At 39.0% G+C, this 144179-nt stretch overlaps 6 protein-coding genes and 6 long non-coding RNA genes across 16 annotated transcripts; 6 read left to right on the forward strand and 6 right to left on the reverse strand.

The window, feature by feature from the left end:
• The first annotated feature begins 6226 nt into the window (after positions 1-6226).
• On the forward strand, positions 6227-13204 carry rsad1 (radical S-adenosyl methionine domain containing 1). The gene is made up of 9 exons (XM_084407581.1): positions 6227-6469; positions 6557-6690; positions 8784-8988; positions 9088-9453; positions 9677-9740; positions 10404-10551; positions 10651-10705; positions 12415-12518; positions 12627-13204. The coding sequence occupies exons 1-9, from the start codon at positions 6299-6301 to the stop codon at positions 12817-12819; spliced, it is 1440 nt and encodes a 479-aa protein (XP_084263707.1). The 5' UTR covers positions 6227-6298; the 3' UTR covers positions 12820-13204.
• Positions 13205-16672: 3468 nt separating this feature from the next.
• rasd2a (RASD family member 2a) lies at positions 16673-18627 on the reverse strand. Its single transcript, XM_084385014.1, has 2 exons — positions 18063-18627; positions 16673-17972 (listed from the first exon to the last, which is right to left on the reverse strand). The coding sequence occupies exons 1-2, from the start codon at positions 18592-18594 to the stop codon at positions 17464-17466; spliced, it is 1041 nt and encodes a 346-aa protein (XP_084241140.1). The 5' UTR covers positions 18595-18627; the 3' UTR covers positions 16673-17463.
• Positions 18628-30486: 11859 nt separating this feature from the next.
• epn3a (epsin 3a) lies at positions 30487-51054 on the forward strand. Of its 3 annotated transcripts, XM_084391721.1 has the most exons (11): positions 30487-30775; positions 35547-36256; positions 38911-39029; positions 41920-41994; positions 42114-42224; positions 43662-43748; positions 44191-44329; positions 46172-46339; positions 46686-46781; positions 47571-47798; positions 47889-51054. In XM_084391721.1, the coding sequence occupies exons 2-11, from the start codon at positions 35659-35661 to the stop codon at positions 48176-48178; spliced, it is 1911 nt and encodes a 636-aa protein (XP_084247847.1). In that variant the 5' UTR covers positions 30487-30775; positions 35547-35658; the 3' UTR covers positions 48179-51054. The 3 variants fall into 3 exon arrangements, with proteins under 3 accessions (XP_084247847.1, XP_084247848.1, XP_084247849.1); XM_084391722.1 differs by lacking the exon at positions 46686-46781 and having other exon boundaries at positions 30504-30775; XM_084391723.1 differs by lacking the exon at positions 46686-46781 and having other exon boundaries at positions 30543-30775; positions 47667-47798.
• A 2000-nt stretch (positions 51055-53054) lies between these two features.
• Positions 53055-57667, reverse strand: arl16 (ADP-ribosylation factor-like 16). Its single transcript, XM_084391998.1, has 5 exons — positions 57501-57667; positions 57329-57386; positions 56803-56919; positions 55495-55607; positions 53055-54798 (listed from the first exon to the last, which is right to left on the reverse strand). The coding sequence occupies exons 1-5, from the start codon at positions 57560-57562 to the stop codon at positions 54630-54632; spliced, it is 519 nt and encodes a 172-aa protein (XP_084248124.1). The 5' UTR covers positions 57563-57667; the 3' UTR covers positions 53055-54629.
• A 1539-nt stretch (positions 57668-59206) lies between these two features.
• Positions 59207-108085, forward strand: LOC311290028 (immunoglobulin lambda-1 light chain-like). The gene is made up of 4 exons (XM_084408315.1): positions 59207-59355; positions 59439-59764; positions 62222-62255; positions 107705-108085. Exons 1-4 carry the CDS (start codon positions 59247-59249, stop codon positions 108028-108030), a joined length of 795 nt encoding a protein of 264 aa, XP_084264441.1. The 5' UTR covers positions 59207-59246; the 3' UTR covers positions 108031-108085.
• LOC311290078 lies at positions 66838-69902 on the reverse strand. Its single transcript, XR_014627306.1, has 4 exons — positions 69883-69902; positions 67893-67983; positions 67656-67773; positions 66838-66922 (listed from the first exon to the last, which is right to left on the reverse strand). It is a non-coding gene; the product is annotated as an uncharacterized lncRNA (long non-coding RNA).
• Positions 82911-85223, reverse strand: LOC311298759 (uncharacterized protein; the record flags this gene model as incomplete). The annotated part of the gene is made up of 2 exons (XM_084421977.1): positions 82911-84507; positions 85136-85223. 2 exons carry the CDS (start codon positions 85221-85223, stop codon positions 83024-83026), a joined length of 1572 nt encoding a protein of 523 aa, XP_084278103.1. The 3' UTR covers positions 82911-83023.
• On the reverse strand, positions 97288-99380 carry LOC311290063. The gene is made up of 3 exons (XR_014627299.1): positions 99337-99380; positions 98778-98888; positions 97288-98216 (listed from the first exon to the last, which is right to left on the reverse strand). It is a non-coding gene; the product is annotated as an uncharacterized lncRNA (long non-coding RNA).
• LOC311290071 lies at positions 101031-103154 on the reverse strand. The gene is made up of 2 exons (XR_014627303.1): positions 102984-103154; positions 101031-101332 (listed from the first exon to the last, which is right to left on the reverse strand). It is a non-coding gene; the product is annotated as an uncharacterized lncRNA (long non-coding RNA).
• A 6597-nt stretch (positions 108086-114682) lies between the features above and the next one.
• LOC311305676 lies at positions 114683-118235 on the forward strand. Of its 3 annotated transcripts, XR_014630045.1 has the most exons (7): positions 114683-114730; positions 115111-115146; positions 115328-115392; positions 115694-115749; positions 116140-116180; positions 116608-116718; positions 117262-118235. It is a non-coding gene; the product is annotated as an uncharacterized lncRNA (long non-coding RNA). The 3 variants fall into 3 exon arrangements; XR_014630046.1 differs by lacking the exon at positions 114683-114730 and having other exon boundaries at positions 114803-115146; positions 116100-116180; XR_014630047.1 differs by lacking the exon at positions 114683-114730 and having other exon boundaries at positions 114806-115146.
• Positions 118236-120864: 2629 nt separating this feature from the next.
• Positions 120865-122011, forward strand: LOC311299561. Its single transcript, XR_014629159.1, has 3 exons — positions 120865-121049; positions 121553-121608; positions 121886-122011. It is a non-coding gene; the product is annotated as an uncharacterized lncRNA (long non-coding RNA).
• Positions 122012-123587: 1576 nt separating this feature from the next.
• LOC311306890 lies at positions 123588-125613 on the forward strand. Its single transcript, XR_014630230.1, has 3 exons — positions 123588-123976; positions 124705-124806; positions 125510-125613. It is a non-coding gene; the product is annotated as an uncharacterized lncRNA (long non-coding RNA).
• Positions 125614-144179: the final 18566 nt, after the last annotated feature.

Raw genomic sequence — 144179 nt, forward strand, 5'->3', positions numbered from 1 at the left:
TATGCCAGAGTAATTACAAAACTAAAGGTTATATATATATATATATATATATATATATATATATATATATATATATATATATATATATATATATATATATATATATATATATATATATATATATATATATATATATATATATATATATATATATATATATATATTATTTATTTTTTTATTTTATTTTTTGTAGTTTTTTGTTTGTTTTTTGGTTGGTTGGTTGGTTGGTTGTATGCTAAATGCTGGGCTGTAAATGAAATCTGTGTTTTTAATTGTCTGTCCTGATGTCTGACACTCAGGGTTCGTGTTCCTTTATCTTTCATATGACCTACTAATACTAACAATGTTTATCGATCAAAATAGCCTCCACAACTGAACAGAACTGACCATGGCTATAGACGCATGTACAGCTTATTACAGCATTTTTAAAAGTGCAATCTAAATAAATGTAAAAGTGGATTCACAGACATGGAAAAATAAATAAATGAATGGAATAAACAAATAAACAAACAAACAAACAAATAAATAAATAAGACATTGTGGGTGATGATTTTTTTCACCCACAAATCCCCGTTGTTAATAATTGTATCCCTTAAAACTCATCTTTGATCACCAAACTTGCAATATTTAAACGTTTTTGCTTTAAAAAAAAAAAGCATTCATGCCTTAAAATAGCTCTACACGTTTGCCTCATTTAGTATATGCGGTTCTATGAATATGCAAATTAGCCCCGCCTCCACTCACTCACCAGATCAGAGATCCACTCGGCGAGTGCACACAGGAACTTATACCTGACGGCGACGTGGCGACGGCGTATATTAGACATGTATGAAAAATATGTATGTCTAAATAGGCACATCACCTTAAAAGACGCCATGTAGGTTATATCGCCTTTAAAAGCATGTAAAAGTTTGCATTAGTAGATGTATTTGAGTCATTCCACGAAACCGGTATGATTTGAATCCCTCTGACCTTTTTAAGTGTATTTTACCTATTGGGTCACCAAAATCTATTTTTAAAAGCTTTTTGTATCAATTGAAATGTCTCCTTTAATAAAGTTGAAAAATAATGGCATACATTTTATCTTTATATTGGAAATGATCTTCTTTTTTTCAGTTGACACCACCTATTCTGTCATGTCCCTCATGGCCTTCTATGAAAGTGTACTTGGGATATGAATAATAAAATCAGAAAAAAGTCCATACATTTTGCCATTCCCATGAATATCTGTCATATCTGTCATCATTTTTTGCTGGTAATGTTTTTGGTAAGTAAATTCATGATTATTCATTAATGTTATAGGCTATTGCTTTTACGGTAACCTAATTAGTAAACTTATTTCCCAACAAGTGGCAATACTGTTTCATATTTTTTATATATTACTTTTGTTATATATAAGCTGTTACTTTTGTGTTGAAGTGAAGTACAACAAATTAAACATGGCATCCTGGACGCTATAGCCCTAAGAGCCCATGCACAATTTTTTCTTTCTTCCTTGTTTTCTCATGATCTCGCCTTAATTTTCTTTGTCATTCAACATTTTCTTCAACATTAAATGAAGTGGAGAACAAGTTATTCTAAGCAACCATGCTTAGTTTCATGTAATAAATAAGAGGTTACAACAAGTATTAACAGTACAAAAAAAAAGGTGATGGTAGAAATGATAGTTTCTTTAATTTGTTACAACAAAGGAATACTAACATCATGGTAACCTCAGACCAAAAAGAGGGGCAATTATAACAGATGTATGAATTTCTGATGCTCAGGAGGAGAACAGCAAATTCTAAACCAGGGGTTGCCAGCTCTGGTCCTCAAGGTCCACTTTCCTGGAGAGTTTAGCTCCAACCCTAATCAGTTCAGAACCCCTGGTTTAGAATTTGATGTTCTCCTCCTGAGCATCAGAAATACATACATCTATTATAACTTTATAACCCCTAAACCATCAGCCATTTCAACTAAAAGATGATGGCTGTGATATTAACGTTGACCAGCAGAGGGAGCCATAGGATAAGGAATCATTTATACCTAATGTTATTGATTTGGTTTCCATCCCTTTGCATGGAAATAAATGCATTGATTGGTCTAATTCATTTGTGTAACTATTGTGTACTGACAGTATAGTTTTATATAATTAATTTACATATACATTTGTGAAATGGGAATCGCTAATATTTCGATGGTGGGAAAATATTTTGCCTACATCATTTGTGTAAACCCTCATTCACAATTCTCTACGTTATTCCACTAATGCTGTTGTAGGAGTGAATAAAAAGGAGAGAGTGAATTCGAACAGCTGTTGAGCGTAGCCTACATATCGACTATACACACGTTATAGCGGTGCAATGTGGAATAGTGTGAATGAGTGTATTCGCCCATTGTATGGTCAAGTTTAAGTGAAATTCCATCAATATATACCGAAGATATCAAAAGTAAAACTCAGAAATGTCACATTCCAGAATATTATGTTGACAGATAATGACTGAATTTATGTGTTCATCTTTAAAGTTTTTGTTAATAATGGTGAAAATGACATAACATAGCAACTCTGATGGTGTATAATTTGCACAAACCGTTAGTCTTTAATCTCTAGGAGAAAAGTGAGGAATTTTTAAATGTTTTATTATTATGCTTGTTAACAGTCTAGAGATTACATTAATAACATACAACTTTTTATACAATATGAAGAAATTTTGAAGGAATTTTAGGCTTATTTGGCTGTTGCTACCAGAATGGTGCCCATTAAAACTCATTCAGTCATCTGTCTTTTTTTCTCCGTTTATTTAACATGTAGGAGTAGACATTTCTCATTGATGACAAGTGATGGTAATTGATGGTAATTGATGGTTAATTATTATATTATTATTATAAAACACAAAACAAACTTTATTATTATTATTATTATTATTATTATTATTTTTATTGCAGACAGAACAAGTAACAAACATAGCATAGCATACAATATTACAAAACAAAGAGTGACATTAATTGGTAGCAGGGGATCCAAAAATAATATCAAATTATTTTAAAAACGTTAATGACTTTTCTTTTTTCTTTTTTTTTTACAATTTCAGTGCTACATGAAACAATCAAATTCTAATTTAAATATTGGGGATGAATTTAAATATTTTTGTTTATGAATATAAAATGTTGCCAACGGTATAAATAAATGAATGTTTTCAAGACCTTTGTTAACTTTGTTTTCATAATACACAATTATATATTTTAATGTAAAATAGTATTTAATCTTTGCTAAATTAAAGATAAATTCTGCCAATTCCTTCCAGAAATTTTGCATTCGAAAAACAAATGTGTCAACACCTCTTTCCCACTTTTACAAAAAGAACATAAATTGTCAATATCAGAGTATCTTGCAATTAATGATTTAACAGGGTAAATGGTATGCAAAATTTTATAATGTATTTCTGTGGTTTTATTATTAATGCAATATTTAAAGGGGATTAGCCAATCAATAATAGAGTTCCAAAAAAAAAAAAAAATCCTCTATGTGCTATTTTATTTTGTATTTGAAATATTGTACAAATATGTTTATTATTGCATTTTTTATCAACCAATTCAATGCCGTTTAATATTAATTTTGGATTTGTCATTAATGTGGAGTTATATTGAATATGACTTTTGATAAGATGAATCAGAGTAGGGGAAATAGCTTTAATGACAGAATTAAATTCCTTAAAATGCACAGGGAAACTATGGATTCGCATGAATTCTTCGTATGTTCAAAGCTTTCCATAATTATCAAACATATTCATGAGATGATTAATATCCCTGTTAAACCAATTCCTTAAAAATAAGGATTTATTGGCAACCAATATATTGGCAATATTCAAAATAAAGGAATTGTGAAAAACACAAAACAAACTTTTTTTTTTTTTTTTTTTTTTTTTTTTATTATTATCAACAAAAAGTATTTTACAAACATTTGTATATACATTGAAATACAATATAGATACACACTAGGGGGCTATTGCTAATTTACATGAAGATATTAAAGCATTTACAAATTTTCAATGTTTTAATTGCTTTTTGCTTCATAGAAAATCGGAGTGAATCAATATAAAGCTCAATTTCTTTCCTGAATGAAATAAAACAGGGTTTTTTGCAGGAGAATTTACATTTGTGAACATAAAATTTTGCCATTAAAAGAATAAAATTAATTATATAAACCTGATTATGCTTGATTCTACTGTTCTCCCAAAGACCAAATAAAATATGTTTCCAAAACAACATAAATTGGTCATCAATGTTTCTTGTGATAAAATCACAGACATTTTGCCAAAATGGTCTTACAAATGGGCAGTGCCAAAATAAATGAACCACAGTTTCAGGGCAACTGTCACAGAAGGTGCAATTAACATCAATATCACTTTTAAATTTTAGAAAGTAATGTTTTACAGGGTATATTCTATGTATCAATTTGAACGATACCTCCTTAACTTTGTTTGTAATTAAATATTGATTAGGTACAAGCCAAACCTTTTTCCACACAATATCTTCTGCAAAACGATTCCAATATGAGTAAATATAAGGCAAAGACACAGAATTTCTTTGAAATAACTCTCTTATAGATCTGTTCTTTGCGTTAAGGGAAAAACATATATTACCTACATAAGTACTTACTATTGTAGGTGGGGACAATTGTTGAGTATTAATTCTTTTTTGATGTCTAAACAGCATACAGATTTCAGGAGAAATTGCACCAAAAACTTTTGCATATTCCCCTGGTGTTACAGGAATCTTATAATGCGCCAAAAACTCATTGTAAGTGAAAAGAAAACCCTTTGAATTAAATAACTGATCCACCAATATGATTCCATTATCAAACCAATGTTTCAAAAACAATGATTTGCGCTTATATAATATATCCCTATTGTTCCATATATAATACTTATGTGGTGAAAAATTATGCTTGTAAATCAGTGACCATGATAAAAAGGCCTGGCGATGAAATTCCGAAAGTTTCACTGGTACTTTATCAATATTATAACTACAACTAAGAAGAAAATGTATATTACCAAGGTTAGAAATAATATGGGAGGGTATAAAGTTCCAGATCGAGTAAGGCTTTCTGACAATCTGACGAAGCCAATTAACTTTAAATGTATTATTTAACATTTCAAAATCCAAAACATTTAGGCCACCATTTTCATATGCATTAATTATAATTGTTTTCTTTATGTAATGTATTTTGTTTTTCCATATAAAGTTAAACAGTATTTTATCTATTTCTTTGCATATTTTTTTATTAAGATGCAAAGCCATTGCTGCATAAGTCAGTCTAGAAATTCCCTCTGCCTTTGTAAGTAAAACTCTGCCCCTTAAAGAAAGATCTCTCATAAGCCAGTGATTTAATTTCCTTTTAGTTTTTTCAACAATAGGATTAAAATTTAATAAACACCTTCTGTGCTGATCTTTAGTAATGCTTATTCCCAAATACTGAACCTCAGTTTTTAAGGGAATACCATTATAAGATGCTTCAGAACATTCCTTGATGGCCATAAGCTCACATTTAGCCAAATTTAAGTATACACCAGATGCCCTTGAAAATTCGCATATTAATTCAGTAGCCACTGAGATCTGGTCTTCGTTTTGAATGAAGAGCGTAGTGTCATCTGCTAATTGGGTTATTTTGATCTCTCTATCAAAGATAGTGATGCCTTTCATTGGACTTGATTTAATATGAGAAGAGAGAAGCTGACTCACTAATAGAAAGAGGTATGGAGAGACAGGGCACCCTTGCCTAATTCCTCTAGTAATATCGAATCTAGGGGAAGTACCATTTAATAATTTAATAGAACAGTTGCCTTTTTTATAAAGGGTTTTAATTGCTGCAGAAAAAAAAATACCAAAATCAAATTTCTTAAGCGTGTCAAAGATGAACTGATGCTCAACCGAGTCGAATGCTTTATAAAAATCTAAAAATAATATAAACCCATTATCACTGATCAATTCTGAATAGTCCAGGACATCCAACACTAATCTTATATTATTCGTTATATGTCGATTTTTCATGAATCCTGATTGTGATTCATCTATTACGGAATCCAAAACTTTTTTCAATCTTCTAGCTAAAATTAGGGCCAGCAATTTATAATCATTGTTTAATAAACAGATAGGGCGCCAATTATCAATATATAGTTTGTCTTTTTTAAAACACAAAACAAACAAAAGCCTGAAGTTGAGCTTTGTGACGCAATGTGTGTTGCAGGGAAATAGCGCCGTGTAGAAAACATGGCAGAAGCAAGCAGCACACATGTAAGCATAACTTGACTAGTACAGTATGTCATTTATGTATGACATATTTTTTTACAGTCTATGGCCGAGACGAGCTTTACTCAGACAACATCACGCTCTGCAGTGTTTGGGAAGGGCGGTCGCTTCTGTACGGTTGAGATCTATCGCCACTCACAGGCTGCCTCCTCACGCAGATGAAGCGTCACTTTATGTCCATGTGAGTGTCTAAAAGCCCGTCACTGGCAAAATGTAAAGAAGGGAAATGTAGCCTATTATAACTGTCTGTATTTCTCCTTTTCTACAGTGGCCATATTGCCTGAAAAGATGCTCCTATTGCAACTTCAACAAGTATATTCCTCGGAGTCAAAACCATGGGGTCATGACAGAATGTCTGCAGACAGAGACACAAACGTTACTGCAACTCAGTCAAGTCTCCCGGTCAGTGTACAGAGATACCTCTAGTGAATTAGCACATTTATAAAAGGAGAACTTATTATTACGGAAATAATCTACTTTTAAAAGAATATACATAGCCTAAGTGCATGTTATTTGCAATTAAATGAAAGTGTATTCTAGTTTAAATGTATATTAAATGCTAGAAGCTGATCTTTAGAGTGCTTTTGTGACCTACAGTAAGGGATAGTTAAAATACAAATTGTGCCATCAATTTCTATGAGTTTCTTGCTTCTGTTGGACACCGACACAAAATAAGATATTTTGAAGAATGTTTATGTCCTCGCCGGAGCAACAGCAGTATTCAAATAAGAAATGTATTCTTAGTAAAGCTACTAAAGTTATTCAATCAAGAGCAAATTTTTTATTGTTTGATTCATGTTAACAGCATAGCAGTAGGTACTGTATATCACACTCCTTTCACTTTAATACACACTATACACTTGCAACTTCTTTAGTTTGCTGTTTACGTTCACATACATAACTGACTGTGTGTTGTGAACTTTGTGTGTTGTGGACATAACCTTGTGTGTATTTGACAGTTTAACCTTTTTTTAATATATATTGCGCTATGGGAATTAAAAGGGCAGGCCTTACGGTAGCCAATGATGTGCTGTTTTTAAGTCAAATTACATTTGAATGTCCCTCCAAAACTCTCTTTCCCACTGTCACCCTCACACAGAAGACATCTGTACAAGTGCTCCAGAAACTGCTCTATTAACCTCATTTCTAAACATCTCTTCTCAAGGGGGATTTTTTTTGCAGCATCTTTGATAAGTAAATTAGATATTTTTATTCACAAATCAACTTTGTCTAACATAGTTTTACTGTAAATTGAGAAAATATAAACGTTTTCAAATAGCAACGCTGTACCACTGTGGAAAAATAGGTATAAATACAGTGGAATTGCAGTAATGTATTTAATCCCCTTTGGGATTTTTTATGGATAGTAGCATCAACAATATGATTGCAGTTATTTATTTGTTTGAAGTTTTTATTTTAGTATAGTTGTATTTATGTATAGATAACATGAAAATGAATTCAGCAATATTTTACGGAGAGGGCAATAGGAAGAGTGCTGAGCTAGCTCTTCCATGTGATGAGAGTGAGGATGAGTTAACCAAATTATAGGGAATTATAGGGATTAAATGATAGGGATCTACTTATTTTTGGTTTGCATGAGCTCCAAGTATATTTATCTTATCAATTTTAAGAGAAATGTGCATTTAAATAAAAAAGAAAATCTTAATTTTATAGAAAAACTACTTTTTTGACCATATTCCATTGTGGTACAGAGTTGCCATATAGCAACGTTTCCCTAAGTACAAGAATCATTGGTAACACTTTATTTTACAGTGTCCTTGTTACATATGTTACATGTACTTACCGTAGTAATAAGAGTAAATTATGCATAATTACATGCAATTAATCCTAAACCAAAACCTAATCCTACCCTAACCCTATAGTAAGTACATGTAGTTAATTATTATTACTCAGTACTTAAATATATAATTACACTGTAACAATGACAGCTTAAAATAAAGTGTAACCGAATCATTATTATTACTTTTTTAATCTTTTTTGATTTGTATGATTGAAGCTATTTCATGTAATAAAAACTTAATTGAAAAATTATTTCATGGTTAGAACATAATTCATACCATAGAGGGTTAAGCACAATAACACATGAAAGAGAACTTAGTTTAATACTCACGGGACGCTCAGTCTGGCATCCAGCTCTCTGATATATTGCTTTAAAACGCATGTAGATAATAAACTTTCATGATGATGAAGAACTGCAATGTCACGTTAGCTTGACCACAATAGAGATGATAATCAAAACCAAACAGCTGTTTTAGTTTTTGGCGGAGTATCCGAGGCACAAGCTGTAAAGGCACAGCCCTCTTCTGGAAAGCGGTGCGGGGAGCAGTAGCTCATTTGCATTTAAAGATACATGCACAAAAACAGCATGTTTTTCCTTCCACTCAAAAATAGAGTGGAGTTAAAAAGGGGCATAATAGGTCCCCTTTCATTTTTGGGTGAACTATCCCTTTAATTTGTGCTGTACTGTTCCCTAGGATCAGCTCAGTGTTTTTTGGAGGAGGAACCCCTAGTTTGGCTCAGCCTTCCACGATCGCTGCTGTCTTGGAGACTGTTTCCAAAAACGCCCATCTCTCAGATGATGCAGAGGTCACCCTGGAAGTGAACCCTACACCTGCCGGAAAAGCTAGTCTGAAGGACTTCATGTTGGCAGGAGTTAACCGCTTTTCTATTGGAATTCAGGTACGCTGCTCGCACACATGCCACAATCTGTCAGATGTTATGTAGCTGTGGTCAAAAACGTACTTAGAGTCTCCATAGATCTAATGATATTTTCCACAGTCACTGAATGAGGATCACCTGAGGACACTAGGGAGGGATCACAACTCCCAGCATGCTCTCCAGACAGTGTCAGAGGCCAGGACGCTCTGCCCGGGACGTGTGTCAGTGGATGTCATGTTTTCTCTTCCAGGTCAAAGCGTAAAGTCATGGGAGAGTGAGCTGGAGAAATTGCTGCCGGTTTGTGACGATCACGTTTCACTGTATCAGCTGACTTTGGAAAGGGGTACCCAGCTTTTTAAACAGGTTGAAACCGGGGAACTAAGCGTGCCTGGTGACGATGCCACTGCTGACATGTACAAATCAGCACGCAGAGTCTTAGAGAATGCTGGGTTTTGCCAGTATGAGGTGTCCAGCTTTGCCAAAAATGTAAGTTATAATTTCTTATGTTCTTATACCTATAAGCTGTAAAAAGTATCAAAATGAGAAGTAGTCCTAGCAACACCAAGGTCATGTGTTTGATTCCCAGGCATAAAATGCACTGCAATTTGCTTTAGATAAAAGTGTCTGCTCAATGAATAAATGCTATATTATATCATTATTTGAAATGTTTAAGTGTAATCTTGGTTTATTGATTATGTGCTCACTGTAGAACGCTGTCAGTGAACACAATATCGGGTACTGGAGGTCCCATCAGTACATCGGTGTAGGCCCAGGTACATTCATGCACATGTACTACTCTTCAAATTAATACTTTTATTTAGCAAGGATGCACAAAATTGATTTACACCTGGTATTAAGATGCGTTTTGGTTGATCAGATCACAAGTAGACGAGAGAAACAGATTCCCGTTTACACCTGGTGTTTCAATCCGTCTCTTTTGTCCACTTTCAACCACTTCTGTCCTGATTTCTTCGAGGGGAGGGTCTATGGGTTGGTAAATCTATGGGCTTTTTCGGATCTTTCGATAGAGTGGACAAAATTATATCGCGCAATTTACATATGAACACGACAGGAAAACACCAATCATTTTGATATGATGATTTGATGCTCAGGAAACACTAATTATTATTATCAATGTTGAAAACAGTTTTTGCTATATACTTAAAGGTATAGCGGAGGATTTTCTTTTTCCGGGTGGATCATCAAGACTATTGGTCCTCCTAAGTGTCAATCATTCTGGTGATATGTTTACGGATAAAATCCTCCGCTATACCTTTAACATTTTCGTGGAATCAGTGAAGCCATTCAAATATTTGTGGTAAGATTTGTAGAAGACTATATATATATATATATAACCAACCTCAAACTTTTGAATGTTAGTGTATGATAAACTGATCTTACAGAAACACACAGTAAGATTTGTCATGATCTGTTAGGGGCTCATGGGCGCTTTGTGCCGCGTGCAGTGGGAGGAGCTCAGAGAGAAGCACGAACCCAGACTTTAGAGCCAGATGTTTGGATCCGGGAGGTTCAGCGTCACGGTCACGGGACACGCCGTCGAATACAGCTTGACCATCGTGGCCTGTAAGTGCATCTGACATGTAGTCCACACACAACTAGCTGTGTAAGCAATCGCACAATCTGTTGCTGAGTTATTGAATCAGCTCATAATTGTATCTGCAGGCTGGAGGAGGTTTTGGTCATGGGTCTGCGTATGAATGAAGGAATCACCCAGCAGGTAAAATGGACCGCTTCTTAACACAGCATAGTTCAGGTCACATTTTGAACCAATTATGTTTTGCTTTTTACAAAATACATTATTTATACAACATGGTCATATTTAACGGTAGTTTGAAATGCTAATGCTCTTTATACAGCGGGGAAAATAAGTATTGAACACGTCATCATTTTTCTCAGTAAATATATTTCCAAAGGTGCTATTGACATGAAATTTTCACCAGATGTTGGTAACAACCCAAGTAAGCCATACATACAAAGAAACAAACAAAAATAAGTTCAGAAATTAAGTTATGTGTAATAATGTGAAATGACACAGGGAAAAAGTATTGAACACATGAAGAAAGGGAGGCGGAAAAAGGCATGGAAAGCCAAGACAACTGCTGAAAACTTACAGTAATTAAAAAGCAATCCAGCCCCCTGTCAGTGGAAATTAATAACAGCTGGTTCAGTCCCAAATGATGGCCTACAAAAAGGTCTCATTGCCAAGGTGTCATACAAGACACATCTCATGATGGGTAAAAGCAAAGAGCTGTCTCAAGACCTTCGCAACCTAATTGTTGCAAAACATAATGATGGCATTGGTTATAGGCGCCATTCTAAGCTTCTGAATGGTCCAGTGAGCACTGTTGGGGCCATAATACGGAAGTGGAAAGACAATCATTTCACCATAAATTTGCCTCGACCAGTGCTCCTCGCAAGATTTCTGATAGAGGAGTGAAAAGAATAATCAGAAGAATTGTCCAAGAGCCAACACCAAGTTGTATGGTGTTTTTAGGGTAATGTGCACTGCCATTTCTCCTCCAAATATGGTGTGTATTATGGCATCCAAACAGTTCAATTTTGCTCTCATGTGACCACACTATATTCTCCCAGTATTTCACTGGCTTTTCCAGATGTTGTGCAGCAAACTTTAAATGAGCTTCAACATGCTTTTTTCTTCAGTAATGGAGTCTTGCGTGGTGAGCGTGCATACAGGCCATGACGGTGGAGTGCATTACTTACTGTTTTCTTTGAGACAACAGTACCTGCTATCTGCAGGTCTTTTTTAAGCGCTCCACAAGTGATCCTTGGCACTTGGACAACTCTTCTGATTATTCTTTTCACTCCTCTATCAGAAATCTTGCGAGGAGCACTGGTCGAGGCAAATTTATGGTGAAATGATTGTCTTTCCACTTCCGTATTATGGCCCCAACAGTGCTCACTGGACCATTCAGAAGCTTAGAATGGCGCCTATAACCAATGCCATCATTATGTGTTGGAACAATTAGGTTGCGAAGGTCTTGAGACAGCTCTTTGCTTTTACCCATCATGAGATGTGTCTTGTGTGACACCTTGGCAATGAGACCTTTTTGTAGGCCATCATTTGGGACTGAACCAGCTGTTATTAATTTGCACGGATAGGGGGCTGGATTGCTTTTTAATTACTGTAAGTTTTCAGCAGTTGTCTTGGCTTTCCATGCCTTTTTGCGCCTCCCTTTCTTCATGTGTTCAATACTTTTTCCCTGTGTCATTTCACATTATTACACATAACTTGTTTCTTTGTATGTATGGCTTACTTGGGTTGTTACCAACATCTGGTGAAAATTTCATGTCAATAGCACCTTTGGAAATATATTTACTGAGAAAAATGATGACGTGTTCAATACTTATTTTCCCCGCTGTATATGAACCAATGCCTTTGATATTTTTGTTTATGAAATGGTGTAGGACTGGGAGTTATTCAGCCCAGACGCTGACCTCCAACAAATTTTTGGGATGTCAGAAAACATTCAGGAATTGCTAGCAGGCGGGCTTCTAATACTTAATGACAGGTAATGTTTATGGCTACAAAACTTTTTTTTACTTTTAAAGTAACCCAAGTGTGATAGTTCATTTTTACTTATACATCAGTCCCCCCCTGATGCTTACCTTTATTTTAGGGGTTTGCGGTGTTCCTGGGAAGGATTAGCGTTACTGGACAGCATCTTGCCCACAATGCTGCTAGAATTAGAGACGTTTTTCCAAAGCAGGGTTTCTGTACATCAGCAGAAACACAGACATTCAGAGAAACATGAGACAGAGATAATGGGTAATAAGGTAAACATGAAACAAATGCATCCATGTGGAGATTGAAGAAGTGTTTACTCTTGAAGAAGGAATGTGGGTCAGTGACGTGACACGTTTTTTCCCCCCTATCTATCAATTTATTCACAAATACAGAACATTAAAAAAAGCATTGCATACATGACTTGAATGCACCTCGTCAATATAAACATGCTTTTAATTTCTGTATTCAAATTCTGTGTAATTTGTGTAGGGGGTTCAGGGTGCATAAAGTAAAAAGTCAGAATGATATGATCTTTATACATTTAAGAAGAATTCAATTCTATATTTTCTCATTGTAAACCATTCATCCTTGCTTACGTTTAATTTTTTTGACCTTGTGATGTTTAATCAAGATGTCATAACTGTCATATCTTCCTTTGAAAATTACAGACTTCTCTCTGGTGACATATGCAGGACTTGTCCAATCATTTATTCTGCCTAAACTCCACCCACATCTCAAAATCCAATCAACCACCAATGCATAAAACCAAGTTCCCATCCTACTTTTTTTTCTTAGGCGATAATCCGTATGTACATCTCAATTCGGAAGAAAATATCTGTCGCTGCTTCCGTTTCATAAAATATTTAAAGAAAAAAAAATAGTTTTTAATGTTGCTTGTGTCTATATGGTGTTTTTTTATTAATTTTTGTATATGCTTTAAGACAAACCATGTGCAAATTCATCAGTCAACACCATTGCTGAGTATTCTCTCCTTAAAACAGCAGTGAACCAAAGACAGTCTCAAAAACGCGGTTTGAAACTGCCCCTAATTTCTACTCCACAAACTCATAACCAATCCCATCAACGTTCAGGGCGGGGCTTTTCCTATCATTATTTTTAAGGATGCTGATTTTTAGAAGGCTACTTTGACTCTGAGATGGAGAATGTGAAAATGGTTTGTGTAAATTTAGCAACATATTCAATTGCTATTATGTGTCCGACGTAGAGTGATACATAAAACGCATTACCTTTCTGATACATTGACTTGTACACAAACCTGTATAATTCACTCTTCCACTTCTTCTGAATCAATTTCTGGTTCAAACATATATGTCTGAATTAAACTAGTAATTCCACTTGCCATTGTGCAGCATTTACTACAGTAAAGTTGAGCGAGTGGATCTCTGAGCTGGTGTGAGTGGAGGCGGGGCTAATTTGCATATTCATAGAACCAGGTATACTAAAAGACACAAGGGTGTGGAGTAACATTTAAATATGCAATTTTTATGATCAAAGATGAGTTGTAAGGGATACAATCATTGACTGCAGGGGGACTTTAAGTAAATCATGTTTTACTTTAAAAAATAATGATTAAGATGTGTATTCAAGGTTGAAGGAAAATGTGTTATTTTTACATGACGGTTCACACCAAGAACAATAACTATAACTATATTTGCCTCTATACCAACGGACGTTATCATTCTGTTAATTATAAGTGTGTGTGCTGCAGTTTTGTTGTCTGTCGCTTAAAATGATGGATTCCGATTGGCTGTCAGTGTTTTTATCGTTCATTAGCTGGAAAAAAAAACGTTCTGAAAGTGAATCCAACTATATGGTTTCACTGTGCCGTTATCGCTATTATTGTGGCGTGGACTTATTTTAGTATGGAAGCATATGGTTAGCAATTTTCAATTTGAAATGTTATGTACACTGAACAAAATTATAAACGCAACACTTTTGTTTTTGCCCCCATTTTTCATGAGCTGAACTCAAAGATCTAAGACTTTCTATGTACACAAAAGGCCATTTCTCTCAAATATTGTTCACAAATCTGTCTAAGTCTGTGTTAGTGAGCACTTCTCCTTTGCTGAGATAATCCATCCCCCTCACAGGTGTGTTATATCAAGATGCTGATTAGACAGCATGATTATTGCACAGGTGTGGCTTAGGCTGTCCACAATAAAAGGCCACTCTAAAATGTGTAGTTTTACTGTAAAAAAAAGGTTGTGTATTGTGGCCTGTGGAATGTTGGTCCACTCCTCTTCAATGGCTGTGCAAAGTTGATGGATATGGGCAGGACCTGGAACACGCTGTCGTATACGCCGATCCAGAGCATCCTAAACATGCTCAATGGGTGACATGTCCGGTGAGTATGCTGGCCATGCAAGAACTTCTAAAACTTCAAAAGAAATGAAACCACAAATAATAATATTTTAAAAATCTTGCTTCACCTCAATGACCCAGAATACAAACCTAGGTTTAATTTATAAACAAAACATAAAAATATCAAACACTCATAATCAGATTGCATCGTACAAATACACAGGGCAGAATCACGCTAAAAAACACTCGGTAGATTAGAGGTTAAAAAACAGCGGCATCCACAGGCGTCTAAAACAGTCAGCCGTGTGAACAAGGCTGTGAAACAGCAGCACAAAACGGGCATAGGAAACAGCAGCTAGCGCTCTCAGGCCGCACCTAAAATACAAAAAGGTGATACGAGCACAAATTAACGTTCATAAATTGTCCAGATTACAAAAACCCACAATGAACTTCTTACCTCCTAGATGAAATCTTACTCTATAGTAGGCGTTTTGACAAGTCCCTAATAATACTTGAACGATGAATCGCGTCTATAGGAGAGCAATAAACCCGGCGACTCACCAGGGAAATAAAACGCCAATAGAACTTTACGGCCCACAGAACATGAATATACGTAGAGGGAAAATGTCACGACCACACTTAAACCTCAGTAATTGCGCCGCACAGGTGTGCTCAATGTCCATTTGAGAGGTACAACCATTAGGGTGAAAAAAATGTATTCTAATGAACCAAGAGCCAGAGAAAATATTAAAAACACTGTCACACATGCATGCTGTTGTCTGCAATTGTTACACTTAAAATATTATATAATTCAGGAATGTGAAACGATGAACACAGTGAACTTGATTGCTTGTCTGATCTATGAAATGTGAAGTGATTGTATCCTGGGGGATTTATCATCTTTAGTGGTATTTGATTCGACTTCATATTTGCCATTTAAAGTGACTCCTCTTCAAACCACCCACATGCTCAGTCAGAGAAGGTCACTGAAGAATCATGAATTATTCTACTTATTTCATGTAGAAACCCAATTACAATATATTTCATCAATGTAGTTGAGACATTATCGTATCAAAGGGCTGTTGTTATACGGTCCCTAATATAAATGTCTAGAATTTAAGGGACACATAACATAAGAGATACATAGCGTGATCCAAATAAAGTATTTATTACAACACAAACAATGACAGACTAACAGTCCGCTGTCCATGGTGCTGATCGAGCGCCTTCTGCATTTACAAATCATTATGCAAATATCCGTGGATGCGCTAAAACGTCTATATGCTTCTTTGTCTTACTATTGATGCAGGTTGTCATTTCTTTGCAGGCATATGAATCACTGCATTCATGAATATTCCAAATCTAACGGGATTCAGTTTCTTTCTGCATCGTGTTGTGTAACTTCTATTATGCAAAGCGTGATTGTATTGTCAGGGATTCACACATATGAATGCGTGGGCGCATTTTCTTACTAATGCGAGAGAATTTACCCCTATGATGACTCAAGCCACTGCAGACGATGAGAAGCAAGGCTTCACCGCCCACAACTTTCTTCCCGTTGTTCATCCAAAAATTATTGTGAGGTTTGTTCTAGAAATAGACGCGTAGAGGCTGCTGCAAAAAGTGAGGTGAGGTGAGGTGGGGGGTACACGTTATAAATATGTACAGTATCATGACTCATGATGAAGTGGTGTTACGTTCTCTCGTTTGTCATACCCGATTTGCTGAAAAGAAACTTTTAAGCGGATGCATTGTTTGCAATGACTCTGAACAAACTCATGCATAAATAATGAGGGAAAACACGACGCATTATTTCTTAAGGACACATTTATTGTTGTCTGTTATACATGACAAAGTGGAAACAAATTTGAGGTAATGGAGGTTTATTCATTTTCAAGAAAAAAAGCAACAACAGCGCAATGAAACAATCTTTCATTGTTGTCTTAAGTAGCCTAGCCTAAGAAACGTGCAAACAAATGTGAGGTATAATACACTCAATATAAAGAAAACATGCATACTTCTCCCTTACATTTTCCAGTTGGAAATACATGCGTCAGTATCTGCGTTTTGAAACTGGTCCAAACTTGTCATGAACTGCACTGAAAAATTGGTAACATATGGTTTTATTCATATAAGTCATGATTTAACAGCACTGAATCAACGAAAATACATTAACTCATGCGGCAAAACCCATTTTATTTGTTAAATTGCCTAGAAATGGCTATAAGGTAATTGGTTACCACACTTTACTGCATGGTTGTATATTCACTCTTAAAAAGTTTATAAGAGCATTTTTTGCAGAAATGCCATAGAATAACCATTTTTGGTTCCCCAAAGAACAGTTCTTAAAATAACATAGAACCACAGATTCCAATAAAGAACCTTAAAGTTTAGCTGGTTTGTTGCTGGTCTTCCAGTTGGTCTACCAGTCTACACCAGCTAATGACCAGTTTAGACCAATAACACCATCTAAAGCCTGCTTTTCCTGCAGGGTTTTAAAGACATTGCACAAATACTTTGAAATCTGTCCTCTGGTCCAGCCAGGGACTTATAGAATTTAATAATTCTTACGTAGCTGAATAATTATTATTCATAGGTTTAATACAGAGTCCCTATAGCGTTACTCTTTACTGTATTTGGCACCTCTCAATGGGTGTACTTCTTTTAGGGGTGCTCGGCCCCATCACGCGCCGCAGATCGCTACTGAAACTCGGTCTGCGCGCGAGCGGTTGCACCGCCCCACACGGCTCATTGGCGGCTCTTTTGTTTCTCTTTCTGCTGCTCAGCGCTTGATACGTGTGAATGGAGATGTCTCGATGGAGAGAGGGTCTGGTTTCTGTGGGGAGCCCTCCCAGCACCGCCAGGGCTTCGAACATCTCCTCCAGGTTGGTGCGGTCTTTAGCAGACACCTCAAAAGAGACCCTGTCCTCTCCGAGAAACCGGGAGATATCTGAGTGTCGCACAGCTCTCGAAGAGTTTAAGTCAGTTTTATTGCCACAGATTATGATTGGAAGCTGTCTGTTTTCTTTGGACTTGGTCAGCTTGGATTTGGCCGTGACAATCTCCTCGCGTAAAGAGCAGACCTCAGTGAAAGACTCTCGGTCAGTCACGCTGAACACCAGCAGGAATATGTCACCTGTTGAGGATATAACAAGAAATTAGAACTTAGTAAATCATAGATATTGTTAATCGAATAAAAAACGGTACATAGGCTATATATACTGACCGGTCAGAATAGTCAGTCTTCGCTTGGCAGGGAAGTCTCTCTCTTTGGACGCGTCCAGGATATCTAGCTGGTATCTCTCTCCTCGGATGTGGAACAGTTTGCTGTGAAAGTCTTCGGTCGTGGGCTCATAATGTTCCTCGAATCCATCATCGCCGAGGAAACGGCGTATAACCGCCGTTTTTCCCACTCGGGGCGCGCCGAGCACGACTATGCGCCTGTAATGACTGGGTTTCACGCTGACCAGATCGTCGTTTTTACTCTCATATCTCATATGCTTTGTTTTATGGAGCTGAGAAGCGGAGAAGGGGTCCACAGATCTCCGTGGTTTGCGTTCAGAGGACGATGGTCTCTTTCCAGTGCTGGAGGAGCGCACCACTCCTGGATGTCTCCAGTGCGTTGCGCACTTCAAATGCTTTTCAACTGTTGCGGTGCCTTCGGAATGATAGCTGCAACAGGAGAGCGTCGCGGTGCCATCAACTGAAAGAAGAGCTTTATCAGTTGTGTTCACCTCCATGCTCCTTGCTGGTATCATCCAGAAAGACTAGTTCTGTGCTCTCGGTGCAGTGAGTTGTAGAGTACGCGCTTCCCGCAGTGCTTTTTATATGCTGAGGGTGGATGGGTGGTGTCGTGTGCGGTGCGTCATTCAACGCTTATAGATTTGGTTTCTTCTGGTGAATCTGAACAATGCTGCTGCCTATTTAAGGTATTAACCACCGCAGTGTTACTTGGATCTGGGCCATTCTTATGCAGAGCTACAGATTTTCAGTACTACTTAAAACAAGAAGACTGAAGAAGTCAAACGTTTTCCAGCTTAAGTTTGACTGAAAAAATGCCCGAAAAGCTTAAGGCTTGCCATAAATACGCATTTGTAAAAAGTTAGCAACATGATTTTTAGATATTGTCTTTATAATTAAAAAATAACCATTAAAAAATTTGGGTCGATTTTTTGTATGTTTTTGAAAGACGTTTCATATGCCCACGACTGCATTTATATGAACTAAAAGAGTCTTCTGCTCACTAAGCTTGCATTTATTTGATCGAAATACAGTAAAAACAGTAACATCTGAAACAATTACAATTTAAAATAACTGTTTTCTATTTTAATATATTTTAAAATGTAATTTATTCCTGTGATCAAAGCTGAATTTTCAGCATCATTACTCCAGTCTTCAGTATCACATAATCCTTCAAAAATCATTCTAATATGATGATTTGATGCTCAAGAAACTATTATTAATATTATTATCAATGCTGAAAAGCAGGTGTGCTGCTTTATATTTTTGTATAACTGAAAACATGTTTTTCAGGACTATCTGATGAATAGAAAGTGCAGCATTTACTGGGAATTGAAATCTTTTGTAACATGCTGTGTTGGGGTAATCCATTGCAAGTAACATGTAATCAGATTACTTTTTTCAAGTAACTAGTAAAGTTACATATTACTTTTAAATGTACAACAAAATATCTGAGTTACTTCTTCAAATAAAGAAATGCAAGAAATGTAACTTTTTTTTTTTTTTTTTTTTGTTATTAAAAAACACACAAGCCAGCCCAGCTCAGGTGAGAAAAAAGTAATGCAAAAGTAATGTAACACATTACTTTCAATAAAAAGTAACTAACGCAAGTAGTTTCTTTTTTAGGGAGTAACACAATGTTGTAATACATTATATTTAAAAAAAAAAAGTAACTTTCCCCAACACTTTCTCCCTGAATAAAAGTAGCTCCCAAACTTTTGACTGGTAGTTTATACTTCATTGAAAAAAATGGCAGTTTAGTTCCTCTCTGCCAATCAAAGAAGTATCGATAGTTCCAGAGAAACCAAGCTTTGCATGTCAGAGAGAAACACAGTCTAAAAGCTCACAGACTCTGGTCTGGAATGTCATGAACAGATAAGCAGACAGTTTAAAGTCCCAGTACTGTTATGCTAAATATAATCACTCTTATAACACTGCTCAACCAATCAAACACACAGACCTGAACCAAATGTTGTATAACGATGTCTTTGGCTTCAGTTTTGATGTGATGTATAGCTGCGTGATAGCATGTAGGTGGAAACATTTTAGTTTATTTCCCTCAGTCGTCTGGATAATTGTGGGGTTGCTAATGACTGACTTTCCGGAAAAAAGCTACGAATATTGAACACAAGCTTTATTTTTCAATTACCGGATGATTTTTAGATGAAAAGCTTGTGTTATTTGTGTGTGGGCGCACGGAAACATTTGGTCAAAGAGGTGCAGGTTTACCCGCATCTGTTTTTTTGTGTGTCTAGATGAGACGGGTCCCTCGGGAATTGCATCTATATGAATGATTTCACATTCCATTAATCCCTGTCTGCGTAATGATGTTGATGGCTCTCTTTTAATAGAAATAGAATAACAGCTGACATTAATAGCGCGATGAAACTGATCGAAGCATCACGACAATGATAACAATAATCTATATAGATATGATCACGACCACGGTTCTCTCTTGCAGCTGAAACTCGAGCAAACTTCTGAAGAGTACTTATAATGGAAATGACATACTTTGAAGGAATATGTAATATTTTCGGACTTAATTGCATGCTATTTACAGTTAAATGAAGATTCATATTAAAGGCAATTAGTTGAATTTTAGAGTGCTTTTTGACCCACTTAAGTAATTTCTTTATGTAATTTCATAATTGCTTCATTACTGTCTTTGAAATATGTGGTTAAAGTGCACTGCTGAATGTGCGGACAAACATTTATGGTAAAAACTAAAATATACTTTAATGTCATTTCTACTGAAACTTGTATGTCATATATTTAAATATAAAAAATTTATATAAAATAACACACATACAGTTATTATTATAATAAAGTACTTTACACATGCTTTAGTTGGTTAGCCACATCAAATAAGTTCATCAAAATAAGTGCACTTTAAAGGAAATCTTTTAGGTTGACATCAAAAGTGCTCTTTTTAAAAGTGTACTTAAGTGTGTTAAGAAACATAGTCATGAAAGTGGCCTTTCATTTCATCAATACTAATTTATCTGCAAGTGCAGTTAAAAAAAAACACACACACACTTTAAGATTTGAAGTACACTAAAAGTGCACATTCAATACAATTAAGTGCACTTCTTTTACACAAGCATAGTCAGTTATCTTCACAAAAATAGAGTAATAATGCAAAACATGGTCCAAAAATATGAATATCATAATTTTCAAGAAATATCAAGAACATTCTGGCTATATGAGAGCATGTCTGCACATCTGTACGAATTTGGCAAGGCATTATTAACAGAGGACAAATCCTCACCTTATTCAGCGTGAACACCTACATCTCAGCTCAACTTCTGTCAAGGCCACACTGAATGGACTGAATTGGTGAATGTGCTTTGCCTTTCTTTTACAATGCTTACCTTGAAGTGCTTGAGACTAAATGTTCTCTGCTGAGAATGAAATATACATCACCATGGCAACTGTGCACTTTATAACACTGGTTTCCAGAGTCTATTTAACTCTAAAAAGCTGAGGCTATCTCTATTGTGAGCCATCACAATATCACTCCTATAAGGCCTTTTATTGAAATTGTATGTCCTATGCTTTACATTGCTGTGAGACGTTCTTACTTACAAAAGCTGAAGGCACGTATGTCACGAATGTTTTTTGTTTTGTTGAATTCACCGGAAAGCAGTAAATGTATTCACAGAACGTAACATGTAAAGTTGCTATAGCCTAAAATTTAAATTAAGTCTTAAAATAACTTAACTTGTGTCAGCTCGAGAATGTGAAAAAAGAGAACGCGACAGAGCTCGTAAAACAAGATTCAACATCAGCTTGGTTTTTCAGAGATGGCGAGAACTGAGGGATTTGAAATGTTTTTATTACTCAACAACAGGTGAGTTATTTTATTGAACAGATAAATTGCCATGTAGCTCTCTGATATAGTTCATTGTAAAGCATTATCTAGTGTGAATGGTCGTTTCATTATGGTTATTATAGCGCTGTGCTGGAATTTGCAACTGCCTAGCAACACTATAGCAACCACTCAGAACACCCTAGCAACCGCCTAGCAACGCCCTAGCAACCACCCATGATACCTTAGCAACCGCCAAGCAAACGATCAGACCACCATAGCAACCACCTAGTAACACCCTAGCAACCACCCAGAATACCTTAGCAACTGCCTAGAAACTACCCAGAACACCTTAGCAACCGCCTTGCAACACTATAGCAACCACCCAGAACATCCTAGCAACCACCCAGAATACCTTAGAAACCGCCTAGCAACACCATAGCAACCACCCAGAATACCATAGCAACTACCTAGCAACACCATAGCAACCACCCATGATACCTTAGCAACTGCCAAGCAAACGCCCAGAGCACCATAGCAACCACCTAGCAACACCCTAGCAACCACCCATAATACCCTAGCAACTGCCTAGCAACACCATAGCAGCACTTTTCAGTTTGTATGTAAAATGTGAAAATAAAAAAATTAATCAAATCAAAAATCAGAGGAGCGTCATAATAGTGCACACAACATGGATAATTGTGTCATGAATATTGCATTTTATGACAGCTGTGGCACAGTTTCGATTTGTAAAAGTGCTTTAGTAAATGGGGAGCTAAAACAATGCAGACAACGTATGCAAATAATCAACAATTTTGGAGGACGCAATTCACTCTTAATAACCCCCCCCACCCAAACTCTGACGCAAATATGAATCTTTAAATATGCAATGTCTTAATAACCTGTCAGTAAACTGGCATGTTTCACTAAACTTACACATTTGCATTTGTAACATTGCTTTAAAAAAACTTTCCGTAATGCAGTAAATGTTCTCGTCTCGTTCTGGATTTATTCGTCTCAAATAATCTCAGCCTTTGGTGAGAAACTGAGCTGTCTGCCCGATTCAGTAGCACAGAAGTTTTTAAGCATGTTTATAACAATTGCCTATGATTATGGCTATGGTTTAGTCAAGTAAAAGTGTAAAAGGTATTTCTTGAAGGTTATGGTGGTCTCAGCAGATTAGGAGGAGGTTTTAAAAGGAGGTTTTTGTTTCACAAAACAATGATCACAAAACAAACTTTATAATTGTTTATGGTTTGTCTAATATTATGTTTATTTTTTATTATTATTTAAACTCACTGGGTGCTTTAATTATTAATAACAGTAGGATCCAGGGTCCCATATATAGAATGCATACCAAAAATCTAAATAAAATGTTAATAAAATTATGGGAATAATTGACAGTGATGACTTCGAGAAATTTGAACGTTACATCGTACCTCTATAAATATAGCCTGTGACTACTATAGCCCTGAAGATTTAAAACAGAAGGATGATTTTTCATTCTCTGTTTAATGCATCTAAATATTAGAAGTCTCAAAAAACACCATGATGAGCTGGTTTCATTACTTGCAAGCACAGGCAATAGTTTTGATATTATAGCTTGTAGTGAAACTTGGATGAATGAACAAACATTTAGAGGGCTACTCATTATATTTCAAAAATAGACTTCACAAAATTGGAGGAGGGGTGTGTCTATATGTACGATCAAATTACTTAGTCAAGGAGCTAAACGAGATGACTATAGATGATGATTGCTCTGATTCATTATTCCTTGAATTAAAAACAGCAAATGGGACAAGTTTCATCATTGGAGTAATATACCGACCACCTGACTCTGATTATGAAACCTTTAAAGATCGCTTTGAAAATCTTTTACTTGACATAAATCAGATGAAAAAGAAGAGTATCATCATGGGTGATTTTAATATCGATATATCAAAAGGAGACAAAATAGGAGCTGATTTTCTAAATACCCTCTATTCCTCATGTTTTTACCCAACTATCGATAAATATACACGGGTTACAGAGAAAAGCAAGTCAGTTATTGACAATATAATAACAAATGTACTGAGTACGGGGAGCAAATCAGGTGTTGTATATTCCGATATCTCAGATCATTACCCAATTATATTTTTTTACAAAATGGATCCAAAGAGCAGCTGATCCATGTATAAGGAGAAAAATAAAAATTCTTAATAACAAAACCCTTACAAACCTACCTCAACATCTCCTTACTAAAAACTGGAATGAATTTTATAGCACTACTGATCCCAATAAGGCATATAACAACTTAATCCATGAAATAACTCAATCAATTAATGAAACTATCCCAGAACGGACAATAAAACAAAATGGTAAAAAAAAAAAAAAAAGGATTACAAAAGGAATTCTGAAGTCTATTCAAAAGAAAAATAAACTTTACAACCAATATCAGAAAACCCCAAATAGCATAAATGAAGCCACATACAAAATATATAAAAATAAATTAACTAGTTTAATACGAAACAAAACTATTACACTGACCGATTTAAAAAAGCTTCTGGGGATCAAAAAAAAATCATGGAATGTGTTAAATGAGATACTAGGCCGGAATACGAAGTCGTCAGTTACCCCAGATACCGCAGTGCAAACCAAAGTAAATAATATGACAAAGAGCGTTGAGCTTCCAGATAAGTTCAATAGTTTCTTTGCATATTGGTAAAAATTTGTCTCAACAAATAAATCCATCAGGGGCTGAAAATGATAGTTTCTTTCTTAAAAATAGTTATCCCAGCTCATGCTTTTTTAAACCTACCTGTAAAATGGAAGTAACCAACATCATAAATAAAATGAAATGTTCCTATACAGCCGGTGCTGACGGAATCTGCAGTAAGATTCTCAAAGCCATAGTAGATGTGATAGCTGAGCCACTTGCCTATATAATAAATAAATCTCTACAGTATGGTATTGTACCAAAACTGACTAAAGTGGCAAAAATAATACCAATATATAAGTCTGGGGATAAAAATGATGTTCAAAATTACCGACCTATATCGATCTTACCAACCTTGTCTAAAGTTCTTGAAAGAGTGGTTTGTTCAAGATTGATGGAATATCTGGAAAAACACAATATTTTGGTACCTTCACGATATGGCTTTCGGAAACACAGTAGTACATATATGGCCATTTTAGATCTGGTTGAAAAAATTAATGATGCTTTTGATAGAGGAGAATTTAGTATCGGAGTATTTCTTGATCTCTCAAAGGCTTTTGAAACAATCGATCATAAAATTTTACTTGGAAAGTTATGTCATTATGGTGTCAGGGGCATAGCACTTCATTGGTTCAAGGACTATGTTTACGGTAGACAACAATATGTGAACATAAATGGGTCAAAAATATAGACTTTGGGGTCCCTCAGGGATCAATTTTGGGCCCTCTTTTGTTTCTTGTGTATATTAATGATTTTGTTCAAGCGACATTCATAAAATACTTTTTGCTGATGATACAAGTTTGTTTGTTTCACATAAACACATGGATCAGCTTGAAAAGCATTTAAATGAACAACTATCTAAAGTCAATTCTTGGTTTAAATGTAACAAATTATCCTTGAATATTACCAAAACCTGCTATATTGTCTTCTGTACAAATAGACATATATGCAATGACCGTAATATAAATATAACCATAGATGGCAGATCAATCAATAAAGTTGATTACACTAAATTCCTGGGAATCTACATTGACAAATCTATGAATTTTAGGAAGCATATTGATGAGTTGACAAAAAAATTATCCATTATTATGTGCTTCCACTAGAAGCATTGTTACCATTATATAGATCACTGGTTGAGCCTCATTTGTGCTACTGTAATATTATCTGGAATAATACATACCCTACCTATACTGAAAAATTACTTATATTAAAAAAAAAAGCTATAAGAGCGATTTCTTGGTCCAAGCAAATTTCTCCTACAAATCCTCTCTTCCACAGATATGGTCTCCTTAAGCTTCCTGAATATAATCTTTATCAAAATTCATGTGTTATGTATCAGGTTAAATACTCACTTATGTGAACTCATTCCATTATATTCATCCTTTCACCAACAAAACACAAGGAATAAATTGCTTCTAAAAGGAAAATACAGGAAATTAAATTGTACTCGTTTTAGCATAGGTTTTAGAGGACCACAAATATGGAATGAGTTGGAAAACAACATAAAACAATCTACTACATTTTCTATATTTAAAAGAAATTTAAAGCACTGTCTACTGGGGAGTTATGCGTCCGATGGTTTCGAGGTTTGACATTCATAAGGTCGAAACTTTTTTATCTGTATATGAGGGAGGTGATGTGTAGCTATGTATCGTTTATGATTATATTGAAATGATTGTATTGCACTGTATTTGCTGAATTGAAGGATTTATGAACCATGATTGAGAGACGGGATTTTTGTTTTGGGCATGCAAATAGGGATTTCTCCTTGTATATGGATTAGAGGGAGGTTACGAGTATATATATACTTTATCATTGTATTGAAATTGTTATTGAAGGTTCTATGGACTGTGACTGATAGATGGGATCTTACTTTTGGCGTGTGTTAACACAGCGTTGTGTTAGGTCATGCTGTATGTCGGGTGGTGGTGTCTAGGATCCCTGTTTTATAAGCTTGTAGCTTCAGAGGGAGTCCTTTTTTCACAATGTATTATTGTTATTGGCAAATTGCTTTTCAGTTTGTATGTAAAATTGTGGAAAAAAAAGAAAAAAAATCATAAATCAACCACCCAGAACACCCTAGCAACCACCCAGAATACTTTAGAAACCGCCTAGCAACACCATAGCAACAATCTAGCAATACCATAGCAACCACCCAGAACACCCTAACAACCGCATAGCAACACCATAGCAACCACCCAGAACACCTTAGCAACTGCCTAGCAACGCCCTAGCAACCAGTCAGGATACCCTAGCAACCACCTAGCAACACCATACCAACCACCCAGAACACCCTAGCAACCGTTTAGAGCTACCTAGCAACCATATTACAAAATGTAGAAGCCATATTTCAGACCCACAATATCATACAGACATGTTTGTTGGCTGGTATGCAATCGTGCTGAACACCCTAGCAACCGAGTGGTGAGTTTTGCCACTGCAAGCACCCGTCACATTTTCTTCAGGAAATGTACATTCTAGTTATGGTTGTTGTAGCTCTGTGCTGGAATTTATTTTCAAAGAAGTACTGTGTCTATTAATGGTTAAAGCTACAGTAACGTCTTTAGTTAGTCAGCTTGAGATCCTTTCTAAATCTAAGCTGGTTGTATCTCTTAAGCCTACTGAATGTTTTATGAGCAGTATGATAATCATATTCATCCGCACAGTCACGCAGAACCGAAGCAACATTCATGCAGTTTTGTTTTTGCACCACTAGAGGGACAAAAGTTACATCGCACCTTTATATACAAACATACCTTGACAGTTGACACCAATAATTTTACTAAATAAATTAAAAGTAATTTACAAGATTAAACAGAATTAAAAACAAAAGTGTAAACTGACAAATGGTCACAATGCAACCATAATAATAAAACTGAGGGGAGAGAACAAATGGAACTATACCATAGAAAAAAGAAAAAAAAAATCAGTGTAGGCCTAATAGAAGTAAAAAAAATAAAAAAATAAAAAGGCCTTAATCCAAATCACCTGCATTTTTGTTGCTTTGACTTCAAAAATCATAGTATAATGTAACAGAAAATCAGAAAATCTTCTTGGAGATTTACTTTTGTTACTGTAAATAAAATGCATTGCTTGATAATTTAAGAAATGATATTCACACTAAAATTAATTTTTAACAGAATATTATGTCCTCTACTAATGTAAGAACGTTGTTCTATTTTGGAACTATTTGATCATAATAAATAAACACGCAAAAAATCTTGTACAAACCAAGTGTTGCCATGTGAGGGCAGCAAAGGCGTGATGGCCAACTTTCTTTTCCATATTTCCTCTCATGTTTGTCACAGGCAAAAACATAGATGTACATTGACTGTTTGTAGATATTTCAATCAGTGACTCGTAAAAACACGTGGACTGTCATTAGTTTGTGCGTGTCAGACGAAAGGAAACAAAGAGTTTGGCCAGGACTGTGTGTAATGATTGACAGGAGGGTCATGTTAGCTATGTTAAATGCAAAAATACGCCATCAAGCAACAATGTAAAAACAAAACGTGAAAAGAAGTTCTCCACGTGGAATGTGTATTCTGCTATGGAGATAATACAGTTTTACTCAATTGGAAATGTTTTAATGACACGCCTAGATTTGCAGCATTCCTGCTCTCATGACACATATTGTCTAAAAAGTATGGCTTGAAACTCGTTAGGCCTATGTATAGGCTACTCGCAATGGTTAGTGAAGGGATGTTTTCGTACTTGTCAACCACATGAGGTCAAACTAATATTATGTGCTGTTTTATTGGACATTTACGCTCTTCTGTGCACCAAGGCATGCATTTATATGATCAAAAATACAGTAAAAACAGTAGCATTGTGACAAATTATTAAAATTTAATATAACTGTTTGCTAGTGTGATATATTGTTTATTCCTGTGATCGAAGCTGAATTTTCAGCATCATTACTCCAGTCTTCAGTGTCACATGATCCTTCAGAAATCATTTTAATATGATGATTTGCTGCTCAAGAAACATTTTTTATAATTTCTTTTATTGTTCTGAACTTCTGCCTAATATTTGTGTGGAAACCATGATCATTTTTTTCAAGATTCTTTGATGAATGCTAAAAGAAATCGTGTAAAATTATAAATGTTTTAACGGATAACAAGTAGCGCAAGTTGCATAATCACATTACTTTTTAAAGTAAAATGTTTCCCCATGTATTGACTGACAGCTCTTCTGTCCCCATGTTGAGAGAAATCATAAGTTCAGAGGCATAAATCATTTTTTTCCTACTATGGAAGTCAATGGCTACCGTCAACTGTTTCATTACCAACATTCGGCAGAAGAAAGAAACTCATGCAGGTTTGAAACAACATGAGGGTGAGTAAATGATGACAGAATTTTCATTTTTGGGTGAACTATCCCTTTAAGATTAATTTCCGTTTGTCTTCTGTCAATTTTGAGGAGAAGAAATGATAAGTATTCTACTTTGGCAATCGTTCAGACTGTCTATGTTGATTCACTAAACAGAGTATCAGTTTGGCAAGATCAGAGCTGGTATTTCCAGAAACACTCGCTTGGCCAAAAACACTTGTCACAAGGAAGCTTTGAATAGGAATTCTCTTCAATAGTCTTTCTCATGCTTTCGTTCCTTCTCACTGTTTGTGCATTTATGATAAAGAGTGTTGTAGTGATGCCCAACCAAGTATGCACTTGGAAAGAGTTTTGTTTTCCTTCATTAAACCCATTAAATGCACACGCACACACACACACACACACACACACACACACACACACACACACACACACACACACTCACACAATGATTTAAAATGGATTAGTTTAGTTTTCAATTCTTTGTATTTAATTAAAAAATAAAATAGCATAGGCCTAATATATGTGCAGTATATAGTGCACGCACAGTATCATTTTCTTGATGACTGTAATAATAGCCTGTCAATTATAATGCTACTTTAGATTGCACATTGCAGTTTGATATCGATGAGTGTTTCTGATGGGGCTGCAGGGGTACAGAAGACATAAGAGGAAACACTTTTCTACAGAGCAATCACACCCTACCCCTCTCTAGAAAATAATGAATAAATAATGAACATAAATGGTAGGTAGGTTTGTGGGAAGAGTCATAAGTAATTTAACAACCCCATCCCCCCCCCCCCCCCCCCCCCACCCCCACCCCACCCCACCCCACCCCATCCCATCATTTCCAATAGAGCACATTAGACAATTTCACATTCCCAGAATGGTGTTTTTTTTTGCTAACGAAATACAGCCACAAATCACATGCTTGTTTTGAGACCTATTAGATATTTTAGATAAACTATTAGAACTATTATAAAATGAAGCTAATATGAAAAGTAGCTATTTTATACACATTAACCCCTTAACCCTTAACCCCCCCTTGCTTTTCACATTTCCAGGTTTCCAAGAAGCGGAAGTCGTCATAGTTGGGTAAACTTCTATAGCTATGAATGAGAGAATACATATATATAGCTAATAATACGAAGTAGGCTAGCTATAGTGTAGCCTACATTTAAAAAATAAAATAATAATAATAATAATAATTTTATATATATATATATATATATATATATATATATATATATATATTTATAAACATAATAATAAAATAATAATAATAATAAAAAACACCTTCTCAGCATTTACGATGCTGATGACCGTTAAATCGCGTCATCACCGTCTGTGAAAAGCCTATTTTTTTTACAGTCTATGGTGAAAAGTGTCTATTAGTGGAAAGTGCCATTTTCCATTTTAAGAGCACATTCCCAGCCCAGGCAGAGCTGCATATCTGGTCTGTCAGGTTCGTGTCTGTGTCTCGTTTCAGAGCAGAACGGGTTAAAGACCGACTCTGACTCTGACTGTGCAGTCCTCCCTCCCTCTCTCCCTCCATCAGCCTCTTCCCTCGGTTCACTTTACTAGCCTTTAACAAGGGGGGGGCTCTGTTGCCAGCGAGGTTGGCGCCCGGGACTTTTTCGGGATATGTACCAACAACTCCTAACCGGATAAGGCCTCCTCCACAAAGCGAAACAACACAAACACAGAGGCAAAACTTTGAGGCGCTTGACTGAGTGGACCGTCTGGTGTTTTTGAACCAGATTCCAGAAACTAGCAACACTGGAAATATGCGGAGATGTCGAGGGGAGGACAACTACCGCTAGGATCCCACAGTTGGGACTTTTATGTCAAGCAATGAGAGGTAAGGACACAAAGGACGTTCAGATGACTACGATTTTGTCACTCGCGAGTCAAAATAAGATTTCCAAATCTTACTCTATTATTCCAGCTGAGTCACGCAACCAAATGCATTATGCCGCCTTTCAACAATTCACCATCTCTCTCTCTCTCTCTCTCTCTCTCTCTCTCTCTCTCTCTCTCCCTCTCTCCTGCCGCAATACCGCATTATGAAGATGCGAACGTTGCGAAAGGGGCTCTTTATTCTTGTCCCACAACATTGAAAAGCATTTGAATGGGTTTAAGGGTCTGATTTACCTTCTCAATATTAAAACTATGAGAGGGAAATGAAATGTGGGAGAGCTGGTTCTCCCCACTGATTGAAAGTTGATCTGTATCTTGTGAAGTGGACTAATAAGAAAACATTTGGTTAATAAGGCCAGCTATTGCCATATGATTTATCTGAAATATATAACGTGAATGTACGCTACACTATTTTACATTTAGACAAAAGCATAGTACAACTTTTCATGTGGAAATTCTGTAGGTTACAGGCAGCATCCTTTTCATTTTAAGATTATTAGTTTCATTTAAAGATTATTTCTTTGTTTGTGCCCTTTCAGTCTACATTTTAATACAGTATGCATTAAAATTATGATCAAAATCAATGCTTATATAGGCTAGGCTATCTACAAACTTAAACAACAACAACAACAACAACAACACATAGGCCATACAATAAAAAACCTTGGTAACTGGTAAACCCTACATATCACCCTATATCAAGTGATAAAAACGAGATATTCCTGAAAGTGTGATGTCAAATCACAAACCTTTTCAAATGAATATAGTTCATAGTTCATCATAGTTACATAATTCATAAAGGCCTATATATATTTGTATGTGTGTGTGTAAATAAATGTATGAAAATGTAGGTATATTTCTTTTATAAATATGCCCATATAATATCACATAGTAAAAGTGGTCAAAAATGACAGCATTTTGTTCAACGCCCCATTTTTGTACTAGCCTTCATTAACCCCCTGACGGGTTGGATATGCAGACCTGATTTTAAGAGAAAGGCTTGCAGAGACAGATTCATGAGGTAACTCATTGTGTATTGTGCCCATGTGCCAGCAGGGCTTGTTTTTGAAATTCCTCCCTCTTAGCGCAGCGCTGTGTGATCCAACAGACTCTCAGCAGAAATGTGATGTTAAGCAAACTGCTGTTATTGATTGTCGTCTAAAGCCAGTTCAGCGAGAGCTGAATGTGTCACCGCCACGTCAAGGTCATGGCCCGTGCACTAAATATATGAGATCAGGTTCTCATTGCTGTATGATGCATATGGCTTTGATGTGTGCGTGTGTCTTTTTTATTCAGGGTGTGGACTTGTGTTTATATAAAGTTATTAATAATTTTTCAGAGGAAACTAACAGTGACTCTATGGCTTTGCCATTCCAACTACAGTGTAGACTTCTGCAATTACGTGTAATCAAGCAGTAATATTTCCAGTCTAATAAAAGATCAAGATTCTTCTATGATCACAAAATTAAGACTAGACCCAGTGACATTTTTCACCATATCTTCTTTTGTTTTGCACCGACATGAGGGTGAGCAAATTATGAGAGACTTATAATTGTTGGATAAACTAGGCTATCCCTTTAAGCTTTCAAGCAAGGCTTTGTCAATCTAACATTTGAGTTTGTCTCGACAGACTTTCATTAGAGTGTAACTGAAGCTGTGTTGTTTTTTTCCATCAGTGAGTAATGGATTTCCTATTGCCAGATAATGACTTTATATACGATTAAACACACTGAGGCCCGGTTTCACAGACAGGGCTTAGACTAAACCAGGATTAGACCATAGATCAATTAGGACATTTAAGTAATTTTTATAAACATGCTTAGAAAAAAAACATTACCGATGTGCATCTTAAAACTAAAAAGGCACTGATATATTTTTAAGATCAGTCAGTGCAAGTTTATTTCAGTGGAAACAGCTCAGACTTACATTTTAGTCTAGGACTAGTCTTAAGCCCTGTCTGTGAAACCAGGTGCTAGAGTTTAATCCCTAACAGTATGCTTTTAAAATTATATAAGCTCATGATGTTTTTTTTTTCTTATAGTTTATCAACACTGTGGATATTGTGTATTTTCAAGATAATACCATTATTTGCTTTTCTTAAGACTACAAACGAAAGCACAAAAATGGTAGACTGGCCATTACACCAACAGTATCTGTTCAAAAATCCATAACATTTTTTTTTTATGGCCCTCACTCATGAAACACCAGCAGAATTAGTGTGTAAATTGTTCAACCATTGTCTGACCGAAAACCTTCATATATATTCATGAAAAAAAGAATTAGAATGTGTGAAATGGTCTTAAAAACATTCTTCTAAATACAAAAAAAGAAAAGAAAAAAAAGATATAGCCTATATTTTCAATATATAATTTTTTTTTTTAGAAGAAGAAGAATGTTTTGAAGACCATTTCACACATTCTAATTATTTTTTTCATGAACAAGACCCATTGATTCTTGTACAATAGGAATGGTTTGCAAGTCTTTGTTTTTCAAATGAAAGCATGTCATTTTCCTCTTGTTAAATACATTTAGTAAGTCCTGCAGCACGTTTGGTTGACTTGGGATGTGTTGTTTGTACATTTTTGGGTTAGGTTTGTGTTTGATTAAATGTGTCAGTGACCAGGAGGATGTTCCAAATAGCACTTTTAGATTTTAGTTATAGTTTGTTCGTGGTTACAGACGTGTTCACATTTTTCTCTTTCTCATTTGAAGTGACATAGCTGACGTTATCTCAGGTCATGTGTTGTGATGTAAGTCCACGTGGCTTTAACACTGATGTAGGCCTATAATGTGAATTTCAAGTTGTGCTGGTTCTAAGCTAGATTTACCAGTGAAGTTGGGTGTCAAAAGTTCTGCAGCCATTTTTTTCCCCCTGCAACTTTACACTCTTAAAAATAAAGGTTCTTTATTAGAATCAATGGTTCCATGAAGAATCTTTAACGTCCATGGAATCTTTCCATTCAACAAAAGATTCTTTATAGTGGAAAAAGGTTCTTTAGATTATTAAAATGTTCTTCACAGTTCACACTAAGAAAAACTGTTCACTGAAGGGTTCTTTGGGGAACCAAAATGGTTCTTCTATATGGCGTCACTGTGAAAAACCTTTTGGCATCAAGCAGTTTTTCAAACAGACTCCTCTGTCTTCTTCGGGACAGACAGGTAGTAAGACCAAAGTCCCTTTAAGACAAGTCATTTCATGGCGGCCATCTTTGAAACGCCTCTCGGGGCATGCAAGTGCAGCTCCCATCTCTTTGACTGGGGAAACATAAAATTCTCCAAACCTGCAATTGACGCCTCTCGTGGTTCAAGCAAACAGGACTGGGCAACCGTGTTCGTCATTACGTTGTGCGTCAAGTTCAAGGGTTACACTTGGCGTAAATCGATGCATACGTCTGTCTGCCGGAGGCTAGTTATTTTAGTCAATGAAGTTTTAAATATGGATATTTTTCTTACACGAACACATCGCTTCACTTCAGAAGGCCTTTATTAACCCCCGCAGATCCGTGTCGAGCACTTTGATCATGAATAGATGCGCTTTAATAATGTACTTCCAAATGACATACAGCCATTCACTGCCATTATCAAGCTTGGAAGAGCCAGGACATTTTTTAATATAACTCCGATTGTATTCGTCTGAAAGAAGAATGTCATATACACCTAGGATGGCTTCAGGGTGAGTAAAACATGGGCTAATTTTCATTTTTGGGTGAACTATCCCTTTAAGCGTTGCATTTTTCCCCATTCAAAACAATACGAGTGACGTGGCTTGTGTTATTCTGTAGTCTTTGGTAGGACTCACCCCACACCGGCATCCGCTGGGCACTGAAATAAACAGATAGTGGTGGAGACACAACACACTTCAGCTGTTTTGACTGAATGCCACATCTTTGATACCCAAGATTATTGGCACAAATAGCCGGGATTATTTGAGTTTTTGTGTAAACGATTTTTCAGGATGTTTCTTTCAAGTCCGCTTTCCTCAGCTGGTGCTCATTTCTTTGAAGACATGTTGGATGCAGATGATTTGTGTTCTTTTGATTCCATATCAAAAGAACTTGTCAGCTGTCAAACGGTACCCTTGTGAAAAAGTGTGATTAATTGTACTGAATGTGGACTTGTAATGCACTTCAAATCTAGATATATAATAAAGTCCTATACTGAAGTGGGTCTAAAAGCACTCTAAGGTTCAGATTTGCATTTAATATACATTTAAACTATAATACACTTTAATTTAATTGTAAATAACATGCAATTAAATGTCTGAAAACATTGCATTCAGTTCACTTCACACTTAAGTACATTCTTCCACGAGTTTACACTTACATGTAATCGAATAGAGTAAAGAGTAGGCCTATGTGTAGCCTATTTGGCATGCAACCTGAACCTAGAGTACAAAATCCCCTACAATTCCTGGCTGGGATAGGAACTGGGGTATATAGACCTCTGGCTGATTGGGTAGATTATCTGAACGTGCTCCTCCTGAACTTTTTTTGTCCTGAAGTGTTTTTTTTTCTGTAATAAGTTTGCTAAAATCTACTTTTTTCACAACACAAGGGTAGGTATTGCCAAAAAAGCTACTGAATCCATTGAAATATCAGTTAGGTATTTTTCCAAAAAAATCCAGGGAATCTCATCTAAAGTATGTTTCATTGAGATGAGGCATGTTTCTTGTATGAAATATAAAACCTTATTTTCACCTCTCTTTTCTTCAGGATAACAAAGCTGTAGCAGGAGTTTGCTGAACATTTCGTCTTTGTGGCGAACACCATACTCATTATAAACAAAAGTGCATCCATCGTCATCACCCCCACACCCAAAGTCATCATGACGACCTCTTCTTTACGGCGTCAGATGAAGAACATTGTGAACAACTACACGGACGCAGAGATTAAGGTCAGGGAGGCGACGTCCAATGATCCGTGGGGTCCTCCAACCTCGCTCTTGATGGAAATCGCAGACCTGACGTTCAACGTGGTGGCGCTCACCGAGGTCATGGGCATTATCTGGAAGAGGCTTAACGACCATGGCAAGAACTGGCGGCACGTGTACAAGGCCCTCACTCTGTTGGACTATCTGATCAAGTCCGGATCAGATCGAGTGGCCCAGCAGTGCAAGGAGAACATCTACGCCATCCAGACTTTGCGGGATTTCCAGTACATTGACCGGGACGGGCAGGACCAGGGAATGAGCGTCCGGGAAAAGTCCAAGCAGCTGGTGGCTCTGCTCAAGGACGAGGAGAAGCTAAAGCAGGAGCGATCACAGTCAATCAAGACCCGTGAGCGTGTGGCGGGAAACACCGGTGCCATTGGTTATGGATCTTTACCGCCTCCCTACCCAGGACGCACCACCAGTCAACCCAGCATGGAAGCAGTGTATGTTGAGGAGCATAGCAGGCCGAGAGGCTCACCTTCCTCCTTCAACTGTGAGTATGACTGTAACTTCATACTGTTCATGAATGCAGAGTCACACACTCATGGGGCGTCACTTTGTTTCTAAAAAGTCCTGGAGACAGTTGAATATTAGGTTATGTTTGTCTTTTCATGTAGTTTGTAATACAGCTGTTTCTGAATACGAAGGTCTGCATTTTTATTGTTATTGTCTTCCAAAAGAAAGAACTGATTCTGATGTGCCTGAAACGAGTCGTCAGTGATTTACTGTCTTAATTCCTGCACAAACCTACGTAGGTTTGTAAAACATTTGCATAATGGCAGTCTCTGGTCTTCATTGGCTGCTTACAAAAAATGTCTACTTAGACACTCAAACACTGTATGGCCGAGACTGGAAAGGTGATGATACATGGGACAACTTTTTAAATGATGTTGCTGGGCAACGGGACCAATTTAACCATTAAAATGAAGTACAAAAAAATTAAAACGGAAAACAAATGGAATCCAGAAAAAGTTTTAACGGAATTCGGGGAAAAAATTCAATCGATTTCTTAGGGCCCTATATTAACGATGAATATTCATCTTAACAGTGTTGTAATTACTTGTACTAGTAGTGTTATTACTACTGTTACAAGTGTTTTCAACTTTAAGTGAGTGTTAGATGACGTCAAAGGCAATCCAGTGTTTTTGGGACGCTCAATTCTTTTTAAGCTTCAAAGTTTTGGTGTAATGGACTTTCAATGGAGGGGCATAAATATCTCAGGTTTCATGAAAAATATCTTATTTGTGCTCTGAAAGTACAAAAGTCTTAGTGACACATTTGTTTTTCAATTGATTTCACTGGAATGAACAGTTCCTGCTTTGTCTAGGGATTTGAAAATCAATCACCTACTGAAGGTAACTTAACCAATGATTAATCTATGTCAATATTGGGAAGAAATGTGCACACACTGTTTACATAGAGATGTATATCATACACGGCCTTGTGCTTTTAACCCAAATCAGACATGCTTCTTTCTTTTGGAAGTTCTACTTCCTCATTTTTGTGAGCGTGTGATTTCTATAGTTTTAATTTGAAGTGCCTCATGAAAGTGTGGATGACTCCATATAGACTTCATCACATGATGCATGTGTAACTGTGGACCTGATACGCATCTACATTCTTCCCATATTCATTCATTTACTCACTAGTTTTTGGAGGCTTCAGGTTGATTTTTGTCGTAAACAGCAATGGTAGTGATAATTCGTCCCAAAAAATGGCAGTCCTGTCTTTTACTCACCCTTAGCCTATGTCTTTTCAAACTGTATCTTTCACCTGTTGGACATAAAATGCCACCTGGCTTCTTTTGTTTGGCCCACTGTTCTGAAACTGACATTGATGAGTTGCGCTGCATGTCAAAACTCTTGAAAACGCATTGCGGTGATCAAAGATGTCCTTCTCCTGCATGTTTACAGAGAAACAGGAAACATATTCTGTTGTATTTTCTGACTCATTGAATTCCTCACATATTTATGGAGCTGTAACTCCAGAATATGCATCTGGGGAATGTGTCTCTACAGCACTACTAGATCAGCTGAAACTGTCAAACAGCTTTCTTTGCTGATGTATAAGCATGACAATTTAGGGAGAAAAATCTATTTAAACTATTTAAAAGATTACTTTCTAATGTGAGTTAATCAGCTCATCATGTAGGCCTAGTTGATTTGATTAAAATTTGTAATTGACTGACCATTCTAAATTTAATATAATTTTATAGTCACATTTTTTTCTAGACTTCAGGCCCTCTCTCATATGGCACGATCGACCACGTATTCAGTCTCCACAAGGAACTATTTTATAATGTTTAATCCACTGTAATCAAGCCTTTGGGTATGACATAAGGTGCAATGCGGTTTCACTTTTACTGACAATAGACCAACATGTTTGTCACGACGCCAGGTATTTTGGGAAAGTACAGAAATTTCCCTGTGTTTCCGTGGACACTGTTTGGTGTTTACAGGGTCAGATGGTCATGATCCTGAGTAGATGATGTAAAAGGTTGCGATTTGGGCCACAGAGGTGTCCATGGTAATGTTGAGGTATCCGTATCTCTTCACCAGTGCATTCCAGGCCAGACGCCGCCATTCAGAAGCACTGTAGTGGAAGTGATCGCAACTGGAAAACCTCAATGCCAGTTTCCAGTTCTTTCGCCTCTTCTGGTCCTGGGATGTTTTCTCTGCGGGCACACTGACTCTTTCAAACAATTCAGATGAGCAAATAATTCACAGTGCAGAAAATAAAACAACAATTATGTAAGGGTTAATGTAGAGACATTAAAGTAGCATCAGCATATGTTGTCATGTACAACAGTGAAATAATATGAATCATTATACATATACCACTACTAAGACTAATACAAATAATTAGTGATGCATTAGAATGACATGCCACAGATGGGTGAAACGCCAGATAAAACCTGTATGGGGGGTTATTATAATGTAAGACCCATCGCCTCGTCCCTCTTCTCCTGCCCCACACAGACACCCCATTGTTTCGACAGCAGAGTTAAACAGGCACAGGAAAGCGATTCCAGCCCGGGCATGGAACAACAGTGATTTGGGTGCTTGTTTAACATTCAGTGGTGGTGCCAGTCCTTTCTCTTCCAAACCAAGAGGTTGAATGAGGCATTTTCTCTTTTCTTCCTCCCAGCCTCCTCTTCCTCGCCTCATCTGGCCCCAGATCTGGAACGGGCCCGGCCGCAGACGAGCGGGGAGGAGGAACTTCAGCTGCAGCTGGCCTTGGCCATGAGCCGAGAGGAGAGTGAGAAGGTGAGGTTTACACACACACACACACACACACACACACACACACACACACACACACACACACACACACACACTGGGTCATCTGACCAGTCAGAGCAGAGTAGACCAATTACAACAGACTGGACCATCTGACCAATCAGAGCAGAGTAGACCAATCACAACAGACTGAGCCATCTGACCAATCAGAGCAGAGTAGACCAATCACAACAGACTGGACCATCTGACCAATCAGAGCAGAATAGACCAATCACAACAGACTGGGCCATCTGACCTGAGCCATCTGACCAATCAGAGCAGAGTAGACCAATCACAGACTGGACCATCTGACCTGAGCCATCTGACCAATCACAGCAGAGTAGACCAATCACAAAAGACTGAGCCATCTGACCAATCAGAGCAGAGTAGACCAATCACAACAGACTGGGTCATCTGACCAATCAAAGCAGAGTAGACCAATCACAACAGACTGGACCATCTGACCTGAGCCATCTGACCAATCAGAGCAGAGTAGACCAATCACAACAGACTGGACCATCTGACCTGAGCCATCTGACCAATCAGAGCAGAGTAGACCAATCACAGACTGGACCATCTGACCTGAGCCATCTGACCAATCACAGCAGAGTAGACCAATCACAAAAGACTGAGCCATCTGACCAATCAGAGCAGAATAGACCAATCACAACAGACTGGGCCATCTGACCTGAGCCATCTGACCAATCAGAGCAGAGTAGACCAATCACAGACTGGACCATCTGACCTGAGCCATCTGACCAATCAGAGCAGAGTAGACCAATCACAAAAGACTGAGCCATCTGACCAATCAGAGCAGAGTAGACCAATCACAACAGACTGGACCATCTGACCTGAGCCATCTGACCAATCAGAGCAGAGTAGACCAATCACAACAGACTGGACCATCTGACCTGAGCCATCTGACCAATCAGAGCAGAGTAGAGAGTAGACCAATCACAACAGACTGAGCCATCTGACCAACCAGAAAATTAAAGTGTCTTTTAACATTAGTAAATCGTAACATCGTAACGAACAAAATATATTGATGATCTTGCACTTACAGGCATATTCAAATCTTTTTTCATTACTAATAAAAACAGAATTTTTTAAGGTTAGTTCGTATAAAATCAGGGTTTTTTTCTTGTATCACGTACATAGACCTAAATAGAAAATCTAAATTAAATTGGCTATTGACTATGCAACAAACAAGGTTGAACAGTATCAATAGGAAATATGTCATCACAGAAAAGAAGTGCAGCACTTTCATGGGGGAGAGGCTGTATGAAACTATCATCTAATCTGAGACATGTGTTTTAGTGTATTAAAATGGCCTTCATGGAGGTAATTTGTCTTCAATTAGAAGTTTGTTGCAACTCATTATTTGCCTGGAGGCTTTAGTACAGCACCACATTTCCAGTTAGCATGTGGGCTAATGGTTAGTTTCTGGAGTGCACTGAAGGTGAGAGCGACATGTTGCGGTCTCCCATCAGCATTGTCCAGAAAGAGCTCAGTCGTGATCTGACAGTGTTGTCAGTGTGTGAGGAGAGCACATTAGCATTCACACTCACTGATAATGCAGGTCTAAGTGAAGCTACTATGACTCTCAATGTGTTGCTAGACTGTAGCATTGATCCAATGCTCATAAATCAGGCTGAGTGGAGCTGCTAAGTAGCAAATACTTCAGTCAAAGACCCATCAGCTTAGTGTTTTTAAAACACTACCATTCAGAAGTTTGGGGTCTAGAAGATTTTTTAATGTCTCTAATGAGTCTCTTATGCTCACCAAAACTGCATTTATTTGCATCATCTTCAATGTCTGATGATCCTTCAGAAATCATTCTAATACAGTATGATGATTTGATCTTCAAGAAACATTTCTGATTATTATCCATGTTGAAAACAGTTGTGCTGCTTCATATTTTTGTGGAAACTGTGACACATTGTTTTTATCTTCAGGATTCTTTGTTCATAGAAAGTTTAAAAGAACAGCATTTATTTGAAATATAAATATTTTGTAACATTATAATGTCTTTACTGACACTTTTGATCGATTTAATTCATCCTTGCTGAATAAAAGTATTCATTTCTTTAAAAAAAAAAAGCATACTGATTTATGAACAGTAGTGTACATACATACAAATCAAATTTAAAAGATGAACTTATTGTGTTTTTAAAATTGTAAACATCCATAAGTGTGTAAGTACGGAGACCCTAAAGGGACATGGTGCATTCCCCCAAGAAACTTTGCAATCTATTAATTTATAGGGAAAAAACACATACCACAATCCTTTAAAAAAAACAAAAAAAAAAAACATGTTAAGTATATTTGCAGCCACACTAATTATCAGGATACTTCAAGTGTGTTAATGATTAGTTAACTTGAGGTGTGCTATTTTGGAACAACTAATTTTGTACTAAGTATATTTTAGTTGTAATTAATTTGTAGTAAAACATAATTTTAAGTGCATTAAGTGCTAAATTGGAACAACTTCAAGTATACTTGGTACACTTTAAGTATATGCTTGTTTGGGACTGATTACATGTTTGATTAGAGATATTAAAGTGTCCTTTATTTGTTATAAGTACATTTGTAAAACCTGAAAAAGCACCTTATTTAATTTGCATGTTTGTTCTGTTGTGTTTATTTGTGCTATTGCTTGTAGTTGAATTATTTGTTCTTATATGACAGATTGTTTACTTGACTTTAATAGTGTTTGATATTTATATTTTATATTATATGTATGTAGATTTTTTTCATTTGCATTATTGCATTTTATGTAAAAAAAAAAAATTCTATGAAATTCTGCTTCTTGATCATTTTGAAGGAGTCATTGCACTCTGATTTGCTCTTCACTAACCCCAATCCTCTTCTCCTCCAGCCCGCTCCTGTTGTGGATATTGATGAACAGACACAGCTTCAGATCGCAATAAGTCTCAGTAAGGAGACGCAGAAGGTACAGCATTACCAGGAGTCACAGCTACACCTGTCCTTCATTCATTAGTTGCACTGTAGTTTCAGTAACGCGCATGTAAAGTGACGCTGCTTGTATATTGTCTGATTGTAAATCTCTAGCCAGTTCCTCTTCCTCCTCCTCCTCCTCCTGTTGCTGCTGTTGCCATGGACATGGATGAAGAGGCTCAACTTCAGCTGGCTCTGAGTCTCAGTAAAGAGGAACATCAGCAGGTAGGCATCTGGAGCACGGGTTGCATAAGTTATTGTATATTAAACTTTACAAGAAATAGTTTCCCACATCTAAAACTAATTCAGCCGTTGGAAGACCGACATGGGGTAGACGTGACATTGAAAATGTTTTTAAACTTCTACCCCTAATTCTAAGTATGTTAATATCATCTTGGAAAAGCACCAATAGTTATTAATTGAGCTTAGTTATTTACTGAGCTTTTTTAAATCGTTAAACCCCAGTAAAAAGCATATACACATAAAAAAACATACTTAAAGGTACAATATCCAAAAATCACTTGCACAGTGTGATATATGTCCTGCAGTTGTGTACTTACAATATCCCAAAAGTTCCCAAAGATTTTTAATTTCAGAGAAATTCCAATTTGAAATAATGGCTCGTCCCTGGTCATTGTCACCTGTCAATGACGTGATATCCGCGTTATCCCTGGTTTCCGCTCGTACTGCCATAGTAACCATGGCGACTTGTGGGTAGCTCGGTAGAATTAAATGTCCTTATTCCTTTATATCCACGGGACTCGCATGTGGCGCTGATATCTGTCTCTTATTAGCAATCGTGCCCTGCTTCATACCTCATTCATGTTAAAAACATCAATGGATTCACTCATCCATAAACATAATTAGATCCATCAGCATGACGACAAGTTCCATAATTCCGCTTACGCGTCATCAATCTACGCCTTTGTTATTATAGGTTAGTGACTCCTTGCGGCGAAAAAAATTACATATTGTAGCTAAAAAGAATACAAAGTTCTGTCATGAAACTCTAAATGGCGCAGGCTGATTGGTCTTTAATTAAATTAGCTTGCAATCACATCATTCTCTATTGGGCACAGCTGATTGGTTCCTGCTGTATCAGTAGCCAATGAGCTCGCTGTATACTTGTATACTCAGCCCTCAAATTCTTGGTCAGCAGTTGCAGTGTGCTTTCAGAAACCCTTCACCTTCCCCAGCTCCAATTCATGTTTGCTATATTGTACAGCAGCAGCACGTCTTACATGCTCACAGCAGCAATATATAAAAAAATATAAATAACTTTTGTTTTGACTGTATTTTTCTTTGTATATTTCAAGCATCAACGCGAAGAGTGAGCTTGTTGTGTCTGGTTCAGGATTTTTTTCTGCTGGCACGTATCTGTTCTCCTCTTTGCGTCCGTCTTCAACCAGTCCCGTCTCTGGCCTGCGTTAACGTCCTGTTTACAGACTTCATTATATTTCAACACAAATCACATTTTGGGAAATAATTGCAATACAGTTTGTGCGCAAGTCCGGAATAGAGATCGGCCAAAATACAACTTAAAAACGATTTATGCATCTCTAGGAAAAAGTATGATAGGATGACTGTGCATACATGTCTTTTGTAGACTTTCTCTGTAAAGTTGTGCTCTTAAGGCTGTCTTCTGTGTCTGTTGTTTGCTAGGAGCAGCGAAGTCGCCAGGGAGACGAGTCGTTGCTCCAGAAAGCACTCGAGGAGAGCAAACGAGAAATGGAGGCCAAAGCTGGAGGAGTATGAGACAACTCTTTTAACCTGTTGGCTGTTTAGAAGCTCTTCTAAATGACTCCTGTGATGCATTTATTTGGAAGAGATAAACAGATTCAAATCTAGAGTTACTATGACGAATCATTCCTTCTGTAAACAAGAAGTCAAAGTTACAAAATATACATTGACACAAACGGGTACAGTCAGGTGTGGGTATTGTTGTAATTGTAGGAAGGATTATGTATTAGTGGTCAAGCAATTTTGGCACACTTACTGGAGAGATGGAAATTTTAGGGTCGGCCTTATTGTTCTTCGGGCTTTTAGAAACTTCGAGGTACTGTACTGCATTTAGATGTCCCCATTGCAGGCTTTTTGTGAACGCTTGGCTTGTGTATAGAAACATACCGTATTGACCTAAAAACTCATTCTGAATGTGCTGAAAGTGCTTTTCTGTCCTTTCCTTTGGCAGTCTGCCATGTTGGATCTTGCAGATATTTTTGCTCCAGCTCCTGATGTGCCCTCTGCTGCCAAACTTTGGGATTCATCCGGAGGCCATAGCGGTTTAGCCCAGGCTGGTCCTCTGAGGTCCGACCCCTGGGATAGTCTGGGTAAGATCTGTGATTGAATATAACTGTATCTCAGCTATTTAAACTCTTACACAGTAAAGGCACACCCAGTATTTTTTGACAGATATGTTTAAATAATAAGGTGTGTTTATTCTATGTAAGGTGTGAGTGCCCATGTTGAGATCACATTGTCAAAATTATGTTTTAGCCACATGAGCCAATGGCTGTTAGTTCAAGAAAATGTTTTGACCATAAATGTTTCCTAACAGTACGAAATTGTATTTTGCATTTATTATATTTTCAGTGGAATTTAAAAAAAAAATTCTTGACAGAGCAATATGTATTATATGTGTCAGGAAATAGGAAAATTATAGGGAGATTGATTTGACCTTAGTTGCCCACACACTCGCAAATCAAGCAAGATAATGCAAAAAAATTGCCGCCCAACTGGAGTAAGGATTTATTTACTCACCATAGCCTGTTTTTACTCGTATTTGGTGCAGATGGACTCTTTCAGGTTGCGAAATAAATGAGTCATGGCTGACAAATATGCCTGTGAATAGCGATTAGAATAGGCGTTACTCCGTGACAGTGGTAACCAAAAATGTTTGCTGCATCTTTTTGACTCCAAGGACTCCAAGGAAGATATTTCTGATACTTATGTTAGAATGACAAAGCTGCTCATTTTCAGACTTTCTGTGTACAGAAACTAGAAGTGGCAGTCAGGGTTATTATAAAAACATTTTCATTGTTAGAAGTAAAAGAAACATTAGCTGAAATAAAATTATATATATATTATAATATCTTTTTTTTTTTTTTTTTTTTTTTTTTTTTATTATTATTATTATTATTATTATTATTGTTATTATTTTTACTAGTTGCCAGGGCAACATTTCTCATTTTTATTTATTTTATTTATTTATTTATAACTTTACTTAATTTGAAGTAGGCTACTAAATTAACTAAAACTGAAATAAAAAGGAACAAGAACTCTGCAACAAAATTTTTAAAACTTTAAATAAAACTAAAATGAAAGAAAATATACAAATAAAAACTAATTTAACATATTAATAAAAACTAGTCTAGTATCTTAATGATACTAAAATAAAACTGGTGATTAATATATTAAAATAATTAATTAATATTATAAATAATAAAAAAAAAACATAATTCCATTACCTGAATGTTTTTCATGGTTTATACTTTTCATTACCAATTAATTTACATAACTTTCACTAGTTTGTGTTTACAGTAAAAAAAAAAAAAAAAAAAAATATATATATATATATATATATATATATATATATATATATATATATATATATATATATATATATTACTTCCAAATAGCAATTTCTATTCAATAACATTATAGAGCTTGACAAAAATGTATATAAATTGATTCATGGGTGACAAATACGCCTGTGAATAGCAATTAGAATTGGCGTTACTCAATAATAATAATGAAAAACATAATATTTTATCACACTTCTAAAATTCCCTCATATAGTATATCCAAGTTGTTCAGGATGATGAGAACTCTTGTTCTTAAATAAAAACAGCAGTTGTTAAAGGAACAAATTAAAATACGAAACATGATTTCAGCTTACATCTTGATTCTTGTCTGTTCTAGCTTATCGTAAAGCTTGTTTTGTCTTATTTTAAATCATTTTAAGCCATCATGCGGCCCCTTTGGAAGTGAGGCCCCCTGGTTGAGAACCACTGATTTCCCCTTATATCTGTCCAAGACCACTGTTGGTTCGCCCAATGAAATGTAAATCAAAAAATTACATGGTGCACCTTTAGGCAAAATGAACGTTAACGTCCAGCAATACTGCCTTAATAATGTGAACACCGCACACCTTTTGGATTGTGTTCAATCAGAGCCCAGTGGCCTAGCAGCCCGTGGCCATGGAAGCTCATGGATGGCACCGCCGGCATTAAGTGTTCGTTCCCAGCCTTGGCCACAGACACATCCTGACCCATGGGACGCCCCCCAGAACTCCTCAAGCCCTGTGTCCATCAATCAGACCTGGATCTCGCCTGCACATGGTACACGCTTAACCACGTCATACCTTACGCAAATAATACATGGTGATACATTGAGTAAATAAAATAACACATACAAGCTATGGCTGGAACACATGCTTGCTAAATATACTAAATATACTAACTGAAGATGCTATTAATTATTTATTTTTTTACTTTTCTAATAATTGCTCCTGTTTTTACTGTGCACAATAATCTGGGTTTGTTTTCCCTGAAGTGGAAGACTGTGAATTTGAAATGTGTGTAACTGCTCAATGTTTATGTGTAGCATAGAGATGACCTCGAGTTAGACGTGAACTAAAGGTCACAAAACTCCAGTCAGTGTTTCATGGGTCTTTAAATTCTCTAGGAACTGGAGTGGATCCCTTTTCTCCCTCAGTTTCTGACAAACAAGGATCTATTGGGCCTCTCAAAACTCCATCGCCTCGTGCAGGAAGTCCCTCAGGCAATCACTGTTCTTCTTGAACTGAATTCTTATTTTTTTTGTTCATATATTAATATATTATTAATATTAACAATTACTACTTTGTATTATAATACATTTCATTTGCTCATTCCATTTTTGTATTTGTTTTTTCTTCTTTTTTTTTGTGTGTCTGTGAATAGTTTGATTTTACGTTATTTGTCATATTTACACTACCTTTCAAAATTTTGGGCTTTTTGAAAGAAATGAATGCTTTAATTCAGCTAGGATTCGTTAAATTGATCAAAAATGACATAAAAGACATTTATAATGCTATAAAAGATGTACTCAAATAAATGCTGTTCTTTTGAACTTTCTATTCATCAAAGAATTTAGAAAAAATTTGAAAAAACTGTTTTTAACATTGATAATCAGAAATGTTTCTTGAGCATCAAATCATATTACAATGATTTCTGTAGGATTTCTGTAGGACACTGAAAACTGGAGTAATGATACGGAAAATCCAGCTTTGATCACAGGAATATATTACATACAATTACATGTATTCACATAGAAAACACTTATTTTAAATTGTAATAATTTTTCAAAATATTACTGTATTTTTGATCAAACAAATGTAGCCTTGGTGAACATAAGAAGCTTCTTTCAAAAACATGAAAGAAATCGTACCAACCCCAAATTTGTGAATGGTAGTGTACACACACACACACACACACACACACACACACACACACACATATAATATATATATATATATATATATATATATATAAATCTCAATTTTTGTTATTTTTATTTATACTTGCATAGATGACGATCTTTTTGATGAGGCTATGGATGGAGGTCAGGCAAATGTAAATGGCCACGGTAGTCTTGAGACTTTCGATATGTCTTCCCTTGGCCAAGGTCTACCAAAACAGGCTCAAACCGGCAGTACTCCAGAGGCGTTTCTGGGTCCCACCGGAGCTTCACTCGTCAACTTGGATTCACTGATAACCTCCAACCCTCCTTCCAAGAACTTCAACCCATTTTTATCAGGTTAGAATGAACCACTAGACCAAACTACTACTTGTCACGTGTGTCAAAATCCATATTATTTGAATTGATTTCGGACTTTATCCCATCTAGGGCTGAGTGCTCCATCGGCGTCTAATCCATTCCAACACGAACCACAACCCCGCCTCACACTTAATCAGATGCGTCCCAGCTCCACATCCCCTGTACCCACATCCCTCCCATTTAATGCCTCTCTGCCCATGGCTGCCAGCAACCAGCCCAGCTCCCTTCCCAGTACATTCACACAGTCTGCGCAGGTCCCGCCGCTGATCCCTGGACACCTGCCTCAACCGCTGCTACCCCTGTCAACCACATCCACGCTTGGAGATCCAGACCAACACAGTCAGAATCCGTTCCTATGAAAGACAGTGTGAGCAGATCCAAACAAGCTTTTGAAATGACAATTTAACCACCGACTTGACTTAAAACTGGAACACACTTTTTGTAATGTCTTTGCTTCTTTCACAGCTTCCTGGTTTTGCTCTATGCAGTCACTCTTAAGAGGCGTTCACACATACAGTGGTTTGCAGTGACAAAACCCATTCACGTTCAACAACAGCAACCGTTGGTAATTCAATGCGGCAAAATTGAGAAATGTTCAATGTTATGCACGAGTCGTCATGCAATGCGGAGAGCGGATCCATCTCCTGTGAGATACTGTAGTTAAGTGTCATTGATTGATGTCGGTTTGGTGTGTCTTGGCCTTACCAAAGAACTAGTGGCAACAAAAACCAACTGTGGCGTCGCATCTGGGCCAAAAAGTTGCATTTGATCACAACACAAAGGCTACAGCCAACTGGCACATTCATTCTGCTTCTGTGTGTGAGGAAATAACTCTCCACACCAGCAGGTGGCAGTAGTCTGTATTTGAATTCAAAAAGGGAAACTGGAAGAGCTAGGACTGCAGATATAAAAATCGTAAAAAAATATTCTGAAGAACTCATCCCTATTCCCTAATTCCTTCAAAGGGTTTACCCTTCAGAGTGAGAGCCTTGAAGGGATGAAGGGTGTAGTGGAACTAAAAAACTATTCCTTTGAACACCGAGCCAATTAAGAAGGCGGCATCATCACACAATCGTGTACGCTGCTCACCTGTGCAAATAATCATGGAAGCAAAGTGTTTATCAGTTGTACCCTTCAAAATCTTTAATTCCAAAGGGTCCTTTTAAGTGGCAAGTTTTGAGCACTTCGGTTTGGGACGACCCTTTCGTTTGGGGCTTTCGCACTGTGTAGTTCTGGGAACTCTGTTAAAGGAACGAGCCACCAGTGTGTTTCCACGAGAACTAAATGTTCCCCTTGGGCCGTTTTCCTGGTTGCATTCGCACTGCCAGTAGGAATGTCACGTAAACCATCACTAACATCCTGCCGCTCTGGTTGTTTTGCGGGACTTTTATTTTGAATGGCTTAGCCAAAGCCTGAGCGTACAGTGCTGACATTCTCCGTCTTCATTAGTTTACGATCTGTTTAACAGTCCTATCTTACACGTTATTAGATAGAACTGTTACACATTGAGAGTAAACGGTATAAGAAAAAGTATTATAGCGTTTGCCATGTTATTGATGCCCAATGTCGCTTGCCGAATAGAAATATATAATCGTGTTTCGCTTGGTTCCCTTAAAGTTGCGTTGGATTTGCTCCTTAGCGTAAAGTTTGAGAAGTGCCTGGTCCATCTATCGCTGTTTTCCATGTTCGTGGAGTAAGTATACAGGCTATAAACTGGCGGGTGCCGGTGTTTCGCATGCGTTCGGCCAATCAGTGTACGCTTACATCACTGGTAGTTCCTATTGTGCTGGGTTAGACCGTACTCTGAAATGGGAGCTAATTTAGTCCCCACAAAAGGCGTTTCTAGAACCAGAAATAGTTCCCAGTTCCTGCGGTGCGAACACACCAAAAAGTGGGTACTTCCACCATTAGTTCTTGGAACTATGAAAAGGTTTGAAAAGTGCGAAATACGGCAGGCATGATTGTTCTCACTCCAGAGTGCCATTCGGAGGCCTTTGGAACGTAAATTAAACCCATTTGGAACGCAGCCTTCTATGTGTGCCCTTTTTACTTTGCCATTTGTTTTAGTTCGTCACTTTTATTTTTCTTCTTGTGCACTGGTTCGCTAAGCTGAACAGCCAATCAGATCTATCTCAATCACTTGCTCCACCCGCAAATCAAGTCACACTTATTACAGATTGTTTCAAAGCAACTTCACTATAATAAACAGGCAAATAACAGAGTTAATGTAAAATTAATCAATTATGAAACGCGTTCAATTGCAGCTTTACAGAAGACCGTTTTTTTTTAGCTCAATTTAATGCAATGTTGAATTTGATTCAACGGTGCAGAACACACTGCAAAGACCAGCCGACTGCTGGCTTGGTGTGTCACGGCCTTTACTGTGAGCAGTTTTACCTTTCTGCATCTGTCTTTGCAGACATACAGTATAAGGTTCAAATGAAAAATTGTGTAGAAAATGGTTTACAGACACTACGTCCCAGTTGTCATCATATTTTCAAAAGATTTTGACCAATAACATTAGGGCATCCAGCAACAAGAACATCAATCACAACCAGCAATACAGCCACTCGTCGACCTCCAGTCATTAAACCCATGTATGTGTGAACGCCTTTAATTTATAATCATATGTATGAATGTCAACTATGCATTACATGGCAATACAGATTGATGCTGGCTTTATAGGAAATGACAAATAAATGACACAATTTAAGAGTTGAGAATAATTAATCCAGCTCCTGCAGCATCAATATCTCCTTTAAACACCTCATACTTTAAGTATTATAATAGATTTGGAAAGGATAACGCACTTCCATAAAACCCAGTACATAACTAAGCACAAGTCCAAAGACTCTTATACAGTTTTATCTATCATATTCTGATTTCTAGCTCTGCTTTAGTGTCTCCTTATCAGTCTGGAGTATCTGATGACTTTCAATGCTGTCTTAATTTACTGGTATCTGAACTGAACACATCCTGATGGCTCACTCTCACCAGTGTGACAGAAAAAGAAAAAGGGACTACGATTTTGGGGCCAATAATTTAAGTCTCAAAATGTAAAAGTATAATGATTTTGTAATATTGGGGCATTGACTGTTGAATGAATAGACCTCCAGCAAGAGAATGTACTGTGGTGTTCAGAATGAATTGATGCCACTTACTAACCGAATGTAAGAATGTGAGACTTGCACATGACATGTTGCTCATCGAATACAAGGATGGAGATGAAACTGAATGGCATGTGTGGTTTATGTTTGTTTATGGTTCATTCATCATGCTCTCCACCTCTGGCTTGTCATTGCTTGCACAAACTGTATACGGTACTAGTCAAATGTTTGGACACACCTACTCATAAGTTATTCTATTTTTCACTTTTCAGAAAACTATAACAAATTGAAGGATGGAAATTAATGAGTGAGCAAAATGTCTCATATAGCCTTTAATATACAGTAGTCAACATTTGAAGTGGATCAAAACCTTTCATCAAAGTTATACATGAATTTTGAACAATACCTGTCTTGTCTTAGGACAACTTTGATTAACTTTTTTGTTCCACTTCACATGTTGACTACTATATATATATATATACATACATCACACAGAATGCATTTTTGAATTCCACTGCACTACTTTTCCATCTTTTTTCAATGTAAACATGCAGTAGACGGGCATCTTTGACCAATAATCTTTGACCCAGCGTTTAAGTTAAAATCACTTTTAAAAATGTCTCGACACCTTGCCTTTTCTCACATTCCACTGATCACGTTTCTCAATTTTTTGGGAAAAAACTCTTCACTCAACTGTTCCCATTCCACTTCCCTGCGTCTTGCGTTTTTGCATTACACTGCATTGCTTTTCCATTGTTTTCTCTGCAAACATGCACTCGAAGGACCGTTGCACTCACATCTCACATATTTTGCAGCGTCTCACACAAGACAGGGCTTTCTAAAGATGTGGTGCTAAAGTAAGTTACACTTTTAATTGACGTGTCTCTAGACTTTTAAGTTTTTAATCAGTCCACTGCCCATGTCTCACAAAACACATTCGGTGTGAACGGCTCTTTATATGTTATATTCTTTAACTTGATGTGTATAAAGAGTACCTGAAAATCATACTTGAGGAAAAGTACAGAGACCTTACAGCGAAAATGACTCCCATTACAAGTTACAAGTCACCAAGTCCAATACGACTTAAGGAAAAGTCATAGGCCCAGTTTCACAGACAGGGCTTAGATTAAGCCAGGATTAGGCCGTCAATTAGGACATTTAAGTAGCTTTTATAAACGTGCCCTATAAAAAAAAAACATTACTGGTGTGAATCTTGAGACAAAACAATGGCACTGACTTATTTTAAGATATTCCAGCACAAGTTACTTTCAGTTAAAACAGCTCAAACATGCGTTTTAGTCTGGAACTAGACTTACAAGGGGTGGTTGATTATGATTTCACTTTTCTAACTTTAGTTAGTGTGTAATGTTGCCGTTTGAGCATAAACAAAATCTGCAAGGTTACAATGCTCAAAGTTCAAAGCAAAGGGAGATATTTGCTTTTAAAGAAATCGCTTTTTAAGGACTACAACAAACGGCTGGTAGGGACTACACGACATTCCTCCGGGGTTAGTGACATCACCAACCCTAGAATTTACATAAACCCCGCCCCCGGAACACAATTTATAGATTATCAAGACAGAATATGCTAATCAATGACTAGAAGATAACTACACATAAGCTAAATGAATTCCTCAACTAACCATTCAGAAATGTCCTGTTGCTTTCTACATGTGGTCACTTCTTCTTGAGTCTCTCCATCATTGTCTGAATCCGGTTTGAACATAAAAGACTAATCGTTTTTGAAATTTTCAGTGTGTGTCTGTGTGAGGTAAAAGGACACGAGCTCTTGAAGCTCCGCCCTCTGTGCCGGGAGCATCAGCTCATTTGCATTTAAAGGAACAGACACAAAATGGTGCGTTTTTGCTCACCCTCAAAAAGTGACAACTTTAACATGCTGTATAAAAATATCTGTGGGGTATTTTGAGCTAAAACTTCACACACACACTCTGGGGACATCAAAGACTTATTTTACATATTGTGAAGAGGGCATTATACCACCCCTTTAAGCCTTGTCTGTGAAACTGGCCAATAGAGTATCTGATTTGAACAGTACTGAAGTATTTTACTTGCACTGATTGTAACACCTAAGAGACATGCCAGTGAAAAACAAGAAACTGTTGATTTGTGAGGAGGGCAATCACGTTTATTTTCTAAAATCAATATAAAACTCAACACCTCAATATCGCAATAAATCAAAGTCGACACAACAGCCTCTTAAACGTCTACAAACACTCAAGTCTCAGTTCTCAATAAGGACATAAGTAAACCAATATCCTTCAAAAAGGTCTCTTCAAAATAATGGTTAGACAAAATAATGTTGAGTAAAATTAACTTGCACTAGATGTTCTGGTTTCGGCTGCAGTCACAACTGCTCATCTCATACATGAAACCCCTGAGATTCAGAAACGACCTGCTAATGCACAGTGAAAGTATAAAGTATAAAGTAGCCTTGTTGACAAGTTTGGGTGAGTAAGGGCAAAACACACAGGATAAAGTACCTTAAGTGTCCTGTAGATGGCGATACTGCTTCTTTTGTAGCAGCAATAAACTGATGCAGAATGATGCCCATGCAAAATGTTAACAAGTAATTGCATTACATCACAAGTAAAGACTATAATATGCTAAATTTAGTCAAGTATAGAGTAAAAGTTGCTAATATCTTTTATACTCAGTAAAACTACAAAGTAGCCAAAAAGATACTTAAAGATCCTGTACCTGATATTTTTTTCTTCTATTTGGGCAAAATGGTTTAAAGTGGTGGTTGAATATGATTTCACTTTTCTAACTTTAGTTGGTGTGTAATTTTGCTGTTTGAGCATAAACAATTCAAAGCAATATTCAATATTCTGACTATTTTAGACTGGTTCGGGTCGTACCGCTGTAAGGACTGCAGCTTAAAGGACAGTTACTAAGTCCCCCTGTGGTGGAAATCAAGCTTTTAATGTTGTTTATATGTCTATCTGGTGTTTTTAATATGCTTTAAGACAAACATGTGCAAATTCATAAGTCGACACCATTACTGAGTATTTTCTCCTTAAAACTGCAGTGAATCAAAGACAGTCTCAAAAACACGGTTTGAAACCGCTGGTGTTTCTGACGTCACAAACTACCTTGTAACCAATCAGGTCAATGTGTGATCGTCAACGAGTGGATCTCTGAGCTGGTGGGAGTGAGTGGAGGCGGGACTAATTTGCATATTCATAGACACCGCGTATACTAAATGAGGCAAGGGTGTAGAGTTACATTCAAGCTATTTTAAGAAATGATCGATATTTTTTTCAAGGAAAAAAACTTTTAAATATGTAATTTTGGTGATCAAAGATGAGTTTTAAGGGATGAAATGATTGACTACAGGGAGACTTTAAATATTTACACCACTGATCCTAGGATGCATTCACAACATTTCAAGACTCCAACCAATACAATTTCTTTCTTCTGTGGAACACATGGGATTTGAGAGCTTAAAGTGGAGGGAAAAATCCAAGCGTTTAATGGTTGTGTTTTGACCACTTTGGATCATGTTGACAATATTCTTTCATTGTGTGGAAAAGAGCCGCTCAGAGACTCTTCAAACTAACTTTTCCACAGAGTCGTCAAAAGACCACCAGTTCTACATTTTGCCACGGTTGTTCCTCAAATGAATGTTTCCACAAACATGTGGCATGGGACTGTTAGCCCCCAGTTCTCTGCATCCACATCTCTCATGTATCAGAGCGGTTTGGAAACAGCCAGGCGAGCACATCCTGAAGGCCCTGTCCCGAGCGCCCACTGATCTCTAGTGTTGTGACTGACTGAGGCGCAGTTCTAATGATGTCATCAATCCTGAACAGCGACTTCAGCTCCACAAGAGACATGGAGCACGGAAGATCCCTGAGGAAAGAAATGTATCACTGGAGTGAGGAGCGATAGGCTTAGCATGACTTACTGGATTTATTGAATTAAATCAACAAGGGAGACAGCAGCTGTTTCCATCCACCTCTTTTGGGATATCTCATAAAAAAAACACTGGATAGAAACTATAAGAGTCGCATAAATTCTAAAAATGTGCATTAAAAAACGTATGTGCTCAATTGAAGTTTTTATTTGATAAGAAGACATGCGCATAAACTACAATGGAAACACATTTAACGAATAAATGTGACTTTGCCTCATCAGCGGATGTGATTGGATAACTGGACTAACCAGCAGACCAATCGCATCACAGCATCTCAAATGTTGGTTTGATCGTTCTGAAATGAGCCGAAGTCTGTCATGAATGATTTTTTTTTATTCCCTCCCAGAAGCGTCTCACACGATTGCGTTCCCAAACATCAGGCATCTGAACGCAAGATAAAACGACCGCGTTTATTGAGTCTCGCTCAGAATAAAGAGTCACAGTGGCTTCGCCGATTTCAGCAACTTCCATTTATTGGAGATATTTTGCACCAAATTCCCAGGAATTAACGATTTTGCTCTTTTGAACACATGGGATGGAAATGCTGCTTTATTTGCAACATTCCAATTTTGCGCAAGAGTTAAAGTCGTAACTTTGGATGTAAACGTAGCTGGTGTGTGACCTCTCCTGACCTCTTGTTGAAGAGTATGAGCACAGCAGCGTGAAGCGGCTCCGCAGAGAGAACAGACAGCAGCTGGACGCAGGACGATGAAATCTGGCCAATGTTGCCACAGTCCACCACAAACTGCAAGGCATAAAGAACAAATGCATATCAATAGTGATGGACAACATGATCATACTGTAAATGTACATACAGTCTCTCTCCAGGACTCTCAAAACAATGAAGAGAAAACCTGCCAATAATCTTCACGTCCAGAGGTTGATAATCGAGGGATTCTACGAGCAAAGCCATTACCTTCTGCCATCTGAGTTACTGAGATATTCACTACCAGTCAAATGTTTGAACACACTTCATTCTTCAATATGACAGTCTGTTTTTCACATTTTTATATACTAGTAAATTCATAACTCACAACACATATGGATATATGGGAATTATGTAGTGACCAAAACTGTTAAAGGAGAACTCCGGTCAATTTTAACATTGAGCTCATTTTTTTGTACATTTGGAGTGCTGTCAATACAGAGAACAACGACAAAAATCGGTGTTTCCTACACCGTGTTATCCTCTTTTTAAAATTTGCACCCTGTTGACTTCAATGGGGTAAGTTTTAAACCTGCTTTTAGCCTCTTAACATCCTTGATGTGTCATAACAAGTGCACAGGTCATGTGAGTGATTCCTTCGGAGTGAACGCGAGTGAATCTGACTGCAGTAGATGTGAAAGAAATATATAAAAAATGATGTTTATTCAGCCAGCGCACATACCTGTATTTACATCCTGTTTTCGGTTGAAGTCCACAGTAATCGATTGTCGAGTTCACGCACATAGTTTAGTACCTATGATCACGCGCGTGAACTCGACAATCAATTACTGTGGACTTCGATCGAAAACAGGATGTAAATACAGGTATGTGCGCTGGCTGAATTAACATCATTTTTATTAATATCTTTTACATCTACTGCAGTCAGATTCAGCCGCGTTCACTCCGAAGGAATCACTCACATGACCTGTGCACTTGTAATGACACATCAAGGATGTTAAGAGGCTAAAAGCAGGTTTAAAACTTGCCCCATTGAAGTCAACAGGGTGCAAATTTTAAAACGAGGATAACACGTTGTAGGCAACACCGATTTTTGTCGTTGTTCTCTGTACTGACAGCACTCCAAATGTACAAAAACATTAGCTCAATGTTAAAATTGACCGGAGTTCTCCTTTAAGCAAATCAAACCTTAAACCTCTATTTTGGCTTCTGTACTATTATATATTTAAACTTATTTCTTTCTCGTTCTCTTATTTCTTGACTTGTTGATACTCACTATAACGGATGTGCAATCTAAGTAGTATTTTGGCCAAATGGGCCCCATACAGCCTCCCAACTCTCGTACTGTTATTTTCTTCCTCCGAAATATGAGGTCTGTGAGGTTGGTGCCGACCTAGGAAAGAAAGAAAGAAAGAAAAGAAAAGATACTTCACACAATAATTTTTTCTAATCACCTTTTTGAACAGTTCCCCAACTTATTTCCACACACGCATATATTAAAATAAAAGCTAGTATTTTGAATTGGTTTTGTAAATATTTGTATTTTTTATTTTACTCTAATGCATTATTAAAATTACTTTATTGTGATTTAAAGAAACTATTAAACTGAAAAAAAGTAAGACATCTTCATTTCCAATGTTTTCCAAACCTTTCATTTGTATTGGGCTACTTTAGTTTCAGATCGCATAATTCAATTGATTTCAACACTAAAACTCACGGTTTGCTTTATATTGCGTTTAAAATATTACAGAAAGCTTTATTTTACTGGCTGAACAGCATTAGTGTGAAGAGGAGAAGCTCACCGTGGGAAGAGTGACGGGCGCTTCACCCAAATCCGCATGCGCGTCCATCTGACACAACTGTTAGTCCAGATAAAGGAGTCATATTCATTGACAGTGAGTGAGAAATTATAATAAGAAACTATTATATATTTAGGAAGGCAGTCTGTCTTGTGTAAACAGCTGGTAAAGGATATTCTGTAGTCGTTTCAGTAAAAGCGTTTTTCCAACTCCAGTTGCACCGAGCAATAAACACATCGCCTCGACCACTAAGTCTGCTCACAGTTTCTGTCTCAGAATAATAGCGCTGTTTTAAAGATTTCTGTTTTACACATACAAGCATTACAGGAGAGATTTCCTGTGTCGCCACGGCAACGATGCTATTTACAAAATAAAAGTCTCCATGTGTTTCCTGTATGATTATTTTTGAGGATTCATCGCTCCCTCTGGCGAGCTGTAGCAGGATTGCTCTCCAAACCCATTGTGAAAGAGCAGTGTTTTGTTGTATTAAATGTACATTTGTAGTGTACTTAAAGTCATAAAAGTATATTTTTTTAAAAACTGCAGGCCTACTTGCGGTTAATAAAATATTAACGGAAAAGGGCCACTTGCATGACTATATGTCTTAACACATTTAAATAGACTTTTAAAAAGTATATTAAATTAAAAGTTTGACTTTAAAAGTACATATTGAATCGTTATGTTTAAAAAAGTGTCGTGCTTAAAAGTAGTACACTTATTTGAATATGTTGGCACATGTAAAATAGCTTACTTTAACTATAGTGTCGTAGCCTAAATATGTTTTAAATGTATTAAATTGCAACTCAGATAATTATAAATGAGTAAGTGTGTTTAAATACATGACATACATGATTCACAGAAATTGCATTAAAAATATATTTTAGTCTGCTGTGCATGTCAGTACATTCGGCAGGACACTTTAACTATATTTCAGAGACAATAGAAGAAAGTATAAGGATGCAATAATTGGATTTAATATACATTTTAACTCAAATACATTTTCATTTAATTGCAATTCATATTTAAGTGTGAGAAAACATTAGATTCCGTTCACAATGTAATATACAAGTATATTGTTTCTTTAATAAGAACTCCTAAAAGTACAGAATGCTTCTTTTTCACAAGGGTTTGCATATTTATCATTATGGTATTATCATCTTGGAAATAAAAATGATATTTTAATCCAGTTTTGCGTTAAATGTCATAAAGGGGTGGATCTGGAAACCTGGAAACAACCGGATGGTTTATTTTAATGGCGTCCTGGATTGTGTTGAAGGATTATATGTTTGTTCGGACTCGGAGCATTTTGTTTTGTAAACGAGGGTGAGAGTGTAATGGAGAGTTCACAAAGAAACTTTTGTTGAAAGATGAAGCAGCAGCTGTGTTGGATCTGACCGTAAATAAACGATTTCATAATGCTTTGTCTGTAAATTACGGTTTTATATAATGTCACATCATGTAATAGCGAGTGGGCGTTGATACCGTTTCCAACACAATGACTTTAGCCAATCATAACAGTGGTCGTTTACTGACCAGCCTTACAGGACCCGCCCCTTAAAAACTGACCATTTCAGACAGAGGGTCAGAATGAAGGTTGAAGATCACCGTTTTTCTGCATTTTTGTGCAAAAAAAACAAAACAAAAAAACTTTATTAACATTATAAGTGAACCTCAAGGAACATATTAAAATATAATATCATGACCCCTTTAACCATTAGGTGAACCTGAGCTTCCTTTGTGTTTTATTCTGTCCTTTAGATCGAAGCTCCTTCAAAATGACTCACATTTACAGCTGGATGTAAATTGTGTTTTCACTGTTTTTTTTGTTTTTTTCTATATGAAGTAAGTGAGAATATTCTGGATGAAGTGATTGGCTGAACTCCAGTGATCATCACTCTTTCAGAGTTTCTCTTCCTCATATATGAGTCTCTCAGTCTCTCTTATTCTCTTCATCTCTCCACTAAACTCAAACTGCTTCACAGGGAAGATGCTGATCATTTTCTACTTCACTCTCCTCACTCTTCTGTCATGTAAGTTATTTCACTAAAAACATGTTGTTCTCTCAGGGGTGTCAAAGTTGATGAAATTAATTGTATTGATTATCATTTTTCAGGTGTCAGATCTGTGAAAGTGTTCACACAGAAACCCTCTGTGCTGACAGAACAAAAAGGCAAATCTGTGACTATGGATTGTAACATTGAAAAGGATGAGAGTAATTCTGTCCGCTGGTATAAACAGAGTCCAAATGCAGCTCCTCAGTTTGTGTTGAGATTCTATCATTCATACAGCTCTCCTGTATATGGTGATGGTTTTACATCCAGCCGCTTCACATCTAGAGCTCAGTCAAATATTGACTATAGTCTGATCATCAGTAATGTGGATGTTGGTGATTCTGCAGTGTATTACTGTGAGACATGGGACAGCTCTGCTAGTGAGCACGTATCACAGTGATTCACACCATGACAAAAACCTCCTCACTGCTCACATTCACTTCTGCTTTTAGACAACAGATGATAAGAGCACTACTTCACTTCTCAGATTCATGATGAATTACAAACTAATCACAGATGCTGAGAATATTCTCCAATTTCTTAACTATTGTGTCTGTTAAGTGAACTCGTCTCTTATGGTGATTTATTTTATTTATTTATTTTTGTCCTGTTTGGAGCTGGAGTCTTACCATGGCTGAAGCTCTCCTGAATATGGATCTGGATTCTCCTCTCCTAAAACTACAAATCAATACTATAGTACAATACTCATAAATATAGACGTGAAATGTCTTAATAACACTTTGGATCTGTTTCAGCTTCTCTCAAGAATAATCTATAATTTAATACATGGTCAATTAGGATGATTTTCCATTACATTTGAAAGTCTGTACCTTCTACGTCTCTTCACTCCTCTTTCATCTCTTCCTTTTGTCTTTGTACAATTTCTCCTCTTATTCTTTCCACTTCACCCATCTCTTCTCCCTCTCCTTTTCTTAAATCCTCTCCTCCTCTCCTCTTCATCTCTTTCCACCTGTTTCACTCTTCCTCTCCCATTCCTCAACTCTCTCCACTCTTACACCTCTTTCTTTCCCATTCTCAAGCTTATTCTTCTTTTTTATTTGCATAACAATGTTTGTTACTTCTGAAAATAGTTTTTATCGGTAATGCAATTGTGATAGCTGTGTAAACAATTACAAAAATTGCATTTCCAGTGATGTGTGAATTGATAACCAGAAGATACCAGTTTGGGGCCGAATGAAATCATTCCATGTACGATTGAGAATATGACAAATTATACAGTTTTGTTTGCTGTGTTTGGAAAAATGCTATATAAATGTTTGAGATTTTGTAAATTCAATAAAAGAGCTGCAAATGTTTTCTTCCTGATATATTCAACTTTTTGGTTGGATATGTAAACTGTAAACACATTTGAGAAGCTTATACTCAATGTTTTGTGGAAATTATGCATATGATTTGTAATTTGTATGACATAAATGAAAACTAACAATCTGTTTAGGACAATTGTAAAGTGTTACGATCACTGTGTTAATAGGTGGTTTGCAGTCACGTGATTGTGATGACGCGCGAAATTCAGATGGAGGGCAGGAAGTGAAGAGCGGAATGGAAGAGATGGAGGAAAGTCCGAACTGTACTACTTTAGACGCTATTACAAGCGAAAAATATAACAAAAAATTTAAACATATGTTGGACGTGATCCTTACGTTATGAAGAGGAGCGATTTTTCAATTGAATTGAAAGATTTGCCTGTAACGTTACATTTGTCTTCAGTTACAGGGGTAACTTAGCCTGGCTAACGTCAGACCAAGTCTCATTGAGACTTGGTCTGGGAACTACGTGCGCATTTTCTCGTATTTGAGGCGTGGTTTACGAATGCCCAGAGCCGTTTATTGGGCGCTATGAATGTCTATCAAATGCGCCTGTATGTAGCTCATAGCCAATCGCTTCAATTATACCAGATGACGTATGTAGAGTGAGAGAAATTCGACGAGGAAAAAGACGATGGGTCAAAGATTTATTTGTACACGATGGCGTTTAGCGAATATTACCGTTTGTGCAAGATAAACATGAGGGTAGAAGGTAACGTCGAGTCTGATATAAACAAACTGCTTCGGTGTCGTCATCATCTTGCTGCTCCCTCCCCGTTCTGTGATTGGTTCCCTTTTTCAGGGGAAAAATTGTCCCATGGTGTCCAGACTGCCATAGCAGCGTGAATAGAATCGCGGTTCAAACCCAGGCTAGGGGTAACTTACAAACTCAAAGAAAAGAAGAAACAATAACTTTAATTGTATGAGGTGGGCGTGTCTATTGTACGAGGTGGGCGGGTCTTTCAGTGGCTCCTCCCTCTCAGAGCTCTTGACTGTCTTAAAGTTTCTCTCTCTGATCATCTCAGCATTATTCTACAGCACTGCTCATCTTTACACGTCACACGGACCAAATCACAAGATGATCTCAATAATCTGTGCTTTCTTTACTCTTCTGACCTGTAAGTTTTCATCATTTCTGATGTCAGATTTAAAGTGTTTTGACACACAATCTCATATAAAGGATGTGTTTATTCTGCAGGTGTCAGTGGAGTGACTGTAGTGACTCAGAGTCCATTAATCACAGTCAATAAAGGACAAACAGCTAAACTGGACTGTAATCTGGGGACAGTAAATAATTATGCTAGATGGTACAAACAGACTCCAGGAGGAGTTCCTCAGTTTGTGTTAGTGTTTTATCATGGCTGGAGCTCAGTTACATATGGATCTGGTTTCTCTGCTCCTAAATTCACATCAACACATTCATCTAAATCAGATTATAGTCTGATCATCAGTAATGTGGATGTTGGTGATTCTGCAGTGTATTACTGTCACACATGGGACGACTCTGCTAGTGAGCACGTGTATTCGGACAAGGAACAAAACTCATTGTGACTGGTAAGTGATCTTGTCAGTGTATTTCAGGACTGTTTACTGGAGGTGCTTGATAAAACTGTCTCTGACTGAATTCACACATTTAACTATTAACTACAAATATGAGTTTTTTGAGAAGTACAAATATTTTGCAAGTTAAGAACTGGTCTCAAAATATTTCTCCCCTCATGCTGACCAAGATGTGATTCCTAAAGATGTCTGCTCCTTGAAAGTTGTGGAATGTGAGAACTTTGCCAGAGGAAGAAAACATTGATTGAATATTGTCTGAAAATGGGCCTATGTTCTGTGTACACACCACTGTATCAATAGGCTTGTTTGAGATGCGCCTTGCCTCGCCTGAAATGTATGCGAGAGTAGGCGGCTGCAGTGAGAGGAGGAGTGAAAAAAGCGCAGGCAAGCCGGATAGTTCTCTCTTCTCGCAGTGGATCTGACACCTGTGAGATCAAAGATGGATATCGCGGGATTCACGCTCGTGCACAGTGTTGCTAATAAACTGGATGTAATTTAAGTTCTGTTGCTTTTATATGAAAATAAATATAATGAACAAGACACCCAAAGTACTTATTTAATTCCATTCCAAATACATGTTTATCAATCATGTTTTTCTTTAACCCTCTGGGCTTCTTCGTAAATGGGTCACACTTAGCTTCCTCCCGGTCAAAAACGGACAAAGCCTTAAAATTTAACTTTATTTTTTCCCAGGATAACCAATCAAATATATTTTTGTTCTATAATATTTTCTGATTATTATTTAGAATTTTTAGAGTTTTTTATGATACTTTGCATTAATTATATAATTTTTATGAGCTATTTTTTCCATTAGAATTAATATATATATATATTTTTATTTTATTTTTTTTTATTTTTTTTTTTCAATAAATGCAACATTTCACATCAAAATAGAGTGCAGGCCTAAAAAAAATTCAAGTGAGAAGAGCGCCATCTAGTGGCTTTAAAATATATAAATATGTGTCATGTCCTATAACCGCCTATAGGCGGCCTATAGCTTTTTTATTTATTTTTTATTCCCATTCGGAAAGAAAAAAATTAATTACTAAGCAACCACTGAATGGAACAGCACAAATCAAATTATATATCATTTTAAAGCTTAGGATCTCAGCTTTTTAATGCATCTAATTACATTTATTAACTCCTAACGAGTGCTGAGTAATCCCTCTAAAACCGAGTGTACCGCCAGCAGGCGCCACCTAGCTGCGAAAATATTCATTACCATATTTTTCAAAAATCTTGCCTTGATTAACACAAAGTTGATGTCATTTGAAAGCTTAGAGTCTGAACTTTACAGTGAATGTATCCACTTTGAAAAACTCGTAAGTATTGCTGAGTTATTTGCTGATAAATAGAATTTCTTTTTTTTCATAATCTATAAAATAATGTACTGCAATGTGTCAAAAACATCATACAGCTCATGAAACATTCTCAGATAATTGAAAATGGCACTTCATTTTTTACAGCATATTATTACAATTAAAATGAGCCCAAAATTAACATAATCTATTGCTTTTATGACAAGATATTCTTCATGGAGAAAAGATTGCCCATGAGGGGGTGTCAAAGACTGTACAAAAAGGCTATCTCTTTTCCAAATGCTGTAACTTTTGATTCCTTTGTCCAAAAATTATTATTATTTTTTTATCCAGATGCAGCTAACATGTAGGGGGACTTCACTAAAAAAGAATTTTCCTCCTACCTTATTTCCTTTCTGAGTTATTCCATGACAAATAAGAAAGATATGCAAAATCATAATAAAAATTATATATATATATTGTCTTTTATCCGCAGTTTCTCTGCAGGACAATGTCCAAATGTAATGTAATTTATATTTTCAAAAAATTTAAAAAGAGTTCTTTCAAACGATACCTACCTTTTGACTCTCCTTGCTATAGTTTTGGAGTTATTATGAGTATATAATTTTTATATAGTTTGGAGCAAAATTTGCTGTTTCAGTCTTACCAGTTAATTTCTCTGTGTGTGTGTGTGTGTGTTTGTGTGTGTGTGGGGGGGGGAGGGTGTCTTATTTGCACTCTTGATGTTTTAGAGTGTCACCCCTTCATTGCTGTGCACTCTTTTTCTGCACAGTGGCTGATTTGTAGTTTGTACCACCAAAAGTTTCTCTGAGTTTTCGTATTTTTTCGTATTTCCCATTCATTTCCTATGTCGGTCATTTTTGACCGGGAGGAAGCTAAGTGTGACTTTTTTTTTACGACCCTTTAACATATCCGAATCATGTCCATGATTTTTTTGTGTGTTAGCTAATACAACAAAAGTCACCAAGTGTCATCCCATTACGATGAAGCAAAAAAATAAAAAAAATAAAAATGTATACGTTTTCGGTCATTTTTGACCGAAGAAGCCCAGAGGGTTAATACAGACATACAAATGTGTTTTCTTTTTAAATAAAAATTACAATGCATAACCCATAGAGATCGCACTGTCAGATAGTTTGGGAATATTCACACATAAAGTATAGGCCTACACATAAACCATGATATCAGAGTTTTAAAATTTTTTTTTTTTTTTTTAAAGAGAACAATAGGCTCCATCACAGTTGTTTAAGCCAATGGACATTAAGCTGTGTCGTCAGCAAGTCGTTTCCCATCGTGCTTTTGATCAGCGCAGTCGGTGGTTTGACATACGTCAGAATGACATCAGAGAAAGGCGGACCGCACTCGGACACATTTCTAACCGGCATGCATCTCGCGCTGATCACCGGTGATCGGTTCTGCGCAGATTTTGGTCATCTCAAACAAGCCTAATATCAATGAAAGTGTGGACATTGTTTTGTATTGAGATCTCTAATAAAAATAAAACAAAACTTGTAAAGTGAATTTAACAGTCAGATGTTTTTAAGTACTCAAAATGTATTATTCCACTGTCATTTTAGTATTCCAAACTGAGGTGGTTTTGGAGCAGACCCTTAGGATGATTTCCAGGCAGTGGCCAAGACAGGTTAGCCTGGTCCTACCAGACTCTCGTACTTCATTTCATTTACAAAAAGAGTCTGGCCACTCTCCATTGACAAATGTTAACTTCCTGGAAGGTGTATACTCTGTTGAAGTTTAAAACTATAATTAAAACTAGAAACAAGTACTACTACTACTACTACTACTTCCGCTGCTGCTGCTGCTAGTACTAAATACTAACTACTTCAACTTTCTCAACTATTATACATCGTACTTTGTCCAAAGTGACACACAATGAAATGTAACAGTGAGATGATAACACTTTTATTGAAACCAAATTTGTCATACACAGATAACGTATATAAAAGATCATCCTTAAAGAATCCTTACATGTAGAGCATACATGCATAGCTAAAAATCATTGGTGATTGCCATTATATACCACAGCGGCACACTGTAAACCCCCTGTGTGAGTGAGTGTGTGTGTGGTGTGTGTGAGTGAGTGTAGTGTGAGTGAGTGAGTGTGTGTGGTGTGTGTGAGTGAGTGACAGTGTGTGTGTGTGGTGTGTGTGAGTGGTGAGAGTGAGTGAGTGTGTGAGGTGTGTGTGAGTGAGTGAGTGACAGTGTGTGTGTGTGAGTGACAGTGTGTGAGAGAGTGAGTGAGTGAGTGTGTGTGTGTGTGTGTGTGTGTGTGTGTGTGTGTGTGTGTGTGTGTGTGTGTGTGTGTGTGTGTGTGTGTGTGTGTGTGTGTGTGGAGTGAGAGTGTGTGTGTGTGTGTGAGTGAGTGAGTGAGTGAGTGAGTGAGTGAGTGAGTGAGGTTGAACCAGTGATTGGAGCTCAGTGCAAGGTGTTAACAGGCCTGCAGGCACAACTGGGAGACAAAGAATGCTAGCTCTACTAAGAGCTCAATTGAAAGTATCTACCGATCTATATATTGCAAGTCAGTCTTCTGCTGTGTCTTCCTCTTCTTCTGTAAATTCATCCTCCTCGTCTTCCTCCTCCTCACTGAAGATCAAGGTGTATTGTCTCTTGACTTCTTGCAGGTGATGTGTAATGTGATGTAGTCTGCTACGCAGGGCACATCTTAGGCCTCTGCTTCCCTCCTTGGACAGCGTCTGTGAACAGCCTTACAAGAGATCGCAGAATATATTTTATTTGAAAAATAAAAATGACATGACAAAGCACTGGTATGCAGTTTACCATCATTCATGAATTCAGTGTGAGGGGGAAATGTTATTTGACTACTTACTTAAATGGCTTCCGGTGTCAATGACAGTTTGCAACTCCTCAACTTTTCTCTGCAAGTTACGACAATGCTGCGTCATCTCACAAAGGAGGATGTCTTTTTCTTCCTCCAGTCTACTCACAAGCATCACCTGGTCAAACATCTTTCTTTTGACATCTAATCCAATCCCAGCTGTAGACAAAACATAAAAATGGAAACAAGTACCAGTTTACGCTGATTACAAACTGATCCCTTCTCTTGTAATCATAATGCAACTTCAAACCGCTGTCAATGTAAGAGTAATCTTTAAGAGTTCAACTGTGTTTACGGGGGAAACAATTGTCAGGTCTGACCATTTGGTTCTTCCTCCCAGGGTCAGATGTAGCCTCCTCTTCCACTGGTTGCCTCCTCAGGGTCAATTTTCTGGTCCGATGAACTGTTGTACAGTGAGATGGCTTCTGTCAGGTTGTCTTTAAGTGTGGATATCCGCCGTCTTTCCCTAAGTTTTTGGGTACTATTGCCTGCAACATGAGTGTGCAAGAAAACATATCCATAACGATCACGTCAACCTTATTGATATGAAAATCTTCTTCACTGACATGATGTGGAGGAGACAGGGGAATCCTCAAATGGTGTAGGTCATTTTGGAGCTAACATTATACAGACCGTTACGAGAATGTAGATCTTTCCTCCTCTGCTGCAAACTGAGAAACAGTCCCTCGATTTTGCTCTGCTGTTTCTCCAGGCTTCCTTTACCTTTGCCTAAGATGGAAAATTATGTTCTTCTTGTTACCCTGAACATGCCCTTGAAAAGGCCCTTTAATCATCTGCTTTCATCACCTATAGTTGCGTTAGCATCTAACTCATTTGCATATTGTATGCGCATTCATGAAAATGTGGCTTACGAACACGTGCATCTGCTTGCTTTTCCATCCATGTGTTATGTGCATTAAGAATGACTTTTTCTTAAAGACGTTTACCCAGCTGTACCATTAAAACATGAGGTGTCACAATACAACAAATGTGAATGTATGCAAATAAACTGTTTACATCAACTTAATTCCCATCATACCTAATGCGCATCAAGAGTTAATTCACCCCCCTCTAGCGAATCAATTATCTATGCGCATTAGAAATTATTATGTGCATCTCACGGGTTTTCAACCGGGATTTCTTATTTGAATAGTTCCAATGCGCATTAAAAGGTTGGATGGAAAAGCAACTATTGACTGGTTATCAGCATTGTTGTCGTACCTCTTAGTGCCCACTCTTTCACATCTGTCACCCACTGGTCTTGTGTTTCTGGTGTGCAGTTCAGCTGTGCCATCAGTTCATTGAGTTTTTGTTCCTCTATCTGTTTTTTCTGTACCACCTACAAGAAGAATAGCAATCCACAAAAAAATAACAATAAATAACCAAAAAGACACTACATGAACATAATGCAACATATTCTGACTAGAACGTTATTTCGGTTAGGATTTTTGTGTAGACCTTGTGATATCGTTGGCTGAGTGTGATGTGCAAGGTTTCTGTTTCCTCTGGTTCCACCCAAGCACGTGTATAGTGATTATGTCCATCCTGGCTGTAAAGCAATTCAAGCACATACAGTGAGGAAAATAAGTATTTGAACACCCTGCTATTTTGCAAGTTCTCCCACTTGGAAATCATGGAGGGGTCTGAAATTGTCATCGTAGGTGCATGTCCACTGTGAGAGACATAATCTAAAAAGAAAAATCCAGAAATCACAATATATGATTTTTTAACTATTTATTTGTATGATACAGCTGCAAATAAGTATTTGAACACCTGTCTATCAGCTAGAATTCTGACCCTCAAAGACCTGTTAGTCTGCCTTTAAAATGTCCACCTCCACTCCATTTATTATCCTAAATTAGATGCACCTGTTTGAGGTCGTTAGCTGCATAAAGACACCTGTCCACCCCATACAATCAGTAAGAATCCAACTACTAACATGGCCAAGACCAAAGAGCTGTCCAAAGACACTAGAGACAAAATTGTACACCTCCACAAGGCTGGAAACGGCTACAGGGAAATTGCCAAGCAGCTTGGTGAAAAAAGGTCCACTGTTGGAGCAATCATTAGAAAATGGAAGAAGCTAAACATGACTGTCAATCTCCCTCGGACTGGGGCTCCATGCAAGATCTCACCTCGTGGGGTCTCAATGATCCTAAGAAAGGTGAGAAATCAGCCCAGAACTACACGGGAGGAGCTGGTCAATGACCTGAAAAGAGCTGGGACCACCGTTTCCAAGGTTACTGTTGGTAATACACTAAGACGTCATGGTTTGAAATCATGCATGGCACGGAAGGTTCCCCTGCTTAAACCAGCACATGTCAAGGCCCGTCTTAAGTTTGCCAATGACCATTTGGATGATCCAGAGGAGTCATGGGAGAAAGTCATGTGGTCAGATGAGACCAAAATAGAACTTTTTGGTCATAATTCCACTAAACGTGTTTGGAGGAAGAAGAATGATGAGAACCATCCCAAGAACACCATCCCTACTGTGAAGCATGGGGGTGGTAGCATCATGCTTTGGGGGTGTTTTTCTGCACATGGGACAGGGCGACTGCACTGTATTAAGGAGAGGATGACCGGGGCCATGTATTGCGAGATTTTGGGGAACAACCTCCTTCCCTCAGTTAGAGCATTGAAGATGGGTCGAGGCTGGGTCTTCCAACATGACAATGACCCGAAGCACACAGCCAGGATAACCAAGGAGTGGCTCTGTAAGAAGCATATCAAGGTTCTGGCGTGGCCTAGCCAGTCTCCAGACCTAAACCCAATAGAGAATCTTTGGAGGGAGCTCAAACTCCGTGTTTCTCAGCGACAGCCCAGAAACCTGACTGATCTAGAGAAGATCTGTGTGGAGGAGTGGGCCAAAATCCCTCCTGCAGTGTGTGCAAACCTGGTGAAAAACTACAGGAAACGTTTGACCTCTGTAATTGCAAACAAAGGCTACTGTACCAAATATTAACATTGATTTTCTCAGGTGTTCAAATACTTATTTGCAGCTGTATCATACAAATAAATAGTTAAAAAATCATACATTGTGATTTCTGGATTTTTTTTGTTAGATTATGTCTCTCACAGTGGACATGCACCTACGATGACAATTTCAGACCCCTCCATGATTTCTAAGTGGGAGAACTTGCAAAATAGCAGGGTTAACTTATTTTCCTCACTGTATTTACACAACAACTAATACTAATTACAATGCTATTTCTTGGACATGAGGTACAGCTATTGTTTGGCCAAACTTGTGTACAGTAGATCCCTAGTAGGCTACCTGTGGGTGATGGTCTGTAGGACTGTGAATAATGAACCCATGGAGAATAGTGAACTGATTGTGTGATGTTTTTTGGGCTGCGATCAAGTGTAAGCTACTGAAACAGCAGATATTGGGTGTACAGATGGAGGGTTCCACTGTTAGTTTTTTCATGTTCTACACGATAATACTTACCAGCTTTTGTCATGTACTTGGTAGTCAAAGCCACCTTGGAGAGGAAGCTATTTACTTGTTCCACCTATGAAAATTGAAAGAGCGCAACACTGGTATAAACTCAAAACCTATTGTATCCATTCGTATTATTTGATTCATTACACATGCAGTATATATCAGAGACCATTGTACCTCTTCACCAAGGGTATCACCCGCTCCAGTTTGGTATTTCCCACTCCATTTTATCTGCAACATGTTGTGATTTTGACAAAATGAAACACAATTATGCAAATGGTGAAATGGAAATGTCTGTGTAATATATGGGTGTTGCTTACTTCACACTTTGCAGAGTGGGCTTTGGCGTGGAGCACCGAAAGTAGCGGCTTCATGTTGAGGAGCCGCCCAAACTCCCTAAACTGGCCCGCCACCCGCTGCAGATAGGGCCAGTATCTACACATCTGATCAGTGCAAAAAAAATTTACGCTATGGCGGCTTGCCAGGTCCTGCTGTCATGGCCGCGGGAACTAGGGGTGCTGAGGGTGCTGCAGCACCCCCTGACGACAACTGTTTCACTACATTGGAATTTAAGATGACATGACTTTTAAATAACTTTTTTGTTTTTTAAGAACACCTTCAACCTTTATAAAATTACTCTAAAGATTATTTCGTTTTTATATGTTGTCGAATAGGGTTTTATGACTCTAAAAGAAATGAATATATCATAAGGCAATCAGCTGATCTCGCATGGAGTGACGTGACACTGGTTGAGGACCAGCATCTCAGAACTGATTTGACACTCATTTAATGCATGTGAAAAAACTAAATATAGATGTATTGATTAAAGCATTCATCGGCATTCGGCATTAGGGGCTGTTCACACAGAACGTCAACCATTCCACTCTGCTACTTTTCCAATGTTTTTCAGTGTGAACGCACTACTCGTGTTGTGCAGTTAAGCAGTGTCTCGCGCATGACACAGCATTCTCAAAACGCAGCACTCAAGTTAAAATAAGTTCAACTAAAACGCGCCTTGAGACCTTGCGTTTTCCCCCCGTTCCACTGCCCGCATTTGCCGTTTGGCGTCTTGCGTTTTCGCTTTGAAAGATTATATTATAATTGAAAGGTAATATGCAGATTTGTGAGCTGTGCTTTTAAAAATGTATCATGAGTTCTGAGCGTTCTCACAACTCTGTACTCATTCATTTGTATGTTCATCTTTTTGTTTGGGCTGTTTAATATTAGGATTTTGTAAAAAGAAAACTCTACCATAGCACCGCCCCGCAATATCAAGCCCCTCCCCATTAAGCCCCGCCTCCAGCACCCCCCTGATAAAATATGTTCCCGCGGCTATGCCTGCTGTAGATAAAGTGGGTAGGCGAATACTTCGCCGCGGTACATATTGAGTCCCCTCAAGAAAAAGCCATGCCGGCACACAGCGATCTCCATGCCTTCCTCATCTAGGCGATCACTAGCTTTTTTTGACACTTCCTTTGTTGAGTTGCCACAGGTGGCTCTTCCAGGTGTCTAAAACACAATTACACAAACAAAGGAAACAGACATCTTGCCATATATGCAGACATACATTTAATAGACAAAATATTACACCTATTGACATGTTCGTTATTGCAAATATCCTCACATGCTATCTACTCAGTGCATTTTGTCTGCATTTGTTGAAGTTAAAACTGAACATTAGAATGGAGAAGAAAGTTAGTGTAATTGACTTTGGACAGAATTGGCTTTCTGCAGTAAAATTCAAGAAGTACAATCATAATTGTACATAACCAGCAAGAAAGCCTGAATACATAATGCTTTAAATCAATGTTTAGGCTGCTGATGGTGGCGTGAGGCTGTTTTAACAGCACACTTTTCCCTCTGATAATATCTAGAATTCCACAGCCTTGTTCATTACTTCATGACCCCTATGTACCCAAACATTAAATGGGTACTATCAGCAGGAAAACATGGCATGCTACAAAGCTTGAGCCATCTCAAACTGACAAAAGAACCTGAGATGTGGTGGACATTAAGGAGGTGCAGCTGGCACAACCGGAAGCACCTGTGTGTTGTGGTAATAATAATATAGACTAAAGTGAAAATTGAAGACAAAAGTGAGCCAAACATGATATACATGATAATAGTTTGGCTGGTGAATGTGTACATTTCATTCAGTCTTACCACTCTCATGCCATCATTGTCAGGAGCAAAGAAGAGACCTTCATAGAAGGACTTATCACCAGTTCTAAAATGAAAAATAAAAAAAGAGTTGAATGCAATGAACAGAAGAACATTTAGTTTGGGTATATCTCTAACTTTATATTCCCTTTCATAGTCATACTTTTTTGTATTGATGTGCAGTATGGGACTATACAAACCCTTTTGATTTGTTGAAGCGATAAGCCTTCCTATTTCCATCTGCCGACACAGCCACCATGTTCGGAGTGCAAGCTGGGCACTGCATTATGTCATCCTTTCTCAAATATTAATCTATCTCCGATATTGAATATTTATACTGACGAAAACTTAGGTGAAATGTATCTCGGCAGATTTTACCAATCTGTAAGAGATGCAAAGGGGGTAAAAAAGTTGCATTTTTGACATTACACATATCAAACCATCTGTCTAAAGACAGGCACAATTTCATTAAATATTGGCCTCAAATGCATGGTGACTGACGCCAGTGTGTATTCAAAATGAAGAAAACAAGAGACACTGAACTGAGCATGATTACTCCTATAACTAATTTAGCTCCACAGTGAGTGCTCCATTAAGTTTTTATAACCTCCTCCTTCAACAGGACGTTACTGTACAAGCAGAAAAGAAGCCCTCGCTGAGAGTAGCCATTCCTAAGGAGGTCCCTGCAGTCAGCAGGTCTAACACCCTTCCCCTCCCATTAGCAAAAGATAGTAGTTTGTAAGACTGAATGTAGTGTTGGTACTTTACCCTTCCATGACGTTTTGAGTTTGTCTCTAGCATCTTCACAAATGCATGACGAGACATACTCGGTGCATCCAACTTCATCTGTTCATACGTTTTGAAAACATTTACATGATAGACTGTTTGGAACTTAATAGTGGATACGGGCCACAAGCCACTCCACACAAGGTCCTTGACATCAGGTGTCCAGTCACTGCCACAGCTCTGACCATTTACTTCTGGGAGCATGAGATCAAATCGTCCTATAATAAAATGGGTAATGGTGATTGATATGTAGATTTCCATAAAACATCTTTGTTTGAGAAAGCAGGCTTTGAAATGGCTAGACCTTGTTACACAGACACATACCAGTCATTGTGACTAAAGAACATAGGCTATCAAACAGAGCAGAGTTCTAATGTACATAAACATGTGAAAGTGTAAGTGAAAGTGACACATGACGGCCAAGTATGGTAACCCATACTTGGAATTTGACCTCTGCATTTAACCCATCCAAGTTAATGCACACACATTAGGAGAAGAGTAGTGAGTAGTTAACACACACACACTGCAAACGTGAATACACACACCCAGAGCAGCGGGCAGCCTTTGTGTGGCGCCCGGGGAGCAATTAGGGGTTAGGTGCCTTGCTCAAGGGCATACAGATTTACAGTATTTACAGATTTACTTCTGCAGGAGTAGCCAACACACACACACACTCATGCAGTTTACATGTGCATCTACCCTTAACACAATTTTATTTTATTTTTTTACACGAGCAGTGCACAAGTTCCAGTATGGCCTCTGGAGCTGGACGTGTAGCGATCATGGGCGCAAGACCTCAGAGCCCATGCTTTTACTGGAGTTGCCTCATCATCCTCTGCTTCTACCACTAAAAAAAGTGCAAAACAATAGATCTAGGTTCTGCACCCTTCCCCACATCACTGATTAAGGAAAAATGGTTTGTAACTTTCAGCAGGGGAAACCTTATGCTCCATATATTGATTCCACCTGTTCCCTTAACATGGGTAATAGACCAGTTTCACAGCGTTCAGGTGTCCGGCCTTGTTGATGTTAATGATGCCATAATTGGAAGGGTACATTTTTGCAGGGTGTTTTAACTGTTAATACACTGTATATTATCTATATATTATTTGTACTACTCTTATACTGTTACTGCTACTACACTGCACATATGTTGTTCATACTGCATATCCATATATATTCTGCTCTTGTAAGGCTACTGCTAATACATTGCACATTTATATTTAATTTATATTACTGTCTACACTGCACTGTATGTCTTATACTGCACCGCCTGTCTACCATATAATACTAACCTTCCTTTGCAGTTTCTTCAACTAATACTGCCTTCTCTCCTCTCCTTTTGTGCTCGTTTTATCTTCGTGATATTTGTGAAATGGCTGTAGCACTCCCTGTGGTAGCCAGTGTTAGCTGGTTTGACTAACTGGTTTGTAGGTTCATGGCTTTGTAACTTGTATGCCTGTACTGCCTCTTCTGCTATAATACTTTCTCTGCACTCAAGGTCTTTACACAGAAACACTAATTTAATGAATTTGTCCCAGCTTGTGTCTGTGAAGGGAATGGTGGGTCCACTTCCCTCAAATATATGCATGCCATGCAGCACTTCATGTTTTGCCATTTATACCCAGTAAACGTGTGCGGGGAAAAAAGTATTGTCTGGCTCGTTTTTATGACGTTGTGTTTCCAAGCAATTCAGATCAAATGTGTGAAATCAGAACGGTGTATTTATTAAAGATTATGACATGACGTCGTATGACAAAAGATGGTTACATAAAATAAAAAACAGTAAGAATGGATAAAGTTACCTCTACATTCACATTTTCACATCAAACTGAATATGTAGCTAGCATAAGTGGGTAAAATGCGGAGCGCGCCAATGTGTTGACAAACGCATCACCAACACCGACACTTTCCCCCATATTTATTATGTCTATGCTTTCCCCGGCCCGAACTCCATCTTGATGACGACAACAATCCTCCGATGGTGAGAGGCTGACGGACAACGTCTCCGGTTACTATCGTAACCTCGGTTCCCTGAGAGGCGGGAACGAGACATTACGTCACTGACGTATATGGGAACTCCTTCCTTCTCCATTTTCACTGAAATCTTATAGGCTAACGCCAGCTGGAGACAGCTGGCCAATTGACGCGAACATGCAAATGCTGACCGGTCCGCGGGCAGTATAAATAGCATGGGCGCGACAATACGTCAGAATCAAGACTGAACGCTAGCACAGCTGATCAAACGGCGAGCACGGCGGCTGACGTAATGTCTCGTTCCCGCCTCTCAGGGAACCGAGGTTACGATAGTAACCGGAGACGTTCCCTTTCAAGGCGGTCACTTCGACATTACGTCACTGACGTATATGGGAACTGTATAGAATCCCGCCGTGAGCGCAGTGAAGATAAGCCCTGAACGGGGTCAAGCTACACTCCCACGAGACAACAGTTCTAAGCCAGCAGCGCCGCTAGGAGCACTCGAACTGATAGGCAAAACTAGACCAAGAAACGTCTGTTCCGACCTTACCAAGTTGCATATCCAATGCAATGAAGCGAAGGCTGCACTGGACAGGGCAGCACAATACCATAAGCACTCAAGCACGAGTTAACACAGTGTCGACGGCAATAGCGGTGACAGCTGCATAACCTTATAGCCATACACAGAGTTAACAGACATTGAAAACTACTGCGTAATGCGGAACAGCTATGTAACAGTCATAACACAGAGTTAGCAGAATGGTAACTCTGCATAATGCAGACTACTGCACAGCTGGTGGTTAACAGTTCATGAGTACATGAATAAAATTCACCGAACCCACGACGCTATAGGCAGTGCATCAAACTTGAAACCCTGGCGAACGTGTTCTGAGAAGACAGCCAGCATACCTAAATCCCGTAGGCATTAAGCCAGCATTGCAAGCGTCGAATTCAGTGAGAAATTCTCAGTATAAAACAGCACGTCCCTAGTACCATCCACCAAGCACACAAACAGCTAGTCAGACTGCTGCCTTGTGATCCACGCACATCTGCAAAGCCCTTACAGGGCCAACAGCACTCTGAGCATCAGCATCACGTGAGGCTGACGGCTCAGCAGAAGGCGGGCAGGGATCAATCTGTGCTCTGAACGGTGTAAGCGACTTCGGAACGCAGCTTGGTATCGGACTGAGAGTGACACTGCAGTCACCAGGTCCGAGACAATGCAAAATCTTTCACTTAGAATGAGCGTAGATCTCCAAAGTGCTTCGCTGGGGCGAGAGCAGGTGGAAAGGTCATTCTCAAAGAGAGCTCTCAGCACTTATTAGTGTGAAGTGTCTTGCTCAACTATGGACCCAGCAGCGGACACACAAGAAGGTTCCACAGCTTGGGGCTGGGGTGCCAATCGTGCCGATCGCCTGTAGAAGCAGGACCTTCCTGAAGGGGATTGTCATGGGGGGCCCCATAACTCTCTCAGGTCCATGAACCGGGGATGATAGGCCAGTAAGGGGGTCACGAGGAAACTGACACTCCCTTGTAGAACATAGCCGATGTTCTGTAGCCGACGTACAGAAGTGCAATTAACACATAACTGAATGTACATAAACACAGTGCTAGTGGCCGTAGCGACAACAACTGTGAATATACGCAGTTAGATAATAGCCCCATAATAGCATAGCACCTCAGTAAGTACACAAACACAGTCGTAGCCGTAGCTAGAACTATGAGTATACGAGTTAGTACAGAATAGCCAGTTGCACTGAAGGAAACGGGGCAACATAACAGCGTAGCACATGTACGTAACAGCATCGGTCGCTGTAGCGCCAACTTAATATACGCAGTAGCTCAGTATAGGCACTGAAGGATACGGGGCAACACCGCAGCATGAACACATCCATGTGCAAATAAAAGCAGCGCAGGTCGCCGTATCGACGGACACTGTGAATATGCACAGTTCGACTGGGATAGCTAGTTGCACTAATATACAGGGCAACATGACAGCATAACACAAGTGCGTAAGAATAGCGCATCCATGTATGTACATAAAATGCAGCGTAAGTCGCCATAGCGACAGAAACTAGACAGAAACTGAGATGCACAGTTAGATCAGGATGGCTAGCTGCACTGAAGGAAACGGGGCAGCATTACAGCATAACACATCCGTGTACGTACATACATCCAGAAACTGTGAATATGCACGGTTAGATTAGGATAGCTAGTTTTGCACTGAAGGAAACAGGGCAACAAAATAGCAAAAACACGTCCTTGTACGTACATAAGTGCAGTGTAGTCGCCGTAGCGACAGAACTGTGAATATGCACAGTTAGATAGGACAGCTGGTTGTTGCACTGAAGGATAGAGGGCAACATAACAGCATAACACATCAGTGCGCACATTTAAAACATGTGTGTATAATGCAGCGCAAGTCGTCGAAGCGACCGAAACTGCATGAATATGCGCAGTTCAAACATAATAGTCAGTTGTTGAAGGGCAACATAACAGCATAACGCTTTAGTGTGTACACAGATGCAGCGCAAGTCGCCATAGCGACAACTGTGACTATGCACAGTTAGATAGGATAGCTAGTTGCACTGAAGGAAACAGGGCAATGTGATAGCATAGTTACATTAATGTGTACAAAACACAGCGTCAGAGGCATAGTGACATCGACTGTGAATACGTAGTTAATCAGAATAGCCGGTTGCACTGAGGATACAGGGCAATATATAACGGCATAAATCATAGACACATATCAATGTACATAACACAGCGTCAGTGGCATCGCACAACAACTGTGAATACACAGTAATCAGAGTAGCCAGTTGCACTGAGGAAACAGGGCAATATATAGCGGCGTAATCGTAACACATATCAGTGCGTAGTGTGTACACAGCGTCAGTTGCATCGCACAACAACTGTGAATACATAGTAATCCAGAATAGCCATTTGCACTGAAGGATACAGGGCAATATATAACGGCAAAAATCATAACACATATCAGTGTGTAGTGTGTACATAAACACAGCGTCAGTTGCATCGCACGACAACTGTGAATGCGCACTGCGTAGAATACGTAGTAGTCAGAATAGCCATTTGCACTGAAGGATACAGGGCAATATACAACGGCAAAATTCATAACACATATCAGTGTGCAGTGTGTACGTAAACAAAGCGTCAGTTGCACCACGTAACAACTGTGAATACGCACTGCGTAGTAATCAGAATAGCCATTGCACTGAAGGATACAGGGCAATATACAACGGCAAAATTCATAACACATATCAGTGTGTATTGTGTACGTAACAGCGTCAGTTGCATCGCGCAACAACTGTGAATACGTAGTAGTCAGAATAGCCATTTGCACTGAAGGATACAGGGCAATATACAACGGCAAAATTCATAACACATATCAGTGTGTATTGTGTACGTAACAGCGTCAGTTGCATCGCGCAACAACTGTGAATACGTAGTAGTCAGAATAGCCATTTGCACTGAAGGATACAGGGCAATATACAACGGCAAAATTCATAACACATATCAGTGTGTATTGTGTACGTAACAGCATCACTTGCATCGCGCAACAACTGTGAGTACGTAGTAGTCAGAATAGCCATTTGCACTGAAGGATACAGGGCAATGGCAAAATTCATAACACATCAGTGTGTATTGTGTACGTAACACAGTGTCAGTTGCAACACGCAACAACTGTGAATACGTACTGCGTAGTAATCAGAATAGCCATTTGCACTGAAAAATACAGGGCAATATATAGTGGCATAAATCCTAACACATAAGTGTGTAGTGTGTACGTAACACAGCGTAGTTGCATCACACAACAACTGTGACTACGTAGTAATCAGAATAGCCAGTCGCACTGAAGGATACAGGGCAATATCGTGGCATAAGCATAACACACACATATCAGTGTACATAAACACAGCGTCAGTGGCATCGCACAGCAACTGTAAATACATAGTTGAATCAGAATAGCCAGTTGCACTGAAGGATACAGGGCAATTTATAGCGGCATAAATCACGAACACATAACAGAGTGCAGTGTGTACGTAAACACAGCGTCATTTGCGCTGCACAACAACTGTGGTTAAATCAGAATGGCCGGTTGCACTGAAGGATACAGGGCAATATATAACGGCACAAATCATAGCACAGTGTTCAGTGTGTACATAAACACAGCGTCAGTGGCGTAGCGACAACAACTGTGAATACGAAGTTAATCAGAATGGCCAGTTGCACTGAAGGATACAGGGCAATATATAACGGCACAAATCATAGCACATAAAAGTGTGCAGTGTGTACATAAACACAGCGTCAGTGGCGTAGCGACAACAACTGTGAATACGAAGTTAATCAGAATGGCCAGTTGCACTGAAGGATACAGGGCAATATATAACGGCACAAATCATAGCACATATTAGTGTGCAGTGTGTACATAAACACAGCGTCAGTGGCGTAGCGACAACAACTGTGAATACGAAGTTAATCAGAATGGCCAGTTGCACTGAAGGATACAGGGCAATATATAACGGCACAAATCATAGCACATAATAGTGTGCAGTGTGTACATAAACACAGCGTCAGTGGCGTAGCGACAACAACTGTGAATACGTAGTTAAATCAGCATGGCCAGTTGCACTGAAGGATACAGGGCAGCCTGACAACATAAGCTGTAACTGTTAAGCACATCAATATGTAATGTTATGTAGGCCCAGCGTCAACAGCATAAGCGGTAACGACTGCGCAACCCCGTAGTCAAAACTGACTAGAAGGGGGGTAAACACTCACCGGATTGCGGCTGTGCACTTTCCATTGTCAGAGCGGGGTGTCTAGAGACTCATAGCATCCGCACTTTCTCTTTTAGACACGGAGCCATGGCCTTTGCCTCGTCTATCTAGACGCGCGTCTTGCGCACGACTGAGTTTACCAAGGACGTCGTGGAAGACGGAGTCTTTCTTGAAGTAGCCTGGCTGATATACCGGGCTAAGTATTATCAACAGAGCCTATCGCGTCGAGTCCTTCTAGCGAGCCCGCGAAGAGGACCGGAGTGGCGACGGGCAGCGTCAACTAGGGCGGGAGAGGGCCCACCAGCGGCCTGCTGGCGGCAGTGGGCCTCATCCCCGCTGATGCCCGAGTTTATTCCCCTGAGGACGCACACTGTCCGGCACAGCCTTTGTTCCGTGAGTGCGGCCTCGGTTGATCCTTGTTAGGGTAGAGCGAGTCAATAGGACCCGCACATATCTGGCATATAGGTTAGCAGCCATCGGATGCGGGGAGGAAACATGGTGAGTAACCTCTATTGCAACTTCCACGATGACTTCAGATAAGACTTCTAGCGTGAAGAAAGAGATTCTGACGTATTGTCGCGCCCATGCTATTTATACTGCCCGCGGACCTGTCTCCAGCTGGCGTTAGCCTATAAGATTTCAGTGAAAATGGAGAAGGAAGGAGTTCCCATATACGTCAGTGACGTAATGTCGAAGTGACCGCCTTGAAAGGGAACTGTACCTGAATGATGACAATTACACTTGAACAGCAGTCACACACATGCAGCATAACTCTCTCTGTGACTTCGTCATCGCGCGTTCACGCTCATTTTTTCCGTTCGCGTACGCGATGACGTCACCCGATGCCTCTTAAATGACCCTCAACTACATTTTCTGTAGATATCTAGGTCTCTTATTCACATTAAAAGCATTAAGGCCCCTAACCATCACCTGGTTACACAATCAATCAAAATGTATTTATAAAGCACCTTAAAAAACTCAAAGTGTGCCAGATTGCTGTACAATTTTTAAAGTGATAAGATAAAATACAATACAATACAATTAAGGAAAGAGATAAGATAAAAAAAATATATATATATATATATATATAAATCTAATCCAAAACTAATGGTCCTTACAAAGTAACAAAGGCCTCATCAAACAAATATGTCTTAAGACGGGTTTTAAACGTTTACAGAGGTAGAGGATCTGATAGACATTGGTAAACCATTCCACAACTTTGGGGCAGCAACTGAGAAAGCGCAATCTCCTTTGCCTTTTAAGCATGACCAAGTAGTTTCAAGGAGCAGCTGGTTTTGTGACTTTAATGATTTCTATGAATAATAAAAATGGATGATTTCAGAAACATATTAAAGCTGCAGTCGGCAAGTCTGGCAGATTGAGTGGACTTAGCCAAAATTTTGAATGTTTACAACTCTCACGCCCCTCCCCCACTACCAACGAGCACCCGCCCATCGTCAGTGCGTGTGTACCTGATTTTCTGTGAACGCGTCCGTCTCTTCAGCATCGATCAACACCATGGACTTGGAGGTAGGCTGCCCTGGCTAATCTATCCATAGATAGCAATAACCGAGGAATTGGAAGCTTGTTAGTAGATTTTCTCTCCGCCATCACGCTTCGTACAATCTTCAGGCGAACTTCGGCGTGTCGTGTGCATGTGATATTGTAACCGCGTGTGCGTCTGCGCGAGGGAGAGGGAATCTGACGCGTGTGCACGACCTGTGATTGACAGTCAGATCTCACACCCCCCCGCGCTGATTGGACCCGATGAGACGGGAGCGGTGGATTTTTGCAAAACAAATAACACGCTCAAGGTGGAGTTAGAAGCTCGGGTTTTTTTCTAAAACGACCTTGTAAGCTCCAATCACCGGCCCAAAGACGGTGTCCAGTGTCTTGGTTCGAAGGGAATTCAGCGTGTATGTCTTTTCGGGCGCTTCTGGAAAAATCACTTTAATTTATTAAACAGTGGATTTCCAATTTTAATTCTGACTCCATGAATAATTTAATCTGACTCCAAATTTTAAGTAACTCTTTGTTTATTCCAATTGTCTATCTTAACAGCTGATCCGCAGATTAGTTGTGATTTAATTTAGACCAAGAATTATTCTAGGCATCTCATACTTTCAAATATTCGCTCATTATGGACCTAGTGTCACTTTGAGACGTCACGTCGCGACTGCGCGCTCACGATCACAAACTAGCCAGTCCTGAAATAGTCAGAGGGTGCAGTACAAATATTTTACCCCATGCGGTCGCACACTACAGACCCATAGGCATAATTTATATAATATTTGCAGCATACAACATGCTAAGTCAGGAAATAGTCAGAAATCAGAAGGTTTTTCTAAGATGTGCCCCATGGTCCATTCAAAGTGCCTTCAGTTTGATCTATTCTGGACAAAGTTTTGCGGAAACACCCGACTACACATTAATCTACTGGAAATAATGATTTCAGAAGAATGCAGAATAAATCAAGGTTAACATTTATTTTTGCCAGGCAGAATTAAACATCCAATAAAAAGAATTAAAAAGAATACATAATACACAACTGATCAGCATATAATAGAGACAACATTTAAAATGCAATATCAAAAATAGTTTCAAAGAGTCAGCATACCTGGCAATAGAGACACACAGCAACAGTGTGGGAAGTTCTGTTTACAGATGCTTCCTTGAGTGGTTTGCCAATTCCCTTTAAATACCCAAGTGGAATAAAAGAACAATAAACATCTAGCACCCAAATATTTATTCAGCTTTTGCTGGACCCTTTCTCGTGCCCAAGTGGTCACGCCTGAGTTTGGGGGATAAACACAAATGGTTATCTATTATCTTTATTGGGGCATCTTCCCACATCAGAAGAACAGGCATTGTTTTCTTTGTTCTGACTGTTCTGCTGCTGCGGGAATGAAACTTCTTTACCATTCGCACCAGAAGTATTTATTTTGACCTCTCATAAAACAACTGGAGACAGTAGGTGTGTGTGTTTTGCATGACTGAATGAGACCTGGGGGGAGAAGATAGTGTGAGGAGTCAGGACCCCAGCATGGGGGGAAGAGACGAGATTGGAGAAGTTGTGTTGTGCTCTCTGTCCCATAGATCTCTTCTTCAGATTAGTGAGTTTTATTGTTTTATTGCGGTTTAGGATTCTTGAATTCAGTCTTAGTAAAAGTCCATCCTTACAACCTTATTTATGTTGTTCTGTCGGATTATAGTGTCAATTTCACTGAATTTGATCAAAAAAATGTTGCCGACGGCAGCTTTAAGGTCCGTGCAGGGCTTTAAAGGGGTCAAGTTTTATTGTTTTATTGCGGTTTAGGATTCTTGAATTCAGTCTTAGTAAAAGTCCATCCTTACAGTTTCCGCCCCTGGCCCCTTGGGGCAGATTTAGATCAGTCCCTGAGGGGCCAAAATTTGATGAAGTCCGCTTATGGTTGCAGTTTCCGTAGGGCTGGTACCTGTAATGGACTGAGCGCAATGGCCACGTTCGTTGAAGTGCGCATTGTGCGGAGAAGGCATCTGAAGTAGCAGCACTGGCAGAGTGTGAATAAGAAGATGAGCATACTGGCGAGGACACATCCACGGAACGTCCAGTCCCACCAGGTATAAGCATACCTTGCTGAGCGGGTAGAGGAGCTGGACAGGATTTCTGCAGTCTTTCTCGCCAGATTCGCTTCCACTTGAGCTTGGTTGAGATGGTACTCAGTCTGTAAGATGATTTCTTGCACCAAGTCCATTGTTTTGACCAAAGCTTGAGTGCTCTGTTCATAGAAAGTGTCCTCCCACCAGGGAGAAACGTCCACGTCCATCGGTACCCTCCCCAGGATGTTTATCTGACCCATTGAAAAGTCCTCTTTCACTTCCAAACAGAACGTGTGGTTCGCAGGGCAGGTCAGACCTCCATAGGAGAAGGAATTCATCTCACTGACGACGCACCACTGTGTGTGAGACACTTGAACAGCATCAGAATGACCATGCAGTGACTGAACATTAATGAGCTTAGAATCATTGGAAGAAAAGGGTTGTAGAGTGTTGCAGGTACAGATAATGTAACTAGATGTTTCATGACAACAGGTGCGAGTGGTAAACAAAGTTTCAGTGCCCTTCAAAGTCATATACCCCGTCAGATGATCCCATTTTATGATTTGATCTCTCACTACCACGCCAATAGAGCGTATGGTAGTGGAATTTAGATAAATTTGATCTGGGTGAATTAGAGGGAAAGTGGCAAAGAACCCAATACAGCCAGTACATTCATTTCCAGTATACATCATTAATGTTGAAAGCAATTCAGAATACTTAATATTTTTCATTCTTTCTGATGCAAGCCATCTATGCAGATCTAAAATTTCAATAAGATCATTTAAAACATGCCTAGGTGTTTTATGGAGACGAAGATCTAAAATCTCTTGTCTTGCTGCAGTAAACAAATCTTGTGCGTACAATCTACAGGCTAAGTCATGCTCGATGGTACGGGTCTGATTGAAAATTGATTGACTGGTCGTCAGAAGCGCCTGCGCCTCAGATCTGACCGCTTTGATAATGTTTTCGTTACTATTGGTGATGTGTTGAAAACCAGTAGCTACCTGATTTGCCAACCAAGTTGAATATTGAGATTGACCTGTTATTTTGTAAGTGTTGGATATAGAATTAACTGAGCCAAAAAGGCCTGCTATATTTCCAAACAGGTCTCGTTTAGTGCGAGCAGTTGGAATTTGAACTGCAAGTCTGTTTTTGTAATCAGAAATTAAATCATCGATGCGTGACTGTAGCCATGTATATGTCTTATCATTAAAGTTGCAGTGTTTAACATAAGCAGATAACACATTAGAGATGTTATACGTGACATGTGTTATCACAAGATTGACGTCATGTAGTAAAGTCTTATTTACATTTCCTTTGATTATGCCACCTGGAGGGGTGGTATACAATTTCGGCCTTCAATTATATTCACCATCTGATCATGTTTCAAGTGTGATACAAGTTCTCCATCAGAGACCCACAGATCTTGCTGGTACTGTTTGAGGTCGATGGGTGTGACTTGCGAAGCACTTGCTACAGAAACAGAGGTTGTCTCGTTTTGCCAATGGTCGCCTTTCACTGCTGCCAGCTTAGCTAATTGGTCAACAATGTTATTGTTGTTCTCGTGTTCATCTGGATTTTTGTTAATGTGCGCGCGCACTTTTACCACGGAGATGGAGTTGTTCCGCGCTTGTACAGCTTGCCATATTGCAGTTATAGTGTTGAAATGTTTTATGGGTGTCCCAGCAGAAGTGAGAAACTTTCTCAATTGCCATTGGGCCATAAAATCAGTTACGACGCCAAAAGAATAACGACTGTCAGTGTACACGCAGAGCGGTTCAGGGTGTGCCTTGATCGCTTCTAGCAGTGCAATGAGTTCAGCTTCTTGTGCGGATATGTTAGCTGGTAGTTTAACCAACAATTGCCGTTTAGCATCTGTCTCGGGAAGATGAGGGGTCCACACTGCACAGCCAGTATAGAAATGACCATTTTGACAGAATCGAGAACCATCAATGTACACATGCACTTGGCCTGGAAGTGGCTCGTCATGGACAAGGCTTTGTGCCTCTTGTTTGGGCTGGCATGTGTGCGGGTGTCCCTCAACATCCCCGAGCAGATGTGGCAAAATTCGTGTGTTTTTTGTTGTGATTTCGCGCGCTTGAATGTCGCGCTGCATCCATGCACTTGGTGAAGGTGCGAGGGGAGAGAGCTAGGCCAAAGGGAAGAACCCGATATTGGTACGCTTCGCCCCCGAAAGGTCGCGCCCTCTATGCAGACTGGCACACCACATCCTTCTGTGGTCCCAGGGGAAACTGTCGTCTCTCAGAGCGATGTATGTCCCCGGGGACCAAAATCAGGGAGCAGACGTCCTGTCGAGACAGGGGCTGAGGCCCGGGGAGTGGCGACTCCACCCTGAGGTGGTGGAAGCCATGTGCGTGAGATTCGGCCCAGTGGAAGTGGATCTGTTCGCGTCTCAAGAGACGTCCCACTGTCCACTGTGGTTCTCTCTCAGGCATCCAGCTCCGCTGGGGCTGGACGCTATGATGCAGACGTGGCTGAGGCTGCGTCTGTACGCATTACCCCCGATCGCTCTGCTCCCGGGAGTCTTGGAGCGGTTCCGCCGGGAGGGGATCAGCCTACTTTTAGTAGCACCCCGCTGGCCGACCCGGGTATGGTTCTCGGACATTGTAGCACTGCTGGACGGCCTCCCGTGGCAGGTCCCTTTGAGGAGGGATCTGCTGTCGCAGGCAGGGGGCACAATATTTCACCCCCGGCCAGAGCTGTGGAACCTCTGGGTCTGGCCCCTGAGGGGGCTCGGTACCTAGAGGCTGGCCTGTCAGCAGGTGTTGTCGAGACCCTACTCAGCTCCAGGGCTCCTTCTACTAGGAGACGATACAGTCTGAAGTGGAATGTGTTTTCCACTTGGTGTAGAGAGCGTGAGGTGGAACCAGTTAACTGCCCAGTGGCTTCAGTGCTGGAGTTCCTCCAAGATCGTTTCTCCGCCGGTCTTACCCCGTCCACACTTAAGGTGTATGTGGCTGCCATTGCGGCTTTCCACTCGCCTGTAGGTGATGGGCCTTTGGGAAAGCACCATCTGGTTGTACGTTTCCTCCGTGGGGCTCGGAGGATGAGGCCTGCGGCTCACTCCAGAGTCCCAACTTGGGACCTGGCGGTGGTACTTGAAGGGTTGGCTGAGGCCCCCTTCGAGCCACTGGAGTCGGCTGAGGCAAAGAACCTGACCTTCAAGGTGGCCTTTCTCCTTGCTATCACCTCTCTGAGGAGAGTGGGGAATCTCCAGGCCTTGGCTATAACGCCAACTTGCCTGGAGTTTGCCCCTGGCGGAGTTAAGGCCATCTTACATCCTAGACCGGGCTATGTGCCCAAGGTGCCGTCTAGTGTGGCACGGTCAGTGGTTCTTCAGGCCTTCCATCCTCCACCTGTGATGGCCGAAGAGGGGAGATTTCACCTGCTCTGCCCAGTCAGAGCCCTAAGGGTTTACTTGGAGAAGTCTTCTCAGTGGAGGAAGTCAGACCAGTTGTTGGTGTTCTTTGGTTCACCCAAGAAAGGGCTGCCTGCATCTAAACAGACAATCAGCAATTGGATTGTCCAGGCTATAGCCACGGCTTATCAGGTGCGCAATTTGCCTTCACCTATGACCGTGAGGGCTCATTCCACCAGGGGCATGGCCTCCTCGGTGGCCCTCCTTTCTGGTGTCTCGCTTCAGGAGATTTGCGAGGCGGCTGGGTGGGCCACCCCGCACACCTTCATACGTTTCTACAGTCTGCAACTCCCTGTGACGCCTGGCGCCAGAGTGCTTGCGTCCTAGGTATGCCTGGTCTTCCAGCTTCATACTAGGGCGGGCGTGATTACGGTGTGGCATAGTGGGCATTACGTTCCCCAAAGTGTCGTCACGACGACGACGCAGTGCGAGTTCCCTCGAAGGGGAACGTCTCGGGTTACGACTGTAACCCTTGTTCCCCGAGAAGGGAACGAGACACTGCGTCTCGTCGCCACACCTATCGCGGGCAGAGCGCTTGCTTCATCGCAAAGGAGCTAACGTGTGTTTGTGCCAGCGTCCCTTTGTATCTTCCGGTTATGCCGCCACACGTTACGTCATGACGCAACACCAATCAAGATTGGCTTAGTTTCATTCATGCTTCAGAGCCGCTATGCTAAGGGCATTCCCCAAAGTGTCTTATCGACGCAGTTCGAGTTCCCTCGAAAGGGATCCGCATTTTTTCATCTTAAAAATATATCTAAATTACGTCATATGCTCTCATTGACAAATGCAGAACAATAAGTCCATGCGTTCATGACATCAAGGCTAGATTATGGGTGATTGCCCTGCATGCTTAATAAACAAATTACAGCTGGTCCAAAACGCAGCAGCTCGAGTTCTTACCAGAGCCAGGAAGTATGACCATATTAGCCCAGTTCTGTCAACAATGCACTGGCTCCCTATTAAACATCGTATAAATTTTAAAATATTGCTGATTACATACAAAGCACTAAATGGTTTAGCTCTGCAGTACTTGAGCAAGCTCTTAACGCATTATAGCAGAGTCCTGCACGGGTATCCGCACCCGCCCGTACCCGCAGTGCTTAAAACCGCATCCGACCCGTTTTCCGACAGCAGCACTAATTAAAATCCGCACCCGACCCGACCCGCTTAAAATAGAACCGACACCCGACCCGCACCCGAAATAAAATCAGTTTAGCCAATCACATTATAGACACAATTACAAAAATGTTTATTGCCAGGTCATACAGAAGTTATTACACGACAATTAACACAAGGACAACTTCAGCCGAAGCTGTCAAAAGGCAGGTACATGAAGAACATGGCAAACGTAAAACTGAGTAGCCTTTTAACATCTTACCAATCGAACAGACGCAGCTACAACACTATATCTGCCACGCAATTTCGTCTAGCCTACATTTGACAATTTTGGGTTGAAACACGCCCTGCACACCACATATAGTCTACTTAACAGTGTTAAATTTGAAAAATACTGCTCGATAGAACTGCTTTGTTTGTTACCACAGTTATCTGCGTGCTTCCTCGGCGATGAAGTTCCACATTTACAGCTATAATCCAACACGAAAATGCATGCAGCAAATAAGCCTTTCACAATATTTTCTTCAGATAACTCCAAATTTCTCCCACACACTGGACTTAATTTTTGATGACGTAAAATGATGTCAATTTTTGATGACAACTGTACAATCTCCACTAGCTATTCTTTTCTTCAACTCCTCAGCATCCATCTCGACGATTGCAAGCAGATATTATGATGAATTTTTAAAAGTGAAAGTAGTAAGGTTATAGATCCTGGGAGGGCGTGGCGCGTGGGCACAAATAAACTGATGTGGATTTTCAATTATTTTATCAACTTGAAATACAGGCATATTTTTGTAGATGTGTTCCTAAAAATATGCATATATTTTTACGTTTGCATGTGATTGTTTTAAACCCGTGTTTAGACCCGTGTTTAGCTCGTGTCCGACCCGACCCGCACCCGTATCCGACACAGTTGGATATTTTTCACCCGTTTGAGCAAAATACCCGCGGGTACCCGCACCCGTGCAGGACTCTACATTATAGTCCTTCACGTCTATTGCGATCTCAAAATTCCGGCCAGTTGATAATACCTAGTATATAAAAATCAACTGCTGGCGGTAGATCCTTTTCCTATTTAGCAGCACCAAAACTTTGGAACAGTCTTCCTAACATTGTCCAGGAAGCAGACACACTCTGTCAGTTCAAAGCCAGATTAAAGACACATCTCTTTGACCTAGCATTCATATAATACATTATAGACTTCTATAATTCAATGTTAGGCTGCATAGATTAGATCAGCCGGAACCGGGAACACTTCCCATAAATCCTGATGTACTCGTTACATCATAAGAAGAATCGCATCTACGCTAATTTTAGTGTCTTTGTTTATCCCGAGGTTTTCCCGCAGCCTGCCGGATCCAGGCCGTATCCAGACCTGACGAAGGACCTTCGCAAGGACCCGATGACAACGCAGTGATGAAGTGCCAACTAGTCTTTACCACTCTACAGATAAAGCGTTTTCGGGAAATTTGTTTTGCGTACCTACCCCGAAGTGACAAAATAAAATAAAATTCTGTATCAAAATTTATAAGGAAAGACCAGTACTTTGTTTAGGCTTTGTTTGTAGGGAATTACAAACCTGCGCACATATATTCTAACGCACATAACTATAGAACCAATTCTTAATGTGCATGTGAACGGCATCAGCGTTTCTCACAGGTTTGCGTTTAAAGTCTGTGTAGAGAGAATGGTGTCGTCTTAGCGGCCCCTAATTTAATAACAAATGATCGTTGCGACGGAAGCGAATCAATCAAAAATAACTTTAGCTGAAAAAAAAACGTTATTAAAGAACCGCTATAAAGTCAAAACAATCTCTGCTACCATAAATTATACATTTATCTCTGTAAAGCTGCTTTGTAACAATCTACATGGTTAAAAGCGCTATATAAAAAATGAGGATTTTTTTTTTATCCAAATTTTCTTTGCGGGCAAAGAAGAGAAAGGGGAGGTGACCTTTCCCCTTATGACGACATAAAGGGAAGATTCTAGATTCGCCCGTCTGAGCTTTTATTTTATCACAAAAATACCCAGGGCTTTGTTTACACCTATCAAAATGTCTAGCCACTGGGGGACCATAGGCAGGCTAGGGGAACTCATATTAATGTTAAAGTGAAATTTTCATGTCATGGGACCTTTAATAGCTGCTAGATCTGCTTATTTTTCAACCCTATTAGAAGAAAATAAACAAAACCCTAGGTATTTATTTGAAACAGTGGCTAAACTAACAAAAAATAAAGCTTCAAGCCCAGAAGTTTCCAAGCAGCACAGCAGCAATGACTTTATGAACTTCTTCACTTACAAGATTGATAATATCAGGGAGAAAATTATAACTATGCAACCGTCTACTACAGTATCGCATCAGGCAGTGCATTGCAGTGTCCCTAAGGAAAAAATTGATTCGTGACTTTCAAATGAAATATCGGTATCAAAGAGCACACCCAGGTTCCTAACCGATGACGAAGACTTAACAGAGCAGCCATCAAGAGTTAGACAGTATTCTAGATTATTATTGTCCAATACTTAGAATCTCTGTTTTTTCAGAATTTAGTAGTAGGAAATTACTAGTCATCCAATTTTTTATATCACCTACACATTCAGTTAATTTTGTGAATTTGTACGTTTCGTCAGGGCGTGAAGAAATATAGAGCTGAGTATCATCGGCATAACAGTTTCTAATAGGGTCTAATAGGGTTCTAATAGGGTTGAAAAATAAGCAGATCTAGCAGCTTTTAAAGGTCCCATGACATGAAAATTTCACTTTATGATTTTTTTTTTTTTTTTACATTAATATGAGTTCCCCTGGCCTGCCTATGGTCCCCCAGTGGCTAGACATTTTGATAGGTGTAAACAAAGCCCTGGGTATTTTTGAGAAAATGAAAGCTCAGACGGGCGAATCTAGAATCTTCCCTTTATGTCGTCATAAGGGGAAAGGTCACCTCCCCTTTCTCTTCTTTGCCCCCTTAGAGAGAGTTCCACATAATTCTAGCTATTTCATATGCAAGCATGTCAGCCAATCACAGCAGTGGGCGTTTACATTGAAGTCTCACAGCAGACACGCCCCTTCAAACAGTGTTCAAATCAGAGGCTAAAATCAGGCTAGGAAAAATGCCTTTTACTTCTAAATTAATAACAAATGTCATCTTAAAGGTGGCCTTGCATGGATTATTTTATTATTTTAGAATGTTTCCTGGGGTGCCCTTATAATGTTAGTATGTTTTTTAGATCAAAATTTGTTATAATTTAGAAATAAAAGGCATTTTTCCTAGCCTGATTTTAGCCTCTGATTTGAACACTGTTTGAAGGGGCGTGTCTGCTGTGAGACTTCAGTGTAAACGCCCACTGCTGTGATTGGCTGCTGTGAGACTTTAGTGTAAGCCCGTTGATCACGTGAATGAAGATCTTATCATTGCAACGCAGTTTCTGCACTCTCACTAATGATTTCACCAATGCAAACATGATGTATGTACAATAAGAGCTTCGTTGTGCAGCGTTACAGCGTCATTGATTTCATAACGAGTTTTGGCAAGTGTCCAGATAAACTCGCGCTGTGTGATTGACAGCTTGGGTGACTGGAAAGGGATCGTTCTTTGATCGCTATCTGTATATTAATCACAGTTTAAGTAAGATTATTTTCATCCTACTAAGAGAAACGACGTGACATTGATCATTTAGTCACTGGCTTGATTTACTGATGCATAAACAGTATTGAATGACTTTGAGAGAAAGATTATCTGTCTGAACTTGAACAATTACACATCAGACATTCACATAACCCACTGGTTCTTCAGAGACTCGGATGAAGGAACTAAAAAAATACCTTTGTGTTCATTTGTACATCCAAACACTGAGCAACTGAGGAAAAATGATTCGGACGATGATTCGGCTGCGCAGTTCCACCTGGCCTTGAACATGGGCTGGCATATGCAAATTTTTGGAGGCGTACATATTAATGATCCATATTAATGTTATGTGGAGATTCGCCTATTTTTCAGGGGTGTTTTTCAAAAACGAGATTTAAATAAGAAGGAGAAAACAATGGTGTTTGAGACTCACTGTATGTCATGTCCATGTACTGAATTCTTGTTATTTAACTATGCCAAGATAAATTCAATTTCAAATTCTAGGGCACCTTTAAAAACATACTAACATTATAAGGGCACCCCAGGAAACATTATAAAATAATCCATGTCATGGGACCTTTAAGGCCTCTCTGTATGCAATCGAGCTCTCTTTCCATGAAATGCGAAATACCTCTAGTTTTGTTTTCTTCCAGTTGCGCTCCATTTTTCTGGCTGCTCTATTAAGGGCCCGAGTGTGCTCGTTGTACCACGGCATTGGACTATTTTCTTTAATCTTCTTTAAGCGCAACGGAGTTAGGGGCTGCGTTTAAAGGATTTATTCAACTCCTTTGGGGTCAAGCAAAACGTCACTGGTCCCACTCATCGTCTTAATCATACACTAGATTTAATTATATCACATGGAACCAATCCAACCGATATAGATATTATACCGCAAAGTGATGGTCACTGATCATTACATGGTAACTTGCATACTACGTACTGCTGAAATTTGTCATGTTGCGCCACATTATCGACCAGGCAGAACAATCCTTCCAACAACTATAGATAGATTCTCAAATAGCTTACCTGATCTATCTATAGTTGTTGGAAGGATCTACAGCAGCTACGCTAATTATTTCCAATCTGCTTTTCTGTTGTTAAATAGAGTTCGTCAGCTCCAGTTTGTATCCAGCCTCTCATGGAAACTTCAGATGCCCCAACACCCGTGCAGAGACGACTCGAAGCCTGTGAAGAGACGACTCGACGCCGGCGATATGTTATGCCCTAAATTAATACATGATTAACTAACTGTATTTTTCTGTACATTTCTGAAATGCCCTTTCTGTAAAGCTGCTTTGAAACAATATGTATTGTGAAAAGCGCTATACAAATAAATTTGAATTAAATTGAATTGAACGGAGCAACTGTGTCTAAAGTGCTGGAAAATAGAGTCAAAAGTTTCTGTCGCAATATTGAGTTCTTCTAAGCTATCTGGGATGCTGAGATGATGAAACTGATCAGGAAGATTATTAATAAAGCAATCTTTAGTGGCAGAAGTGATAAGTCTAACATATTTGTAACACGGAGTAGGCTTTGCAGCCTTGGCTAAATGAAGTTTACACGAGACCAGATAATGATCTGAGATGTCATCGCTCTGCTGCAGAATTTCAATGGCATCAACATTGATTCCATGTGATAATATTAGATGTAGGGTATGATTACGACAATGAGTAGGTCCTGACACGTTGTCTAACTCCAATAGAGTTAAGATTGTCTTTAAATGCCAATCCCAATGCATCTTTTTCATTATCTACATTTATATTAAAATCACCAACAATTATGACTTTATCTGCAACCAGTACTAACTCTGATAGAAAGTCAGCAAATTCTTTGATAAAGTCTGTATGGGCCCTGGTGGCCTGTATACAGTAGCCAGCACAAATCTCAAAATTGATTTATCATTTACACTATATATTGCTATATTAAGCACCAACACTTCAAAATAATTAGGGCCCGAGCACCGATGGTGAGAGGACCCTATTGTTTTTGCTCCGTTTATTAGGGCCCAAGCCCTGAAAGGGCGAAGGCCCTATTGTTTCCGGAAGGATTATTATTTATTTATTTTTCTGCCTTTTTGCCACTTTTGGGGCCCTTAACATGCTCAAAAACTCTTGAAATTTTGCACACACGTCAGAACCTGCGGCCATCAGGGCCGGACTGAAGCTGGTACCTGGGCGTGGCAGGGAGGCTCGACAGCGCCCCCTGGAATGGTGTCTGAAAACTTGGTCCATAAATCAAACACGCTTGCATGTAATAATATGAAACTCAGTACACATACTGTTTTCGCCTACTATATAGTAGGAAAGTAGGCATATTCGAACGCACTTAAGTCCGAATCTCGTGATAATTAGTACGTCACCCGGGTAATTCTCGCTTACTCTTTTGAATTCGTACATACTTTTTTGCTCGCCTACTCTTTTTCCCATACTAAATAGTAGGGAAGTATGCGGTTTCGAACGCAGCCCATGTTTCCTGGAAACGGCGTGCACCGGTGTGCAACGGGGTTTGAGATACGTTAGGCTTGTTTGAGATGCGCCTTGCCTCGCCTGAAATGTTTGCGAGAGTAGGCGGCTGCAGTGAGAGGAGGAGTGAAAAAAGCGCAGGCAAGCCGGACAGATCTCTCTTCTCGTAGTGGATCTGACACCTGCGAGATCAAAGATGGATATCGCAGGATTCACGCTCGTGCACAGTGTTGCTAATAAACTGGATGTAATTCAAGTTCTGTTGCTTTTATATGAAAATAAATAAAATGAACAAGACACCCAAAGTAGCCTACTTGTTATTTAATTCCATTCCAAATACGTTTATCAATATTTTTTTTTCTTTAATACAGACATAGCCAATGTGTGTGTTTTTTTTTTTATAAAAATTGAATTGCATAACCCAAAGAGATCGCACTGTCAGATAGTTTGGGAATATTCACACATAACATAAACACATAAAACGTACTCGGTTACTAACGTAACCTCGGTTCTCTCTAGAGAGGGAACGAGTACTGCGTAAGTCTTACGCTAGGGGAAAATCTCTTTTCTGCGAGATACTGAAGCCAAAAAATTATCCTTAATTTTGAAATAATGTAAAACGCGTTGCGGCAGCATGCAGACATAGGCGAGACGGCTTGCGCGCCTATTGGCTGCCCTGCGGCAACTGCAGCAGCCTATCGATAAGGCCCTATTGTGACGTCAGTACCAATGGGGACGCTTCGCGCCCAATACGTCACGTCCCGCCGAAACGGGCGTGGCCTGGGGCTATAAATATAGCATCGAAAGGCTAGCTTACCGGTTTTTCATCGCCGGAGCGAACCGGAGCGCGCGCAGGCACGGCAAGATACACAGTACTCGTTAACTCTAGAGAGAACCGAGGTTACGTTAGTAACCGAGTACGTTCTCTTACGAGAGGTTCTCTCGTACTGCGTAAGTCTTACGCTAGGGGAACACAGTGTAAAACGCCGTGCATGCTAAGATCCAGCACCAAAGTCCCAAGGGCAAGTGCCCGGGCTCATATAGTACATGATCATAAGTGACTCACAGAGAGCCCAGGAAGAGTGGCTAGAATGATGGGCTGCTACTGCCTCCTCCACCAGAGGAAGAGCGAGGTATCCTCTGTCCTTAGCACCGTCCACCACGGAGAATGCTGCTGAGGCAGAGGAGCGCAGCCTGGCTGAGAAAGGGGCGCTCCAAGACTTTGCCAGTTCTTCATCCTGACGCCAGGATAGAGCAGTTGTCCTCCTCGAAAACTGCCGCTTCTTCTTTGTCATCTCCGGCGGAAGCGGCGGCCAACGGCGGCCACTGTCCGGGAGTGAGAGACTCGAGTGAAGTAGACGGCGAAGCTGGCGGGCGAACCGGCGAGCTTCTCTCGGTGGGAGGAGGCTCAGGGGCCCGCTGAGCATGCCGCTTCTTACGGCGCGGCATCACAGCGGGAAGTGCAGACTCGTGGAAGGTTGCCAGGCGAGTCCTCAGAGTCGCCATAGGCATTAGCTCGCAGTGAGGGCATCCGCCGTCGGCGAGCGCGAGAGCTGCATGTCCTTCACCCAGGCAGGAAACGCAGATGATATGGCGGTCCCCGTCGCTGAGTGGGGCTCGGCACGAGCCACAGGATGGACGAGACATCTTAAAAAAGACGCTCTGCTCTTTTTGTGAAGGAGTGTGAGTCGTGGCGGCGAAAAGGATATGACGCCGGATAGCGTAGCAGGAACGGCGGCTGAAGGCGGCGCGGCCAGCGACTCCAGATACAGTGCTCGTCCCGCTGAAAGGCTTTATCCACGCCGCGGCTTCTTCTCTCTGGATCCAGCGATGCGTGAGCTCCGCTGAAGAGATGAAAAATCGGTAAGCTAGCCTTTCGATGCTATATTTATAGCCCCAGGCCACGCCCGTTTCGGCGGGACATGACGTATTGACGTACCTTACCACACCCAAGAAAAAACTGTATGGACACTTTACACTATGTGGACACATAGAGGACACTTTACACTATGGACACTTTACACTATGTGCACTATGGACACTTTACACACACTGCTGCGGGTACACAATCCCACAAAAGACTCAGCAATATATGTATGTTTACATGCTCATGCACTTCAAATCATCCCGCACTGTTCCCCAACCAGCTGCTGACTCAAATGTCTCTATTTGCACATGTACAGTATTTGTGATTTTCTTCTATCTTTAGTTTGTATAGGGTAAATATTTATGTGAAGCATTTGTATAGTTTGTATTTATTATCCTTTATTCTTTTAGTTTGTATAGGGTAAATACTTATATATATATATATATATTATACTTATAGTTAAATCTGTCAGTAGGTTAGTTGTGTATAGGTTTACAGTGTTTTTTACTTCATTGTTGTATGTCTGTATTTATGTAGCACCGTGGTCCTGTGAGGCACGTCATTTCGTTCCACTGTATGTCCCCACATGTAGCGGAATGACAATAAAGCTCAACTTGAACTTGAACTTGAACTTGTATTGGGCGCGAATCGTCCCCATTGGTACTGACATCACGATAGGGCCTTATCGATAGGCTGCTGCAGTTGCCGCAGGGCAGCCAATAGGCGCGCAAGCCGTCTTGCCTATGTCTGCATGCTGCCGCAACGCGTTTTACATTATTTCAAAATTAAGGATAATTTTTTGGCTTCAGTATCTTGCGGAAAAGAGATTTTCCCCTAGTGTAAGACTTACGCAGTACGAGAGAACCTCTCGTAAGAGAACATGATATTAGAGTTTTACAATCAAACATTTTAAAAGAGAACAATACATCACGGTTGTTTAAACCAATGAGCATTAAGCTGTGTCGTCAGCAAGTCGTTTCCCATCATGCTTTGATCAGCGCAGTCAGTGGAGAGCAACTGCCCTCGACGGGACATTCTAAAACGCTTCCCAGCTAACAATTTAACGTTCTGGGAACGTTAGTTTTTGGTTCCCAGAATGTTCCCAAGAACGTTCCCTATTGGTTAGCCAGGAAAGTTTTCTTTACGTTAATAGAACGTTCCCTATAGGTTAGGGGAACGTTCCCGGAACGTTGCCAAGAACGTTCCCTATTGGTTAGCCAGTAAAGTTTTCTTTACGTTAATAGAACGTTCCCTATAGGTTAGGGGAACGTTCCCATAACGTTGCCGAAAGGTTCCCAGAACGTTCCCGAAAGGTTCTCGGAACGTTCTCCTAACGTCTACACATCCTGATATGCCTGTACACAAATTATAGGTCTACAAACAACATATTCTACATTGTTTATTGTTCAAACACTTAAGAATCCTATAAATATATTATTACAATAAATTTAATTTACAGAAACTATCATTAATAAGTAAATCACTCAGTTTGTATTAAATAAATAAATCAGCACACAATCCATGTTTTTGTTGATTCATTGTTTAATTATCAACCTAAAATAAGTCATTAAAAACAGCGTTAGCAAAATGTATTCAGGAACAGCAATTTACATTTAATATTTCAAACATGAAAATATTTCAATAAATAAAACTGCACAAACATTTTAATTAAAACTATCTTTTTGCAAACTGTAGCCTATAACTTTGGCTAAAAAGTTGAAAAAGTATTCATTTATATACAATATACATGAATGTGCCAATCTTCACTCCGCTCAAAACATTTAAACTCCCAACACCATCTGCAAATTTAACAAGAAAATAAAAAGACAACGCGTTACATGGACACACAATCCCACGCCAAAATTCAAGCCCTGTAATGGCATTAATATTCATCCTGAGCAAATGAAAAGAGTGAGGTGGGATTGTGTGTCACAAGCTGTAGGAGATATGAGAGCACGAGCGCTGCTGATATCGTGTATTTATTCAGATATTTCAGCATCAATGTGTATAGAAAAATGTATATATTTGAAAACATTACATTGCATTTATTTATATTGCACTATTTATTATTTCAGACTACAAATCAAAAAAGGAATGTTTTATATAGGGGTAAGGATACCCATTAAGCCTATGTACCCTTTAAACCCACTTTCAACTCTGAAGTCAAATAAAAAACAGAGAAAATAATATTTAAGTCTAGTGAACTCTGACCTGCGAATTCGCTCTACATATAACGTATAAGTCCCACCTCCAATGAAGAATTTGAAAACCTGTAACTGCTGTGTTGTTTATGAGAGAGAAAGTGAAAAAAAGTTTGAAACTGCTATCAAATTATTATTTTTTATCTCTGTGACTTTACACCTACAAATTCCACTGTCACAGGTGCTCAGTTTTGCTATAATGATACCCTCACAGAACATGGTAATAATCAGTCATCCATGCAAAAGCAAAGGTCGGTGTAGTTTACAGGAACATCTGTCCAGGCCAACGTCTGATGCCTTGATGCCTTCCGCTGGGATCCCAGAAAACCTGAAATTAAAAAAATAAAATAGTACAGTTCAAAATCTATCATACATACATCTCATCTGGTATCACAAATTATCATTCCAGGTTGACTTTAAGATATGCTCAATATTAGTGCTGCACGATATTGAAAAATTTAGAGTTTATTTAGAGATATCAGCCGTATGGTTTAGTGCATGCGCTAACGGCTCCAGGTTTGTATCTCGTAAATTACCGCACTAATAATGCCCAGAATGGCCCCAAACTTCTACAGTAGTACAAATAGGTTCTGTACTCATTAAACGAGGCATTGGAAAGTTTATAAGTACATCAGGAGTTTATTTAAATAACACTTGCCTGACAGCGAATGCTACTGCTGATGTTGACGTCACTTTATGAGTACAGAACCTATTTGTACTTCTGTACTACTCATTTTCCCCGACATAGAGCAGACCGGCACACAACAAAAACTGCTGTTCGGATGTTCCCTTTTCTGATATTTTTGCATTCGTGACATTTTAATTAAAACAGAAATAAGAATTTTAGTGTAATAAGCGAAAATTAACAGTAAACTCAGAGATCACCTACCGCTGCAGATGTGTACGGAAGTGAAAAGCGGAAATGCTTAGACCTCTTTCCGGTTCGACCGCTGGGCACTCCGCATAACCTCTATTGGGGGGATTTTGTAGAGGAGTGAACCTGCATAGAAAATTACAATAGATAACAAGCATTGATAAATACAATAGAAGAAAAACACAGTTGAAATAAGCAGTGCATTATGTTTTTCAGTTAAATCTGAAAACATCAGGTACAGAAATTGAATTATCAAAATGTAAAATAAGTCTGACTCTTCACTGTAAAAATAAAATAACTATAAATTAATTAAATGTATCTTTGCTAAAGCTACAAGTCATTTTCTCTTTTGATGTTTGATCAGCATTGGCGACACAAACAGCTGCGGGTACGTTAGGCTGCTGTCCCTTTAAGACGAATGCGCAGACCTAATATAAATGACACGCATCCGTTTTCTTTCTGTTTAAAACACAAGACTGTTTACGAGGAAAATCGCCAAGATGGGCATTTTGCGTGCACGTGTCCGTTTAAGCTCAAAAGAAAGGGAAAGAGAACTGAATTCAGCTAAACTCACCTTCTTCATCTACTGACTGTGGATGGCATCAAGGTCTTGTCCTGTCCTGAAGAATCACAGGGCCAAACAATAGGGATTATATCTCATCTGGTAACAAGAGCAAAGCCATAACTTTAAGAACTCTAATGATATTTACCCCCTGATATTGCATTGGGGATATCAATTCAAACATTTTTAAAGGCTAAGAGTATGAGCCACAGCTGCCCAAGATATCTGTGAGAAATAACTGCCTAAAGTTGTCGACCCCCTGAACCACATTCAGCATTTAAAAGTACAAAGAATTTCAGTATTGATCAATAAAAAAAAAAACATACAAATACATACAGTGAGGAAAATAAGTATTTGAACACCCTGCTATTTTGCAAGTTCTCCCACTTGGAAATCATGAAGGGGTCTGAAATTGTCATCGTAGGTGAATGTCCACTGTGAGAGACATAATCTAAAAAAAAAAAATCCAGAAATCACAATATATGATTTTTAACTATTTATTTGTATGATACAGCTGCAAATAAGTATTTAAACACCTGTCTATCATCTAGAATTCTGACCCTCAAAGACCTGTTAGTCTGCCTTTAAAATGTCCACCTCCACTCCATTTATTATCCTAAATTAGATGCACCTGTTTGAGGTCGTTAGCTGCATAAAGACACCTGTCCACCCCATACAATCAGTAAGAATCCAACTACTAACATGGCCAAGACCAAAGAGCTGTCCAAAGACACTAGAGACAAAATTGTACACCTCCACAAGGCTGGAAAGGGCTACGGGGAATTTGCCAAGCAGCTTCCCAGCTAACAATTTTAGGTTATAAGAACGTTTCCGTAACGTTCCCATTAAGTTATAAAAACGTTATTTCTGAATGTTCTAGAAACGTTCAAAGCGTCCAGTTTTTTAGACGTTGTATTAACGTTATTTCTTAGTTATAAGAACGTTATTCAAAACGTTATTAGAACGTTCTATTCTCCTGTTATATAAACGTTGTATTAACGTCCTTGCTTGGTTATAAGAACGTTATTCAAACGTTATTAGAACGTTCAATTCTCCCGTTATATAAACGTTGTATTAACGTCCTTGCTTGGTTATAAGAACGTTATTCAAACGTTATTAGAACGTTCTATTCTCCTGTTATATAAACGTTGTATTAACGTCCTTGCTTGGTTATAAGAACGTTGTTCAAACGTTATTGGAACATTCAATTCTTAGGTTATAAGAACGTTTCCATAACGTTCCCATTAAGTTATAAAAACGTTATTTCTGAATGTTCTAGGAACGTTCAAAGCGTCCAGTTTTTTGGACGTTGTATTAACGTTATTTCTTAGTTATAAGAACGTTATTCAAAACGTTATTAGAACGTTCAATTCTCCTGTTATATAAACGTTGTATTAATGCTCTTGCTTGGTTATAAGAACGTTATTCAAACGTTATTAGAACGTTCAATTCTCCCGTTATATAAACGTTTTCTTAATGTTTTTCTAAGATTATGAAAAACGTTCTTAAAACATTCCATTCACTTGTTTAAACATTCTCAATGTTTTTGCAAATAATGTATATATGACAATCATTTTATAAAAGCACCTTATTAAGAGCTTTCAAATTTAAAAATTAAGACAAAAGATCTAGAAAGATAATTAAAAATCAAAAAGACCCATGAATCATGTCTATAATATGTGTAATGTAGTCCACTGAAGACGGGCTGAAGTGAACCAAAGTGTAGTTTATTTCAAGATACAGATACAATTGAAACCGACTTGGGTTAAATTGAAATATGAAATTAACATGAAAATAAACCTGGACTAACATAGAACAAACTGATTAAACTTCAAAATAATGAAACATGAAACAAAACTAAAACAACCTCTTTACCTAACCCTAACCTATCAGCAAGCTAAAAAAAAAAAAAAAACATTTTAAATGACATTATCCACAATCACATCAGCTTCCACTTCCGGCACATCGGACTGGACTGGACTGGACCCTGAGAGGATCTCCGGAGATACTGCAGGGAGAAAATAAAACAGTGTTGTATTAAAGTGTGGTGAGATTAGTATAAAAGCACTGGGATGCTGTACTTGCTCATGCACAATATCTAATTAAATTTTCTGACAATTTACAAAAAGTTTAATCTGCTTTGGAATATTGGGAGAACACATGAAGATACGAGACTAGCTCTCTGCTCTTGTCCCTAAGCCCAGAGCTTATATTGCTTTTCATGCTCAAGGACTTTGAATTGTTTCTATTTTAATGCACTCTTAAAGTTTAAATTGCATTAATGAACCGTGCCACATCCCAAAACTGCAATCTAATGATAACTTTGCTTAAATCAAAAATATTTTAAAAGGTCATTAATGGATCATAATTATTGCACAAATATTATTAAGCAACAAAAAGATTAAAATATTAAATAATTATTGAACTAAAATATAGTACATTTATTGAATTGATGAAAAGGTACACTTAAGGTGTTTGGTCACTTGAGTGTGACCCAATTATCATATAGGAAAACACAAGGGTTAAACTCAAGAAAAACATTAATGTTGTCTCTCCATCACTCCCCAGAATAAAATGCCCCAGTTAATGTGGTCCTCGTAGTAATCAATGCATATTATGCGTTAATATTTAGCAAAAATTGCTGTGAATATAATTTGTTGTCTCCACTGATCTATAGATCAGTGGTTGTCTCTCGCCATTGGCTACCATACAATATTTTTCCAAATTAAGGTCCCATGGTATTCCACCGAAAGGGGGGGGGGGGGGGGGGGGGGGGACTTAGGCTCTCTTTTGAGAGCTACATGAACCATGTGACCACAAGATCAAAGTTGTGCGCAACTCTCTTTCAACGGCTCTGCATCACTGCAACGCCAGAGGCGCCGGTTACCATAGAAATTCGCGCCTACAACTGCTGCACCAAGCCAAAAATACAAATTTTAACGCAATTTGAGCAAAAAATAAATAAAAATAGCTGCCTGGAGGAATTGAAAATATGGCCTTCCATACACTGTATATTATAAATTAGCAAAATTTACAATACTGATGGTTGTTAAAACGCGTAACGTTAATTACAGTCTGTGAAAAGGGTCCATTACTGTTGTCAAGTGCTCGATCCAAATATCAAATTTAAGAGGAGCCTGGGGATATCCTTCCTTTTTAAATGTCACATAGGAGCTTGTTATAACCTGTAAAACTGCAAACACAGTGGACAACTTACACGATAAAATTACAAATAAGTTACAGATTTCAGATGACGAACTTGACACATGAAACAGATAACTGGAGGGGGAAATACCCGGACCATAGCTAAGCTAACTTAATTGAGCTAACGTTAGCCGATTAACTTTTGAATCTCAAGAACGCGTTCAAATTAAAATCAGTTTAGCTATATTGAAAAGGCGAACAAGGACACTGGAAAAGGTGAATCTAAATAAAGACATCAATGTAATTTCGCGTTTATTCTTCAGTTTTAACTACATATTTGTGTAGTGTTGTTAACTGCTCTGTGGACTGAGGGGAGCAGTTTACGTTACTCAAGACAGTTCATGCAAACTGTTGATCTAGTCAACTTTATTAAAACAGTAGCAACTGCTGCAAAACTAAGTTAATTAGCACTGATACAAGTATTTGATTCATACAACACGCAAAATTCAACTTACCTAAAAGCTGTCGTCTCCTTGTCCGACATCTTGTCCCGCTGACGCTGTGTTTGATTGACGGGTCGTGCCGTGCGCTGCAAAACCACGCCCATCTTAGGTAATAGGTCGTTCGGACGTGGGGAATGATCAGATAAAACTACAGTCTATCATAACACATTCCCTGTTTTCTCTTTGACTGTAATTGCAAAAGTTTATTTTATTTTTTTGTATGATGAAGAGCCTGCGTGCTCGAAACGTTACCGCTATTGGATAGTTGTATTGATAATAAATATTTTTGATAATTTTGGAGCTTAGGTGTTGCCGACTTTATACTTTATTTTTTTTAGAGGTAAAACCAAATTTATAATTGACTGTACTTTTTGAATTATTTCCTGTTGAATCGATAATTATTTTATATCTGGGATTTTTTTCTAAACTAATAATAATATTTGAAAAAATATTTTAACCCCCCAAAAAAATTTCAGTGCATTGTGTCAATGTATATACAAATTATGTTTCTGAAGTTGTTTATTTGTTTTAATTTAGTAACGTTTTTAAAACGTTCCACTAACAAGTAAGAATAACGTTTTGATACTAACGTTTTTAGAACGTTTATCAATGACATGTTGGCACAACGTTACTTTGGTAACTTTGAGAGAACTTTTATCTAAGTTAATCAGCATTGTGATAAAAGTGTCTAATTCATACAACAAGCAAAATGCACTCAACTTAAATGAATACTGCTATTTTCCTGAACATAATTATTTTATATTCTGGGATTTTTTATTCTGACCATAAAAAAAATATTTAAATGAAATAGTTAAATAATGTCAGTGCATTGTGTCATTAGTTGTGTCACTGGATTTACAAATGATATGTTTCTGAAGTTGATTTGCAGAATAAAAAGCTGTATAACTAATTTGTAATGACTAATATATATTTTTTAACATAATAATGTTTTTTAAAACGTTTATCAATGACATGTTGGCACAACGTTACTTTGGTAACTTTAAGAGAACTTTTATCTTAATATATATTTTAACAATAACGTTTTTAAAACGTTCCACTAACAATGTAAGAATAACGTTTTAATGCTAACGTTTTTAGAACGTTTATCAATGACATATAACGTTGGCACAACGTTATAATAACGTTACAACAAGAACGTTTTTGATAACTTTTAGAGAACTTTCAGAGAACGTTAGCCAATGTTCTGAGAACGTTCCCTGTTAGCTGGGTTGGTGAAAAAAGGTCCACTGTTGGAGCAATCATTAGAAAATGGAAGAAGCTAAACATGACTGTCAATCTCCCTCGGACTGGGGCTCCATGCAAGATCTCACCTCGTGGGGTCTCAATGATCCTAAGAAAGGTGAGAAATCAGCCCAGAACTACACGGGAGGAGCTGGTCAATGACCTGAAAAGAGCTGGGACCACCGTTTCCAAGGTTACTGTTGGTAATACTCTAAGACGTCATGGTTTGAAATCATGCATGGCACGGAAGGTTCCCCTGCTTAAACCAGCACATGTCAAGGCCCGTCTTAAGTTTGCCAATGACCATTTGGATGATCCAGAGGAGTCATGGGAGAAAGTCACGTGGTCAGATGAGACCAAAATATAACTTTTTGGTCATAATTCCACTAAACGTGTTTGGAGGAAGAAGAATGATGAGTACCATCCCAAGAACACCATCCCTACTGTGAAGCATGGGGGTGGTAGCATCATGCTTTGGGGGTGTTTTTCTGCACATGGGACAGGGCGACTGCACTGTATTAAGGAGAGGATGACCGGGGCCATGTATTGCGAGATTTTGGGGAACAACCTCCTTCACTCAGTTAGAGCATTGAAGATGGGTCGAGGCTGGGTCTTCCAACATGACAATGACCCGAAGCACACAGCCAGGATAACCAAGGAGTGGCTCTGTAAGAAGCATATCAAGGTTCTGGCGTGGCCTAGCCAGTCTCCAGACCTAAACCCAATAGAGAATCTTTGGAGGGAGCTCAAACTCCGTGTTTCTCAGCGACAGCCCAGAAACCTGACTGATCTAGAGAAGATCTGTGTGGAGGAGTGGGCCAAAATCCCTCCTGCAGTGTGTGCAAACCTGGTGAAAAACTACAGGAAACGTTTGACCTCTGTAATTGCAAACAAAGGCTACTGTACCAAATATTAACATTGATTTTCTCAGGTGTTCAAATACTTATTTGCAGCTGTATCATACAAATAAATAGTTAAAAAAATCATACATTGTGATTTCTGGATTTTTTTTTTGTAGATTATGTCTCTCACAGTGGACATGCACCTACGATGACAATTTCAGACCCCTCCATGATTTCTAAGTGGGAGAACTTGCAAAATAGCAGGGTGTTCAAATACTTATTTTCCTCACTGTAAATACCTTTGAGTTGGACAGTATGGTGTCAGTCTCACTGGCCAACATAATTCAAAATAGACCTAAAGAAATAAAATAAAATATACTAATGATCAGGATATCATGTTATCATAATAGTTAAATGAATTATAATTATATCTATGACCATTATAATACTTTATTAGTCGCCTATTATTTAGCTGATTATTTAGCCTACAGGCTTCTCAAGGACAATCTCACTGAAAAAACCTGGGGTTAATGATTTTAAAATGTGAGACTTATTTCAAAAGCATAAATCTTACAGACCCCAAACCTTTGAACAGTGCACTGTATGTTTGAGGTGGTTTTGCTTATAGTCATATGGTTCATAGGCGTGGAGATTTTCTTGGACAGGGGGTGCAGCAGGCCATCACAGCATGATGATCTAGGAACGTAACAAGCTATTTGTCACAGAGCCAACAATATTACATGGGATTGGTTTAATAAAAGGAACCAAGCAAGAACAAAGGTGAAATGCAGAAAAGATAAATATACAAATCTTAAGGTAATAGGCCTATATTGTGAAATAAATGCATATGGAATTATTATCATGATTAAACAATAACTCACCCCTTGTTGTAGAGGATTTTTTTTTCTCTCTCGCTATTGTGAAATCACATTTTAGCAATATTGGTAAGTGACGTCACTGATTAAGTTAACAATACAGTGCATTCTTTTAGGTTAAATAAATTAGCTTACTTCCAATCACCCATTGACAAATTACCAGCAAAACTATAAAAAAACTGTTATCTACACTAAATATGTGTTTAAAAACCCAAACTTTAATAAATAAGACCTTAACTTAACGTAACTTAGGCCTAACGTTCTCTTCTGAAACCGGTTAGCTTAGATGCTAACGGACTTTTTCAAAGACACAAAACCATTTCTTTAAAGTAAATATTCAACAGAAGCGTGTCAATTACACGTAAGAAATGTGTCAGGGACGTTTGTGTGTATTATTTGTGAGATTTTGTTGACTAAACTTACCTGAAAGCAGTGAAACCAACAGCGACAGACGGGAGTTTTGTTGTTTGTCAGTTGTTGATGACGTTTCTGGTTTTTGTACGACTGAACATATGAAATGTGTCACTGTGGTATTCGGACAAGGAACAAAACTCATTGTGACTGGTAAGTGATCTTTACACTGTATTTTCATTTTTTTTTTTAACCTTTTCACTGTATTAAGTCTAAACTTCATTATAGAAATATAAACTCATTATTGTAGTAAATTTAGTTACGTGTGTGAATTCAGTCAGAGACAGTTTTATCAAGCGCCTCCAGTAAACAGTCCTGAAATACACTGACAAGACTTTCACTGCAGCTTTAACTTTATCTGTGGTTTTATCTGGGTGTATTTTTTATTCAATTAATAATAATAATAATAATAATAATTAGTATTATAGAACATGCTTTTTCATGTTGTGGTTTAAGGACAAGCATTTTCTTTGTGTTTAATTTGATGTAGCCTATTTTTAAAAATCCTAATTGAACTAATTATGTACAGTATCTGTGAAACAACACATGAGAAGTTGACCTGCGGTGTGACGTGCTGTATTACCTCTAAAACTGTTTTGCTAAATGTTTTTTAAATAATTATTATACAAGAAGCTTTTATGAACTAGTGTATTACTCAATTTGTACCTTTATGTCACGCTGTGAAAATTTCACAGTTGAAAATGAGCTTGTGAAGGCACGAAGATTATTAAAAATGGTAGAAAATATAGTGTCAGCATCTAAAATATACACTTTGCCATATAAATTCATGTATATTTCAACCTAAAATCTTGAAAATAACAATCCAACAAACCACATACATGCACTATTTGACTTTTGTGTTGCAAGTCAATAAAGACATTGAGATGCATGTTTTAAACATATATAATTATGAAATGATTTATTTATTAAATAATTTGACATGTTGTGTGAAATTTTCGAAGTTTAAATGTAGTCAGAGTTCAATATGTCAGATGTGTGTCTGAGATGCAGATGTTTGTCCATGTTAATGGTGATTTGTGTTGATGCTGATGCAGATGTTTGTCCATGTTAATGGTGATTTGTGTTGATGCTGATGCAGATGTTTGTCCATGTTAATGGTGATTTGTGTTGATGCTGGTGCAGATGTTTGTCCATGTTAATGATGATTTGTGTTGATGCTGATGCAGATGTTTGTCCATGTTAATGGTGATTTGTGTTGATGCTGATGCAGATGTTTGTTCATGTTAATGGTGGTTTGTGTTGATGCTGATGCAGATGTTTGTCCATGTTAATGGTGGTTTGTGTTGATGCTGATGCAGATGTTTGTTCATGTTAATGGTGGTTTGTGTTGATGCTGATGCAGATGCTGATGTTGCTCCTCCTGTGCTGAACATCCTCCGTCCATCCAGAGAAGATCTGATCAGCTCCAGTAAAGTCACTCTGGTGTGTCTGATCAATCACATGTCTGTGGCTTTTGCTGATGTGCGCTGGCTTGTGAACGGGAACTCTGTCACTACAGGCGTCTTCACCGGCTCTGCTGAACAGCAGCCTGATCAGAAATTCAAGATGAGCAGTTATTTAACCATTGAGAGCTCAGAGTGGGACAAAGACCAAGATCTGACATGTGAAGCGTCTGTTGCCTCAAAAATCACCAGCACAAGCATCAAGAAATCTGACTGCAGCGACTAAACTCAGAGGATCTGATGTGTTGTTTGAGGGATTATGATAGCGAGTGATAATATCTTCTGACCAACCCTGTATCACATGAAATACGTTCTGAGGAAACTATTTTGCAAATCACAATTACGTTACATGCCAACATATAAGCAGTGCTATTACGTTGGTCCTTAACCTAATAAGCAGTGCTATTACGTTGGTCCTTAACCTAATATAGCCAATCTATTGCAGTGCTATTACGTTTGTCCTGAACATAATACATCCAAAGCAGGTTTCTTTTCACACGTTGCAGCTAATGCTGTTCATTTTGTTTTAATTATTTACTCCCTTTTTTTCTCATTGGGCAACAAAATATTATCTATGCCAGGGCGAGTCAAATGGCGGCACCCAGATAATTTTTATCTGGCCCTCCAACTGGTTTTTGATGTTTAAAACCCCTCGCAATCTGATATCAGTGGCTGCGTTCCAAACCGCATACTTCCCTACTATTTAGTATGGGAAAAAGAGTAGGCGAGCGAAAAAGTATGTACGAATCCAAAAGAGTAGGCGAGAATTACCTGGGTGACGTACTAATTATCGCGAGATTCGGACTTAACACTAGAACTGCCATGGCGGTCATTTTGACCGTTTTGAATTTTATGAATATTTTGAATAGAAGGAAGATGGCGGATGTTACTGCAACAAGTGCTCCTGGGTTTGCCAGAGCTCGTCTTAAACCAGAAATATATAAGACCATTGATGGCAAAGTTATAGTTGAAGATGAACTTTTACACTTCCTTTCGATAAAAATAAGAACTTTAAGTCAGGATGAAATAGTCCTTTTAGCTGCAAACCACTTTGGATCAGATTGGATTGAGGCTTAAAAGAAAGTGCTGTTTGAACTCTGTTCCACTACCCAACGGAATATCTCTCACAAAGGAGCACAGAAAGACGCCAATAACATCAAGAGCTGTCTTAAAGTCCTTAATGAATGTGGGGACAATATTCCAAAATTTGTATCATATTATCTGGATGAGCTGCCACCTGTGACTTTTTCCAACATGGACGTCTGTGGCCTTCTTCGGAAAGTTGAACAGTTGCATGCTGATGTATCCGTCTTGAAACATGTGATGCACCGACAATCTGAAACAAGTGAAGGTTTGAGTGCAGTCGCGGCGGACGTGAGTCGCCGGGTTTGTGCCCTCGAGCAGAACGCTGCCCACGGTGGTGCGGGCTTTGATGCGCCGGTGAGCTGGATGGAGAATGCAAGCACCACGCGCGATACTCACTATACCGATGTCGGTGGCGCGGATGGTTCGGCGGAGGTGCCTGAAACAACAGGTGACAGACGCCGAGGAGAGGCTCCAAGACCCGTGCTTCAAGCAATGGAGAGTTTTACGCCAGCAGTTAGCCCTGGGTTAACGAGGCTGTCGCCTGGAGTACCCAAGTGGAACCAAGTTGTAAAAAGGGGGCGACAGAAGCGCACAGAGGAGTCCCAACCGGGATTACGTACTGGCAAATCTGCGTCGGAACGGAGGGCAGCAAAAACTGTTGTGGGCACTGGAGCGGTAAGAGACATCAAGATGATAACAACTAAAAGGGTGAGTGTCTTCGCCAGTAGGTTTTCACCTGATGTAGATGTTGAAGTATTGCGCGCTCATCTTACGCATAAACTTGGACATGAAGTATCATGCGAAAGGATTGCTACCGTAAACAGCAGATACGCATCATTTAAAATAGCTGCTGAATGCAAAGATGTTGGCGATATGTATAACCCAGAACTATGGCCAGAGGGAACGTATGTACGGCGCTATTATGAACCACGGAGAGCTGGAACCGTGGGTGCTAACTTTAAAGCGGCTACTTTACCTTCTGCCAGTACGAGTATGCCTGATAATTGCATGAGTGCCAAAGTATGATGTCGCTATGGATATACGCGTCCTATCATATAACTGCCGTGGCCTGCGCTTGGGTCAAAGTGCTGAAGATAAAGCTCGCCGTTTTATTGTTGATCAGTTGCTGGAGCACAGTGATATTCTGTGCCTACAGGAAACATTTCTTGCAATGCAGGATTTACCGGGTCTGAACTCAATCAGTGACAGCTTTCATGGTGCTGGAGAGTCTACCACTGACCTCAGTCTGGGAATACAAAGAGGCAGAATTCCAGGAGGTGTGGCAATTCTGTGGAATAAAAAGCTGGACTCAGCGATTGATGTAGTTAGGCTTGGTGTGGACTGGTGTATTGCTATACGTCTGACACAGTGTGATAAGGAATTTATTATTTTAAATATTTACACTCCATATGAATGCCAGCAAAATGAAGAAGATTATGTAAATAAGTTTGCTTTTATTAGTTCCTATTTACAAAATGAGTGTTTCTCAAATATCTTTATTGTTGGGGATATGAATGCAGACATTTCAGACAACAGGTCAGTGTTTGCTAAACATTTAAATAACTTATGCACCGATAATAATTTAATACTGTCCAGCAGAGAGCTCCTGCCTGTTGATAGCTATACACATATAAGCGAGGCCTGGCACACCACGTCCTGGCTGGACCATTGCCTCACTACAGCCGATGCTCACGCATCCTTGGCACATATGGAAATTTTATACGATGTATCCACTTCTGATCACATTCCTGTAAAAATAGTGATCAGGTCTGAGTACATACCGTCAACTATAAAATGTGAAAATAACTCAAATCATGTTTTCTTGGACTGGTCCTCTCTTACATGTGAAAAAATGTCTTTGTATTATGAACATACTGATCAATTATTGAATAATATATATCTCCCTAGAGAGGCACTCTTGTGCAAAAATGGTAATTGCACAAACAGTAAACATATCACAGATATCTCTGCTACAGTGCTATGCATAAGTTTAGACACCCATACTAAAGTTGACTAAAAAGAGGAATAAAAAATCATCTTTTGGAAACTGAACTTAATGCCTTAATTTAAAAAAATAGGAAAAATCCAACCTTTAAGGACACCAATTTTCTTTGTGAATGAATAATGTATCGTAAATAAATAAATGTTCTTCCTTAAAATACAGGGTGCATAAGTTTGGACACCCCTATGTTAAATTCCCATAGAGGCAGGCAGATTTTTATTTTTAAGTATTTAAAAAAAAAAATTTTTTTAGGATACTATGCATCCTGATAAAGTTTCCTTGGCCTTTGGAATTAAAATAGCCCCACATCATCACATAGCCTTCACCATACCTAGAGATTGGCATGGTTTTATTTCAGTTAGCCTAATAGCTAGTTTGATTTGCATTGAGAGATGATCTTATGGAAAGTACCCCATGCCAATCTCTAGGTATGGTGAAGGCTATGTGATGATGTGGGGCTATTTTAATTCCAAAGGCCAAGGGAACTTTATCAGGATGCATAGTATCCTAAAAAAAATATAAAAAAAAAATACTTAAAAATAAAAATCTGCCTGCCTCTATGGGAATTTAACATAGGGGTGTCCAAACTTATGCACCCTGTTTTTTTAAGGAAGAACATTTATTTATTTACGATACATTATTCATTCACAAAGAAAATTGGTGTCCTTAAAGTTTGGATTTTTCCTAATTTTTTTAATTAAGGCATTAAGGTCATTTTCCAAAAGATGATTTTTTATTCCTCTTTTTAGTCAACTTTAGCATGGGTGTCTAAACTTATGCATAGCACTGTATGTATACTGCAATTGTCTCTGCTTTACTTGAAGCTAGTAAGTCTCTCCTTAAGCATAAAAAGGGAGGAAAAACTCGGCCTGGTTGGAATGCATATGTGGCTGAATTCTATTCTGAGGCTCGTGAAGCTACTAGATCCTGGGCAATGGCTGGTAAACCAAGACAGGGACCTATTTTTGAATATAAGAAGAGCACAAATGCAAAATGTAAATATGCAATACGTTTCATTAGTAAAAATGAGCAGCATCTGAGGGCAGAAGCTATGGCCAAGAAACTTTTAGACAACACAAATAATGATTTCTGGAAAGAGGTGAAACGTACAAATAACTGCAAACCCTCACTACCATGTTCAGTTGATGGAGTCCCTGGTGCAAATGCTATTGCGGAGCTCTGGCGAATGCATTATAGAAAATTGTTTAATTGTGTACAGACTAAATGTTTTAAAGTAGATAATGTTGACAATGTAGATGCAATCAAATTTCATGAGGTCTCTAAAGCTATTAGGAACTTAGCAGCTAATAAATCAACTGGCCTGGATTCTATCTCGGCTGAACATCTAAAAAATGCAAGCATAAGGCTGTATACACTTCTTGCACTAAGCTTTACTGCCTTCATGATCCATGGCTTTCTTCCAGACTCAATGATGTCTGTGATGCTGACTCCTGTGATTAAGGATAAAGCAGGAAAAGTGGGTTCCTCAGACAACTATAGACCCATCGCCTTAGCTAATATATTATCAAAAGTTGTGGAACTAATTCTCCTTGAGAGGATCAATGAATTGATTACCTCTGCAGATAATCAATTTGGTTTTAAACCAAAGCATGGTACGGATATGTGCATATATGTCCTGAAGGAACTACTAAGCAACTATAAGAGAAAAAACTCAACTATTTTTATATGTTTTTTAGATGCATCTAAGGCATTCGACCGGGTGAATCATTGGAAATTATTTAAAAAATTGGATGCAGCAGGAGTCCCTAAATACATTGTCAGAATCCTGTCATATTGGTATGCCCAACAGACCATTCAGGTGAAATGGGACAGCTGTATGTCGGCTCCTTTTCATATCAGTAATGGAGTAAGACAAGGGAGCATCTTATCCCCCATTTTATTCAATTTTTACATGAATGATTTATCAAATAATCTAAACCGAGGTAAAACTGGCTGTATGGTCGGCAGTACAGTGATGAATCATCTTATGTATGCAGATGATTGTGTGATTTTTAGCCCGAGCTCAGCTGGACTGCAGCATCTTCTTAGCATATGTTCTGCGTTTGGGGAAGAACATGATGTAAAGTACAATGATTCCAAAAGTTTTATCATGATTTGCAGAACCGCAGAAGACAGACATTTAACCTTTCCTGTTTTTAGGCTTGCAGGTAATGTTCTTAATATCTGCAGTAAAGTGAAATATCTTGGTCATCTGATTACAGATCAGCTTACAGATGACGATGACATTAATCGTCAGTGCCGTATGCTGTATGTGAGGGCAAATGTCCTGGTACGCAAATTTGGTTGCTGCACGACTGGAGTCAAGTTGACCCTATTTAAAGCATACTGTTCGCCTTTGTACACTGCACACCTGTGGCTAAACTATAAAAAAGCTAGTCTTCAGAAATTGCAAGTAGCATTCAATGACGCTTTGAGGATGTTACTAAAAAAGCCCAGATCAACTTGTGCAAGTGAGTTGTTTGTGAGCACCAGAGTTGACACACTGCAGTCTGCCCTGCGAAAAGCGATGTTTAGGTTCATTCGTCGGCTGAATGATTCTGTAAATCAAGTTGTTGTGGTGCTGGTGAATGTTAGGTACAGTGCCACACGTTGCATGTCTCAGTTTTGGGAACACTGGTATAAGTGTCTTTTAAAGGCGAGTCATTTGTAACTTTGTGCTGTGTAATTTGTGTTTTTTTTGTATTTGTATTGTTTTGTGTGGATGGACCATGAGTCTGAATAAAGAGACGCTAAAGAGACGCTAATATATCTGCAATAACTTTGTTGAAAAAATAAATACAATCCTGCTGTACCTGACTTTTCCTAAAAGTGTCTGTATTTTCATTTAAAATGTTTTTCATATAAATTACACATAAGGCAAAAAAACAAATGAACATATTTACCTATTTCGGCCATAGACGGTCATATTGACCGCACTGAATTTCGCGGTATTATTATAGGCTATATATATATACAGAACGTTCCCCTAACGTTCCCGTTTGGTTCCCATTTGGTTATTTTTTTGGGAACCAAACAAGAACGTTCTGGGAACGTTCCCTGTAGGTTATTTTTAGGATCTATGTTTATAACATTAAGGGAACGTTCCCAGAACGTTCCCTGTAGGTTATTTTTAGGTCTAAATTTATAACCTAAAGAGAACGTTCTGGGAACGTTCCCTGCAGGTTGTTATTTAATAACCTAAAGAGAACCTTCCCAGAACGTTCCCTGCAGGTTATTTTTAGGTTTAATTTTTATAACCTAAAGAGAACCTTCCCAGAACGTTTCCTGCAGGTTATTTTTAGGTTTATTTTTATAACCTAAAGAGAACCTTCCCAGAACGTTCCCTGTAGGTTATTTTTAGGTTTAATTTTTATAACCTAAAGAGAACCTTCCCAGAACGTTCCCTGTAGGTTATCTTTAGGTTTAATTTTTATAACCTAAAGAGAACCTTCCCAGAAAGTTTCCTTGCAGGTTTTAGGTTTTATTTTTATAACCTAAAGAGAACGTTCTGAGAACGTTCTCTGCAGGTTATTATTTTAATATCACTTATTAACAGGCAGATTCAACTGACAACGTCGTCAGTACGGTCCCCTAAGGTTATAAGATAACCAACAACGTTCAGATCTATTCGCAATAACTTTTTATTAATGATATTTTAAATTATGTTAAATATTTTAATTCTATATGTTAAATGCTGCGTGACTTCGAAGTGTTTTAATGCGCATGCGCGTGATCAAACACTGGAGCACGTGCGCTGCGCGAGAGCAGATGGAAACGTCATCGACAACTGACAAACAACAAAACTCCTGTCTCTCGCTGTTGGTTTCACTGCTTTCAGGTAAGTTTAGACAACAAATTCTCACAAATAATACACACAAACGCCCCTGACACATTTCTTACGTGTAATTGACACGCTTCTGTTAAATATTTATTTTAAAAAAATGGTTTTATGTCTTTGAAAAAGTCCGTTAGCATCTACGCTAGCTAACCGTTTTCAAAAGACAACGTTAGGCCTAAGTTACGTTAAGTTGAGGTCTTATTTATGAAAGTTTGGGTTTTTAAACACATATTTAGTGTAGATAACAGTTTTTGATAGTTTTACTGGTAATTTGTCAATGGGAAGTAAGCTAATTTATTTAGGCTAACCTAAAAGAATGCATTGTATTGTTAACTTAATCAGTGACGTCACTTACCAATATTGCTAAAATGTGATTTCAGAATAGCGAGAGAAAAAATAAAACTCTACAACAAGGGGTGAGTTATTGTTTAATCATGATGATAATTCCATATGCATTTATTTCACAATATATTATCTTAAGATTTGTATATATTTATCTTTTATGCATTTCACCTCTGTTCTAGCTTGGTTCCTTGTAATAAACCTATCACATGTAATATTTTTGGCTCTGTGACAAACAGCATGTTATGTTCCTAGATCATCATGCTGTGATGGCCTGCTGCACTCCCTGTCCAAGAAAATCTCTATGAACCATATGACTAGTAAGCAAAACCACCTCAAACATGCAGTGCACTACTGTTCAAAGGTTTGGGGTCTGTAAGATTTATGCTTTTGAAATAAGTCTCACATTTTAAAATCATTAACCCCAAGTTTTTTCAGTGAGATTGTCCTTGTGAAGCCTGTAAGCTAAATAATCAGCTAAATAATAGGCGACTAATACAATATTATAATGGTATATGGACTAATACAATATTATATGGTCATAGTTATAATAATTCATTTAACTATTATGATAACATGATATCCTGATGATGATTACTATATTTTATTTTATTTCTTTAGGTCTGTTTTGAATTATGTTGGCCAATGAGACTGACACCATACTGTCCAACTCAAAGGTATTTATGTATTTTTTTTATTGATCAATACTGAAATTCTTTGTACTTTTAAATGCTGAATGCGGTTCAGGGGGTCGACAACTTTAGGCAGTTATTTTTCACAGATTTATTTATTTAATGTTTATTTGACAGGGACAAATGCATAGAACATTGCTTTATAAAAAATACAAAGTAGATGCCATGCATACAGGTTTATAGCCATGACTAATTTGCAACCCCTTGATCTCTTGGGCAGCTGTGGCTCATACTCTTAGCCTTTAAAAATGTTTGAATTGATATCCCCAATGCAATATCAGGGGGTAAATATATCAGTAGAGTTCTTAAAGTTATGGCTTTGCTCTTGTTACCAGATGAGATAAAATCCCTATTGTTTGGCCCTGTATTCTTCAGGACAAGACCTTGATGCCATCCACAGTCAGTAGATGAAGAAGGTGAGTTTAGCCGAATTCAGTTCTCTTTCACTTTTTTTTTACAGACACGTGCACGCAAAATGAAGTCAAAATGGCGAGTTTCCTCTTGTCTTGTGTTTTAAACAGAAAGAAAACGGATGTGTGTCATTTATATTAGTTCTGCGCATTCGTCTTAAAGGGACAGCAGCCTAACGTACCCGCAGCTGTTTGTGTCGCCAACGGTGATCAAACATCAAAAGAGAAAATGACTTGTAGCTTTAGCAAAGATACATTAATTTTATAGTTATTTTATTTTTACACGGAAGACTTATTTTACATTTTGATAAATCAATTTCTGTACCTGATAAGTTAGATTTAACTGAAAAACATAATGCACTGCTTATTTCAACTGTGTTTTTCTTCTATTGTATTTATCTATGCTTGTTATCTATTGTAATTTTCTATGCAGGTTCACTCCTCTACAAAATCCCCCCAATAGGGGTTATGCGGAGCGCCCAGCGGTTGAACCGGAAAGAGGTCTAAGCATTTCCGCTTTTCACTTCCGTACACATCTGCAGCGGTAGGTGATCTCTGAGTTTACTGTTAATTTTTTTACACTAAAATTCTTACTTCTGTTTTAATTAAAATGTCACGAAGGCTAAAATATCAGAAAAGGGAACATCCGAACAGCAGTTTTTGTTGTGTGCCGGTCTGCTCTATGTCGGGGAAAATGAGTAGTACAAATAGGTTCTGTACTCATAAAGTGACGTCAACATCAGCAGTAGCATTCGCCGTCAGGCAAGTGTTATTTAAATAAACTCCTGATGTACTTACAAACTTTCCAATGCCTCGTTTAATGAGTACAGAACCTATTTGTACTACTGTAGTAGTTTGGTACCATTCTGGGCATTATTAGTGGGGTAATTTACCAGATACAAACCTGGAGCCGTTAGCGCATGCACTAAACCATACGGCTGATATCTCTAAATAAACTCTAAATTTTTCAATATCGTGCAGCCCTAATATTGAGCATATCTTAAAGTGAACCTGGAATGATAATTTGTGATACCAGATGAGATGTATGTATGATAGATTTTGAACTGTACTATTTTTTTTATTTCAGGTTCCAGCGGAAGGCATCAAGGCATCAGACGTTGGCCTGGACAGATGCACCTGTAAACTACACCGACCTTTGCTTTTGCATGGATGGCTGATTATTACCATGTTCTGTGATGGTTTCATTATAGCAAAACTGAGCACCTGTGACAGTGGAATCTGTAGGTGTAAAGTCACAGAGATTAAAAAAAAAAATGATAGCAGTTTCAAACTTTTTTTCACTTTCTTTCTCATAAACAACACAGCAGTTACAGGTTTTCAAACTCTTCATTGGAGGTGAGACTTATACATAAAAGGTAGAGCGAATTCGCAGGTCAGAGTTCACTAGACTTAAATATTATTTTCTCTGTTTTTTATTTGACTTCAGAGAGAGAGGCTTAATGGGTATCCTTACCCCTATATAAAACATTCCTTTTTTGATTTGTAGTCTGAAATAATAAATAGTGCAATATAAATAAATGCAATGTAGTGTTTTGAAATATATACATTTTTCTATACACATTGATGCTGAAATATCTGAATAAATACATGATACCAGCAGCGCTCGTGCTTTCATATCTCCTACAGCTTGTGACACACAATCCCACCTCACTCTTTTCATTTGCTCCAGATGAATATTAATGCCATTACAGGGCTTGAATTTTGGCATGGGATTGTGTGTCCATGTAACAACACGTTGTCTTTTTATTTTCTTGTTAAATTTGCAGATGGTGTTGGGAGTTTAAATGTTTTGAGCAGTGTGAAGATTGGCACATTCATGTATATTGTATATAAATAAATACTTTTTCAACTTTTTAGCCAAAGTTATAGGCTACAGTTTGCAAAAGATAGTTTTAATTAAAATGTTTGTGCAGTTTTATTTATTGAAATATTTTCATGTTTGAAATATTAAATGTAAATTACTGTTCCTGAATACATTTTGCTAACGCTGTTTTTAATGACTTATTTTAGGTTGATAATTAAACAATGAATCAACAAAAACATGGATTGTGTGCTGATTTATTTATTTAATACAAACTGATTGATTTACTTATTAATGATAGTTTCTGTAAATTCAATTTATTGTAATAATATATTCATAGGATTCTTAAGTGTTTGAACAATAAACAATGTAGAATATGTTTGTAGACCTATAATTTGTGTACAGGCATATCAGGATGTGTAGACGTTAGGAGAACGTTCCGAGAACCTTCCGGGAACGTTCTGGGAACCTTTCGGCAACGTTCCGGGAACGTTCCCCTAACCTTCCGGGAACGTTACGAGAACCTTGCGGGAACGTTCTGGGAACCTTTCGGCAACGTTCTGGGAACGTTCCCCTAACCTATAGGGAACGTTCTATTAACGTAAAGAAAACTTTCCTGGCTAACCAATAGGGAACGTTCTTGGGAACGTTCTGGGAACCAAAAACTAACGTTCCCAGAACGTTAAATTGTTAGCTGGGTATATACACAACAATAAAATGTGGTAAAAAATACACTAAACATATTCAACAACAAATCATTTTAATGTAATGATATTCAGAACAGAACAAGAATGAAAAAAATAACTATAAACAAGCCAAAATGAAATAGGCTACTTTATAAGCGAAAGTGAAAGTAAGCGGCGTTAGGCTCACGTAACTCTCTAATTAGAATCAAAATGTTTAAACATTTGCGATGTATTTGAATGGTAAACTATTCTTTATTATAGGCTTTGTACTTAAAGGTGCATTGCGCAACTTTTCATGTTAAAAATACCCGTTTTCTAACCCATACATGCTTAAACAATTGCCTGATGGGCTGACTGAGCCCTTCTCTGATCACTGCGATTGCCTCTATAATCCTGTACAGTAAAATAAATAAGAGGGATTCGGGTCGGAATCTGAGACTGGGCGTGACGTCATGCGCGTTCACGGCACGCTCATATGTCTGGCAGGTTTGTGTATGCGCCGACGCCGCCATTCTCCGTAGAAAATGGATTCTAAGAGACCGGCTTGTAGTTCATTTCAAACACCAACGCAAACTCCACGTAAGATAAAAAAAAAAAGAGAACTTTTGTCTAGTGCAACCAAAAGGTCCAAATTGGAGTCAGACAGGCGTCGGGGTAAGACGAGAGTAAACATAGGGAAGGCTTTCAACAAATGGAGAGATCTCCGGTCTGCTCTAGGGCTCAAACGGGATCCTCAGTTGGCTTTTTTCTTGATAAAAATGTAAGATATATCCCATTCTCTAATGTCTGATACGGCCAATAATGACAATAAATGACGATCCATAAAATGTGTAATGCTTTAGCGTAAGCTAGATAAATGTACAATCGGAATAGGTTTTACTAACTTACCATTGTCAGTGATCAGGTTCAGAATGATTGTGATATAAAATGCTGATATATAAGGTAGATACTTAGACACAAATTTTGAGCAAATTACTGCTTAATTACGATGTATTGCTATTGGAATATGCTACTTAGCTGATCAATAAAACAGGCTAAACCCCCGCAAATCTTCGGCGGATTAGCCTGTTTGGCTTTTATGGTAACGTCATAGTGCCACTTGATTGTTTATTACCTTGAGACATTTGGGTGTACTTTGTTGACCGAATGTGTATGGTATGGTATCATGATTACAATTTTGAGCTTTTACAAAGTTATAACTTATATTGTTCATGAACGTGTTTCCATAATAATAGTCATAAGTGGATACAGTAAACACATAACACAGTTCAACATGGAGATAGATGGGAATAAAAAACGAAGTTTTCTACTACCCCCATTTTTTCCCTCACACATAAGTGTGTTATTTACTCAATTGCCTTTCCTTTCACATATTTTAAATTACTTGCAGATTTAAAACTTTATTACCTCTGAAGACATTATGATTGTAAACAAAAGATTTGTGCGGCTGATGCTCCTTGGGTTATGACCAGCTCGAGCTCGTGCAAGCGTGCGTGTGCGTGTGGTCCGTGAGCGTGCACACCTCTGGTTGCAGTTTCGCTTGCCGCCAGAGGGGGCGTAGTTCTGCGAAAACTCAGACTCTCGCGCAATGCACCTTTAACTCACGTTCCAGTATCGACGGGAAAAAATCATCCTCTTCACATGCGCAAAATGGTTCGAATTGTAGGCTACTAGGCTACTGACAAACAGAGCAGTGGAATTTTTATATGTTAGGTTGACTATTTTATTATTATATTATGGCTATAATGAACAGGCTGCAATGTCAAGATTGCAATGCTAGAATATGGTGTGTGTGTGTGTGTGTGTGTGTGTGTGTGTGTGTGTGTGTGTGTCGGCGGGCGCGGACGCGATCGAACAGAAACATGAAAACATAGGTTTTCATACTCCGTCATTTTGATTAGGACATCTACGGATATTATGTATTTATAAATGTATAATTAAACTTTTTTAAATGTACAGTTTGGTGTTGTTTTGTTTTTAAAAGACATCCTAATACAATGCATTAATCTCTCAATTGGGTATTTATCATTAAAGATATAGCCTAGTTTGAAATCTAGCGGTCAAAATGACCGCTTGTGGCAGTTCTAGTAGTTATGGAATTCTGGCACTTCTAGTGTTAAGTGCGTTCGAATATGCCTACTTTCCTACTATATAGTAGCCTAGGCGAAAACAGTACGTGAAGGAAGCAGTACGTTCGAAACATCAGTATTCATAAAAGAGTAGGCGAGAAGTTCCCGGATGGCTTACTGCTTTCGGCCAGATTTTTGAGTGCTCAACCGATGGATACTCTTCTATCTCAGGAGGCCACGCGAGAGGATACGTCATTATCAAACATCGCAGAGATCGGCGACGCGGGTGCTTTCAAATGTGAGTAAACACAGTTCCTTTTGTTAAAATTGCATGTGTTGAACTACTGTAGAGTAAACTGTTGAATTGTTGAAGGTGTAAAGACGTTACACAGTAATGTATAGTTGTGATTTTGCTGTAAAAACACGTTTTATTATGTATAACGTTAGCTAACAGGGGAGCTCCAGTAAAGACACGTAAGTTACGTCTCTAAAGTGGATTTACATAAACCATATACATATTAAAGACGCTTATATTAAATGTCTATTTACATCTGACAGGAAAATCTTGAAATATCACAACATGAAATAGACATCTGAGTGATGAATGTGTGCTATTATGTAGAACAAATCTATAAAGTAACTAACGTTAAACATAATCTATTTTATTTGTCCATTAGTAGCCTAGTTGATAAATTGAGGAACATTTATGTTGGATAAAAAGTTAAAACAACCTCAACATGTAAATGTAGTGTTGAGTTCATAAATCACAGAGGTAATGTGAATCTTGTCTGGATGTTACAGGGACAGATGAACAGATGTGTGTTTATCTGGTGGAGAGTGGCTCATGAAGGCTTTGAGTGAGTATACTACAGAAATGAATAACAACTATTTAAATCTTAAGTTGTAGTTTATTTTAATTATTGTAATTTCAAACAGAGCTATTACAGCACCTTTCTGATTCTTGATTTCTGTGCATTTGCTGCACAGCTTTTGTGGTGGAGCAGGACCTGCAAGGAAAGATGATGGCGGCATTTGTGGAAAAAAAAGTGTTTTTGTCTTCTAAATAATACTGCAATCAAATTACATTGTGCGGTTAAAATTACTGCTTTTGTGTTATGTTTGTGCATTTTGTAGGATCTGAAATGTCAGCAGGCTGGTGTGAGCACTGAGGATGAGGAGCCCAGAGCTGAATCCTGGAAACGGTGCCATGGATGAGTCCCTCCATCACTCCACCAGCCCTTACGAGACCCTCCATCACTCCGAGACCCTCCATCACTCCACCTGCCCTTACGAGACCCTCCATCACTCCACCTGCTCTTATTGCCTCAGAATGTGAAGCATGACAACACATCACGCAACAACCTCCGGCACGAGGGAACGGCTCACCTCTGGCGGTCAGCTGATTCATCCGAATAAAGCCGCAGAATGGGAACCGCTGTGTTGAGATGGCAGAAGGATGTGGGGTTCAGCGCCTGTAGCCTACATACATGATTGTAGTTTGAATAAAGCTTTGTTTCATGTGTTGACTTATGCATTTGTTTATTGTGTGATGGTGACTTTCATTCATTCTTTTACTAATTTATTAATATTTCTCATTGTTGTCAGTAAATAAAATATAATTATTTAATTAATGTTTTATTTAATTGTTTGAAAGAAAATGTAGATATGTTCATTATATACACATCTAGAGTGTATTCAATCATGCATAGCTATGTCATATGACATACACATTTTGTTTGTTTTATTGAATTATATCATTTTCAGTAAAAAGTAATATAATTAAGTATTGGTCAGCATTTATCGTTGTTGTTATTGTATGTTTTGGGGTGGGATAGCAATGCAATTCATTCTGAGGTAATATACATTTTTTATATTAATGATACTTAAATTTTTCGAGTATAAAATCAACAGTTTTCCTCCAAAGGCGAATCTTCGAAAAGCTGCCCTTTGTGCAGACATTACAAACGCTGAGGAAACCCGTTCTAGGTAGGGCTGTCGAGTTACTGATGTTATGAGATCTGTAAAAAATCTCATTATATAGCCTATGCAAACCCATAATATATATATAATATATATATATTATGGGTTTGCATACATAATATGAGATTTTTTACACAGGAAAAAAGAACCTACAAGGTTGAATATCTTAATATATATTTTCTTAAATAATTAATTATAATACATTAAAAAAAAAACATTTTTAGTTATTTATAGGCCTGGCCTGAGGGATGAAACGACAGTTAAATTCAACAAGAAAAAGAGGAAAAAATAAAGCAGTTAGCCACTTTTGCTTGTGGATGAAAATGTTTGGATAAAAAAAAAAAAAAATTAACAACATATTCAAGAGATGACAATTTTGGGATTTCGTAATAAAAATAAATAATATCGTTAAGGATAAAACGGTGGGTCACATTAGTAGGGTTAAATATAAGAACTTAAATCAACCCTAAATGTATTCACAAAATAAATGGGCAGCAGTTTCTTCAAAAAGACCACAAAATGAGCAAGTTTAATCAATATCAAGATATTTACAGATAGATGAATTAAACGTGTCGTTCAAATCTTTTAAGTTGTTGCGCGTGTGATAACGAGTCGTAGGTCACATGATAACGTCAACATGGCAGATGTCCGGTTCGCATTCATACTCAACGAGATCTGGCTATAAAGTACCTACTCTTTTAGCGCTCGTTAAGTAAGTACTTATTGAAATTAAGTACCTACTCATTGAGTATGCGGTTTGGAACGCAGCCAAAGTCCCCGCAAAGGTTTAGCGCGTTCAGCGGTGAGTTTAACAACGCACGTGATCATTCAGCGGTGAGTTTAACAACGCAACCCAGTCTCACGGCAGTTCGTGATATGGTCACGTAATTTAATCTATTGATTCGTGCCACGGACACGTTTATTTCGTTATTTTCGTAATACCAGCACGTTTTTTAAACTAATGTATTTTCAATGGGAAGCGTCTTTCGTGATAACAGCACGATTCTTTCTGCCTGTCGGCTGCAGCAGAGAAGCTGTTTAATCAACATTTATTCACGAGATCTTATGTATTTTTATGTATTTTTTTTATGTTATTATTTCGGTCTTATTGCCAGGGAAGCTGGATTGCTTTGCTGTTTATTGATATTTTTTAAATTATATTTTATCAGTAGGAAATCGCGCTGAAGAAGTCTCGTTCCGAACACATCGCGATATTTGGCATCAGTTCACGTGTGTCAGATGTTGGTAAGTAAATACCTAAATACGCTATCCTAATGTGTGATATCATGTCTTTTCTGTTTGTCGATATTAATCTGCAATTATATCTGCCATCTCCACGGAGACTTTGCGTTTCATTGCTTTCTAATTCAAAACAGGGTGATTAACACTGCCTGTCACGTGACGTGCTATAGGCCTAGATATTCATATCAGATTAAAAATAGTACAATTAGTTCCAAAGTTGTATTTGTAGTAGAAGCACAGTAAAAACAATACTTACCATGCTTTTACCACAGTAACATTAGTTTTACTGTGATAAGTGTAGTAAAAAGACAGTAATCACAAAACTTACCATGCTTTTACCACACTATTTGTAGTTTTAATGTGGTACTTATTGTAAATGCACAGTAACCACAACACTTACCATGCTTTTACCACAGTAACCATAGTTTTACTGTGATAGGTGTGGTAAAAGGACAGTAACCACAAAACTTACCATGCTTTAAACCTCAGTAACCTTAGTTTTACTGTGATTGGTTTAGTAAGGACAGTAATCACAAAACTTACCATGCTTTTACCTCTGTATTGATAGTTTTAAAGTGATATTTGTTGTAAATGCATATTAACCACAACACTTGCCATGCCTGTAAGGCTTTATAATGTAACATCCAATATTTGTAAGGTAAATCAGTACTTTTCCCTTTAAATAATCCTATATATTATACATAATGATATTTTCTTTTCTCTTTTTTCAGCTGAAAAGACCAAAAGGGCCTTTCGGACTCAGTCATCCCATTATTGTTGGAGGAGAAGTAAACGGAGGAGACGGACAGCTGCAAAGGCAAATATTCGCAATGGTGTGTATGTGTTGGTTTTAACCCTAAATCAAACATTTTATCAAGCATTTGTTGTTTCTTAAAACTTTTCTCACAAAACTCATAGCCCAATCAGTACAAACATAGACTGAAAGTCTTAATAATTCACAAGATTTAACAAGTTGTCAAATTCGTACGATACTCGTACATATTTGTATACTCGTACACAATCCTGCAGCTTTCACTCCTAGTGCTGTCATTGGCTACTGCCTCAATTCCTGTACATATTTATCACGATATTTGTAAATCAGTTGCGCCACTTCTTGGAAAGTTGTCGGATGTCACACACACTGTCAGAAAGTTTATATTAATTGCAAATTGGACCCTGTCTGTTTATGTTCCAGTGATACATGATGTCTCTCCACACCTCATAACCTACCTCTGTTTGCAAGAGTGGAAAAGCTTATCTGACTTGTCACATGACATCAGATACTCGATTATTTTGTCATAATCAGATCAGTTACACTGCTGATAACGTTTGCATGTAAATCATTTTCATGATTATTGCTTGCTATTAAAGACATACACTTTATTCATAGAAATGCCCACATATCAGTGAACTTATTACATAAAAATGCATTTAACATTTAATTATGCAACACTCTTTACAGAAAACATATCCTACAGTTATAAACTGAGTATTTGCAAGTAGTGTATTAAAATTACCTTCCTTTCTGTTTTGCAGGATTACTTAGTCCTTTTTTTTAAAGCTTTACCAATATCAAACTCAACCCTCACAAGAGCTACTAGTGAGTCGCAGCGAATCTTGCCGTGATCAGCCCTTCCCAGGTGAAGTTTCTAGAATATTGCAATCAGTTTTTACTCATCAAATGTTCTCTCCTGAATCATATGGTAAATTAACTTATTTATAACTGTCTTAATTTGTGTTTCAAGAACAATAGTAATTGCACATAGAGTAAGTCAAGACTATCTTGTTTTACAGTAGAGAAGGAAGACCAGTCTTTATATCAATCTTTATATACATTAAGTCCTTTGTTTCGGGTGAGGAAGGAACATCTGGTGCCCAAAGAAGACAGAAAAGTGCGCGAGTCCATTGGTATGTATTGTATTGAAACAATGCTGTAATATGTAATACATCATTTGATGTTGACAATTTTACATTGTACAGGTTATCACTTGGTTTTTGACCAAGTGAAGCTCTTGAAACAAGTGACAGAAGAGTATGTTGTCTGGAAAGAAATCAAGCATCACTGGCAAAGGCTCAAAAGAGACCATGCCTTTCTTAAAAATCTTTTAAAATATGTTGCTGTTGATATGGGTAAAACTGTTTTTGTTCAGTACTTAGCTTATTTTGTGCTGCAATATTTTTATATATATATAAAAAGTCCCAGAGAGCAGCCATTTGGCTTTTCTACCTATAAAACCCGCAGGACAGCCGATGGGCTGGAAGGCTTTAGGCTAATATCCTTAATCAGCTGTGAACGGTTGCTTTTGTTATGTAAACAATGTGGGGCCATGCTGAGCCACTTCAAGGAAACTTGTGTTTCACTTTGCCATCTTAGGGAGAAATCAACACACATGTTTTTTTTTTCCTTTGTTGCTGAGATTGATTGATAAAAACAGTACAAAATAAAATAAAAAAGAAACCAACCATTTGTACACATATTTACAAATAATATTAAAAAGTGAGTGAGTACATTCCAGCAATCACTCACAATCCTGGCACTGCCATGGTATCTCCCGTCTGCATTTACCACATGTGTATCTGTAGCAGTGAACACATCGCACAGTGGCATGATTGTTCTTGCATTGGTGTTTGACCTGACACATGGCTCTTTTTCCAGGGCTAGGTGTGGAGGGTTGTGTCCGAAGCAGTTGTTCTTTTCTCATGAAACATTCTCAGATAATTGAAAATGGCACTTCATTTTTTACAGCATATTATTACAATTAAAATGAGCCCAAAATTAACATAATCTATTGCTTTTATGACAAGATATTCTTCATGGAGAAAAGATTGCCCATGAGGGGGTGTCAAAGACTGTACAAAAAGGCTGTCTCTTTTACAAATGCTGTAACTTTTGATTCCTTTATCCAAAAATTATTATTTTTTTATCCAGATGCAGCTAACATGTAGGGGGACTTCACTAAAAAAGAATTTTCCTCCTACCTTATTTCCTTCCTGAGTTATTCCATGACAAATAAGAAAGATATGCAAAATCATAATAAAAATTATATATATATATTGTCTTTTATCCGCAGTTTCTCTGCAGGACAATGTCCAAATGTAATGTAATTTATATTTTCAAAAAATGTAAAAAGAGTTCTTTCAAACGATACCTACCTTTTGACTCTCCTTGCTATAGTTTTGGAGTTATTATGATTATATAATTTTTATATAGTTTGCTGTTTCAGTCTTACCAGTTCATTTCTCTCTGTGTGTGTGTGTGTTTGTGTGTGTGGGTGTGTGTGTGTGGGGGGGAAGGTGTCTTATTTGCACTCTTGATGTTTTAGAGTGTCACCCCTTCATTGCTGTACACTTTTTTTTCAGCACAGTGGCTGATCTGTAGCTTGTACCACCAAAAGTTTCTCTGAGTTGTCCTATTTTTTCGTATTTCCCATTCATTTCCTATGTCGCCCGGTTTCGGGCAGGAGGAAGCTAAGTGTGACTTTTTTTTTTTACGACCCTTTAACATATCAGAATCATCTCCTTGATTTTTTTGTGTGTTCATATAGGTAATAAAACAAAAGTCACCAAGTTTCACCCCCATCCGATGAAGCAAAAAAATTAAACAATTCGAAACGTTCAAGTTTTCGCCTGTTTTCGGGCGAAGAAGCCCAGAGGGTTAAGGGCCCGGTGTTGGCTCGTTACGCCACTGAATATAATTGTCTAAACTCCTTATCAAAATGACATATTTACAACAAATCTGACACATATATATGGGCACACTTTGAGTACTACTAATAAAAGTGGTGGAGATCAGGCAAGACTATAAGAAGACTCAGGCAAAAGGTGCTATAACTGTAAAAACGCTTTAAAACCATATATTTCCTATGGTAAACTGCCTGTATAGGCTGTAAATGTACTTTTTCATCTATGATGGCAGTTGTTAAATGCTTGCTAAATAAAACGTAATGTCTTTTGATGCTTGTGTGCTTAAAGGCCTTAAAGGCCTTAACTGCTTGAACCCCGATAAATGCTGCTTGCAGCTTTAATTTACAAATGTGTTCGATGCAGCTCGGTATACGCAACAACTGAGGATATTATATTAGAAGACATGTTTGTCGTAAGTTTTATTGTAAAAATATAGGATATCAACATAATGATGTAGTTGTTTATATTTTTAGCTTCATTGCAAGTGTATGACATTTGGTATAGAAATAAACAATGGTAATTAAGTGCTTTTCCTAAAAATGAGAAAGAAAATACAGGGTATTAAAAAAGTATGAACTACAAATAAAGTCAGTATGTGAGGCTAAATAGATGTGTTTTAGTCTGAATTAGGTAAGATGTGTGCTTCCATTTCAGTTTCAGCAATCCCTTCACTCGATTGGGATGTTCTCTTTTGTTCTGGGCGGCAAGTGCAGTAACTGTAACATCGGGCATATTTTGTAGTATTAAACACATATTTATACCGACTTCATCAGGCTCCGAAAATTCTTCACAAAGAATGGCCTTCTCAGCTGCCATAGTTGCAACTCTTGCGTCATCAGAACAGTATGTTCAACGCATCACCGTTTCTGTTTAAAAAACGTTGTGCAACGTTTTGTCGGGGCTGAACGCAGAACCTAAGCAGAACCGATCACCGGTGATCAGCGCAAGATGCATGCCGGTTAGAAATTTGTCCGACTGCGGTCCGCCTGGCTCTGATGTCATGCTGACGTATGTCAAAAATCTCTCGCGAGCGCAAGCCGCACGTGTCGGGATTCTGCAGTCGAGCGCAGTTGCTCTCCACCGACTGCGCTGATCAAAAGCATGATGGGAAACGACTTGCTGACGACACAGCTTAATGCTCATTGGTTTAAACAACCGTGATGTATTGTTCTCTTTTAAAATGTTTGATTGTAAAACTCTGATAACATGTTTTATGTGTATGTGTGAATATTCCCAAACTATCTGACAGTGCGATCTCTTTGGGTTATGCAATTAAATTTTTATAAAAAAAAAAAACACACACATAGGAATACATATTAAAGTCTGTATTAAAGAAAAAAAAATATTGATAAATGTATTTGGAATGGAATTAAATAACAAGTAGGCTACTTTGGGTGTCTTGTTCATTTTATTTATTTTCATATAAAAGCAACAGAACTTGAATTACATCCAGTTTATTAGCAACACTGTGCACGAGCGTGAATCCCGCGATATCCATCTTTGATCTCGCAGGTGTCAGATCCACTGCGAGAAGAGAGATCTGTCCGGCTTGCCTGCGCTTTTTTCACTCCTCCTCTCACTGCAGCCGCCTACTCTCGCAAACATTTCAGGCGAGGCAAGGCGCATCTCAAACAAGCCTAACGTATCTCAAACCCCGTTGCACACCGGTGCACGCCGTTTCCAGGAAACATGGGCTGCGTTCGAAACCGCATACTTCCCTACTATTTAGTATGGGAAAAAGAGTAGGCGAGCAAAAAAGTATGTACGAATTCAAAAGAGTAAGCGAGAATCACCTGGGTGACGTACTAATTATCACGAGATTCGGACTTAAGTGCGTTCGAATATGCCTACTTTCCTACTATATAGTAGGCGAAAACAGTATGTGTACTGAGTTTCATATTATTACATGCAAGCGTGTTTGATTTATGGACCAAGTTTTCGGACACCATTCCAGGGGGCGCTGTCGAGCCTCCCTGCCACGCCCGGGTACCAGCTTCAGTCCGGCCCTGATGGCCGCAGGTTCTGACGTGTGTGCAAAATTTCAAGAGTTTTTGAGCATGTTAAGGGCCCCAAAAGTGGCAAAAAGGCAGAAAAATAAATAAATAATAATCCTTCCGGAAACAATAGGGCCTTCGCCCTTTCAGGGCTTGGGCCCTAATAAACGGAGCAAAAACAATAGGGTCCTCTCACCATCGGTGCTCGGGCCCTAATTATTTTGAAGTGTTGGTGCTTAATATAGCAATATATAGTGTAAATGATAAATCAATTTTGAGATTTGTGCTGGCTACTGTATACAGGCCACCAGGGCCCATACAGACTTTATCAAAGAATTTGCTGACTTTCTATCAGAGTTAGTACTGGTTGCAGATAAAGTCATAATTGTTGGTGATTTTAATATAAATGTAGATAATGAAAAAGATGCATTGGGATTGGCATTTAAAGACAATCTTAACTCTATTGGAGTTAGACAACGTGTCAGGACCTACTCATTGTCGTAATCATACCCTACATCTAATATTATCACATGGGAATCAATGTTGATGCCGTTGAAATTCTGCAGCAGAGCGATGACATCTCAGATCATTATCTGGTCTCGTGTAAACTTCATTTAGCCAAGGCTGCAAAGCCTACTCCGTGTTACAAATATGTTAGACTTATCACTTCTGCCACTAAAGATTGCTTTATTAATAATCTTCCTGATCAGTTTCATCATCTCAGCATCCCAGATAGCTTAGAAGAACTCAATATTGCGACAGAAACTTTTGACTCTCTTTTCCAGCACTTTAGACACAGTTGCTCCGTTCAATTCAATTTAATTCAAATTTATTTGTATAGCGCTTTTCACAATACATATTGTTTCAAAGCAGCTTTACAGAAAGGGCATTTCAGAAATGTACATAGAAAAATACAGTTAGTTAATCATGTATTAATTTAGGGCATAACATATCGCCGGCGTCGAGTCGTCTCTTCACAGGCTTCGAGTCGTCTCTGCACGGGTGTTGGGGCATCTGAAGTTTCCATGAGAGGCTGGATACAAACTGGAGCTGACGAACTCTATTTACCTCGGGACTAGCGTCCCGAGATAACAACAGAAAAGCAGATGGGAAATAATTAGCGTAGCTGCTGTTCATAATATTAATGCATTCAATCTGATTCAACTGTAGTATAAAAGGTAAGTATTATGTGAATGCTTGGCTAAAGAGATGCGTCTTTAATCTAGTTTTAAACTGGGACAGCGAGTCTGAGCCTCGAACAATATCAGGAAGGCCATTCCAGAGTTTAGGAGCTAAATGTGAAAACACCCTCCCTCCTTTAGTGGACTTAGATATCCTAGGAATGACCAGAAGCCTCGAATTTAGTGATCTTAAAGAGCGCGATGGATTGTAGGGCGATAGAAGATCCGTTAAATACCCAGGAGCTAAACCATTTAGGGCTTTATAGGTCAGTAGTAATACTTTGTAATTGATACGGAACTTGGTAACCAGTGTAGAGATGATAGAATTGATGTTATATGATCATATTTTCTTGATCTAGTAAGAACTCTAGCGGCTGCATTTTGGACTAACTGTAGCTTGTTTATTGAGGATGCAGGACAACCAGCTAATAAAGCATTACAGTAATCCAGTCTCGAGGTCATGAATGCATGAACTAACTTTTCTGCATCAGAAACAGATAGCATGTTACGTAGCTTAGCAATGTTTCTAAGGTGGAAAAAGGCTGTTCTTGTAACATGAAATATGATTTTCGAAAGACAAGTTGCGATCTAGTATAACACCCAGGTCTTTTACTGTAGTGGATAAAGTAACAGGACATCCTTCTAAATTAAAGTTGTATTGTAAGAGGTTTTGTGGGCCGTTTTTTTGACCAATAAGTAATACCTCCGTTTTATCTGAATTTAATAGCAGAAAATTACACGTCATCCAGTATTTTATATCTTTAACACACTCTGTCAATTTAGATAATTTATTGTTTTCATCTGGTCGTGATGAAATATATAATTGAGTGTCATCAGCATAACAGTGGAAATTAATTCCATGTTTTCTTATAATATTACCAAGTGGCAGCATATATATTGAGAATAGCAGAGGGCCTAACACAGATCCCTGCGGCACTCATAGTTTACTGACGTTATCTTCGATTTTTCCCCATTTAAACAGACAAAATGGTAGCTGTCTGATAAGTACGATCTAAACCAGCTTAATGCCTGTCCACGAACACCAGTGTAGTTTTGTAGTCGATCTAAGAGTATTATGTGATCTATAGCTTGTCGAACGCAGCGCTAAGATCGAGTGAAACTAGTATTGAGATACAGCCTCGGTCAGAAGCTAGAAGTAAATCATTTGTAATTTTTAATTGATAAATTTTTTCCTTAGGGACACTGCAATGCACTGCCTGATGCGATACTGTAGTAGACGGTTGCATAGTTATAATTTTCTCCCTGATATTATCCATCTTGTAAGTGAAGAAGTTCATAAAGTCATTGCTGCTGTGCTGCTTGGAAACTTCTGAGCTTGAAGCTTTATTTTTTGTTAGTTTAGCCACTGTTTCAAAAAAATACCTAGGGTTTTGTATATTTTCTTCTAATAGGGTTGAAAAATAAGCAGATCTAGCAGCTATTAAAGGTCCCATGACATGAAAATTTCACTTTATGAGGTTTTTTTAACATTAATATGAGTTCCCCTAGCCTGCCTATGGTCCCCCAGTGGCTAGACATTTTGATAAGTGTAAACAAAGCCCTGGGTATTTTTGTGATAAAATAAAAGCTCAGACGGGCGAATCTAGAATCTTCCCTTTATGTCGTCATAAGGGGAAATGTCACCTCCCCTTTCTCTTCTTTGCCCGCAAAGAAAATTTGGATAAAAAAATCCTCATTTTTTATATAGCGCTTTTAACCATGTAGATTGTTACAAAGCAGCTTTACAGAGATAAATGTATAATTTATGGTAGCAGAGATTGTTTTGGCTTTATAGCGGTTCTTTAATAACGTTTTTTTTTTCAGCTAAAGTTATTTTTGATTGATTCGCTTCCGTCGCAACGATCATTTGTTATTAAATTAGGGGCCGCTAAGACGACACCATTCTCTCTACACAGACTTTAAACGCAAACCTGTGAGAAACGCTGATGCCGTTCACATGCACATTAAAGGGATAGTTCACTTTGAAATTAAATTTTGGTATGTTTTAGCTTACCTGAAGGGCATCCAAGATGTAGGTGTCTTTTTTTCCTCAGTAGTTTCAATTTTGATATTTTAGGTCAAACCGTTCTTGTCTGTCAGTCATATAATGCAGGTCTATGGTCACTGTCTCAAAGAGCATGCACAAGTCCAAATTAAAACAATTCCCCATCGTCCAAATGAAACAATTCCCCATCGTAAGTACACTTTGATGGCCTAAGACACGAAACGAGCGGTGTGTGTGAGAAAACGAACCGTATTTATATAGTTTTTGCCTCTTGAACAAAGCCGCGTCCAACTGATCTGACGGCGCGGGCGGGTATAGATATATACACTGATGTCGCCTTGGCTAATGAACTGCAATAGCGAAGGCGACATCTAGTGTTTCTATATCTATATCCGCCCGCGTGCGGGTATAGAAACACTAGCACTAGATGTCGCCTTCGCTATTGCAGTTCATTAGCCAAGGCGACATCAGTGTATATATCTATACCCGCCCGCGCCGTCAGATCAGTTGGACGCGGCTTTGTTCAAGAGGCAAAAACTATATAAATACGGTTCGTTTTCTCACACAAACCGCTCGTTTCGTGTCTTAGGCCATCAAAGTGTACTTACGATGGGGAATTGTTTCATTTGGACGATGGGGAATTGTTTTAATTTGGACTTGTGCATGCTGTTTTGAGACAGTGACCGCAGACCTGCATTATATGACTGACAGACAAGAACGGTTTGACCTAAAATATCAAAATTGAAACTACTGAGGAAAAAAAGACACCTACATCTTGGATGCCCTTCAGGTAAGCTAAAACATACCAAAATTTAATTTCAAAGTGAACTATCCCTTTAAGAATTGGTTCTATAGTTATGTGCGTTAGAATATATGTGCGCAGGTTTGTAATTCCCTACAAACAAAGCCTAAACAAAGTACTGGTCTTTCCTTATAAATTTTGATACAGAATACATTGATACATTTATTTATAGAATTGATACATTTATTTTGTCACTTCGGGGTAGATACGCAAAACAAATTTCCCGAAAACGCTTTATCTGTAGAGTGGTAAAGACTAGTTGGCACTTCATCACTGCGTTGTCATCGGGTCCTTGCGAAGGTCCTTCGTCAGGTCTGGATACGGCCTGGATCCGGCCTGGTTCCGGCAGGCTGCGGGAAAACCTCAGGATAAACAAAGACACTAAAATTAGCGTAGATGCCATTCTTCTTATGATGTAACGAGTACATCAGGATTTATGGGAAGTGTTCCCGGTTCCGGCTGATCTAATCTATGCAGCCTAACATTGAATTATAGAAGTCTATAATGTATTATATGAATGCTAAGAGATGTGTCTTTAATCTGGCTTTGAACTGACAGAGTGTGTCTGCTTCCTGGACAATTTTAGGAAGACTTAACCGACGGCATACCCGGAAGATACAAAGGGATGCTGGCACAAACACACGTTAGCTCCTTTGCGATGAAGCAAGCGCTCCGCCCGCGATAGGTGTGGCGACGAGACGCAGTGTCTCGTTCCCTTCTCGGGGAACAAGGGTTACAGTCGTAACCCGAGACGTTCCCCTTCGAGGGAACTCGCACTGCGTCGTCGTCGTGACGACACTTTGGGGAACGTAATGCCCACTATGCCACACCGTAATCACGCCCGCCCTAGTATGAAGCTGGAAGACCAGGCATACCTAGGACGCAAGCACTCTGGCGCCAGGCGTCACAGGGAGTTGCAGACTGTAGAAACGTATGAAGGTGTGCGGGGTGGCCCACCCAGCCGCCTCACAAATCTCCTGAAGCGAGACACCAGAAAGGAGGGCCACCGAGGAGGCCATGCCCCTGGTGGAATGAGCCCTCACGGTCATCGGTGAAGGCAAATTGCGCACCTGATAAGCCTTGGCTATAGCCTGGACAATCCAATTGCTGATTGTCTGTTTAGATGCAGGCAGCCCTTTCTTGGGTGAACCAAAGCACACCAACAACTGGTCTGACTTCCTCCACTGAGAAGACTTCTCCAAGTAAACCCTTAGGGTAGAGTCCTGCACGGGTTCGGGTATCCGCGGGTACCCGACGGGTGACCCGGAAATTTTGCTCAAACGGGTGAAAAATATCCAACTGTGTCGGATACGGGTGCGGGTCGGGTCGGACACGGGGGAAACACGGGTCTAAACACGGGTTTAAAACAACCACATGCAAACGTAAAAATATATGCATATTTTTAGGAACACATCTACAAAAATATGCCTGTAGGCTATTTCAAGTTGATAAAATAATTTAAAATCCACATCAGTTTATTTGTGCCCACGCGCCACGCCCTCCCAGTAGCCTATCTATAACGTTACCTAGGCTACTTTCACTTTTAAAAATTCATCATAACCGCGCGCGATCTGCTTGCAGTCGTCGAGATGGATGCTAAGGAGTTGAAGAAAAGAATAGCAGTGGAGATTGTAAAGTTGTCGACAATACGTCATAAAAAATCAAGTCCAGTGTGTGGGAGAAATTTGGAGTTATCTGAAGAAAATATTGTGAAAGGCTTTGCTGCATGCATTTTCGTGTTGGATAGCCGCAAATGTGGAACTTCATCGCAGAGGAAGCACGCAGATAACTGTGGTAACAAACCAAGCAGTTCTATCGAGCAGTATTTTTCAAATTTAACATTGTTAAGTTTGTATGGCGTGCAGGGCGTGTTTGAACCCAAAATTGTCAGATGTAGGCTAGACGAAATTGCGTGACATATAGTGTTGTAGCCGCGTCTGTTCGATTGGTAAAATGTTACAGGCTACTCAGTTTTGTGGTAACGTTTGCCATGTTCTTCATGTACCGGCCTTTTGACAGCTTCGGCTGAAGTTGTCCTTGTGTTAATTGTTGTGTAATAATTTCTGTATGACCTGGCAATAAACATTTTTGTAATTGTGTCTATAATGTGATTGGCTAAACTGATTTTATTTCGGGTGCGGGTCGGGTGTCGGTTCTATTTTAAGCGGGTCGGGTCGGGTGCGGATTTGAATTAGTGCTGCTGTCGGAAAACGGGTCGGATGCGGTTTTAAGCACTGCGGGTACGGGCGGGTGCAGATTTACAGAATCGGACCCGTGCAGGACTCTGCCTTAGGGCTCTGACTGGGCAGAGCAGGTGAAGTCTCCCCTCTTCCGCCGTCACATGAGTTGGAGGATGGAAGGCCTGAAGAACCACTGACTGTGCCACACTAGACGGCACCTTGGGCACATAGCCCGGTCTAGGATGTAAGATGGCCTTAACTCCGCCAGGGGCAAACTCCAAACTCCAGGCAAGTTGGCGTTATAGCCAAGGCCTGGAGATCCCACTCTCCTCAGAGAGGTGATAGCAAGGAGAAAGACCACCTTGAAGGTCAGGTTCTTTGCCTCAGCCGACTCCAGTGGCTCGAAGGGGGTCTACCAACCCTTCAAGTACCACCGCCAGGTCCCAAGTTGGGACTCTGGAGTGAGCCGCAGGCCTCATCCTCCGAGCCCCACGGAGGAAACGTACAACCAGATGGTGCTTTCCCAAAGGCCCATCACCTACAGGCGAGTGGAAAGCCGCAATGGCAGCCACATACACCTTAAGTGTGGACGGGGTAAGACCGGCGGAGAAACGATCTTGGAGGAACTCCAGCACTGAAGCCACTGGGCAGTTAACTGGGTCCACCTCACGCTCTCTACACCAAGTGGAAAACACATTCCACTTCAGGCTGTACAGTCTCCTAGTAGAAGGAGCCCTGGAGCTGAGTAGGGTCTCGACAACACCTGCTGACAGGCCAGCCTCTAGGTACCGAGCCCCTCAGGGGCCAGACCCAGAGGTTCCACAGCTCTGGACGGTGGTGAAATATTGTGCCCCCTGCCTGCGACAGCAGATCCCTCCTCAGAGGGACCTGCCACGGGAGGCCGTCCAGCAGTGCTACAATGTCCGAGAACCATACCCGGGTCGGCCAGCGGGGTGCTACTAAAAGTAGGCTGATCCCCTCCCGGCAGACCCGCTTCAAGACTCCCGGGAGCAGAGCGATCGGGGGTAATGCGTACAGACGCAGCCTCGGCCACGTCTGCATCATAGTGTCCAGCCCCAGCGGAGCTGGATGCCTGAGAGAGAACCACAGTGGACAGTGGGACGTCTCTTGAGACGCGAACAGATCCAATTCCAGTGGGCCGAATCTCACGCACATGGCTTCCACCACCTCGGGGTGGAGTCGCCACTCCCCGGGCCTCAGCCCCTGTCTCGACAGGACGTCTGCTCCCTGATTTTGGTCCCCGGGGACATACATCGCTCTGAGAGATGACAGTTTCCCCTGGGACCACAGAAGGATCTGGTGTGCCAGTCTGCATAGAGGGCGCGACCTTTCGGGGGCGAAGCGTACCAATATCGGGTTCTTCCCTTTGGCCTAGCTCTCTCCCCTCGCACCGTCACCAAGTGCATGGATGCAGCGCTGGCTCCGCTGAGTGTTGAGTCTCAGCCCCAGGCAGCTGATATGGGCCAGAACGTCATCTCGATGCCGAACTGCCATCTCGCGCGACTTGGCCAATATTAGCCAGTCGTCTATATAGTTGAGTACACGGATGCCCTGGAGTCTCAGCGGAGCCAGCGCTGCATCCATGCACTTGGTGACGGTGCGAGGGGAGAGAGCTAGGCCAAAGGGAAGAACCCGATATTGGTACGCTTCGCCCCCGAAAGGTCGCGCCCTCTATGCAGACTGGCACACCAGATCCTTCTGTGGTCCCAGGGGAAACTGTCATCTCTCAGAGCGATGTATGTCCCCGGGGACCAAAATCAGGGAGCAGACGTCCTGTCGAGACAGGGGCTGAGGCCCGGGGAGTGGCGACTCCACCCCGAGGTGGTGGAAGCCATGTGTGTGAGATTCGGCCCACTAGAAGTGGATCTGTTCGCGTCTCAAGAGACGTCCCACTGTCCACTGTGGTTCTCTCTCAGGCATCCAGCTCCGCTTGGGCTGGACACTATGATGCAGACATGGCCAAGGCTGCGTCTGTACGCATTACCCCCGATCGCTCTGCTCCCGGGAGTCTTGGAGCGGGTCTGCCGGGAGGGGATCAGCCTACTTTTAGTAGCACCCCGCTGGCCGACCCGGGTATGGTTCTCGGACATTGTAGCACTGCTGGACGGCCTCCCGTGGCAGGTCCCTCTGAGGAGGGATCTGCTGTCGCAGGCAGGGGGCACAATATTTCACCACCGTCCAGAGCTGTGGAACCTCTGGGTCTGGCCCCTGAGGGGCTCGGTACCTAGAGGCTGGCCTGTCAGCAGGTGTTGTCGAGACCCTACTCAGCTCCAGGGCTCCTTCTACTAGGAGACTGTACAGCCTGAAGTGGAATGTGTTTTCCACTTGGTGTAGAGAGCGTGAGGTGGACCCAGTTAACTGCCCAGTGGCTTCAGTGCTGGAGTTCCTCCAAGATCGTTTCTCCGCCGGTCTTACCCCGTCCACACTTAAGGTGTATGTGGCTGCCATTGCGGCTTTCCACTCGCCTGTAGGTGATGGGCCTTTGGGAAAGCACCATCTGGTTGTATGTTTCCTCCGTGGGGCTCGGAGGATGAGGTCAGTGGTTCTTCAGGCCTTCCATCCTCCAACTCATGTGACGGCGGAAGAGGGGATACTTCACCTGCTCTGCCCAGTCAGAGCCCTAAGGCAGAGTCCTGCACGGGTCCGATTCTGTAAATCCGCACCCGCCCGTACCCGCAGTGCTTAAAACCGCATCCGACCCGTTTTCCGACAGCAGCACTAATTCAAATCCGCACCCGACCCGACCCGCTTAAAATAGAACCGACACCCGACCCGCACCCGAAATAAAATCAGTTTAGCCAATCACATTATAGACACAATTACAAAAATGTTTATTGCCAGGTCATACAGAAATTATTACACAACAATTAACACAAGGACAACTTCAGCCGAAGCTGTCAAAAGGCCGGTACATGAAGAACATGGCAAACGTTACCACAAAACTGAGTAGCCTGTAACATTTTACCAATCGAACAGACGCGGCTACAACACTATATGTCACGCAATTTCGTCTAGCCTACATCTGACAATTTTGGGTTCAAACACGCCCTGCACGCCATACAAACCTAACAATGTTAAATTTGAAAAATACTGCTCGATACAACTGCTTGGTTTGTTACCACAGTTATCTGCGTGCTTCCTCTGCGATGAAGTTCCACATTTGCGGCTATCCAACACGAAAATGCATGCAGCAAAGCCTTTCACAATATTTTCTTCAGATAACTCCAAATTTCTCCCACACACTGGACTTGATTTTTTATGACGTATTGTCGACAACTTTACAATCTCCACTGCTATTCTTTTCTTCAACTCCTTAGCATCCATCTCGACGACTGCAAGCAGATCGCGCGCAGCGCGCGCGGTTATGATGAATTTTTAAAAGTGAAAGAAGCCTAGGTAACGTTATAGATAGGCTACTGGGAGGGCGTGGCGCGTGGGCACAAATAAACTGATGTGGATTTTAAATTATTTTATCAACTTGAAATAGCCTACAGGCATATTTTTGTAGATGTGTTCCTAAAAATATGCATATATTTTTACGTTTGCATGTGGTTGTTTTAAACCCGTGTTTAGACCCGTGTTTCCCCCGTGTCCGACCCGACCCGCACCCGTATCCGACACAGTTGGATATTTTTCACCCGTTTGAGCAAAATTTCCGGGTCACCCGTCGGGTACCCGCGGATACCCGAACCCGTGCAGGACTCTACCCTAAGGGTTTACTTGGAGAAGTCTTCTCAGTGGAGGAAGTCAGACCAGTTGTTGGTGTGCTTTGGTTCACCCAAGAAAGGGCTGCCTGCATCTAAACAGACAATCAGCAATTGGATTGTCCAGGCTATAGCCACGGCTTATCAGGTGCACAATTTGCCTTCACCTATGACCGTGAGGGCTCATTCCACCAGGGGCATGGCCTCCTCGGTGGCCCTCCTTTCTGGTGTCTCGCTTCAGGAGATTTGCGAGGCGGCTGGGTGGGCCACCCCGCACACCTTCATACGTTTCTACAGTCTGCAACTCCCTGTGACGCCTGGCGCCAGAGTGCTCGCGTCCTAGGTATGCCTGGTCTTCCAGCTTCATACTAGGGCGGGCGTGATTACGGTGTGGCATAGTGGCCATTACGTTCCCCAAAGTGTCGTCACGACGACGACGACGACGCAGTGCGAGTTCCCTCGAAGGGGAACGTCTCGGGTTACGACTGTAAACCTTGTTCCCCGAGAAGGGAACGAGACACTGCGTCTCGTCGCCACACCTATCGCGGGCAGAGCGCTTGCTTCATCGCAAAGGAGCTAATGTGTGTTTGTGCCAGCGTCCCTTTGTATCTTCCGGTTATGCCGTCACACGTTACGTCATGACGCAACACCAATCAAGATTGGCTTAGTTTCATTCATGCTTCAGAGCCGCTACGCTAAGGGCGTTCCCCAAAGTGTCTTATCGACGCAGTTCGAGTTCCCTCGAAAGGGATCCGCATTTTTTCTTCTTAAAAATATATCTAAATTACGTCATATGCTCTCATTGACAAATGCAGAACAATTAGTCCATGCGTTCATGACATCAAGGCTAGTTTATGGGTGATTGCCCTGCATGCTTGATAAAGAAATTACAGCTGGTCCAAAACGCAGCAGCTTGAGTTCTTACCAGAACCAGGAAGTATGACCATATTAGCCCAGTTCTGTCAACAATGCACTGGCTCCCTATTAAACATTGTATACATTTTTAAATATTGCTGATTACTTACAAAGCACTAAATGGTTTAGCTCCGCAGTACTTGAGCGAGCTCTTAACGCATTATAGTCCTTCACGTCTATTGCGATCTCAAAATTCCGGCCAGTTGATAATACCTAGAATATCAAAATCAACTGCTGGCGGTAGATCCTTTTCCTATTTAGCAGCACCAAAACTTTGGAACAGTCTTCCTAACATTGTCCAGGAAGCAGACACACTCTGTCAGTTCAAAGCCAGATTAAAGACACATCTCTTTGACCTAGCATTCATATAATACATTATAGACTTCTATAATTCAATGTTAGGCTGCATAGATTAGATCAGCCGGAACCGGGAACACTTCCCATAAATCCTGATGTACTCGTTACATCATAAGAAGAATGGCATCTACGCTAATTTTAGTGTCTTTGTTTATCCCGAGGTTTTCCCGCAGCCTGCCGGATCCAGGCCGTATCCAGACTTGACGAAGGACCTTCGCCAGGACCCGATGACAACGCAGTGATGAAGTGCCAACTAGTCTTTACCACTCTACAGATAAAACGTTTTCGAGAAATTCGTTTCGCGTACCTACCCCGAAGTGACAAAATAAAATAAAATTCTGTATCAAAATTTATAAGGAAAGACCAGTACTTTGTTTAGGCTTTGTTTGTAGGGAATTACAAACCTGCGCACATATATTTAAACACACATAACTATAGAACCAATTCTTAATGTGCATGTGAACGGCATCAGCGTTTCTCACAGGTTCGCGTTTAAAGTCTGAGTAGAGAGAATGGTCTTAGCGGCCCCTAATTTAATAACAAATGATCGTTGCGACGGAAGCGAATCAATCAAAAATAACTTTAGCTGAAAAATAACTTTATTAAAGAACTGCTATAAAGCCAAAACAATCTCTGCTACCATAAATTATACATTTATCTCTGTAAAGCTGCTTTGTAACAATCTACATGGTTAAAAGTGCTATATAAAAAAATGAGGATGACTCATGGGTGGGCCAAATTTTCTTTGCGGGCAAAGAAAAAAAAGGGGAGGTGACCTTTCCCCTTATGACGACATAAAGGGAAGATTCTAGATTCGCCCGTCTGAGCTTTTATTTTTCTCAAAAATACCCAGGGCTTTATTTACACCTATCAAAATGTCTAGCCACTGGGGGACCATAGGCAGGCTAGGGGAACTCATATTAATGTTAAAAAAACCTCATAAAGTGAAATTTTCATGTCATGGGACCTTTAAAAGCTGCTAGATCTGCTTATTTTTCAACCCTATTAGAAGAAAATAAACAAAACCCTAGGTATTTATTTGAAACAGTGGCTAAACTAACAAAAAATAAAGCTTCAAGCCCAGAAGTTTCCAAGCAGCACAGCAGTAATGACTTTATGAACTTCTTCACTTACAAGATTGATAATATCAGGGAGAAAATTATAACTATGCAACGGTCTACTACAGTATCGCATCAGGCAGTGCATTGCAGTGTCCCTGAGGAAAAAAATTATTCGTGACTTTCAAATGAAAGATTGGTATCAAAGAGCACACCCAGGTTCCTAACCGACGACGAAGTCTTAACAGAGCAGCCATCAAGTGTTAGACAGTATCCTAGATTATTACATGAGGAAGTTTTTTGTCCAATACTTAGAATCTCAGTTTTTTCAGAATTTAGTAGTAGGAAATTACTAGTCATCCAATTTTTATATCACCTATACATTCAGTTAATTTTGTGAATTTGTAAGTTTCGTCAGGGTGTGAAGAAATATAGAGCTGAGTATCATCGGCATAACAGTGAAAACTAATTCCATGCTTCCTAATGATATCTCCCAAGGGTAGCATGTACAGAGTGAAAAGCAACGGTCCTAGTACTGAGCCTTGTGGTACGCCATACTGAACTTGTGATCGATGAGACATCTCTTCATTTACTGCTACAAACTGATAACGGTCAGATAAGTATGATTTAAACCATGCTAATGCAATTTCACTAATGCCAACATCATTTTTGAGTCTATTTAAAAGAATGTTGTGGTCAATAGCATCAAATGCAGCACTAAGATCGAGTAACACTAATAGAGAGATACAACCACGATCGGATGATAAGAGCAAATCATTTGTAACTCTAATGAGAACAGTCTCAGTACTATGGTACGGTCTAAATCCTGACTGAAAATCCTCACAGATATAATTTCTTTCTAAAAAGGACGGTAGATTCGAGATCAGCCTGTAATTGACTAATTTTGTACGATCAAGTTGTGTTCTTTTAACAAGCGGTTTAATCATAAGGTTTAATCACAAGTTTTTGGTACATATCCTTATGACAAAGATGAATTAATGATATTAAGAAGAGGATCTATGACCTCTGGAAGCATCTCTTTTAAGTAGCTTAGTTGGTATAGGTTCTAACATACATGTTGTCGATTTAGATGATTTAACGAGTTTAACGAATTCTTCCTCTTCTATAGCAATGAATGAATCATTTTTTTCCTTAGGGACACTGCAATGCACTGCCTGATGCGATACTGTAGTAGACGGTTGCATAGTTATAATTTTCTCCCTGATATTATCAATCTAGTAAGTGAAGAAGGTCATAAAGTCATTACTGCTGTGCTGCTTGGAAACTTCTGAGCTTGAAGCTTTATTTTTTGTTAGTTTAGCCACTGTTTCAAATAAATACCTAGGGTTTTGTTTATTTTCTTCTAATAGGGTTGAAAAATAAGCAGATCTAGCAGCTTTTAAAGGTCCCATGACATGAAAATTTCACTTTATGAGGTTTTTTTAACATTAATATGAGTTCCCCTAGCCTGCCTATGGTCCCCCAGTGGCTAGACATTTTGATAGGTGTAAACAAAGCCCTGGGTATTTTTGAGAAAATTAAAGCACAGACGGGCGAATCTAGAATCTTCCCTTTATGTCGTCATAAGGGGAAAGGTCACCTCCCCTTTCTCTTCTTTGCCCGCAAAGAAAATTTGGCCCGCCCATGAGTCATCCTCATTTTTTATATAGCGCTTTTAACCATGTAGATTGTTACAAAGCAGGTTTACAGAGATAAACGTATAATTTATGGTAGCAGAGATTGTTTTGGCTTTATAGTGGTTCTTTAATAAAGTTATTTTTCAGCTAAAGTTATTTTTGATTGATTCGCTTCCGTCGCAACGATCATTTACTTATGATGTAACGAGTACATCAGGATTTATGGGAAGTGTTCCCGGTTCCGGCTGATCTAATCTATGCAGCCTAACATTGAATTATAGAAGTCTATAATGTATTATGTGAATGCTAGGTCAAATAGATGTGTCTTTAATCTGGCTTTGAACTGACAGAGTGTGTCTGCTTCCCGGACAATGTTAGGAAGACGGTTCCAAAGTTTTGGTGCTAAATAGGAAAAGGATCTACCGCCAGCAGTTGATTTTGATATTCTAGGTATTATCAACTGGCCGGAATTTTGAGATCGCAATAGACGTGAAGGACTATAATGCGTTAAGAGCTCGCTCAAGTACTGCGGAGCTAAACCATTTAGTGCTTTGTAAGTAATCAGCAATATTTTAAAATTTATACAATGTTTAATAGGGAGCCTGTGCATTGTTGACAGAACTGGGCTAATATGGTCATACTTCCTGGTTCTGGTAAGAGCTCGAGCT

The sequence above is a fragment of the Rutilus rutilus genome (assembly GCF_951802725.1).
Source record: "Rutilus rutilus genome assembly, chromosome: 1".
Lineage (NCBI taxonomy): Eukaryota > Metazoa > Chordata > Actinopteri > Cypriniformes > Leuciscidae > Rutilus > Rutilus rutilus.

Bases quoted from the DNA above. Each gene is read 5' to 3' on its own strand.
- epn3a (XM_084391721.1), top strand. From the start codon at position 35,659: ATGACGACCTCTTCTTTACGGCGTCAGATGAAGAACATTGTGAACAAC. The intron at 36,257-38,910 runs GTGAGTATGACT...TCTTCCTCCCAG, and splicing joins CTCACCTTCCTCCTTCAACT to CCTCCTCTTCCTCGCCTCAT. The intron at 39,030-41,919 runs GTGAGGTTTACA...CTTCTCCTCCAG, and splicing joins GCCGAGAGGAGAGTGAGAAG to CCCGCTCCTGTTGTGGATAT.
- rsad1 (XM_084407581.1), top strand. From the start codon at position 6,299: ATGTCATTTATGTATGACATATTTTTTTACAGTCTATGGCCGAGACGA. The intron at 9,741-10,403 runs GTACATTCATGC...ATGATCTGTTAG, and splicing joins GTACATCGGTGTAGGCCCAG to GGGCTCATGGGCGCTTTGTG. The intron at 10,706-12,414 runs GTAAAATGGACC...GAAATGGTGTAG, and splicing joins ATGAAGGAATCACCCAGCAG to GACTGGGAGTTATTCAGCCC.
- rasd2a (XM_084385014.1), bottom strand. From the start codon at position 18,594: ATGATACCAGCAAGGAGCATGGAGGTGAACACAACTGATAAAGCTCTT. The intron at 17,973-18,062 runs GTCAGTATATAT...TATCCTCAACAG, and splicing joins AAGACTGACTATTCTGACCG to GTGACATATTCCTGCTGGTG.
- arl16 (XM_084391998.1), bottom strand. From the start codon at position 57,562: ATGTGTTTATTGCTCGGTGCAACTGGAGTTGGAAAAACGCTTTTACTG. The intron at 57,387-57,500 runs TATCCTTTACCA...TCTGGACTAACA, and splicing joins TTACTGAAACGACTACAGAA to GTTGTGTCAGATGGACGCGC. The intron at 56,920-57,328 runs GTGAGCTTCTCC...TTTCTTTCCTAG, and splicing joins CGCCCGTCACTCTTCCCACG to GTCGGCACCAACCTCACAGA.
- LOC311290028 (XM_084408315.1), top strand. From the start codon at position 59,247: ATGAGTCTCTCAGTCTCTCTTATTCTCTTCATCTCTCCACTAAACTCA. The intron at 59,356-59,438 runs GTAAGTTATTTC...ATCATTTTTCAG, and splicing joins TCTCCTCACTCTTCTGTCAT to GTGTCAGATCTGTGAAAGTG. The intron at 59,765-62,221 runs GTATCACAGTGA...TAGTGAGCACGT, and splicing joins ACAGCTCTGCTAGTGAGCAC to GTATTCGGACAAGGAACAAA.